This window comes from Harmonia axyridis, chromosome 2 (assembly GCF_914767665.1).
Source record: "Harmonia axyridis chromosome 2, icHarAxyr1.1, whole genome shotgun sequence".
Lineage (NCBI taxonomy): Eukaryota > Metazoa > Arthropoda > Insecta > Coleoptera > Coccinellidae > Harmonia > Harmonia axyridis.
The window spans coordinates 30,583,722-30,704,319 of NC_059502.1; the positions used below are offsets into that span (position 1 = coordinate 30,583,722).

The 120,598-nt window shown below is 33.6% G+C and overlaps 2 protein-coding genes across 4 annotated transcripts in view; both read left to right on the forward strand.

Annotated features, from left to right (window-relative positions):
• The first annotated feature begins 517 nt into the window (after positions 1–517).
• Positions 518–86,829, forward strand: LOC123672056 (discoidin domain-containing receptor 2-like). Of its 3 annotated transcripts, none has more exons than XM_045606024.1 (6): positions 518–695; positions 26,655–26,711; positions 51,999–52,084; positions 52,182–52,287; positions 82,782–84,296; positions 86,425–86,829. In XM_045606024.1, exons 3-5 carry the CDS (start codon positions 52,015–52,017, stop codon positions 84,250–84,252), a joined length of 1,647 nt encoding a protein of 548 aa, XP_045461980.1. In that variant the 5' UTR covers positions 518–695; positions 26,655–26,711; positions 51,999–52,014; the 3' UTR covers positions 84,253–84,296; positions 86,425–86,829. The 3 variants fall into 3 exon arrangements, with proteins under 3 accessions (XP_045461980.1, XP_045461981.1, XP_045461979.1); XM_045606025.1 differs by lacking the exon at positions 518–695 and adding an exon at positions 15,214–15,570; XM_045606023.1 differs by lacking the exon at positions 518–695 and adding an exon at positions 26,418–26,503.
• Positions 86,830–114,413: 27,584 nt separating this feature from the next.
• Positions 114,414–120,598, forward strand: part of LOC123673175 (facilitated trehalose transporter Tret1-like) — a 12,369-nt gene continuing 6,184 nt past the window's right edge. The window contains exon 1 of the mRNA XM_045607633.1: positions 114,414–114,596. Coding sequence (XP_045463589.1) covers positions 114,551–114,596 — 46 coding nt within the window. The 5' untranslated portion in view covers positions 114,414–114,550. The remainder of the gene's footprint in view (positions 114,597–120,598) is intronic.

Here is a 120,598-nt window from a genome sequence, read left to right on the forward strand (position 1 = left end):
AAAGAAACGCTGCAAATTTGATGCGAGAGTTCATTCTCACATCACTTAGATTTGTATTGAGTATTATTTTTTGCGTGCACTAAAACTCTATTGAAAATACGAACACGATTTAGTCAATTACGTTCTATAATTTCATATAGTTAGAGAATACAATACAACAATACGATTAATGAAATAACGAAATTAATAACATGTGAGAACACAAATACAAAAATAATAATACAAATTTGCTTTTGAACTTTTTCGGCAATCAAGTAATAAAAATTATCATTATCAAATCAAAAGCTTGAAGTGAAATAATGTAATTTTTCTTTGCGCTTATCAAAATCAACAAACCGAGTGTATATATTTATCTTTCTATGAAGGAAGAATAATATTTATATAAAGAGGCATTTTCACGCTTTTACGACTTTAAAATAGACAAGAATACAGAAATTGTTTGGAACTGACGCCAAATTATCACTACATTTCAGTTTCTAGTCAAATATAATCCTTAGATCCGAAAGCACCTCCTAATCGCCTTAGTCTCAGATTATCTTTTTAGTTGATTCTTGTATGAAAACGATTCAATGATGAAAGAGATCTTTGAATGTGACAGGAAACGGCTGCAATCTTCAAAAACCCTACATTTTTCCTAGGATTCAACTGATTGAAGGGTATTCAATACCTGAGTTGTTATTCTCTATAAGGAATAGGTGAGTTTTTTATTTTTATTGAACAGAATGGCTCTGATGTTGCTCGTTTCACTATTTTACAACTGATTTTTATATTAAGGTTCGATCGAATGGGCATTCGAGAAAAAAATGATTTCATATTTGTATAGCTCCATAACATTCTTAACATTCTCTGTTTGCTGTTCAGATTTTTCATTTTTACGGCCGATGGCTGGATGAAATTTCGAGAATAATATTGGCTCGTTATTTCACTGACACAAGGTTGCAAAAACTTGCTTAGGACTCAACCATATCATCACAACATTAAAAACAACCGTATCCTCGATTTTGAGTGATTCCATAAAAAAAAAATTATTTTGGAAAGAAAATTTTTCTCTGTACCGTGTTCTCTTCATATATTCTGCATTCAGATGCAAATATTAATGAACTTTCACAACAAATTTTAACCTAAAAAAATGAGGAAACAGTGAAATGTATTAAGAAGTTTTTAATCGCTCGTTCGTTCATGCGTCAATTGCTTCATTGAAGACCACATAACTGTATTTATATGGGGTGCAATTGACTCATGAATGGTTCTGCTGACACGATCATGTGAAATTTTGCATCGAGCTTGAAATTGAAATTCTATTCGCAAAATTTCCACTCAGTCGGATCTGTTGTCACTGAATTATTTATTTTTCTTTTCAATATTCTGTTTCAATTTACTCAAGTGGACATTTTGCTTGTAGTTATTTATATACTAGTAATTTTAAACTCAATGCAAAATTTCATATTGATCGCAGCACCAGAAGAATAAAAAATTAATCAAAATCTCAACATCCGAATATGTTGAAATTTAGTTTGTATTAATATTCATAACGAGGTCTCTTTTAAATGACAATAACAACAATGACTTATTTTATATTTGGTGAAAACCTCAATACTCTGAAGAACATCTAGAGCATTCAATTATTAAAAAAAATATCTACATTACCCTAAATGATGGAAGGAAAATTTCATAGAAATTCGTAAGGCATAATAAATCTCTTTGTCCTTTGGTCTCCAACAGGGCACGAATGAACGAGCGCTTCAAAGCTCCTGCTTGGTGCTTTTCTCGAATTTTATTTGTATCTACGAAATATTGTGATATCGAGAGAGAAATCAAAACCATTTTGTGGAATATATAGTACCTATATAGGCAAGTGCTTCCGAGGTTACCTAAACTAGTAAAAGCTTTGTGATAGCACTATCGGGACGAAATGTTTGGTCTCGGATCTAAAATTTCCGCCTGGTAGTTCAAACCATTCCACTTTTGATTTCGTGTCTGTCTGTGTATCCCCACATCCTTGTAATTGTAAAAACCTTAAGTAACAGCATATACGATTTTCATTCTTTATGTTGATGACAGCATGATGACAGCAACCCCTAAAATCTTAAATTCTCTATTTTCAAATTCGTTAAATACGTTTGGAAAAATTTCAACTTGAATTTCTCGGCATGCTGTGCTTACTTCCAATTGTTCCACACATCGGGGCTATTTTTCATACACAACCGACTTGAAAGTCACCAGAGGAAAAAATCTGAAGGTGTTAAGTCTGGGAGCCTAGTGGTCATTCAATCAGCCCTCTTCTACCTATCCATTTCTCTTGAAAAGATTCAAAATGATATTTCCATATGTATCGAGTTGATTTTCTGGAACAAGGAGTCATTGAACCCCCTTCTCTTTTAACATTTTAGACTTTGATGTCATCCCGCTCATAGGGATGGATACAAATTGATTGGTATCAACTGTATAATATGTCCCGCTACGAACCAAACTTGACTCTATTTGCATTTTTTCTAATTTCACATGGGGGACGAGATATTAAAGGTTGTACTCTTTCAAATTGACCCACTGTATAGTTTTTCCTGATATACGTTACGAGTTGAGCACATTATTATATTATTATTATTGAACATAGGCATGCGTAGCAATCTCCGTATCTCGTGTTTCATACTCTTTCAATTTGTTATAAAATATATGTAAATGGTTACATAGAAATTTCTGTTCTTTCGAATATACTGTGACTTCTGGGTATGTGCAAATTAAATCCTCTCTGGATATTCAGTGTTAAAGAGCGAAAATAACTTACTGTGTCATGTGACCTAGTGCCTCCGTCATTGTAAGAATTATTTTTTTTCTTTCAATAAAACACTGATGAAAAGCTACTTATTTTGCCATTTTTTGTCATCTGCTTCAAGTCTGAATTCGAATGAAATGAAATTACTTATCCTGTTTGGCACTTCGTGAAGAAAATCTCTTCTGGAAATCCGCGAAAATTGAATTAGGTGTTCAATATGGTCAATTCAGGGGCCTTCTTGTCACCCACTTAAAATGAAACCTTTGATCCAACCACCCTCTCGTAGATAATGCAGCAGACCATGTCCTGTCCGAAATCCAATTTTGTGGTTCTGTTGAGGGATAACGAAATTTTCATCGTAGAAAACACGAGCGGAGTTCGTGATGACATTCCGATTCACTCTTCTTTCTAATGGAAAGAGCCGCCCTACAACGTCTATAAGGTATATTACTACGTCAAAAAAGAAATGGGAGTTCGAGATTCACTGTATCGTCCCTTTTTGAAATAATACACTCATACATACATTTGGTGGGGTGGTACTTACCAAAACCATATTAGATCATTGGAGGTTGTCCAAAAGTGGGTCCTGAAACTGATTCACAGAAAACCACGTACCTTCCCGAGCCGTGAATTATTTGAGCTAGCTGAAGTTCATGATGTAAGGCAATTATACGCTTTTATCCTGTCCCATAAGATAATACTGAACCCCCTGCAACATGATTACACAACCAGGAACAGAGATCATAATTACCAAACACTTAGATGTATGAAGACAATTCCAGTGATGCTACAACTATCTTGCACCCAAAATTTACAATCTTATTCCAGAAAACTTAAAAAAATTAGCTTGGATGAGTATTAACACAAGCCCTAAAATAAAAAAATTAAAAGATAATAACTAATAGGAAACATACAGACAGTTCGAATGGTCTGTTGTGAATGCCAATTTATTAAATTTATTAAATAGTAATTCAATTCCTAGATGGACCTGGTGATATCTAATACCCAGAATCTATTCACCTGATTGTACATTTTTTCACCGGTTTTGAGAAACTGGCGTAGAAAATATTGATACCTGATTGGGCATATTTCCGCTCATAATTTTCTTTGTTTATTTTCATTTTCTTCTCCTGAATTATTTAATGTATCTCTCATAGATCAATTTTTAGAATTATTATTGATTTAATATCGCGCTCTGGTTATAATGTATTATATACCTCAGCGATGTAATTAGTTTATTTGTTTATACATACATACATACAATTTTTTTGTCTGTAATCGTTCAAGAATGCCTACACTTTCTCAAAGCAAATTCAGACCACAAAATACGCTTATCCAGTATTCTGGTCCGTCGCTATGCAACGAACGCCCCAGAATTTTTCGACCTGGAAAAGTTAATTTTCCGGACTAGGCCGTCAAAAAAAATCCCTTCTGGTTTTTTATAGAGGTATCTTTTGGGTAGTAGGTAATTTCATGCATTACACATAGGTTGAACTCTACCCGAAACATCATTATCTTTCTCGCTAGTCACTCTAAATTTATCCATTAATTACCTGTCTAGTCAACAACATTGCTGTTTTTTTCTGCAGTTATAATAGTGTTTACTAACAGATTTCTCGTCGACACTTCCTCTTCCAAATATTTGATCTGATGCTACCTATGTCCACTTCATTTCTGAAAGATTACTCATTATATCATTCGGCCAACGTTGAGGATTTCTATCATCCCCTCTTTGAAGCAATTCAATCAGCCCCAGCATTGACCAGAATTGTTGTAGATAATCGACGGGAACAAAGTCCTTTGTATTCATATGTATAAAGCAAATGTAAAAAAAATTGTAACAATTTGGGCAATTTTGCGAGCATTTTCAAAAGTTTTCCCGACGGGATGAAACAAATGAACTGAAACTCTTTTTACTTTTCTTCAAAATATAAAAAAAATAGTAATCTTTTACGGTTTATAAGATTATTATCGCTTTCAAGATGTTTACTTTTATTGCACTACGAGCATTTATATGTCCGAGGTTTATTATTTTTCTTCATCTACCCGTTTTGTCGGCATCCCCCTTGTTTTGCTATCTGTTATTTTTGCATTCGTCATCGGTATATAGTTACCCGTTGTTTTCGGTTTTTTGCATAATTTTCCTGACAAAATTTCAATACTGCAGTTATAAAGAAACAGATTCGCATCGAAAAATTGTCTGTGCTGCGTTTTACAATTTAACTTGTTTTATTAAAATCGCAATTTATTTGTAAATACATCAGTTTTGAATTGAATATACAGGGTGTTCCTAAATTGGAGGTACAAACGGAAATGACAGATTCCTCGGATCATTTTGAGAAATAGAGTCCTATAACATATGGGTCCGGAAACGATTTGTTTTCGGGATACAAATGTTAAAGTTCAAGTTTTTTTCTCATACCATCTTCCCTTCACAAGATATTCAACTCAAAATTGGCATAGATATTTCAATATAAAGTTTGCATCATATGATATCTATGTGATATTTTTTCTGGAAGAGTGCCCGCTTCTTTCCACTAGAACTTTTTTTGGTAAACCACTGTAAAATTTTTTTTTCGATTACAAAACCTCTCAGTACATAGAAAAAAATGTATATTTTTATAATAGTTCGTTATATTTTCCTTATAGCCCCAAGAATGCAGTTTTAGTATCAGGCTTGGAATGATTACAATAATTATATTGTTGAATTGTTTTATCGCCTTTACACCCTTAAAATTAGTAACCACCGTAAAGTAGTTTGAATTTTTTTCTAAATATATCAGTTACGTTTCAAAATCAGTTTTAGAAAGAAGAAAAGGTTGGCCGAATCCATATCAGGAAAATATAGTGGTTATTTGATTAGCTTGTTGAATTTTTGGCCAGAAACTCCTTAACCTGGTACAAAATCTATTTCTATCCACAAATATATTTTTTCTTTTTTTTCAGTGTTTTGTCACTCCAAATTGCATTTGTATTGCAAAGTCTGAAATAAATTATTTGTTTGATATAACAATCTATTGTGAAATCGGAAAACATTCTTATATGGCCTGACGAATTTTTCAAATTGAACTAACTAAATTACAAGAAACATAGAAATTTTGCGAGAGAACAGATAACAGTTGCGTCTGCTGCGATAAAAATAATTTTGACATTAACTTTAAGCGGGATTTTTAAATCCATGATCGATTCCCGGCAAGCCACTTGTATTTAAGTGTCTTGTTTTTTCTCGATTGCTGTAGTTTAGGAGATACAGGATGTTATTATTGAAAAAACTCTTTTTCAATGTAAAAATCGGTTATATTTAGATTCTAGATAGTTATATATAGATGTTCCATACTGATTTTTTTTTTAATTTTATGAAATTAAATATCAATCTTCTGAATTTTTATACACTGGGAAGGGACTATTTATATGAGCCACCCTATATATTTTGTTGAATATGACTGATCGATCATCTTTGAAACGTATTTCCTGTTTCCTGGTTGGAATCTAAGCCGATATAAGGTTTTATAAAAACTCAGCAAAGGAAATCCACGAGGAGATATAATCATAAAATGTCAGTCGGACATTCTACAGCAAATCAATTCTCTAATCAATGTTATCAAAAGGGACGACAAATTTTGAAATATGATAAAACAATACAATACCCTAAGGAAATGAATGGTGCAATGATATAAGATAAAAGGATAGAATGCTGATTAGTGTGATATTCAGGTAGAAAATGATATTCTCCCCCATGGGTTCAGAAGTTTCAGTTTTCTGTGCCATATGAAACTTATAAATTTATCTGTAAGTAACTAATGATCATGAATTATGGTCGCTCTGAGTATAGCCATAATGTTATATACAAAAGGGGGATATATTCCTATAGTTTGAATTCATAGTAGGTTCTATTTACTTTATGTGGGTGGACAATGAAGTTTAAGAGTACTTTATATTATTAATTAGCAATCTGTAAATGAGTTGCAAAATATCAACGTCGATGAAACTTTCAGTAAATTGTACGAGTGAAGAGATAGGTTTATTAATGAGACAAAAGAAACCAAAAGGAATATCAAATTCCAAACAAAAGATTACAATTCACGCAACCCTTACAAATATCTAGAAATATTCAGAAACATATTCTAATTCTGGTTCTATTCTTCCTCCTCATTTTAAGATTTATGTTTTTTTGTTTTCTGTTGATCCAGCATCCAGCCCCTTGAGATATAGATGTCCAACTCTCGTACCATATTTTTGGTGGATATAAAAAGCCAAAACTCTCGAATTATTCCTTGAATAATTTCAAACATTGACAATGGGGAACAATAAACCAAAACGATTTGAAATTCAAGAAAACGCTCATTATTTTCACTTTACGTCGCGTTTTGTCTAGATATCTCATGAAATATCTCTGCCCATAAAAAATTACTACCACTACCGAGCAAGCTGGTCAGCTCAATAAAGCAGGTAATTTGGAAACCATTTATGTTTGTTATTATTTTGGAAACCAATTCACAAAACGAAGTATTAACGAATCGATATGGTCTGAAAGTGGGTCATAAAAACCTTCAACCAAAATTATGTTGTCTTGAAGTTCTCCCATTTCCAGTTTTCCGATGAAATTTCTATGGAAGTTTTCGTTATGAGTATATGGCTCTCAATTCATTCAGTAATTTTTGTACCAACTTTTATTTTGCAAATCTTCATACTTCCAATATCACGGCTTCAAAATAAAAATTACTTGTATTAGATTTTAATTTATTGCTTTTTTTAACCGGAAAGTGCATATGCTAACGAAAATATCAAAATAAAAAAATAAATTATCCCGGAATCATAAATCAACTACTAAATACTGAACGAATTGTTATTTTTGATTCATTGTGGAAAAAAATGAATTCTAAATGGGAAATTGATAAATAAGTTGCACAAGAAAAATCATCAATTTTAATTTCTGAATAATAATTATATTTCATTAATACAAACAAAAACTTCAGAAATATATTGTAGGGTGATGAATATTCCAATAGGATTTTCACAGGAGTTTGGCAATCTTTCATCAAGTAGGCCAATCTTCGGTTATCTGTGTACTTTCGTTCAAGTTGAAAGTTGGACAGCTTATATTTGTTATTTATTAATTGATTTGGTTGCATGAAAATTTGTATTGCAATATACGTCATTTCACTTATATTTGATAATTATTACGTGATATGAAGACAGAGACCCCTAACCAACCCTTGAAAATTTCAAGGCAAATTTTTCAACTTTGAGTCTCACATGACCCATTCGAAAATACACTAGTGGAATAAATTAAAGGATCAAAATAAAATTCGAAATTTTTAGCGGTTTTTCAAATGGCTGTATTTTCGATAACAATGACCGTATCTCAATTTAAAAAAATTGAAGCTTGAAGTTTATAGTTTGATTATCCAAAAAGCTTCCAAAAAACTTTTCAAATTAATGTAGAGAACGAAAAGAAATTTTTTCCGTAAATCCAATAGCTACTTCTTTTAGAGAAGACATTCAAGATTCGAAAACACCCCTTGAATTTTCTGTGCAATCAATGATTGGTGAGATATGGATGGTTGAAGACAAAAAGGTCCTTTTCAATTCAAAGTTCGATATTTCAGCGAGAAGTGCTCGCATCGAAATTTTGAAAAAAGGATAATGAAGCTAAATGAACAATTTATCTTATCCATGTAGTATAGTGGTTAAGTTGGAAAAAAATTTACAAGTCTGTATTCCAAAAATGAAAACTGAAAAAATTTCTCAGAATTTTAGATACTGTATATTCATTAAGATTGAGCGGTAACGTTGCTTGAACAATTTTTTCATCATGAATTCTCTAAACTATGCTCTAAACAAGCTTCAAAAAGTTTTTTTTCAAATCGAGATACGACCATTGTTATCATAAATACAGCCATTTAAAAAAACGCTAAAAATTACGAATTTTATTTTGATCCTTCAATTTATTCCACTAGTATATTAATAATTCTCAAATTATAGGTATTTTTCAAACTGAAATTTTTTTCAGACCAAGTGCAAAAAACTTACAAAATCAAAGTCAATTAAATTGACGGCAACGCTAGAGTTCAATGGATTACAGTCCAAATAATGTCTGTACTAGAAAATCAGTTCTTTAAATGGAGTATCTGTTCATTCAACTCATTAGCTGCTGTCGGGAAGCCCTGAAACCACCGTCGAAGAGTAATAAATTGATTCATTAGCTCAGGCTAAGGAGATCAGGGAGTAAATGACAATGAATGGAGTGACAAACAAGACCACACGCTGCTGGACTATAGAAGTGACCATAAAAAAATAAAAGAGTACAAATTTTACACCAGGGCTATCAATATCATTTCCTTCGGTCCTTTGAACAACAAATTATTTCAACTCTTATAAAGGAATGTTAAACGGGAAAATTTTCAAGAAATTATAATTAATATCTATTTAGGTTAAAGTTCTCGATGAAGAATGTTGTATTGAGAATCATCCAAGAAATATCTTTCGTATTTTAATGATGTAAGGTATGTCAAGTTTCATTGATGAATAAAAACAACTTATTTTCACTAATAGTTGAAATTTCTTTGTTTATTTTATCTATATCTGATGAATGTCCATGAAGTATAAGGACCGAAACCACATAATATCATGTTTTTTTTATAATTAAAATTTAGGTATGAAAAAATTATAAAATTTAAAGTAGATATCTCTTTTGGTATACGGCATATATACTGGACTACGCAATGCACTTTTTTCTATTCAATATTTGGATTCTACGAATTAAGGATTGTGAAGATTGATTATTTATCCTGCGCGCTTTTAAGGAATTTTCCTTCCTTTTCTGTTGAAAATACGACAATCTTCAGGTATTATTCGTCGCCATATTCACTAAATACTAAATGGATATTCGATGTTGAAATAAGCGATTTGAACTGTGCTTTACAGGTTGTTACCGAAAGTGCGAAAGTTTTTTGGGTAGTTAATCCTTGTCTAAAATTAAAGTGGATTTTTATGTAACCATATGCTCTTATGCTTTTTTGGAAAAAGAAAATTACCTATTCTACTTCTTAGAAGGGTAAAAATTTTATTGCAATTTTTGTTGTTGAAAATCAGTGACGGCTCGTGCCCTCGAGATGTGGGTCGGCCACACATTTGAATAAACATAGAGAAAACTTCTCATGAATACATATAAATAAATGTATAAAATATAAAAAAATCTTATAAAGACCACAAAAAATATTGTGGAAATGACCGCATGTATTCTGGTCAAAAATGTATGAGCTTGCGTACCCTTTATTCATTTTTATAGATCAAATCAATTCGACGATCTTTCTTTGTCGCGAAGTCATCAATTATTTTCTCGAAAAAAATGTTTCCTCTGGCTAGTTCTTTAACTAAACCTCTTTCCATTGATATCAGTGCCAGGTTATTTAAACGGTCTTGAGACATCGTGTTCCTACTGAAAGATTTTATTCTTTTGAGCGCTGAAAAACTTCTTTCTACTGACGCGGATGTTGGTGGCAGGGACAAAATCATACAAAATAACTTATATAATTCAGGAACATCGGACACAATATTATTTGAGAAAATGAATTCCGTAATACCATTCAGCGTATTTGAATTGCCGAAGATAGCATTGTCCGAGTACAAAATTTGTAATTCACGTTTGAGTTCATCCTTATCGAAAAAGTTTTTGTAATTATCGATCAAAGATTTGAAAGGTATTTCCGGAAAATTACGAACGTATATATCAAATTTATTAAAATTCACTAGTTCCAAAAAATGAAGTGATGAAATGTCTTTAAACCTTATTTCAATTTAAGTTATAATTACATCCAGAATTTCACAAAAAAGCCGTTTCATTGAGGAAATATCCGTGAGCTGAATTTCGGAATCTATTTTACGTTTTCGACGTCTAGTACTCGGTGGCATTACTTCTGGGAGTTTTCTACTTCTGAATATAAGCGAATGAAATACTCATCTTCTGTGCGAAATTTTTTCAGAGTCGATAATAAAGAAGTGATTCTGGCGTTGCAATAAGTTATATCTGATAACTTATGCTGGATTATAAAAAAAAACGGGATCAATGTATATAAAAATCAAATTAAAAGAGTGGAGAATGAATAAAAATTCGAAATCATTCAACATTTTCTTCAGACCGGAAGCTTCACGTATTGTAATATCATCCCATTCATCCAAATTGTCGCTGATATGATCAAAAACTTCAAATAATTCTTCGCTCTTATCGAATATTGTTTTTACAGCGCGAGATTTGAAACTCCAACGAGTTTCCGAGCTAGAGGGTAATCTTTTTTTGCAAATTTCGTCTAGAATATTAGTGCGTTTACTTGATTTAGTGAAAAACGACGAAAATCCTAAAAGAGTCGAAAAAAAACACGCGACACTCATTGATTTTCTTGGTCGAATCTTGTAACACTAAATTCAATTTATGTGCATAACAGTGCGTGAATAGTGCTTGAGGAGCAATTGTTTTTATTCGCGCTTGTAACCCATTGATTTCCCCCGCCATCACAGCTGCCCCGTCTTATGTTTGACCTACTAATTTAGTCGCTAAATTGAAATCTTTAAAATTATCCAACAAGGTATTGAAAATATCATTCGCGGTTCGGCCTTCACTAACATCGAAAAAACCCCAAAATCGTTCGGATATTTTACCGTCTCGAACGAAGCGGAAAATTACTGACATCTGACAAAAACATTTAACATCCGTCTAATAATGTAATAATAATAATGTCTCATAATTAACCATTCATTTAATTATCAAATATTTGAAATAAACTGTGAAAAGTTGCTGCTTGACGCTCTGCAATAGGATAACCGGCCGGCCGACCCTGTGTATTGGGAAGCGACCTAACATCGAGTTGTTGTGCCGTTCTACTGAGTGGTCGTATTCTGGGCGTATGTCGTAGTATCTTTTCCTTTACGTAGCGCTCTCGGTAGCGCTGGTTCCGCCATCGGCTCTCGGCCGACCTAACGTGATGAGATGCTTTCAGTGACATTCCAGGAGTTGCAATTGTATAATTGTAACATTTGTGTTACATTTCAGACCTAATGTTACGGTGTTACGTACAATTCTGGAATAACCTGTTTGGGGTGATTTTACGAAAAGTAACCATTTACGATTGTGGTTTGTTACAATTTATGAAAGGGAATAACAACGCTGGATGCTTTGGAAATCGAATATTAGGTGGGTCCGAAAGAAAATATTGGCCGGTATAAGTTATATTTTCCTGTTCTGAGTGGAAATATTCATTACCGAGGGAATTTGGATATCGAAATCGATAACTCCGATTGAGTTTGAATGAATTGAATATCTAGAATTATTTTCTATTTCCCGATAATTTTTGGGTCGGCCCGGCCGACCCTGCCGACCCTGACGAGCCGTCCCTGTTGAAAATGTAGAAGACTTGACGGAATGCCATTTTGTGATAATGTTTTACCGATGAAAAAAATGCCTTGAATATGTTATAAATTTTGTTGTGGTCTTCTAGAGGGCTAAAACATGCAACAACCGCTATTACATTTTTCATCGAAAAACTTTAACGAAACAAAATTTCTTAATTCAAAAATATTTGTTGAATATAACGTTTCATTACAAACATTTTTCAACTCATGTGTTGTTCAGTTAATGAAATCAAAAAAAATTTGTTGGTGACAGACACGTTTTTTTTAATGGCAGAACATTATCATAGAATGTCATTTCTCCAATTTTAAACCAATTTCCAGAAAAATAATGATCTTATTTTCGAAGGTGTGTAGCTTTTCAAGAAAAGGTCTAAAATTTTTTGTTTACATTGAAGGACCTCCGACAACTTATACTCATTTGGTTACACTCTGTATAATAATTTCGTGGACAACTAATAATTTCTTCGATTATGGTAATTCTTGTAATACATAAAATACGAAAATGTTTGAAAGTTAATCGTCGTTTCATTACTAGGTAGATCAACTTTTTTTTCTAAGATATTGTTGAATAAAAACAATATTGTAAAAATTCCTGGAACCCTATATGGCTTACGTCGTTTATCGTAAGATTTTAAGCATTTCAGTTAGATTTTGAGTTCGAATTATATTTTTGTTTATTTATTTTATTAACCTAAGGTGTAACGTATAGGAATCTCAATCGAAGGTTAGTTATTGGCTTTATATACCTTTGCATTCGCGATGGGATTTATATTACATACTGTATTTATTGCAGAAGAGTATGGCTTTTGCTGATGGACATATCAGTAGTTCCAATACGAAACTTTTTCAAGGGCGTTTAACTAATATCTAGACATTATAATTACTAAAAGAGTTCGTGGAACTACAGATTCATATTCACTAGGCAAGATCTAGAAATGACTCGACTTCTTTATCCTCATTGCCGGAGAGGGTAGTATTGCTTGGGGGTAAAGACTTACAAGTGAAGGCTTTAAACTGTATTATAGACTTCAACTCAAAAGCAATTCAGAAATTGTAATAGTAACCACACTCTAATCCCCATAATCTTCACAAGCGGTTGTTACAACTTGAATAGAGTGCTATGTCCACTGTGAACTTCATATTCAAAAGCAATACATACGTAACAGGCCAATTGAAAAGTCCCTTGAAAAGAACTTGTGCCAAAAAATGTGTTTTACTATGTAGTAAAACACATTTTTTGGCACAATTCGATTTTATTATTCAACATATTTGCTTTCGAGGGCAATAAAGCGATTATAGCGATCTTACAACTTTTCGATGCCATTTTTGTAGTACGATTTGTTTATCGCTTCAAAATAGGCCTCGGTGGATGCAGAAGCAATTCGAAGCCCAATTCATGCAATTTTGTCATTGTTTCCATTGATTTGTAATACGACGTCTTGATGAAACAGCACTTTTTTACTTCAAATGAGGTCGTTTTTTAACGATTTCATGCTTTAAACGGTCCAATAACGCTATATAATAATCACTGTTGACGGTTCGGCCCTTTTGGAGGCAATCAATGAATATTATACCTTGCGCATCCCAGAATACTCATGCCATAACCTTGCCAGCTGACTGTTGTGTTTGTCCTCGATTTTGGTTCGCTTCATCGTGTGCAATCCATTCAGCTGACTGTCGATTGGACTCCGGAGTGAAATATGATGGAGCCATGTTCCATCCATTGTCACAGATCGACGCAAAAATTCAGGTTTATTGCACTTAAACAGCTTCAAACACTGATCATAATAATTAACATATTGTTGCTTTTGATCGATAGTGAGCTCACGCGGCTCCCATTTTGCACACAGCTTTCTCATGTACAAATATTCGTGAATGATGTTATTATATATATTATATTATTATAATATATATATTATATTATAGATTATATCTGAACGATGGACTCGTTCAGATGACATCTTCACCATAACTGCTATCTCGATCAACTTCACTTTACGGTCATTCAAAATTATTATGTGAACTTTTTTGATTTTTTCGTCGTTGACAGCCTCTTTTGGGTGTCCACTGCATTCGCCGTCTTTGGTGCTCATTTAACCACGTTTAAACTTAGCATACCAATCAATGATGTTTGATTTTCCTGGTGCAGACCCCGTAAACTCTTCATCAAGCCAAAATTTTGCTTCATCTGTTTTTTTTCCTTCAAAAAGCAATATTTTATCAGCACACGAAATTCTTTTTTTTTCATATTTCTTTAAATAACAAAAGTAGCTACACTCACAATAGCAATATCTCACAAACTAATGGTCGGACTGCTGTCAAATTTTGACACGTATTGTTTGAAGATTTGTACTAACTGAAAATCATATGAATTTAATACTAGTACTTCCATCTGTGCATCAGACCGGGGATTTTTCAATTGGCCTAATATATCGAATAATTTGCAAAAGTTAGTGTCTTGAAAGGACGATGAAGTATGTTTGAATGGGCCTTCTTCTCGTGTGGGTATCACAAAGAATTCAAATATTTCAAATTGAGTGCATCAAAATTCAAAATAGGAGATTGTAAAAGAAGGAATTAAAAATATGTATTGTGACTAAGTTTAGCATAAACAAGGTCCTGGCACCCTCTCATACTTCCTCAGGAAGTTCTAAAAACACGCAGCCGTTTGATCCGGTCCTGGTACGAAGGTGTTCGATCTTGCACATCAGGAATGATGCTCACTTGAGTTAGCCATCAATCTGCAATATTAAACATCGGACGGTATTCCAAGAATCCAATCTCATATTGTATCTGCAGTTCTTTTATTTTAACGAACCGACAACCGTCCAATACACGACGCATACTAATTGGCGTCGGCAAAAAAACCAATTCCGCTGCCGAGAAATATCCAATGTCATATTTATATTTTCATTCACGTTGATCCCAGTAGCTTTGAAAGCGCCAGGCAAAAACGCACCCGCACCAGCGCCGGATACCAGCGGCGCGAGTAGCGAGTCCTGGCCCCGGCACAGCCATTAAATGTTTAGACGTGAAGAGGCCGGTGGTGGGGGAACGGTGTGCTAGTAGAAGGGGAGATAACTTTCCTCCACTGAATGATCGATCGAAGATCCGCCAGTGGCACTGGCAGAGTAGCTTTGTTGCTCTTTCTCTTTGTTTGATTTTGTTTCGGTATACGACAATAACACTAGTAGAATGTTGTTGATAAATGCAATACTCGAGTGCTGGCCAATTTTGATGCATTTATGCGATTCATTCACGTACGAAATGAGCTTTTGAACGAAGTAAATGTAGGCAGTTCAAGAGGATATGTGCGAAATCGATTTTGTTATGTATTTAGTGATTTAAGTGACCGTGCTTTAATTTATGCTGTCTGGACGATGGACATGGTTAGTAATTGTTTTTTTGAATGTTTCTTCAGGGGCAGCTTATACGATACACAAGGCTTCATTCGATAATCGAACAACCTAACCCCTTATCTTGAATCTAAGTTCTATCTATGGTTCTCCTGTAGGTGTCAAAAAATTGATAAACTTGCATGCTGATTCTCTTTTACCCCCATAATTTATTAGATAGAGATTAATCATTTATCGAATAGGCATAGATCCAATTGTTGCACATACACAGTCTGCTGTCAGTTATGAAAACAAATCAATGATATAAAGCTCCCTGCTATGGTTGCAAATTAGTTTTGTTTAATGTGCAGATATTACATATATTGAAGCTGGGAGCTTTCCACCTAAAGCTTTCATTGAAATGAAATAGGTACACCCTTCACCAACCTTTCAATATTTTGTATGATTAAATAAATTTCACATGCAATTATGCACGATGAAATTTGCAATTACCTATATGGTTACTGCAAATATTTTTCCCTATTCATTCGCGTGTTTGACATCAGCTTATGTAGGTATACCTATATGTATAAGTTCGAGATAAGCAATGCATTTGTATTGTAAATCTTTCTTTGATCCATTTCTGAACACCAATTTCTGCCACCTATCATTATTTTCCTCTGAAATAGCATTAACTTCTCATATTTACTATTTGTGATATCAAGATCCCGAATTTATCGCTATTATGCTTTATCCACATATATGTGATTGTAATAGAATTGCCATTTCACTAAGTTATAACACAATAAATTATACAAATTGCAAATTTTTTTTTTGCCGATCGTTAGGTTTGCTTGTACCAGAATTGTTAATGAGGTGCCTTGATGAATTAAAACAAAAATCAAGTTCTTCAGATGGAATATTTCAACTCAATGTATTTTGTGTATCTATGTATGAATTTTAATCATAACTTATTCAATATTTGATTTCGACTCATGAACTTATGTTGATACAACTAAAAAATACAAGAAAAAAAACAAACTGAACAAAAAAGTACTTGCATAAATTGTTTCTGAAAAAAAAGATTTTATTCACATAATTAACTGCAGATCAATAAGTACCTAGTATGTATGGATATGATTTAGAATGTGTTCCTTTCTCAATCGAAGAAGAAAAGGTATTGAGGAGTTTTTGAAAACGATACTTTCATGTTACTTTTGAAATAAACCATCGAAATATTCAATTTACTCATTCAAAGTTGATGAGTTTCAATTCCTTCACTAATACGAATCTTCTTGATATTTGATAAGCAAGGAGGCAAACCTTTATCTTGATTTTTTGTATGGAAGAATGTCCTCATATTGATTTTATGATTATGGTTCTTTACTGAATAGAACATGAATAAATGAAACCTTTCATACCTACATCAGCAAAGGTCGACGGTCTGTGAATTCAGGGTATAGTCGTCAACGATTTTCTGTTACGTACGTGTAAACCTCAGTATGAAAAATGAATATACTGGGAATTAGAGCTAGACCAGAAGTAATGTCTTTCATATTAATATGTCATTAGTAGGAATAGATACAGGTATTTTACATATTGTATGGATTATAGAACTCCATTTCTGTAATTTCAATATTATTTGTAAATTGATCCAATTTTGATAGAGTACTTACCCACCCGTACGTTATATTATTGTTTCACTCAAATTCTAGTTTTATTTTTAACTTCCATTGAATATAGGTATTAAGTACGAAAATCAAATTTTATTTTTAATGAATGTATGCTTCATTCAAATTTTATACGGCCATCAAGTTGATATAGGTAACTTTGAATTTCACTTCATTTCAAAATATTCACATCTTCAATTTTTGAAATGACATTGTGCCGAAAAGTATGAATTGATCATTCGAACATACTTCTTGAAGGAATGGTCGAAATTATTCTCGTCTCTGAATTGTCACAACTGTCATCCTCGCTGTCAGCTATACTGACGATGAATTTGAACGTTATTCTCGAACCTCGATGTTATCTTTCATGTTGTTTGTTTATACTGCTTCGTTTTGTCAGATCGTCTCGAGTGATGTGTTCTTGATTATAAAAATGGATAGAAATATCTAACTCTGAATCCGTATCGAACTAGGATTTTCAAATGGAATTTCGCAAGTCCAAGATCTAAAAATCTTACATTTTTCGAGAGGAGGAATATTCATAACCTTCGCATCACGATAATGTAGGATATCTAATAATTAATTTTTGTTCAGAAAATTGGTAAATCTCACTGAAGAGCCACTGTAATCCACAGATATGGTTCTACCGGTAATTTTTCTCTTTCCAAGTGGATGGAATCGTAAACAGACGAGAATGTTTACAAACACTTAGATGTTGCCTCATCTTTTATGGAGATGTCTTCTTTTCAATAATTGCGATATCTCCATTTTGAGAGATATTACTTTGAATGATTTCAGTACACGGAACAAAAATTTGTTCATTATATTAAAGAATGGCAATAAACTTGAATTCATTGATACCATGAACATTTTCATCAATAAAATGAAATTTCATTCCTTCATGGATATTGATATCATAAATCTCTGTTCATCGATATCACGATTCTGAAATTGAGGTTGAGTTTTCGTTGTTTCGATGAAATATTCATTGGACAGAAGAACTATACCTTAATTGGATGTTTAAAGTCGTACATTACATACTTTGGACAATTTCAATGAACAGTCGTACATTACCTACTTAGGACAATTTCAATGAACAGTAATACATTATTGATACAAAGTATAACTGATCGAATAATTGGTTTAATGAAAATAATTCATCAATATGATGAAGGACTTTTACATTGTTTTAATGTTTCTGGTCATCAGTAGATGATTAAAAACTGAATTAATCAATACAATTACCTTTTCAACACTTTTCGTTGAGTATGAACTGAAATTGACTTCACCCCTGTATATAACAAAAAAGCTCGCAAAAAAGTGAATGAGAATGGCATCTGAACTACATTCCTGAGGAATCAGACTACAATTCAAAAAAATATTTGCTAAAATCGGCGATAGGGTTCAAAAGAAAATCAACTACAAACTTTGTTGAGATTTGCATTCACCAATTTGGGCGCTAATACAATTATGATGTTGAAAATTGGTGGATCTTATCGAACAGCTACCGTAATCCACAAATGGTTCCTATACCAGAATTTTTCTCCTTCCAAAATTCTAATTACCAAAGGTACCATTTTTCAGTTGATAAGTACTCATATTATTTTCCGGTACTTTTTTGACACCGTAGAACAATCATGAAAATGAAAACATGTATTGATATGATGGATATGAATGCAATATTTGCAGAACTTAAGTTACCACAATCTCAACTATCATTCGACGAATGTTTTAACAACAAAAATGTCAGCATCAGAAACTACATTCCATAACGTGTAGTTTTTGATGATAACAACTTTGTTGTCGAAACGAACGTCAAACAAAAATTAAAACATCACGTGGAAAAGTGTGTGTGGTTCCACAGAGAACTCGAATTATTTCACATAAATACAATATTTCATATAGCATGGTCCTATCCTCCTAATTTAGAAATAAAACGAGTTTTTGAAAATTTAATTCGGATTATGGGACCAATAAGTCCAGGTTCAAACCTCGCAGACCGATATTCATCATGAGATTTTGTCATACGTGACATTTCTGAGCTATAATTTTCGAGGAAAGCTGTACACGACAGACATACGGTTTTTTTTTCTCTCTTAGCTATGCAAAGCTATAAAGCCCAAGAATTCTAATCAATGCTGAATCATTATGCCGGAAACATGGTAATAAGTAAGAATAAGTAGTAACAGGTGGAAATATGTGTGTAGAGCTTAGTTCGGAAATAAACTTAACCATGTTTCGCATCCAGAATGGATTGGAATGGAAATAAGAGAATTCTGACGAGAATTAATTCAGAAATTTCCGACGAAAATACTTCTTCAAAAGTGAATTGCGTTCAGTAATCTATTCTGGAGAACAGAACCCTGGTTATAAGTATTTCAATGGTTATATTTCATGCTTGTGAAGGAGCTGGTTGAACATCCATTAGTATATTTTAAGTTTGGTATGTTACGTATTAGATAAGGCGAAGCAGTTTTCTTTCGGAGAAACATGTTATTATCTGGGTACATATTGATTTTATATCCAACCGAATTTGACGCCTATAATTGTTTACTCTCAATAATATTTGATGACCGGGTTTTCGTGGCGTCTACAAAGTTTACCCAATGTCGAAAAAATTGGTTGGATACATACAAAGAATTTGTTCAGTTTTTGGTTATTATATTCATTTGTAGTTATTGCTGGGGGTTCATGGCTTTTTTTCATCGGGGATGTATCTAGTCTTTAATTTTGAAGTTCAAATTTCTTAGTTTCAGGTACAATGTTATTACAAAAACTAAAATTTGGTATAGACACCTTTGCTCTATCGAATCAGACAATTGAGAACTAAAAACGAAGAGTTGAAATAAAAAAATGACTCGTTCTATTTTACATATAAGATGTTATTATTCAAACTTTGTATTTGTATAATGATATGTACTGAGATCAATATTTGATACCGTACAAAGATTTACTCTTAATTTTTTTTTATATAATTCTCATTATCTGATTAAGCATCTATCTCCATATTTTTTGATGCTTGATTCTTTTTGATCAAGGTATTCTCCATTTGCGCGCCTCATAAGCAATTTATTATAATATTATAACTTATATTATAATATTGAAAATTCATATTCCTCATCAGTTGAAGGTGGTAATGAGCTTTTTGAAAATTTTGAAATTCTATCACACGTCAAAAAAGTTTATTCTTTCAATCCCATTCATTTCCTATCTGAATTATATTGCCATAAATATCTTGATTTTAGATCCTATTTTTTTTTACATTTTCGATTACTGAGCTCTTTGTTCCGAAGTTGATTGATCTTTTAATTTTTCATTTTGACATATCTCTATGTAGGTAGAGATAAATTGATTTTCCCACTGAATTTCTTCTAATAAACCATTACATTCAACCAAAAAATTTTTTTTTCAGATATTGTAAATTCTTGAATCGAAACGGAATCCTTCAAAAGTTTCCAAAATTTCTAATTTTTTTTTCATTCAACTCTAATTATATGAAATGAAAGATTTTCTCTTCGATGTATCTAAGTGCTCTACCTTTGTAGCCTAAATATTAAAGTTTTGTTTTCCAAAAATATATTTGATATAATTAAAACTGGATTCTGGGGAGTTTCATCAAAGGAAATATTTGAGTTTTGATCGATGAAGTTTCTATCAATCGAAAAAAATCCATGTGGTATTCTGATTTTTTTGTCCAAAATTCTAAAACCAAGATGTTTGTAATTGGCACCACAAAATTTCAAAATTCAAAATTATGATAATCAGTTTCATCTGAAATTATGGGTTCTTGGAATAAAAAATAATTATTTCATTAATTGATGTTGAAATAAAAAAAACTCGAAAAAAAATCAGCATTTCCAATATTGATAAAAGAAATCTTAAATCTTCTTGGATATTCAAAAAATAGTTTCTAAATAAACTACTTGGTTTTCGGATCGAACAGCACAAAAGCATATTTGAAGTGAATATAAAGCATTTAAAAGGAATTCTAGCTATTTCAAGCTCTCGGAATGTTGTCGAGACAATGGTTGAATTCCAGATTCCAGAACAATTTTAATTATTGTAAGATTCCCTTTGTGATTCGAGAATAGCCTTCACAAAGTGGACACTGAAGTAGGAGCTATCGAATTTTCGAATCAGAAGTAGTTTCAAGATATCTACGGTTACAGATTGAAAAATGGTCATCCGAAAGAGTAATGCGATGTGTAGGATCTTATCTTGTAGTAGTAGTTGTTTAGAAGTGAGGTATCGAATGGCGTTTTACTCGAAAGAATGATCGGACACTTTGGATTTTTTGATAAAGTGGAGGAGATAACATTGAAAAGAATACTTTGTAATCATAAATAATTGGGAATCCTCACGGAATCATTAATTTAGAGATGTGAGAGGAGTGAATCGATTGATTGTTCAACACAAATCTCTTCTTCACGAATCATAAAATATTTGGGATATATCGCAAATATTTACAATTTCTGTTATGAATTGATATCGTTCGAAATAAATGGCTCACTAATGAAACAGTGTAGGTTCTGCTTTGGGAAGAATTTGAAATCTGCAATTTCTAGAGTAAGGATTATTTTGTTCTATCCAACGACCTAATATTCAGCATATTTTTCCTCATAATACAATCAACTATGACTTAGCGCCTAAAATATTTTCTCATTATAATAATCATTATGGTTTTGTTGAATGTAGAGTTCCCAAATTTTCCAATGAACAAAGTTTTGTACTTCTTAAGAAAGTGCTAGCATCAACAATTTTTTCACACAGTAACATTTCTAGAAGTATTTCTTCTCTTCTTTGGGTTCTTGAATATCCCATCAAAAATCTTTCACAATTCATAAAAATATTTCCTTCCGTTTTCAAATTCGTCGGTACCGGCAAAATCTCAATTAGGACCGATCTGTTTTAATGGAATTATTAGTTAATTTTTTTAATATTCTGCTCAATTTTCTATGGTTCTGATAAAGTTATCAACAAGAAATTTTGAATGGAGCTGAAATGATTATTCTGTATACACGCAAAAAATCAACCCGATATCATCAGTAATCATGAAAATATCAGGTATTTCTTCTCCCAATATTCTTTCTGAATATTCTATGGTTCTGATGTATTGATCCGCTTGCGATTGGTTTTGCTCGAGGTTTTCCTCATAAACACGCAAAATTTCGATCGGATCTGTTGACCCTGAAATATTGGTTTTTTGTTTTTTGATATTCTTCTTGAATTTTCTATGGTACTGGTTTTGCTATCCGCACGAAGCTAATCGTGTAGTTATAGTAATTCTTTGTGTAGAAGCAAAATATCAACACACTCGGATCTGTACTCACAGATGTATTGTTGAAATTTTATTATTCTTGAATTTTCTATGATCCATTTTCTATAGTTCTGATGATGTACGAAGCTTGAAAATAATATCTCATATCGTGCGTTCATTTGAATACGTGGTGAAGAGTGCTGTGGCGAAATTACAGTTGATCATCTGTGATTACAAGTAGCGCTTAGCTTGTATCATATAGTTTCCAAATTCGAAGTATATAAACAAATGTTAGTAATTTGGTAAAAGCTGAGCGCTACTTGTAATCACAGAAAATCCACTCTCTGCTACAAATTCAAATGAATGCTCGTTATTAACACTCGAAATTTCAACTCTGTCAGTTTTGTGGTCACAGAAATTTTCGGTAATTTTTTCGATACTCTCCTTGAATTTTCTATGGTTCTGGTTAGGCTGTCTACATAAAATTCTGCACGAAGCTTAATATTTAATATTTTGTATACAGGCAAAATATTCTTTCCAATATACTTCTATATTTTCTATGGTTTCATGATGTAATCATGCTGAAATTTGACACAAAGCTTGGAATAGATATTTCATCTTAACACATAAAATATCAACTCTGTCGATTTTGTGGTCACGAAAATATTGGGTAATATGCTTCCGACGTTCTCTTAAATTTACTTTGGTACTGGTTATGACGGCTTGAGGTGTGTTGATAGCAACTCAAAATATTGCACGTTTGAAATAATTATTCTATTTACACGGGAACATTGCAATCTGAATCTGTATTGAAATAAGTGTTTTTTGTCCAAAAATTTTGGTCCTTCGAGCCGGATCCAAAATGTTTGAGCGAAAAACACTCATTTCAATTATTATCTCTAAAAATCTGACTTGACCTTACAATCATTACACCTTGATCAAAATCATGAAGAAAAAAACAACCATTCAAACAAAAAATGTGACAAAAACTAGTACAAAAGTGTGGACAAAAAGTCCACAACAGGTTTATTTTTGAAAAAGAGGTTTGACACAACTTTACGAAATTTAATTCAACATGACAAAATCGTTGTCGAAACAATTCTTTAAATGATTATAATGTTATAATAAAGATTCTGTGGATTATAGTGTGGGTACTGGTTACTACTGCTTTCAGGTTCAGACAGGTTATGAACGTTTAACATAATATCTGACTCTTGAATTCTCTTCGTCGTTACGTGAACTGTGAAATTTCAAGAGGGCTGTATATTTCCGAACTCGATATCGAATATCCCTAGAAAGCAATAAGAAAAACGTAACTTCATGGAACCATAGTGCATCTATATATCTAATACATCGCACAAATATCCTCGTATTTTAAAGCAACTACAGGAATACCACAAATTCGTTTCTCTCTCTCCTCATTCGAGGTATTGATGGAAGACGGAGTGGAGGAGGCTCAGGAATGAAAAACACAGCCCCAGGCTCCATTAGACCCCCCTTCACGTTTCCGAGTGTGTATCCTCCCAAGGGTCCTTCAGACGACACACGGCAGTTTCCAGTCTGATCTAGTAGATAAATTGATGGTATTTTTCAGTGGAAACACAACCGATATGGTTTTGCCGATTGGCGTAGGAACAAGGACCTCCAAGAAGGATATCCAGCTTCCTCGGCTACCTGTTGGCCCCTTCTGCCGAAGGGAAGCTTTCACAGCTGACAATCTACGCGAGGATTACCCCGCCCTATGTGTAAGGATTGGGGCTTCTGGACATAAATGTATTTCGCTGTGAGATTACTTCTTGACAGGATGCTTAGGAAAGGATGGTTATAGACAGGTCCGTTGATATCAACGACATGGGATTATGGAATATTTTATTGCATGTTGGAACATTTCGGAATCTATGGTATTAACTACAGTTGAATTGGGGAGAATTCGGTGGATATTTTTGAAGGGACATCGGCAGATGTCGCACTGGAACAGTATTTACTTTTGAAATTGAAGCTCAAATCAACAATACATTTCTGTTATACAATTGAATGAAAAATATCTTGGATGACTATACTAATCCTTATCGACTCTTCACAATCTTATTTTTTCACGAAAACTATTGTTTTCAAAATTAATGAAATAACCAAACCGAATTTTTCAAGTTGATGATTTTCAATGATTAACTGTCGAAATCCCATTTAATTCAAATTTTGTTTAAAAAATCTATCCATTTTTGTTTCAAAAACTTTTCATCGTACTATACATATCAAGATGAGATAGATTGGTAAAAAAATGATTGTTTTACTATAATGATCCTTTGGCCCACGAGAATGATAGAATGATCCGAATTGGGGGATGGAAATTAACAAAACTGGTTTTAACTTTTTCTCGAGTCTGGCTTCCGCTTATTATTTCCACAAATATCTTTTGAAAATTTTACCTTTAATTTCATCACTTACTAAAACAACTTTTTCTTCGATATGAGTATCAACTTCAAGGTCCTTACCCCAATAACTATTCTTTAGATTTCGCTCAAATTTTCTTTATTCATATGAGGCTTACATCAGGAGGAGCCCCGAAATTATGGCGCCAAATTGAAACGGAAAATTCGTTTTGAGAAATGAATAAGACTTTCCTAATATTCCTTTTCTCGAATATCGTTCGTTGCAGAGCTGCAGGGTGTTGAATATGAAAAATTAAAAGTAATTTTATTTATAACTTCGACAGTTTCCAAATTTTTCAATTACATTTGAAAACATGTTCGTGTTCAACATTCCTCAAAAAAAAATCACATTTTCAATTGCCACCAGTACAGTACAAGAAGGATGTCGTGGTCTCTTTTCTCCACTATTATGCCTTTTTCGCAGTAATTGATATTGAAAAATTAATTTCTGCCGAACGAATTTCTCATTACTAGTATGTTTTTATAAAAGCGCAATTATCTTGAAAACAGTTAGTTTTTCCGGATTCAAACAGGTATACATTTTTTACTCGAAATTGGATGGGGAATGCAAAAAGTGCATAATTTTTCTGAATTTACCAGTGTCGTAAAAAATGGAAGAAAAGTGACCATGACACCCATCTTGTATGCCACTGGTGCCAACTGAAGATGTTCTTTTTTCGAAATAAAGAACCTAATGGACACAAACATTCTTTCAAATCCAATTGAAAATTTTTTGAAACTGTAGAAGTTATGAATAAAAATTACGTTTGATTTTTTATATTCAACACCCTGTATCTCTGCAACGAACGAGATTTGAGAAAGGAAAGGAAAGTTATATTTATTTTTCAAGGGAAATGTTCTGTTTCAATATGAATTGGGAATGTTCTGTTTCAATTTGGTAGGTACCATAGTTTCGGAACATCCTGTATGTTTCTGATTGGATTTGGTAATATTTGTTGTGAAAATTCTTTTTCTTCAGGTGGCTTGCCTATTCTTCAGCCGTAAGGTCGTATCATTCCTAATATTGCGTATAGCCCGGATAGTTATTTCGCTGGATCCAACCTTTGTTTACCAGTTTTCTCTTTGTTATGATTGATGCCTTGTAGCTCGAATTACTTTTATTGTCCTCTTTTTGAAAGAATCAACTATAGGCGTTCTATAATAAATTCGGAGACTTCAAGTTTTCAGGTTACATTTTAAATATGAAAATGACAATAAAAAGTATACAAAAGCACCGACTTCCCATCAGTGCTTTTTTCTTACTGAAAACGTATATTTATTTATACCTTCTTCGAGAATGAATTTTGAAAATAAATGTTAAGCAAAGACGAAATTCACTCGAACATTTCTGAGAAATTCGTATGATGCAATACGCTCGTTTAGTCAATCCTTAATTGTTCAATAAAAACGATATCATTGTTTAACTTTCATTCTGATTCCTTCAGCTCGATTATGGCGCCCATTTATCAATTGTAGTGTGATAAATAAATATCATAATTATTCGAATCAGTATCAACAATGCGAATTCTTTATTTGATTTAATTTATCACACCCGGGCAGCCCGGCTCCTCATTTGTATGATGTATGGCGTGTCCTGAAAGAGAATATGGTAGTTTTGTTTTCCTAACGAGGTAATACAATTTGCGGTGGACCTGGGCACATTGTCATGGAGACAAGAGACCTCTCCGTAAATTGGCCAGGCTAATCGTGTTATATCCTCTTGGCTCCCAGCCATAATCTGTATATCCCTCGGTTTTTCTATATTTGCGTTTTTATTTTCAGGAAACGTGAATTTATGGGGAAGGCACTCCCTTATGTTGGCATACAAGGAAGTATTAGGTGAGTTTTTCCATTCGAGTTCTTTTCGTTGTTGACATGCAGACTTGCTTTTTTCATGTGTTTTATACGTTTGTTTCAAAGGTCAAAATGTACATGTAAACAGCGGAAAAATGTTGAAATAAATTATGAATGTTTGGATAACGAATATTCCTTTGTTTCAAATAGAGTAAATTCAATATTTTCGAACTAAATTGATCATAAGATATGAAAACTAGCGAATTCTTCATTTCGCTATTGTTGTTTTAAAAAAGATGGTTCAAATGTTTCTAAATTTTGATCTTTGAACCAAACATCATTTCGAATAATTATATTTGGATATTTGATTGTTTCGGTTTTTACTTGACGAAAGTTCATTTTGAAATTATGAATAAAATTAATATTTTACTTTCGTTATTTTTATTTCTACGGAAATTGTTTCGCCATACCATGAATTTTTCCTACAACTGCTATGGAAAGTAGGTAGCGTATTCTTCATAGCTTACTTAATTTCGAAACTCTGTATTGCTTATACTTTGAAAAATATCATTCCACACGGCACTTTATGATACGAATATCACCAATTAATATCATTTGAAGGGTAGTTTGTCACCAAACTAATTTGATTCTTCTTTTTATACTACTTTGGACTAACATAAAAAAATAAGACGTCTCTACCAAGTTAGGATTTATTATTCGAAATGTATACAACATAGAAAAAGGAAAAATATATTCTTTCAAAAAAGAAGTTTGCTTTCATATATCACTTATTCTTCTTCGACTTTGAATAACACGTTTGGATGTCCAGGACTGCCTTTATAAAAACTATGATTCACTAAGTTTGTACGATAACGTTGTTCTATTAATTTTACACTTGCTAGCTATTGTGATAATCTACGGATTCTACTTTAATTATGGCCCTTTGTATGTTTCCTTCACTAAAGTTCCTGTATGTGTGACCCCCAGCTGTTTCAGTAGGTTCTAACTATATTTGCACAATTTTTTTTTCACAAGGCACAATACACAGCGGAATGATAAAACGCGTACAGACAATAATTTTATAAACATAACTCAGAATTATCCTCTGTTTCTGCTTTTACAAGGAAAGTTCACAAGGTAGCTCCAAAATATGTTAAAGTATACCCCAGAGTTGATGTATTTCTAAATAACAAAATGTTTCTTCAAAGCTACCACAGTACCTATTCCTTCTAAGGAAATCTGAAACTATTATATCATGATCTAATTTTGATTGCTGGATTGATTTATTATCAGTATTTTAACGATAAGTTTTTTCATGAAGTTACGTAGAAGTTTCTTGAGGACCATGTAAACAAAAATTATAAAAATTTGTTGTTTCCCGGCCAGGTTTACTTAATATCAAACCTGGCCGAAGAGCTTCATATATAGACATCAATATTCATATAAAACATGGATAATTTATTATTCTTCCTTGAATACATAACAAGTTTTCGAATAATTGAAAGAAAAATAATTTTTTTTTGAAATATAATTTTTTTAATATACCAAAAAATTGTTTTCCAAATAATTCCCGTTCTTCTATCGACAAAACTTCAACACAAAATCTAACAAATTATCCCAAAACTTGTCATTTATTCAATTAAGAATAAGAAGTGATCTATTTTCCATATTTATGTTTTGACGAATATGATTTAGTGAATGAATTCATCACTTAGAATTCGAACATTTTTCAAATAAACGAGATGTTTTTCACGTGTTATGTATTTCATTCAATTCTAATTTAATCGAAGCCAAAGTGTGAAACTATCCAAAGATAAATTACTTTTAGAAATTGATATTTATTGCTCGGTGTCACCAAGGTTGTTAAACTTATTGAGATGAGGATAGCTTCAATTGCCATTAAGATGGAATGTTATCATTAAGCAATTGTGAGACATTGGTATTTCATGAAGGAAGTTGTAAGTGTCCGCGAAATAGCTGTAATTCATTATATTTCCGCTAGTAAATGCGTAGAGCCGATAATTTAGTGTTCTACTTAACAAAGCCTCCCATAGACCTGTCTTTAGAATTAATTTCAATGGCTTCGATAGTGCAATATTAAGTTTTAGTGGAATGTTTGATCGAACAATGGTATGATTGAGATATTTCTTGGAGGAGTCTAGAAAATGAATGCTTACGTAATTACTTGTGATAAAAATATTCATCTCGAAAAATAAAACATCTTGTTCAAACTCCCGTTCAAACCACTTTCAGATTCCTGAGTTCTGTTTGCTCGAATATTCGTTGAATTTTCACCCTATATTTGGGAAGTTTGAGCAGAGAACACTTTTAAACGACTTTGGAAACGAATATATCAAGAACTACTGACTCATCGACAATAGTTATGCTGAAACTTCGATATCATTCACGAACTTTTATTCAACGATGTTCTGGACCTCTATTTTTGTACTGAAGCTTTTTTTGCATTTTCTGCATGTGCTTAAACTCTTTCTCTAGTGTTCTTACATCATTTCATGGTAGTAAAAAACTTTTTCCAACCCGGAATTTTCTAGATTCGAAATGAAATTACTCAGATATATTGATGATTCATGATGAGATTATATGTATGTTCTACATTTTTTAAATTTATCGGTTCATGGACTGATATATTGCATACTTCTAGTTGTTGAATGTTGAACAAAATGAAAATTTTTTATGGCAATATATCTTGATATGTATATTGAATTATTAGGAACAAATCCTAGTTAAATTCTCGAATTAGGGTTCATTAAGTTCTGAAGAAATGGAGATGAATACTAATAAAAACTCAATAACTCAATAACAAACCTTCATTAAATCGGAATTCAAAATTCTGATATCGAAAAATCAATGTTTTATTAGCTATTTTATGATGCCGTTCATGATTCCGTTTTTTCAGACTACATAATCCACCAATTCAAATTAACGGCAAAGATATCTTGGAAATGTGGTGAAATTCGCTTTTCAAAAGTTATTTAATTTACTTTTCGAATGACTGAATCAAATTGATAATTTTTTTATCCAAGAAATTGATCGGGGAGCATTAAAAATGCTGTATATACCTTTTCTTCTTCAAATCGCATTAGTGAAGTTTGTATTTTAAAAGTTGATACACCCTAAATAGAAAAAATTTGAAGTTGGTACATCATAAATAGGTTCACCTAAGAGTGCTCAGTAGGTAGTATTTCACGATATCCCGCATAGGCTTAGTGCCAGTTTTTTCACGTGCCAATATAGGTATGAATTTATTTCTACAGCGCAGGTTTTTTTTTATAACCTGCACTGTAGCGAAAACTGCATGTCAAAAAACCGCCCCTTAAAATAGTTCCCGGATTTTAGTTTTATTTCGAGAATAGAAAATCTGCGAAAACTGCTATATTTTTCATTCGATTTTAAAATTGTAACTCTGCGTTTCATGAAACATTTTATTGTGGTCTTTGTCTTGATTGAATCATTTCTGCATTAAATTTTAGTTAATTTTTCAACTATAGTAGGTACATGTGGTACAATCACGAGTGTATCAGTCGTTCAAAATTTCGTAAAATCCGCATTCAAAAAAGAGGAAAGTAGTGACGTGATGTAAGAAGCCTTTTAAAGCCCGTTAATTATTGCGCCAATTGTATTAGGAGAACAAATAACTGCATATGGATTTGTTTCTGGTCTCCAAGGGCTCAATTCACGCATGAACGAGTGCCCAATCACGTCAGTGCTTTCATCATTTTTGTTCGATGTTCTACCTAAATTATCTAGGTATGGTTATTTTATTGGGTATTTCTTTTCCATTATTTTTTTTAATTTTTCAATTATTCTGATGATGTGATCAATTCGAAACTGATCTTTCATATCAACACCCAAAATCTCAATTCGGTTTTGTGGTCTCAAAATATTGTGCATAATTTTTCGAAATTTTTCTTAAATTATCTTTGGTTCTATGAGAACAACATGAAATTTTGCACGAAAATTGAAATTATCATTTTATATCCAAATACAAATTTTCATCTCAATCGAATCTGCATTAAAATTAACAGAAAAATAAATACGGATGGCAATATTCCGAAACCTCTAGTCGGATTTTATCCATCAACTACCTCATCTCTACCGATCTAACCGAATTTGAGGACATATTCTTCATCAGTGAGTAGAACCTCCTCCTTTGAGACCATTCCCGCCTCAAATTTCAAAAATTACAGACATTGTGGCCAAATGAATTTTATGAATTACTAAACATTTCAGGACATCAATTCATTACTTTATCCTCCAACGGTTTCGAAGGATTATTGTTGGAAATAATAAACCAAAATATTTATACTGGATAAGCCCCATCAGCAGGAGACGGTAACTTTTATAATCTCATAAAGATACGTAGTACAAGGGGATCCACCCTCGGACACGTGTGGGATAGACTGGAAGCGCAAGGATGTTATCGAAACAACGCAATGTTCGATTCACCGATAACGACAGAATTTTTGTCACATAGCGGTGCCGCCTTTTGTTCGGAAGTCTTTGTTTTTCGGTACTCTCAGAAACGACTCAAGTACGTGTCGAACATCAATACAGACTATTGAAATGAGGTAGCTCTTAAGAATACGTAAACGGTCCTGATAATAATCGTGATTCATCAATTAGATTTCATGGATTGTTGAACAATGATTGGCATCTCCATAAATCAGTTGACCGGCATTTTGACTTCAACTGATGAAATGACCCTCGGGAAAAAGCGTTGCAAATATTTCATGCACGATGGTCTCTTAAAAAATTTAAAAAAATTGAAGTCGTGTTAAATCTGATTTTAAGCCTTGTATTTAATTAATTTCAAGGACATGATACTACTTATATTTTTTTAGCTAGGTTAGGTAGGTCATCAAATTAATTGCTGCTGTCAAAATTTCCAGAGAAGATTTAAATATTCTATTTACTCTGTATTTTTTCGTGTCGGATCGTGCCAGATTTTTTCTATTTTCCATTGTTTCAGAGACGCGATAGTTAATTTTTTTTCTTATGAACGCCATACTGGTTCTCCTTATAGGATGATAAAGAAAAAAATTACGAATTCAACAATGTATCACACTCTACAAAAATATCGAATCTAGCTACGCAAATTGGAACTACGTTTTTTTTTTGAGTAGTAGACTGGTGCTAGAATTGTCAAATAAATTGTTACGTTGTTCAGTTGTTATGTAAAATCATCGCTTGAGTTTTGTAAAAACCTGAATTCTGTCCTATCAACTACATAATCATGCTGATTCCAATACTCTACACAGCGTACCACTGGCAATGTCTGTAGAAATTGTTCTACATAATTTGAAAAACTCAAGTGATGGTTTCACCCAATAACTGTCAACAAGGTAATTTGACAATTCTGGCTCCAGTTTACTACTCAAACAAAAAAATAGAAAGGAAATTCAAATTGGCATAGTTAGACTCGATATTTTTGCAGAATACAGAATGTATTAGTGGTGGACTGGAGCCAGAATTGTCAAATAACTTTGTTGACAGTTGTTATGTGAAACGTCACTCGGGTTTTTTTTTTAAATTATGTAGAAAAATTCCAACAGAAATTTCCAGTTGTACGCTATGTAGAGTGTTGGTATCAGCATGATTATGTAATTAATAGGACGTTACTCATCAAACAGGATTCAGGTTTTTACAAAACTTATGTGATGATTTCACATGAACAACTGAACTAAGTAACAAGTTATTTGACAATTTTGGCACCAGCCTACTACGAAGTTCGAATTTGCGTAGCTAGACTCGATATTTTTGTATTTCCATTGTTCAATGGAAAAGGAGTCCTCAATCCCAGTTCTCAAAAAGAATACCATCAAATGGTATACAGATGGTTCCAAAACCACGACGGGGACTGATGGCGCTGGAGTATTCGGGGCTGGTACCAAATGCTCAATATCGCTAGGCCACTGTCTAAGTGTCTTTCAGGTAGAGATACTTGCAATAAAAAGATGTGTAGAAATCAACATAGCAAGAAACTATCGGAAATGTGACAAAGCGATACATTTCGATAGTCAGGCTACAATTAAAGCACTGAGCTCACATACCACTCGGGAATCAGAGGGAATGAGGGGGCCAACACACATGCCAGAAAAGGGGCTCAAACTCCTTTCATCTGCCCGGAACCTTTGGTGTAGACAAATGCACCTACAAGAAAGAGTTTCAGGAAAAAGAGGTAACCGAAAGAGAAAATCTCTGGTGAAATCTTCCTGGTCTGGGTCACTCCAAAAAGTTTCTTCGAAACTTTGACTCTACAAGATACAAAAAGCATCTGGATCTTAGTGAGAATATGCTACACCTCCTCACTGGATTCCTCACAGGGCATTGCCGCCTTAGGAAACACCTCATGATAATGGGTCTAACAGAAAACGACGAGTGCAGATTCTGTGGGGAGGATGAAGACACTCCGGATCACCTGGTGACGGAATGCCTCGCCATCGCTAGCCAACGCAAAACCTGCCTTGGACACGAAACTTATAGAAGTGAGGAATTAGCCTTCTTGAAGTCATACCAGATATTGGAGTTCATCAGAACTCTGGAACTGGAAGGCGAGCTGTAGATCACGTTTTGGAGAGAATAGCTCTGATTGGGGCACAACAGACTATTAGGTCGCAGTGAAACCTAACCTCCCTAATTAAATCTAATCTAATCTACATTGTTAAATTCGTAATTTTTTTCTTTATCACTCCATAAGGAGAACCAATATGGCGCCCATAAGAAAAAAATTATCACGTCTCTGAAACAATGACAAACAGAAAAAAATCTGAAGTCACCATTAGAATTTCTATATTGAATAATGGCCACAAACCAAATTTCGTGAAGTTATCTCCAGAAACCAAAAAAAAATCTCGATTTTTAGTTTTTTCGACATATCTAGGAAACCATTGGAGATATTTTGGATCTGTTAACACCAACACACTCCTCCCTAAATGACGCAACTTTTTTGTGATTTAAGTCACCCTGTATTTCTAACGGTTTTCGTTATCCCTGTAGTACCCCTCTAAATAGTTCTAATTCTGTGTATTTTGGAAATGTGCTTGCTTTTTTCCCCTCGGTGGACCACTGGTAGTTTAAGAAAATGTAAAAAAAAATGTAATTTTATTCAAAACTTTTTGGTTTTTTGTAGTTTTGTCGAATATCTGCTATCGATTTTGAAAAAAAATTCAAAGTGAGAGAGAGCGAGTGTTTATTGGTGTTCTTACAATTTCAAGAATTGCTTACACAGGTCATAACTATAATGATAGATAAAGAGGTACAAAATTTAACAAAATTCAACACTAAAACAGAAACAAACAATCTAAATCCTTTGAAAAATTCAAATTATCAAAAATCCAATCAGTAAGCTGTGATGAATAAATAAATATTTAGTTTTGGTGTTTATTTTCCCGATATGTAGCAATGACTCATGAAGATCCGATAAACTCGTATAATCGTCACAAAAAAGTAGGACTATAAAAACAAAACAAAGAGTCTCATTTTCCTTAGTACCTCCAATTTAGGAACACCCTGTAAAGATTTACCATTAATGTACTCCATTGATTTAATCCATTTATTTACTAATGGAACCTACTATTAGTTTGAAATCACTAGAACCAGATAAGTAAGGAATATTGTCTAAAATTCCAAATTATCGGCGGATATGGTTCTATCTCGGATATCGATAAATCGTAGCCAATTAAGGTGGAAGTCGAGTCGACTATTCATACTAAATGTCTGAAAAACGCGCAGGAATTCCCAAGCATAAAAGGGCAATTCATTCGGCCATATAAAAAATACGGAATAACCTAATTTCGTATGCGTCCTTTCGAGCGTTCTCGAAATGTCGTGTGGCCGGGTCACCGCACCCCCTGACTAGCTATCAGTTGATATCCATCTCACTTGGGAGAGAATGAAATTCAAATATGAAATATTGGAATAATATAATACCCCCGAGGTTTCGGCGATGTTTATAGGCGATAATATTTCACATTTTCCTCACTTTCCTTTCAATTACTGGCATATTTTATGCGGAATTTTCGGCATATCCGGTGGCGAAGTTTTTCGACGAAATTTACGTCGGCATCACGGGGGCGGATGGGAGATGGTTAATTCATGAAAAATGATCGGGTAATGCCTGGAGGATTATATAAAAATGCTGCATATTTCACACATCGGTTTATGATTTGCACTTCACTCGGCTTCGATGTAATAAATTCTCATTGAAAATTTTAAGCTTTACTAGTTCACTCGCCGCGCTTATTCATTTTCAAGAGGAAAATATTTGAAATTGACCACATTCAATATAAAATGATAGGCTTGGCAGAATGGCGAATGCGTTGGTTTTATATTTCAACAATTAAGTTATCGAGATATTTTTATTCTGGTATTGTAATATGTTAGAATACTTTTTGAAGATCTTTTTAACAAATTTTCAAAATTTCATGATGGTCATCCGCGCAAATATATGTTTATCATTTCATTACGACGGCACTTAGTTTTCATAATGCCTTTTCGGCTGTAATCATTATAACTTTCGAACGGAACAACCTAAAAAGTTTCAGTTCTCGAATGCTCAGATTGAGTTCGCCAATGGGATAAATCTGAGTAGGGCTTCTTTAGATATGGCCGTTCAAAATTTTGTTGAATTCAGAAATGCAGATTTGATAGATCTGAAAATGCTCATACGGATGTAGAATGCTGATTTCAAGCTTCTCGCGAAACTTTAATTTTCAAGCTCCGTGCAAAATTTCATACTGATTATTTTCAGAACCACATAAAATTCAAGAAGAATATTGGAAATGAAACCTCCAATTTTTATGTGTTGTTATAAGATAACAACTTTCATGTCAAGGCAAAATTTCATGCCGGCTAGGTTCAAATTTAGTTTGTACATATATGTAAAATAACATGCCGAATTATAGGATGATCGTTTCCAAGGTATCAATTGGCAGATATCGTTTTCCATCGTTTATGGTACCTTTTTTTTTACATTCATTGATTTCTCTTTAAATATACCCGCTTCATTTTAATATCAAAATGAAACCTCTCATTGGAAAACCCTTCATTTAGAATGCTTGAATGTAAAGTTTTACGGTGAAATCTAAAAATGTAAAGTGAAGAACCTTCTTGTCCGTTATCAAATTCTTGGCAATTTTTTATGTGTATACAGGGTGTCTGGGAAAATGTGGGAAATCTCTCGGATTCAGATAAAAAACAAAAACATAACATGACAAGTTCCCTTCATTTTTTTCCTAGTGGCCCTCCGTACGGAGATACGGCCTACTAAATAACGTCACTGGAAATCACTGGAATAAATTTCAAACTACTTAATATAATTTAAAGAATATTTGATATGCTTAACAGTAGTAAAGACCTCTCGAATTATTTCCCTTAAATTTAAATTAGCTCTTTTAGTTTACTGGGGGCGGACTAGGTTGTTAACGGGCCTTTCTGCGCCAAAACTGCATAGTTAAGAATCTTTGTAATTTTGTCGGATTCAATAACATAAACTAGAACTTTTTTGTTCTTTTTAATAGAAATGAAAAATTTGATTTTTTTGTTATTTTGTTTTTCGAAAACGGTTCCATAAACGACGATAAACAAGACTACATTTTTTTTAGCTTAATGTTCAAGTTATCCAAATTCGTTTTTTCTACTCCTTATCATACAGGGTGTTGAAAATGTAAGCATTAAAATGTACATACAACCTAGTCCGCCCCTGGTAAACTAAAAGAGCTGATTTAAATTTAAGGACAGTATTTCAAGGGGTCAAGGGGACCTTACTACGGTTCATCATATCAAATTTTCTTTAAATTATATTAAGTAGCTTGAAATTTATTCCACTAAAGTGGATTTCCAGTGACGTCATTTAGGGGGGCCGTATAATATTTGGATAGGGCCGCTAGGAAAAAAAATGATGGGAACTTGTCATCTTATTTTTTTTATGTTTTATCTGAATCTGAGAGATTTCCCACATTTTCCCGGACACCCTTAATATTATCAAAAACGAAGGTTCTGAACTTGTTTTTGAGAGTTCGTTTTGTGCATGAACGTAATGTTAAAATTTCTCGAAAATTCACATAATCATGAAACAGAGATCCATTGCATAACTGATTCAAAATACAGTTTCCAAGCACTTGAAGTTCTGGAGGTTTGAATTTTCAAGTTTTTGTGCTTATTTCGGAAAGAATAATCGTAAGTAATATCATAAGGGCATCTAATTTTTCCGAAAAGAATCGAAAAAACACGTTGCTAAGTAATATTTTGACAAGAAGCATGAGTGCTGGTGGTAACAAAAATCCGAGTCGAAGACGAGGATTTTTGCACCTGCACGAATGCTTTTTGTCAAAAAATATTACTTTGCAATGTGTTTTTTCGATTTTTTTCACAGGAAAAATTAGATGCCCGAATGGTATTTGACAAGACTATTTCTTGAGTAACAGATTATTCTGCATGCATTACCTATGTATAGGTATTAATTTGAAAACTGAAAAACATATACTCAATTTTATTTCATCCAAAATACTACAAATTCAATTATTTATGGTACAATTAAAATATAAATTGCAATTTTGGTACACGGTAGGGGTAAATCCTTCTGCATATTCCACGCCCAATCTTTCAGAATTAGGTTTAGTTGTTCTAAAGTTGTGTTCTCCATAAGCTCATAGTTCTTTGCTTTGCAGAATGTCATGAACTGTTTCCATATTGAAGTATGAGTTCTGAGGGTATTATACGGTATACTTTTCTCAATCGCCAGATCAATATTAGACAAAGAATCGCTTCCAAAGCGACTCATTTTCACGATATAAGCTGACTAACTAGCACTTGACAATAAAATCAGAAAAAATTGTTGAGCGTCGTTTTCTGGTGTCCTTGGAGATTATAATTACGTTTGTTTTCAAAGGTATTGTAATTTTTGGTGACAACAACTGTCAAGTTTTGTCGCGGGTAAACGCGAATAAACTGCTGACAGGTCCTGCCAAACAGTTTTTCCACCTAGAAACCATTTGTAATTAAAAATTGCGCGTTTCTGATTGGTGCAAATTACGACGAGGGAAATAGTCAGGGGAAGATCCCCTGTGTAAATATTATAATGATTTTCTGTAAAAACTATGGGTTTATTCAACCTTCATTGAAAAACTTATTTGTATCTCATCCCGTATGTGTTAAAATGTAAACCTCATGAAATCACCAGTGTGGTTTGTTGTAGAATTTTATTCGCAATATTATTACGGTATATCTTGAATTCCAAAAAGTTCCACCGGAATTCAAACTATTCATGAAACACCTATGACAGGAACATTTTTAGAATCTTTCATCGTTTTAGGCAAATGCTGCTCTAGTGAAAACTTTCTGTGGCTTCTTCCACACCTGATAGCCTCCTATGAAAAGTTTCAGTTACGTCCAAATGGCTCCGATAGGGCGCAGGGAAAATGGCTGCAGTATGTCCCATCATAAAATATAATACATGAGTACATTACTGGGGTGTAAGCGAGAATGAGGATGTATAAGTCTTCTGGGAAAGGGAGACCTGAGTCATCAGAAAGTCTAACACGGGCGACCGGACATTCTCGCTTATAATAAAAGGAGTCGGTTGAAGTTTCGACTCCAGAGAGCTTCTAACATAAGTGGGAATAATGCCTACATACCGAACTTTTCAACATGAAATATTTCGTTTCGAATAATCTATAGCTAGTGATATTTATGGGATGTTGGTTGTGATGAAATTTATTGGAATATATTTGTATGGGATTTTAATGACATGAAGCCTACGTTTTATTTCCTTTGTAGACATGGGAAAAAATGAGGTATATTTCTAACGTCGTGTTAGACTTGGTCAACGTCATCTATTTTTCAACTTTTTTATTTCCTATCTGAAGTTCGGCGAAGAAAACGAAAAATGAAAATATTAAATTACAATATGGTATAGGTAACGTGTTTGAAACTTTTCCTTTTTTTATAATTGAGCCTGAATATATTTAAAAAAATCAGGTCTGGTTTTTTGGCAAAAAACAATATATTCAATCAACTTTCAGCTATTGAAATTCATGAATAGGAAATAATGCCAACCAATTCCGTATGGAAGAGTTGAAAATACTTTGATCAGAATGAGAACAAAATTTCTTACCGCAAAACCTTGGACGTTTTTTTTTTCGGAGTTTAGAATTTTAAAATGTTTAATTCGAATGTCGAAAAAAAATGATTCCGGGTTTGAATCGAAATGCTATTGTTAATTTCTTTGATTGACAAAACCCTACTAAAGGTCAATTTCAAGCTCCGCGCAAAATTTTAAATAATCCGCTTAACCAGAGTTATAGAAAATTCAAGAAGAATGTCGAAAAATCACCCAATATTTCCCTTCCACAGAACTGACCTTGTTGAGATGTCGAGTGTTGATTTAAGATAATTATTTCAAGCACTGTACAAAATTTCAAGCTGATCACATCATCAAAATAATAGAAAATCCAAAAAGATTCTTCTTGGATTTTCTATTATTTGTTTGGGGTGATGTTACGAAAAGTAAACATTTACGATTGTGGTTTGTTACGATTTATGAAAGGGAATAACAACGCTGGATGCTTTGGAAATCGAATATTAGGTGGGTCCGAAAGAAAATATTGGCCGGTATAAGTTATATTTTCCTGTTCTGAGTGGAAATATTCATTACCGAGGGAATTTGGATATCGAAATCGATAACTCCGATTGAGTTTGAATGAATTGAATATCTAGAATTATTTCCTATTTCCCGATAATTTTTGGGTCGGCCCTGAAGAGCCGTCATTGAAGAAGAATATAGGAAAAAAATACCCTATAATATAAGTAATTACAAATCCGATCGGGTTGATATTTCGCGTATGCAAAAAAAAACATTCCAAAGCAAAATTGACAGCGTTCTCAAAACCTTAGAAAATTCAAGAATATCGAAGAAAATGGGAAAAGCATTGACCTACGTGTAGTCGGTGCTCGTCATTCATACGCCAGTTGCGTTCTTGGAGACCACATATACTCATATACAGTTATGTGGTCTCCAACGGCGCAATTACTGTTCAAAAACATATAATTGAAATGAGGGAACTACTGACGGGAAGTCAAAAACCATATTCTTGTTCTTTTGAAGCTTACTTATAAGACTTTCAGTACTCAAGTAATGTTTTTGAGTGTATTCGTATATAGTCAAAAACAAGGCCGTAGATAGAAAAAACATTTCGGGGGGGGGGGTCTTCCGTTGAACCTCTAGAATAATATTGCGGAGATTGAGATCAATAAAAATAAAAAAAAAATAATAAAAGTTGAGACTATTTTCGGTGAAATTAAAATCCCGTATTTCTGAAAAAATTTCGGGGGTCCGGACCCCATCGGACTCCCCCTGGCTAAGGCCTTGGTCAAGAAGACACTTGGAGGCGATATATACTTCGATACAATTCTGTGGTCATCAAAGGAAGCATCAAAGGATTGATATAGGTAATGCGGGTAGCAGAATAGATCTTTAGGTCAAAGTGCTTCCGAGTGGCCTCATCGCCTCTCGTATAATGTAATCTCATATATTTTCGGATATTGTGCGATAAAAAGAGGAAATTATAAACCAAAGATTAAAATTTGCAGTTTTGTATTTTTGAATTCTACACTTTCCAACGTTGACTGTGAAAATTCCAGAAGTGAGTTAAATTTTTTCTACAATATTTCTGAACATTATTTCATAAAATAATGAACCTAAATCAATGGATAGAAGGTTTTCAGACCGATTAACTTCAACTAGAAATAAACGAAGTATTGAAGTATTGAATATTGTAATGATATTGTTGCAAATTTGCATCATTTCAAATATTCATTGATTCATTCTACTAATTAGTACCTCAAAACATATAAGTAATGCTTCCTCGTACAACCAATAGTAGTATTTTTCCTTTCGAAATCTAACAATGCGTTTACTATAACCTAAGTTTACCTCTAACAATAGACACTACTGAAAATAATTATAGAGAGTGACTACTAGTTATTGAAAGATTACTGAAAATGTAATCATAGTTCCGAATACAATAACGTGTCTTTTGTGACGAGGTGAATAGAATCTTTATTCCTCTTGAGTAGGCATAAGTGCATTGTGAGGATATCGATAATTCAACAACGGAAGAATAGGGGCCACTCATCGATGATGGATAACTGTCATGTTGAATAAGTGATGAAGTTACTTGAATTAATGTTTTATGGAAACCCCGGAAAAAATATCTCAATGAACGATGCAATATTTTAATTTATTATCAGTATTGATTCCATGAAGGTTCAATCTACGTATGAAAGCTGAAGTAAGCACACTCTTTTGTCTAAGAGTATTTTTCGAAATAGCGTTTGATGCATATTTGGGAAACTGAATTATCATCATCAGAAACTACACTTTGAAACTGAAGTGTGCATCAGTGTTAATAAGAGTTCAACGCACGTTTCAACAACTGAATTTTTATAACATCGGAAACTACAGGTTGAATCTGCAGATTCGCAAATCCTATGGCAAGAGTGTGGTATTTCAGCTTTAAAGTTCAGTAGAACCGGTTAGTCCATATATTTCAGAATTCATTTTTTGTGATATTCTTTTTGAATTTGATACGATTGGGGCAATGATTTCAATATTTTCAACACAAAATTTTGCTCGATATATGAAATTATGTTATTCTATATCAACTCAATCTCTTGTTTCTGAAATATCACATTTTTTTTTAATATCCCGCAAGCACGAAACTTGAAGAAAAAAGTTGAGGGGTAGTTTTCCCAAAAAAAATTAAGGAATAATTTCACAAGATCTGAAGTGGTGATCCAAAATTTAACTTCACTATAGATTGGTGGTGTAAGATCAGAGAAACAGGAAAATGATACTCTGTTAGTTCGCCGACGTTTCGGAAAAATTTATTTCCATCCTCAGGGCTCTACAAAATTTACGGAAAACATCATTTGCAACATTGATGAAGGTGTAAAAATAAAAAGTAATAACACATATAGGTACAAACAAAGTACTTACAAGCTAGACAAATGTATCTTCCCAAAATCATCTCATTAAAGTTTAAATCAATTCTCCAATATTTTACGTGTAAAGAAATCATAATATGTATGTTAAAAAGCGGGGACAAACAATGCGACCGATGCATAGATAGTACGCCGACAGACGGAGGTGAAATCAAAGGAACAGCGGACTCGAAACAATTAGGGTAAAAAACTTAGACGTATGTATGTGATGCGCTGAAGTAATGAAGTCGATAGGGGCTAGAAATCTTTATTTTGTTTTATTATTATTCCGTAGTTGGGTATTTGTTTTTAATAAGGAATAACAAAATCGGCTAAGTTGTTGGATGTCAGCTCTAGAATTTACTGAGTCGTGGATACTTATTTGTAACATCTCAAAAATTAGCCGATTGCTCAAGTATGGCTCCCTATTTAATATTTTGACGTCTTCAAAATTAAAGTTGTGACTTTCGTTCAGGCAATGTTCGGCCAAGGCTGTTTTAGGGTTGGAGATCGGCAAACGGACGGACCTAACAGGAACATATTAGGTCCGTCCGTTTTTTACCCTAATTGTTTCGAGTCCGCTGTTCCTTTATTACATTTGTCTAGCTTGTAAGTACTTTGTTTGTACCTATATGTGTTATATTACTTTTTATTTTTACTCTTATTTTAAACTAAAAATGTTTTGAATTTTATGTTTCTTTGTATATATAAATTTCACCTCCGTCTGTCGGCGTACTATCTATGCATCGGTCGCATTGTTTGTCCCCGCTTTTTAACATACATATTATGATTTCTTTACACGTAAAATATTGGAGAATTGATTTAAATTTTAATGAGATGATTTTGGGAAGATACATTTGTCTAGCTTGTAAGTACTTTGTTTGTACCTATATGTGTTATATTACTTTTTATTTTTACTCTTATTTTAAACTAAAAATGTTTTGAATTTTATAATGTTTCTTTGTATATATAAATTATACCAGACCATCTTTTCTGTGATATTTTTTAGTCAATAACTTTTAGTAATGCTCATCTTTCCTTTATTTTGTAAACACCTTCATCAATGTTGCAAATGATGTTTTCCGTAAATTTTGTAGAGCCCTGAGGATGGAAATAAATTTTTCCGAAACGTCGGCGAACTAACAGAGTATCATTTTCCTGTTTCTCTGATCCTACACCACCAATCCATACTGAAGTTAAGGAATAATGCATAAAATTACCGTTTAGTCTTTTGGCTGAAAACCGAGGAAAATTTCGATAATTTTTTCAAAAGACTTTTACGTAAAAACTTGTGTTTTTCGATAAGATGAGCCGTTCTCGAGATATAGGCATCTGAAAAAATAATGTTGAAGAGATTATCATGGTTATTCACCTACTAAGGTGATTTTACTAAATTCTTCAGTGAATTGAAAATGTAATTATTTTTTCAGAAGCTTAAATCTTGAGAACGGCTCATCCTATCGAAAAAACACGAGATACAGTCGTAGGTACGTATGAATTTCAAGAATGATTAATGAAACGAAGGCATTAAGCTCGTTGAGGCGGAAAATTCAAAGTCAATTACAGAACAATCTGTGACGATTCGTAAAAACTGTTCATACAGAAGCCATGGAAGCTGAAATAAAAAACAGAGATTCTCGTTTTAATTTCCAAAGTTGACCCCCGTACCCCCCACAAGGAGAAATTAAATGGAAGAGGTTGTGGCATAAGTCGACTTCCTCCTCAAAACCATCAACCTTTTATTCGAAACATTTTTCCTTTTCGAGATTCTGGACTGATAGATACAACCTAAAAAAATCACAAACAAAATTTCAACCCGATCAGATCTGTAGTCACGGAGCTTTTTCAAAACTCTTCTTGTATTATCTATGATTCTGATGATATGATCAACTCGAGATTCTGTACGAAGTTTGGAATTGTTATTTCATATCTACAACCAAAATCTGAACTCCGTCAGTTTTGTGATCACGGAAACCTTCTCAGCTAATTTCGTTTCAAGACAGAAATAAATACTTCATTCCTTTCCAACTAAACTAGATGAAGCAAAAGATTGAAAAAAATCTCCAAGAAAATAATGTTTGTATTTTCCAGAGATAAACACGCGAACGCAGTTTCGGGTTAAAACTAATGTGAAAAGTAACAGAGTAATTTCTCATGACGTCATATTTCAAAGAATTATTAAAATTGATTAGAAAAATCTTTTACTTCTGTTGATCACATGATACAGAGTGAATCAATGGCTTTGTAAACCTTCATTACATTGGTTCTGAAGAAGATTTATTTCGGATAGCTGTACAGTATTTTATCGCCTGTCAAATCGTATGTTCATATTGTGTGTGATCGTTCCAACGGATTGAAATTCTTATGTATTCAACAAATGAATAAGATTCTCAAGCTGTAATTCTATTTGTAGTTTATTAATTTTGAAAGGTTCTGAATATTTATTGAAACCTACTGTGAAGGCATAACGATACAATGATTTCGAGTGAATTTATCGTTGTTTATAGGTACAACGGAACCTTGCAATGATTGAATTGGTGAGAACTTTTATCAGGTGAGTTAAATGCAATACGAAACCAACATTTTACATACCGTTCAATATTATTTAATTTTGCCTTTTATCGTCCCGAATAAGTTAATTATTTCCAAGAAAAATATTGTCATGAAGCCTACCAAATTGATCAATTTACATGTGAAATATAGAATCTAGATGATCTGATAACCAAAGACTTCACTCATCTTAGTTTGACAAATCTACCCAAATTGGAAGAACACTATTGAATTTTTTTAAATTCGCAATTCCAAAACTCTTAGAACTATAAAATATGATTGAGTATAATATTCAGTGTCATTCTTCGATTTCGTGATTAAGCAGTATTTTATACAGGGTTAGAACTATTAAGAGGGACACCTAACCTAACCTAACCCTGTATATCTAGGAAAAAAACCCTATCAAACGAATTCCTCAAAATTGGCGTTTTTTTTTGTTTATGGATCGGATTCGTAAGGCAGGATCAAATCGGTATAACAACCGATTTTCGTACCAAATTTCAAGCAAATGACTTTTTATATTTCCAAGGAAATCTTTGAATGTTTTACACTTCAAAACGTCAACGAAAGTTTCATAATATATGGTTCTTGTAATTCAAAGTAATAAACGAATTCAATATTCATAGCAATAGTTCCGAAGAATTTGATAATAATTATCGTATTTTTGCGCTGTATTATAATTTCGAATCAATCGGAATGAAATGAACACAGTTTGGCATTTCTCTCAGCTTCCTCCAATGAAAATACTACTCTTGAACTAACAACATCAACGCAGTAGACGAGAAATAAAGTCCAATAAAAGTTTGTGAGCTACTCTTTCACGTTATCGAAGTTAACTTAGAGTAATTACAATCTGGTGCCAATTCAGTCTAAATGGAGAGGAGGAAAGAAAAGTTATTGGCCACTATAAACGTATCGGGTCCTCTTATTTTGGCAATTTTCTGCCGAAACAAAGTCGTAGCGAAATTGGAACGAACAAATGAGTGAAGTTAAAGAGATGCTGGTGGACCATTAATTATGGGAAGGGGTATTTCGGCAAGATCTCCGAAACGGATAGTAAACAGTAGAAGATGTGAGCTTATAGTAAACAAACATCAGCCAGTGGAACAACCTAAATAAAACAAACACGACGTGAACCGTAACAGACACTAAACATTCTTACGGCACCACGAATATATCACTGAGGCACAGGAAATCGAAAATAATAAAGTTGGAGCAAGATAACAAAGGATGTGTTTTTTCCTGCGGAAAGACTACCGTTTTAAGACCTGTTGACGCACGAGATTACCTACTGATTTGTGAGAGAGGGTTAGCGAGTCGCTCTCATTTCCAAAACCCTAAGAACGTCGTAGAAAAAGCACACCTTGATAACATTTTTTCTGGGCTTAGAGGAAACATACGGAACGGGTTGTTCTATTGGAAGTGTTGAGGTATATACGGCCTGAGACTCTTTACGTATTTTTCAATAGAAAATTTTCTTGACTGAATGCAATATTCCGATTTTACATTTTAACTTCTGCTTAACATAGAAATTTGGTATGAGTATTTGAGATGGAAAATTAAAGTTTCCATTGGAGTCTTAGCTTTCTTTTTTAATACACGTTAAATAATACAGGGTGATTTATAGATAGCGAGTCAGAATAATATAATATAAGAATGTTTGAAGGGTCTATCTCTCTTTACAATCACGAGTATTTTATTGATTTTGTCAATTTCTTCAATTATCCATAATATTCGAAACACCCTATACATATTCATGATATTTGGTACGCTTATTCTCTGTAACAACTACTTCCGTCCAGCCTAGGAAAAATTGATAAATAAGAATCAACCCAAAAAAACCTAGTATTTCAAAATTTCTTGAATCTGATAGAATATATGAATAAAAGAGAAAAAATTGAAGGGAGCCAGTTATTACTCGAACTTCCCCATGCGATTTTAATACTCAATAAATCTCAAAGTTGAGAAGTTAGAGTGAGACAATGGAATCGCTCGTCTATTTTTTAACTGGATATTGCGAAATCAAAGAATTCTATACAGATGTTTATTTAGCGATGTAGCACAATTTACCAGAGATGCTATTAATAATTTAAAAAATCACATGTCTGCGCCCAACCAAATCTTTATTCTACAAAACAGGCCCATTTCCAATATAGGTTTTCATTTAATGCGTTGGTGTTGTAGTGTTTCTAATAATCGATTGTTTCGTATGAGTTACCACCATTTTTAACTGGCGAAGTTTATTTTAATTTATTTCAAAATATTTTACCTGTTTTGCTTGATGCAGCTGTTGATGTCGGAGTCGGAGGTATGTATTTTCAACGCGATTGCTGCACTTCATTTCAAGGCCATTGTGACCAATTTCTTGAACGAAAATCATCCCAATCGATGGATAGGTAGGGGTGGACCTTTTAACTTGCCTGCAAGGATCCCCGACTTGGTTCCTATCTATTATTTTGTTTGGGGTTACTTAAAATCAGGAGTACGATAAAATGCAACTTCTTCAGAGCATCGAGGACGTTTGCAACAAGTTGAAAAATAAATGATAAGAAAATCAATAACTTGTCTAATTAAATGAGAACAGAAATGCGATGAGCAGAAAATTTTCAGCAATTTTTGTGATTTTTTTCTGTTTCAAAGGCTTTTTTATAGCGGTGAGGTTTTTCATTGAAATGTTATTTATGAACTTTTCAAAACCCATTTTATTTTTTATTTAGATATTCGATAAATAAATTCAATTCTCGATGTTATCATTTTCATTGGTGATATAACTACAATTGAAATCGTTGAAGATTTCTTCAAACAGAGACCTCTCCAAACCTCTGCATTTCGATGTGTTCCAATTTTGTGACTCAAAAAATTCAATAAATTTGGTGAAATCAATAAATACCAAATGAAATTTAATTTTTTTTGTCATGTTGTCTGAAGATTCAGGTTTGACTAGATTTATTAAGTATTGATATCGCAAAATTTGAGACATACCTAGCTCTCTTTAGTTTTTTCTTTTATTCAAATATTCTAGAATATTCAAGAAATGTTGATATACAGGGTGTTTTTTTTTAATTTCATTTATAAATTTTTCCTAGGCCGAACCCGAGAGAAAAACTCAGAGTTGTCGTCTGTATGAAGTATATGTTGCAGAAAATAAACGTACAAATATCATGAAAATATATGGTTCGAAAGTTATGGGTAATTCGAGAAATCGACAAAATCAATAAAACACTGTATCCTGATTTTAAAGAGAGGTAGACCCTTGAAATATAGGTTATTCTGACTCGCCTCAGTGTCCTCTATCTACTCTTAACTTCCGCTCATTTAAAGAATGAATCACCCAGTATATTGTTAGATGCTGAATTTTTAGAGCGAATGACGAGAAAGTAATGATAATGCCATAGCCATTGTCATTTCATATGAATTGGGAAATTTTGTGAAGTAGAAGGAAATTAAGGAACATTGTGTTGAAAGTACACGTTTTTTTCCGAGGTGGTATATTTTATAAATAATTAGATAAAAATGTAATCTTAATTTTAATGGATAATTTCAAACTTGTCCATTGGTTTCACAGAATAGATTTGTAATCGATAAAATATTCAAACTTCAGAACATACGACTGAAAGTTATTCACCAAAAAATCTATCCCATTCAAATGAGTAATATTGAACTTTCAAGCTAATTCTTTTCACTCAAATAACTCTCATATCCATTTCTAAACTGAATTTTTTATTGTTCTCGACTAAACCAATACAAAATAAGAGACTTGTTCAATTAATAAGCATGGTTGCACTTCATTTACCTCCATAATAGGATAAGACCACTTCAGGACATGATAAGGTTCCGCTATCGACAAAAACCATTCACTGAATTCTGAAGGGGGTCGTGTTTAAACTCACATAGGAGCATCTTATCGATACGTTGCACGAAGAGGCGGCAAAACATTGTAGATATACCTCTGGCACTTGTGATTCATACAATGGAAACTTTCTCAGTGAAGAAAAACGACATAGAGTTCATGAAACTGCTTTCTGATTACCCCTCTTTTCTTAATGGAGGCATGTTTCTTATTTATCTCCTAGTAAAATGGAAACAGTAGAACAGTATTATAGTGGGACCTCCGTTTTCATTTATACGATGGAATAACGGCCGGACCTTAGCTTTGTTATGTGGAAGTCTCTACAAATACTGTGACTGAAATGATCAACTAATTTTTAGAGTACTGTGGCCAGGTGGGGAAGATGAAACACTTATAATTTCTTATGAAAATTGTTGACTCCATGAGCCGAATTGAAATTGTCAGAGTAGGTTTAGGGTTCGAATATTTTTGTTAAATGATCGTGAATGGGTGAAATCCGTTGGATGAATTTTGAATTATACAGGGTGAGTCTTTGACTTGTACATATATTTTAACCGAAGGTTCTTGAGGTCAAAAGAAACACTTTTTTCATTTACCATTTTTTCCGATTCGGCCCTGTTAAAAAGATATAGCCATTTTAAATTTTCAAAATGAGCTAATTCACCCCTGAAAACCGGAACACTGAAGTTTTCTCAAGCATAAGATATACCTCTTGAACCTTGTAAATAAGCTACTAAATTAGAAAAACCATCATAAACTCACGTTTAACATTCCATTTGTTGAACAAAGTAGTGTTTATAATCAAATAAATGAGTTATTCCAATTTCGTTGACGCTAAAGATTAAATATTCTTCTCTTGATTTCTATTTCATTTTCGATAATTATAACGAATTGAGCTCGCTACCACCCATATTAGCTCTGATACTCATAATTCATATCCATTCATTCATTATATTTCATTTATATGATATCGTTGTTTATTTTTCGTGCAAGAATTAACCTTAAAATCTCAAATAAATAATATTCATCTATGAAAGATCTAACACAGACTATAGTAATCTGTGGTTTTAAGTTTGAATTTCAAATTTCGAGTGATGCCAAATATAAACACAGCAGTTCGGTTCGAATAATCTATGTTCTAAGTTCTAACCTAAAATTTTCATTTACAGTTTACACTGTTATTGTTATAAGATATTTGTTATGAAATGAAGCATTTGATTTGTTCCAACTATCTCATAAAAATATTGAAATGCATCAATATTTTTGAAACCATCAGTATGAAAATATGGAAATATGTAAAATATTCTGGCTCTGTAATCAATGGAAAATGTTAGACTCCACTTGTAATCAAATTTGTTGTTAATGTGTACCTACATTATAGCCAACTTTACTACTTAATTCATCTTGATTTTGGCATTGAAAATAAATGAGAAGTATTCAATGTAAATATCCACAATAGAATATTTGGTTTCTTTCAACTCACCTAATTTGTTTTCACATTAAAACAATTATGGCCCTCTTGGAAGTATGTCAATCATAAGCTCTTAGGATGAATTTATGGAATAGCAAAAGAATAAAAGTATTCAATCTCAATCACATGAAAATTTGTCTAGTATGTACCTAGTCCTAGTGATATGTTTCGATGTGAGTTTGAATGAGCCGAAGAAGAATACAGTATTGTTCGATAGCAGCAGTCTTTAGTGGGATATTGATTGTTGTCATTATAATGGGACTATTTTGTGAAAACTTTTTTAAACATGGGTTTTATGAATAATCTGGACTTTTCAAAAAGAATGTTGATTTTAGTGAAGTATCTTCTTATTATAAGAGCTGTGCCAAAGCTCAGTGATTTTTAATCAAATCGAGGAGTTGAGGTGAGCTTATTCAAATAACTTCATTTTCAAACTAAGTTGGCTAGTACTTCAATTCTTAAATCTGAGACATGACTTCATAGTAAATATTCATTTCTGTGGTTTTTTTTTCCACAATAGAACAGAGTTGCATTCAGCCAAAGTACCCAATTTTTTGAATTTCACAGATAATTTTTTTTTTTTAAGGTCAAGTTATTCGAAAACGGCGCTTTGTACGAGAAAATATGAAGAATACTTTTATTTTTCAAATTAGCCAAATATTCTTCAATGAACGTTCAAATTACTATTAAGAGTTGGTTTCTTCGAATTTCTGGTATTTTTATGGTATGTTATGTTCATAACAAAGAAACAGAAGAATGTGTATGGAATCTGGTGTTCGGAGAAGATGTATTACATCAAAAAAAAGCTATATTTCAAAAATCATTTCCTTCGATACAACCATTTACGAGATATAGCCGAAAATCACATTTTTTTAACGATTTTCAACAGCCTGTATCTTTTTAACCGGGCCGAATCGGAAAAAATGGTAAAGGAAAAAAGTGTTTCTTTTGACCTCAGGAATCTTGGGTTAAAATATATGTACAAGTCAAAGACTCACCCTGTATACATAGCGCTCATTTCGTTCGAGAGTTATCGTGTACAGGATTTTCCAAATACGATGCTCACTAAAAGGATATCGAGCCCCGTGCTTTTTTTCGAAATAATAGGTCACAATAGTGTCAGAAAGCAGATCATAGATATTTTGTTCATTCTCCAGTTATAGGGTGTTACAATTATTTCGATGATGTATGTTATGCGCAAAATATAAACCATAGAATTTACTGAAAAAACACAAAATGAATTAAATCTCAAAATAAATGATGAATATTTAAATATTAGCTGTCCCATCAAAACAATGGAGTCAAAAACCCAATATTTTTCAAACGGATAATATTTTTGAAAAACTTTCCGACAAATTTGTGCCTGAAAAACTGGATGTCCCATCTAAGAAACACCAGCTTTGCTTTATATCTCTGAAACGGTAATACATTTCTATGATCTGTTACGAGTATCATATGAACCATAAAAAAATCCTGAAAAAAACGTTTTAGAATTTTTTCAATATCTCGAACAGAAACCAAAATATAGCGAAATATTTGAAAAAGTAATTTTTCAGAAACGCCTTGTAACTCGAGAACGAATCAAGATATCTATTTCCGGGTTTCTGATATCTGATTATTTCGAAAAAAAAAAAGTTCGGGTGTCCTTGAAGATTTTTTCTCTAAGTCGTCTAGTTCTCTAGATGCTTTCAGTGAGCATCGAATTTGGGACATCCTGAACACGGCCCGGCGGCTGTTCGGAGAGACGAAAGGAATTATTTTCTCTGTCAGTGAGTCGAACCTAATCATTTAAGACCACTATCGGGTTAAATTTCGAAAATTACAGACATTTTCCCTGAAACAAGCGGGCAATAAAAACAATGATATTGAAGTTCATTGGTTAACTCGAAATGAATGTCATATAATTTATATTGGTCAAAACGGAAGATCTTTTAACAAGCAAATAGGTACTCGATCATAGAGGAAGTTATCCATCAGTTACTGCTCACAAAACATATGCAGGGTAAAATTTGAGAGAACTCCTATAATTAACAAAACAAAACTTTTGAAACCTTCACAACAAAGAAGTTATATTCTGGCTTATAAGAACCTATCCCAAAGAACAGGTGTTATTCCTTTAATATCCTCTCGAATGTGAAAACCAATTCCCTTGTTGAACATCATCATCAGGTAACTTTGGTTTTTGCCATGTATAACAAGATCTTTTTGAGACTTGTTGTATACTTCATTCAGAATTAATAGGAAATATGAACTCGATGAAGGCATTATATGATTAAACAATTACTTACTGAGGTTTCTGTATTTAAAATTGTTGAAATTGAGGTTAATCCTTACTCTTATATAAAATCAATATTTCCGTGAAGTAAATACCGAATGGATCAAATATAAAATTGCTAGGTTTGCAGCTAAAAGCTTGATACTAGTTACTTCAAGATCAATAAGAAGTGTTCTATTTTTACAGATGAGATATTCTTGGGATGATGAAGAAACATCTGGTGGCAGCAATTTTATTTTCTCTGGCGGTTGCAACTTACGAGCTTGATCCTTGTAAGTATGAATAAATTACATTGGCAGTTTATGCTGGCATAATTTTCTCATTAAGTTTCGTTTCTTGGAATGATGGCATCTCTAATTATTTTTGTAGCACAATGTCTCACACCCCTTGGCATGGAAAATGGCATGATAAAGGATGAGTACATCACATCCAGTTCATCTTTCGACCACGAGAACGTTGGACCACATCATGGGAGGTGAGTTCTCACATCTCTGAATGTTTTTTTTTGTAAATGTTTAACTGAATAATGGAAAAAACAAAGATTACCAAGCAAAGCTAGTATGCATGTAGGTAGTCGTATAACACGACTATCAGAACTTAGCAAATGTGACTATTATCTCCTGAGAAGTTTCAATTTAGGCATGCCCAATGTATATTCGATAAAGCTGAAGTGAAAGGTATTTATGTTCAATCCGGATACTCTTTCCAAATTCCATTAAAGTTGGACCAATAAAACGCGAAATTTCTAGTTTACGAATATGTAATACATGTAAATCCGGATGAGCTAGAATTCCATTGGAAATAGATCCAAATGTTCATACTAAATTTCATCAATTAATGGATCAAGACACAAGATGAGGAATCTCGGGGTTGGGCATACTAAACGCATTTTTTATATCAGGAAAAGCTGATATTCCTATGGGATTACTTATACTTCGAACAAGATACTCATATCAAAATTGCAGGAGTCAAGGTTAAGGAAATCTTGGTTGCCACGGAATATTTTAATCATCTGAAGTTCAAAGATTATTATAGATAGGCACTTGGTTGATTTGCCGTGTGAATCTGAAAATTATTGATGATTTTCATAGTTTGATGAGAAATTTATATATCATGTCATATATTTTTGAAAAGGGAAAAATTAAGCGATTCTATTTTTTATAGCAATTATTATGGTTTACATTTAAAAACACAAGTTTGTATTATAACTTCAAAAATGATGGCAATGAAGATTTAACTCTGGACTACTAAAAAAGTGCCTGTAGGATGTTTTTGTTCCCTATTAATAGCACTAATAATGAAGACATTTCGAGCCATTTTCCAATTTTCTCTTTAAATTTGAAAACAGATGAACTTGTAAGATTGCGGTTAACACCTAATTAATTTTCTCAAAAATGGATTCCGAAAATGTGCCCTTTATTTTTTTTCTAGCTCATAGGGATTCTGAGATCCTCTCACTAGACAATGAATTTGGGACACCCGATATAAGTTATTCAGAATGACCTGAAATGCATTTTTTCTACAAGCGTGCGCTTTCAGCCTTTTTCCTTTATGCATTTTAGTAGCAAAGAGTCACTTTTCCACACGGAAATATTAAAGTGTAGATTAAATTCTGTCATGTCTCTTTTCACCGAACTCCCAATTAACGCCAATGATGGGATAACTATGGTTATGACACTCATAATTACGTCTGTAATTTATGTGTTTAATCAAATGAATAATCAAATCTTTTGAGTTTCAATTTTTTTCATGAGCTTGTAGAAAAAAATTTTGTTCTCAAATCTTGCGGAAAGTGTATTTTCTGTACTTGTTAGAAAAAAAACTATTGCAAGTGGAAATCGGAGTCTCAAAATTGTTACATCCTAAAAGCAAAAACAAAGCTCTCCTTTACTTTTTATAGACTTTTAATCAAGAGATGAAGATTGAGAGAAGAACACCTAGAAATTTTTGAAATATGGACAATTCCTTGTTATGACTTTAAGAATTCAAAAATAGTCCTTAGTCGTCGAATTGTTTCCAATAAGTACAAAAACAATCAAACTTTACACATGACAATTTTACAATTCATCTGTTTCAGTATAAATGAAAATATATGTATAGAATTTTTGAGTCAACCTCTCATCCTCAAAATCTACTCTGACTCTCAAGGTTTGGCAATGCTGCCAATTCCATCTGCTATATGACAAATGTCAGCTGTCAATTCAGTGGGAATACCGCGAAAACGTATCATACGCATTATTTTTGGAACTTTGAGGATCCATAAGTTTTTAACCCATAGAACATCCATATTCAGTAGTTGAATGGATCTGAACAATAATATAATATGTCTAAAAACCCAAAATTTATAGATGAAAAATATTTTCGTGAAAAAAAAAAACGTTTCTCCATTCAAATACAGTGGTCAAAGACCTGATATTCCATCTGAATAGAAAAACAACTAATCAAAGCTTCGACTCATCGAATGCTCCAATTTATCACCTCATAAATCTCCATTAACGTCAATAAAAAATTAACTAGTCAATACAGATAAGAATTATCATCATTTCGGAAATGTCGAGTCAAATATCCAATTATAACCCGAGCAGGTGGTTAGTAAATCACACATATTACAAGGGCTGTCAAGAAAAAGGTACCAAACTGCAACATAATTATGTTTCGGTGGTTGAGAGGACCTTCTTCCTAGAAGAAAACGGCAAGATACAAATGACAGGGCGAAAGATGAAACCGAACCCGAAAACATAAAACACAGCTGCTCGAGCAGGGGACTCCAGTTCCAATTCTATATTTTCAAGTAGCTAATGACTGAAAACGGACATCCTGCAGTAGGTTTTGCGGTTCTACCACCTGAACTCGATCTCGAATGGGAAGGATGTTATGAGAAAAAATATTCAAATGATATTTTCGACTCTCATTTGGAATATGATCAGTCGACATTTCTTGCAGGAAGTTTGTGAGGTGTATAATATGGCTTGAGGAGAAAACTACGTTTGATGTTGTTTGAATTATTAGTTTTTCGAACTCTATTCACTATTGATTTATATAATGAATGGGCTAGGCGGTATTTCCTATTTTCACACATTGAGTTATTTTGAAACAGAATCTTTCACTGTGCGAAATATGCTGCTATTTAGGCGAGTGAAGCAAAAAGGTAATTGCTTATGAATTTTTGTAGCTGACGGTTCGGGAAATTTGAAATCCCATTTCGATAATTTTTCTCAGATTAATCAATCTTTCGTTTTTAATTGTCCATCTCCTAATTAAGAGGTGAATAGAGACACTTTTATATGACATCAGGGAAGCTATTAACTTGATTAAATGGCCTAATTCGAAACCTTTGTCACTTTTGTAAGATCAATTCAAGTTGATATTCCACCCCTTTCTGTGTTCTGGCGTTTAGTGTCGATTATAAAACTTTGGAATAGTTCGAGAAAAAATATATAACCCCTCACTTTAATTAATTTCAAATAATGGTCTAATTCTTCTTTCAATCTCATAGAATTATGTACTCATCTTTGGTCATTTATCGTACTCAATAATAATAAAAAAAAAATTAGTTAGGGCCCTCAAAGAAACAGAACTGTATATAGGTATACATAGGTACATATATGACACGTGACTTATAAATCATAAAATTTCAACCCGATCGGATGGATCTGTTGCCACAGAAATATTGGGTACTTATTTCTTTTCTCATATTCCTCTTGAGTTTTCTACGGTTCTGATGATGTGATCAGATTAAAATTTTGTATGAATCTTGGAATTACTATTTTACATCAACACTTGAAATCTCAGCTCCATCGTTTATAATATTGGCTGGCTATTTCTTTTTAGATATTCTCCTTGAATTTTCTCTAGTTTTTGTGATGCGATCAACATAATATTTTATTTAAAACTTGTTTTTTAACATCTAAATACAATATTTCATTCCAATCCAATCTGTAGTTGAAATTTTAAACTACATTGAAAATTTCAAAATTCCATTCAAAAGGTATAGGTTTTATGAACGTATCTACAGGGTGGGCAAATAAGCGAGGTAAGCTGCTATATCTCAGGATCCACTCATCGTAGAGACTTGCGGTGAAAAATTTTATCACTAAAGTGAACAAGAGAACACACTGGAAATTGTTTTGAAGTTCATACCTCTACCGCTAGGGGGCGTAATAGCTACCGTCGAGTAGAAAAATGAATTTTCCTTGAAAATGTTTCATATGAAGTTGAAGAAAAAATATCATCACTGTAATCCTTGGAAAATTCTCTATCTTTTTAAATTGTCACTTTCTATTTTACGACATCAAATAAGGGTAGGTGAAAGGGAGAAATCTGACTGATTGAAACGCCGGTAACTTCAGTTTGGCTCAAAATTTTTGAGCAAATTAGATCTCGTCTGAAAGATAATGTCTTGTCAATTGAGGACAAAAAATACTCATGATGAATTTATTTTTGCTGCTTTCGATAGGGGGCGCTAAGTCAGAAGTTCATTGTTTTGTTCATTTTACTGCGAAATTTCAAATGTAATGATAAGATTTTCTTAACAGAAACAGAAATTCCAAAAAAACCAAATTGTGTCTTTAGGTTCTGACAGAAACATAAATACCATCAAATTTGTATGAAAAAACCAAAAGGTCGCAAAGCGATAGCTTCAGGCGTTCTGGAGTTATGGCCGAAAGAAGATATTCTTCAACTGATGCACTGAAAAACTAAATTGTGTGTTCTTTCGGCCATAACTCCAGAACGCCTGAAGCTATCGCTTTGCGACCTTTTGGTTTTTACATACAAATTTGATGGGATTTCTGTTTCTGTCAGAACCTAAAGACACAATTTGGTTTTTAGCAGTGCATCAGTTGAAGAATATCTTCTTTCGGCCATAACTTCAGAACGCCTGAAATTATCGCTTTGCGACCTATCCTATCATTACATTTGAAATTTCGGAGTAAAATGAACAAAACAATGAACTTCTGACATAGCGCCCCCTATCGAAAGCAGCAAAAACAAATTTATCATGAATATTTTTTGTCCTCAATCGACAAGACATTATCTTTCAGACGAGATCTAATTTACTCAAAAATGTTGAGCCAAACTGAAGTTACAGGCGTTTCAATCAGTCAGATTTCTCCCTTTCACCTACCCTTATTTGATGTCGTAAAATCGAAAGTGACAATTTTAAAAAATAGAGAATTTTCCAAGGATTACAGTGATCATATTTTTTCTTCAACTTCATATGAAACATTTTCGAGGAAAATTCATTTGAAAATTCATTGTGATGAAATAATAAAGCGACCTGTCCGTAAAACGAGCTCTTGAAAATAGTATCAAAAACGTCATAGAAAAACGGTTGTTGCCTTATAGTTATACTAATCTTTGAATTTTATGTCTTAGTTAATCCGTGCAATGGACTCTCGAACTAGAAGGGTCAATGAAGAACCATCTATTCAACTAAAATTCATTCTAATAGCTTTTGACTTTACGGCAACATCATTGATAATTCCAGGTGGGGTGAGAGGTATTTTTCCTCGAGCGGTTTTAATAAGAAGCCATAAAGTTTGACCATACAAATGCTTCTATCGGTGTTTCTTCAGAGTATTATTTCAAAGCCTTCTTCAAAATTATTACTCTGTCTTTTCTGATACTATACAAATAAGAGTGTCATAATTGAATACCCGGAAAAATCCTATTTGATATTCAGATACTACCTAATTATTAGTTAAAGCTAGCTATAAATTAAATGAAGAAGCGTTTGTTAATTGAAAAATGATTCTTTTCCAATGAATAATAATCAGTTACTATCGAAAAATTCTTATGTATATTTAATTAAAACGGTTGGCGCCAGGTTATTACCTTTTGAATACACTTGATTCTTTCGAAATTTTTTCAATTACCTTCGTTCAATGCATTCTTTAGTGGTACTTAATTCATTGATGACGCATGATTTATTGATTTAGCGATTTATTGATTCTTTTATATTAAACCATAGTGTAAAATCTGCAGTATTTTATTCGATTTTTATTTCAAGGGTTTTCCAATGATAGGTTTCATTTTGATTGATAAAAATAAACGAATATATATATTTCAAGAGTAATCAATGGATGTTTACTTCATTGTACAGAAGAAGTTTACCATTAACGCTGTTAAACAATGTCAGTAAAATGGCCACCACAGCTAGAGTTGTAGCTCAATCCTTTTTATGAAATTTTCCATGACCAATTCGAAGATAATTGTGCTCGATAACATTACGAATTCCATCTTTAAGGTCTTGAAACGGTTGTGGAGCATTGACATAGACCTTATCTCTCACAAAGAAAAAATCTGAAGGTATTAAATCACAAGATCTCGGTGGCCAATTTTGATCACGTCTTCAAGAAATAACACGGCCAGGAGTCTTTTTTACAAAATTGTGATTGTCTCGTGTCTTTTTGGGCACATAACGCTTTCTTGTTGAAAATAAACGTCGTACACAGAAATATTTCCCAATTCATAATCATTATAATAATTCATTAATCATAGCTCGGTAGCGCAATCAATTCATCGTAAAAGTTGCACCAGCCTCATTTTTCGAATATGTTAGGTCCAGTCACCACCAGCTCAAAAACAGAACCAAACAGTGACACGTTGAGGGTGGAGAGGATTTTCAACAGTCATTCTCTAATGTTTCGAGCCTCAATTGCGACAATTCTGCTTATTAACGTAGCCTCCGAGATGAAAACGAACCTCTTACTGAATATAATTTTTCGATGAAAATCCTGATCTTTTTGATGCATTTCAAGCAACCAATCAGCGAAGACACGACGTTGCTGGTGATTGGCCGACAAAATACGGTGTACGGTCGTTTGTGGGATATCTAATTTCCAAGATCGATGAAGAATCGACAAATCTGGACTTTCTTCAACACTACGTTCTTGAGCGACGCACACGGTATCGCTTCTTCACATCAATAACTTGTCCTTACAGCTCAAATTTTTCCACCACTTTTGCAGGCCGAGAAGTTGCTTCACGACAGCCCAAAAGTGCTTGGGTTTTGCAATCGGTGGCTGCAAAATTTCACCCATTTTTGTAGTGAATTTTAACGACTTCAGTGCGTTGTTTAATTTTTACAAATGGTCTAGTTTTTAATTATCGAATGTTGAAAGATGCTAGCTTCACAGCTGCCCAGATAGCAGGTTTTCAAAATGAAACTTCTTATTGGAAAATTTTTTTCTTGTATATTTAGAAAAGTAAATTGGAAATTTCAATGATCTTCCTAGAACTATCCCAAAGATTTTTTATTAGAAATACTAAACCAAAAATAGTGTTTGAAATATTTTGTTATATAAAATTTTTTGATATCAGTTTCGAACCTTCAGTCTATAAACTTTCCCAACCATGTCACTGAGTATAATTAATTATTGGAAATATCGAATCGGGATAGAATTCCTGTCGAATGTGAAATAATGCGTCCCAAACAAATAAAATATGTTTTTATGTCGTGGACACGTGCTGATAAATGATCTCCGAGATTTCCCTCGAACATAATCCCGAAAAATAAACACTTGTTTCATTATTCCCTAACAATACATTCCAGCACGAAGCAGAGTAGTAAATTCGTTTTAATATTGGCTGGATGAAAAATGAGCCGAATTTTTCTGCATAATAAGAGCACCGACTGAGAAGATGAAATAGGGTGGTTTTCCCCAGCGAATCAGGCTCAGCAGAGAAGGGTGGTAATAAATTGAAAATGACAAATTTGTCATGATTTAATATGATGTCATTTGTTATTTCGCTTTAATTAATACGCTCAGTTTATGAGCAATATTTTGGGCGTCGCAATTTTAATGCAGGATTATTAATAACGGCTGTGGATTTACTGCGTCAAAAGAAATCCAGTCGAGGGAATACGCAAAATGTTATGGTGCAGCCTGTTAGATTCAGTTATACACTACGTGAGATGAATGAACAACAAGGAAATTTCCTCTCAGAGGTTTATAAAATTCCTGCAATTTCGTTTTCTTTATATTTTGTCGCTACTTTACAAGGGAAAATTCATGGGAAGAATGTAACAGATTTTGATATAGTATAATTTAGAGCAGAATACGCTTACCCCTTGGGGTACAACAGTTTATCGTAAGGGTTACGTGATAAAATTTACATAAAGGCGGCGAAGTAGCAAGTGCAACAGCTTGACAGCGCACGACAAAAATTGAATTATAACAATTGATTAAACCAAAATTGACAAAAGTTTTGATATTATAGTTATTTATAATAGATACAAGTGCAGAAAGCATTGATATTCTTCCACGAATTCGAAATTAAAAAACGAGCTACAAAGTGATGAGTTCTTTTAATGAACGAGTGTTAAATTGAGCTTTCTGTATGAGTATTATACATTTTTTTCTCTAATTCATTGGATTTTTATTGAAATTAAAGGAATATATACATAAATATTGTTTGCTGATTTTGCCAGAAACTCAAACATCACCATCCAGTTCACAAACCACTACGTCGAGTTCAATTGCGTCTATTTCATCCGAAAATTAAATATCAAACAGAAATTTCACAAAAACGAGCGGACCAAAACATAAAAAAATGAGGTAGCAATTTGCGCATGTATGACGAGCGCTCCAAAGTTACTGAATTCACCTCAGTGCTTTCACCACATCTTTTTATTTTTGTGAAATTTCTGTTTGAAATTGTTTCAGCTGAAGTAAACTCGAAGTTGGAGTTGGACTCGAAATAGTTGTTACACTTTGTGAACATGATTATGTTTGAGGTTCTGGACATTTTTCACAAATTGATCTCGTTTTTATTCAATGGATATTCAGGCTGAATCGGGAGCAATGATTTTGAAACTGATATTCCAATGAATTCAATATGCTAGATAATCAATTTTTCAATTGATTTTTGGAATCTATACACTCCGAAACGTAAACTGAAATGTTAAGGAGTATTTTCTGTTTTTCTTCAATTATTACAAAGGTTCACTTTTTCATCCCAGAATATCTCAATTCGCATAATAAAACATTTTACTTATAATGGCTTAATAAATATAATTTCGAAAATATACAGGATAGAATTTTATGCGGTATAGCATAATTTTTGTACCAAAATTTTAACTGGGAATTTTTCAGACAATTGAAAAACATTTCCATTATATGATTTCAAAATTCATTATAGAAAATAATAAATTGTGATCTATTGGTTCATTATAAGATATGATGTAATTTCTTACTATATATCCTTCATGGCAGTGATAGAAATTGTTGTTTATTATCCTCACAATACACAAGGTGGGTTGTGGGATACATTATGATGAAATGTGTTCAGTTACATTCATTCCCATTAATATTTCAAAAAATATCTGAACAGAGATGTCTCAACATATTTTCTGCTGCATTATGAAGAATTATAAATCTTCTTATATTCTCAAATATATTGATATTTTAGAAGAACCCATCTTCTTCATCAATTAATTCAATGAAATGCCTTAATTTTTTGCAAAATCTCCAAAGAGATTTAAATACGAATCAACATGATGAGAATCCATGGCCAAATTAATTTTTCATTTGTCTGTAAATGCGATAACTTTCGACAGATCAGTACGTGAAAATTTGTGCAATATCCCATTTTTATACTATTTCATGGTTTTATAATATTATGTGGGAGAAGTTCTAAGATACAACTGCAGGGTTATTCTATTTCTAGTAGAAAAACTTAAATAGTAATAGTTCATGCAATAATAAGAAAAATATGTAAATACAATATAATTACATACATATGCAGAGTAATTTGCTCTAGTCCCTATAGCTGTGAAATTTTTATGATAATTGTCCGAATAAGTGCTGACTATTAATTTAATTGTCTTTCTCATTTACACTTTCGTACTACGAAACAGATTTCAGGCTGACTTGAGATAGCTTTTCTACTATTCCATCAAAATGCATTGCTATAATATTATTCATGGTGTTTCCAAATTGAATGACAATATTTATGGGGGTGATTTTTGGGCCCATTCTAAGAAAAATACTTCATATGAATATATGTCCTAAACGTCTTACCTTTTGAGATACAGGGATACAGTTTTCAAAAATAAAGAAAAACGAAATCTTTATTCAGTTATGAGCAAATGTCATCTATTGAATTTTTTAGTCCGACACACGGGTTTCATCTGAAAAAAAAATAATTAACCCTGCGTATGTCTCTGCATGGTGATATTGTCAGATGTATTAACGATATTGTTATGATCATGCAGAGAAACGGTTTTTATTTTTTTAAGCGAAAACCGTTCATCAAATTGAAGAAAGTCAAGTGAACAAATTTGGTAAGAAATGATTCGGAATTTCAAAAATAATTTTTATTTCAGGAAAAACCTGTGGCGTACCATCAATATCTGCCAAAATAGGCAGGTCAAATTACGTACCAACGCCACTGGTGGAAATTAAAAAAAAGTGGTACATTAAAAAATGCCTGATATTGTAGATATAAATAATAAATTATTTATTTCTGAAAACATTACCACTATGAATCTCAAAAGGTAAGGCGTTTAGGACATATGTTCGTATGAAGTTTTTTCATTAAAATGGGCCCAAAAATCACCCCCATGAATATTGGCATTCAATTAGGAAACAATTTAACAACATTTTACAAAAATTTTTTGTGTGCAAAATGATCGGGCATATTGAAATTATTCAATTTTTCACATTTTATTCTGTTACATATGTCCTCTTTAAATTTGAGAGATTCGTAAAAGTTAACATAACCTACTGACTATCGAAAGACGAAGAATGATGTGAACACATGATTTTCAAATGACATATGGAGAGTTTCATTCTGAGTAAAGAATCTTTATCCTTCGGAATCTGATAAAAAATAACCCACATCAAGTTCACGATTTGTTTATCCACAGTACTCACATTATCTGTGTTTGTTTACAAAGTGTAATATATCATATTTATGTGACTTGTCAAAGACAAAAACAATACTTTCTTGTAAGCCGAAGAAGAGTCTTTCAGTAACAAGTTAGCCGGGTAGTGTGGAGAAAGAAAGTTTGTGACAAGAACATATGGTCCTACGTACATAAAAGCTCATTCATAAGAAACGGCTGGAATGATACATGTACAGACTGGGCGTAAATAACTGCATGCAGGAATTTAAGATCGATATAGGCGTATGTTCTTATTGCACGCATCGAATTCGAGACGCCAGACCGATTTCCACAGTCAGAGTGACGATGATTTATGGAAACGCAACTTCTGGAACGTGTCAAGTGTGACTTTTCATCAAATTTGCAGCTAATAATAAATTTTAAGAAGTCGATATATATTTTCATATTTCTTGCGCTCCAATTTCAAATTGCTTCCAGCTTTCTAATTTTGTACAGTAATTTTATTACTTCCTACGAATAAACTTTTGGTATTGTACTAAAAAAAATTACTTTCAACTAGGTCAGATCCGTTGTCGCTGAAATATTGTTTATGTTTATTTTTAATTTCTCCTTGAATTTTAATCGGTTTTGATCTGAACGAAAAATCTGAACTCTGGCCGCCATAATCATTTTGACTTTTCTCTGGTTTTTGTGACACCACCCACCTGAGATTTTGAGCAAGGCTTTGGGTGTACCTTAGAGTAATAAACATCGATAGTGGAAGTATATGTCATTTTCAGTAAGCATATTTTGTCCCCAACATGAAGTACCAAATTTGAAATGAAGCGCGCGGAAATGAAAACATATCAAATTTACGATATTATACTCAATTCGCGAGTTTCTCCACAAAGAACGCACTTCTTATGTCCCATAGCGAATCAACGTTTTATATCAACTCAAAATATATCGAAATAAATACCTAAATACTTATATCAAAAAGTCAGAAAACAAACTTCAAGCGCCAAACGACGTGAAACAACCGATAACACTAGGAGAGCAAAAGTTACCAAACCTTGGATTTCAGAAAATGATAAACATTCTGCTTATTTTTAATTCGACAATAAAGAAAAATATCGGATTCCAAATATTCAAATTTGCCTATTCAATCTGGAATCACTCAAACAAATATATTTCATTCAATATAATCCCAAGTAGCAAAATTGATCACTAAAAGAACGAAATTATTTCATAACTATCGTAAAGTGCCGCATGAAAGAATAAAATAATTTTTTAATGCGTTTGAATACGACCATTTTATCATAAAATGAAGGGATTTCTATAATGCTGTTGTATAGACGTTCTTACAACTAATATCATAAGATAAATAAATAGTGTAAGTATATAAATTTTATAACAGTTGCATAACGTTCTAAAAAATTCCTATAGAATAATTATAAAACAGTGTTATACAAATTATAATACGGTTGCAAAGCTATTGTATTACTTTTAATAGCGACGTTATAAGATGGTTGTAAAGGAAGCTTTATAAATTGTTGCATTAGAGTTGCTTAAGAAAAGTAATATAATTGTTGCTTTATGCAGAATTAAAACATTACACAATAATTATAGAATCATTTTATAATCATCTTAACTACAACAGTATTCTATCTCATGAAGAGCTTATAGAATAAAAATGTAGTTCCCAGGAATAAATTTATCCCAAGTTCTGCGTTATAAAATCTATTCATTTCATCTATATATTAAAGAACATTATACGCATAACACAATAAAAATTTACACGGGTTTTGTAGCAGGTTTCGTTTACAAAATGAATTCGGCAATATCTGAATGGAAACGAATGAGAAAAAGTGGTCATTTTGAAAGATCAGTAAAAAAGAAATACCATAAAAATAAAATACTTCAGAATTGCAGTACCCGTGATCAACCTCTAGTTGAAGTCGAATTTAACGAAGAGGCTAATCTAGAAGAAACAATAATTATAGCTTCAGCCAGCAGTGATAATACTGAGGAAAAATCCAAAGGAAATTAATACGAACATGATATATGTCAAAAGGAAGCGTCGACATTAATAGTGCTGACGACGAAAACATCGACAACAAAAATTTGAGGCATTCTCTATCTGATCGAAAAGAAGATTAAAATAAAAGAACAACTCAAGATGTGGGCAACGTCTTTCAATATCGATCATTCTGCATTAAGAGAGCTTTTCGTTACATGGAACCTGGCTATTCCTAATCTTCTAAGATAGTGTACATCCTTAACATTGCATTATAACTAAATGAAAAATCTCAACCATATCGCATCAGATGTCACGGAGGCATCAGTTATTTCTTTTCCAACACCCTTCTTGAATTTTCTAATGATGTTATCAAATAAATATTTTGCAACTTGCAATTTTGAAATTGCTATTTTATATCAACTAACTAACCCAATTATTTGATTCCCTCTGGCGCAAACTGGTTAAAAATGTTTCCAGAATTACATAATTCCATACTGTAAAGGATTCTTGAGGTTGGCTCTCTCTAGTGAGGAATTCTTCCATAACATGTTTAGGAATCTCCCCCCTACCAGCAGAATTTACATTCGTGCTGAACTTTATACTACAAAGTGTTTTCTAAGACGACAATACCCTTTAGGAAACCTAACATAAGACGATGCATGTTTTTAGTCTGATCTAGTTATGTCTTTGATGGTACATTGTTCAAGTTCAGAAGCAACTTCGGGTATATTTGAAACAGGAAACATTCTGACATACTGCTCGATGAAAATATTCACTTTTTTCTTCATATTGTAAAACTACTGAAGCTATGAGCTTCCAAGTAGGTATCCAGAAATTTTCCATCTTAATATCAACGATTTAAGTCGTAACAATTGATTCGTAATTAAAGTACATGGATAATTTATTGATTGAAATCTAAACGATACCTGTACTGAAAAGTTTCTGAAATTCAAAAAATTTCATACTGAAAATTCGATGAAAAATAAAGTTAATCAAATTTCCCGTTTATTCAATTCGATCGTATATGTATTTTTCTACATTCATGCAAATAGCAAAACTTTATTGAACTATATTTAGTGGAAAAAGAAGTTCTTTATTGCACTAGTGCAATAAAGTTTTTATTGCACTCATCTGTCATTCTACTTCAACGTGCTTTCATCATGACAAACAAATATTTCAGCCTGAAGGAAATAACGATGTACAGTTACCAAGTACTAGTACGTTTACAGCAGTAACAAATCAAGAAGTGGATTTAAAATGTACTTCACTACGAAATATTCATATTGAAAATTGCACCAATTGTTCATTCACTTTCAACATTGAGGGTAAAAATGAAGTTTGAGTTAAATTGTTCGTAACTTATTAGTTCCTGCTTCAATGCAAATCGATATTAATAATAAAGTATTCAAGTTGCGCTTTTCATTTTCCTACACCTAGTACCGCACCTCAATAAATCATTTTTTGCTTTTTGCATGAACGTAGAAAAAAAAGTTGTATGCAACTCGTGCAAAAATTGTTTATTGCACTCGACGTGTTGTATTGCCTCGTCGGACAATTTCACGTCGAGTGCAATAAACATTCACTTTTTGCACTTGTTGCATAAATAACTATTTTTTTGATAATGCTAATTTTGTTCTAGGATGGAATTGTAAGGAATCTCCCAATCTGCAGTGTTATTCTGTGAATTTTCGGAACGTTAATTTTACAATTAATTAATGGGGATTAATTAAAAATAAATTGCTTTGTGGGATCTTCCGGGTAGCACATTGCGTTTTCCCTTCTGGTTTTCTCTCGTTGATAAAATTACTTCTTAGCCACCAAGTTCTGTTACGAGAGAGTTAAAATTCCATCTCCCCGATCTATTTATTAATTCAACTGGAGCAGAAACTCGTCTGGAACGGTGGAATCAATACTAAAGAGATAGTTGAATTGCATTGAAATTTTGTTTCGAAGCACCTTTACTGAAAGTAGCTGTTTCTGCATTTTGGGAAGCATAATGTTTCTACTACTGTAATAAAAATATGTTTTTTTCGATTGGCAGCAAATATTAATTTTGCAGACAATTATCAATCAGAAAAGTATTATTTTTCCTGCCTAGGCAGCGAAATGATTATTCTCAAAGGAAATAAAACATTCGACATTTTCTGACAATCATATTTTTTGCCACCTCCCTTATTTATGGTACTTCTAAGTCACTATCCCTGTCCATAATATGAATATATTATGGATATTTTTTCAAAAAACAAAAAACTGTCAGATATCTCATAAGTTGTCAAACTATAATTATCATAGACAAAAATTTCCATAGCAACCAACCATCCCAACAATGCGATTCATATCAAATTTCCCTTCAATTTAAATAATAAAATGAATAATAACTAATAATAATAAAATAAAAAGATTGTGGGAATTGTAAAAATTTGCAAATACAATATCCTACATATATTATTATAAACAATCAAAGAAAAAATTATATGATCAACTCAGCGGTCAATCTACTACTTTGCTGCATGGTGAAACAAATAACTATTTCGTCCTTCGCTTATAAAAGAATTTTTGAATAAAAAATTAATTTTCCTATCAGTAACAAGGATAATTTCTAAATGAGCATTCATGAAATTTTTGAGAGAAAAATTTCTATGGAATGGAAACATCCAAACCCATAGAAAAACATAATAATATACGACATTGATATCTATAATTAACGAAAAATTTCTATGTTCAAATTCGCTCGGCTATTATACTAAAAATACTGTAATAATAATTGATGATGTTTTGATCGCCCTTCCCCTAAACAGATCAAAATAAATAATCAGTGTATTCATAGCAACGTGATAGAGTGAAAACAGCACATGAGATCTGTTTTTAGTATAATGTTGTTCTGATAGGATGTGTTCAATCACATGACCTCAAATTAACTAATTTCAATGGATTTCTACTAGAGCAAAAAATTTTCCTGTTAATTTCAAAACTGCAGATTAGAGTGAAAATGATCATTTGGATATAAATTGATAGTTTCAAGCTTCGTGCAAAATTTTATGTCGATCATGTCATCGGAACTAGAGGAAATTTTAGAAGAATATCGCAAACAATGACCTCCGAAATAGTTGAGATGTTGAGTGTAGATATTAAATATATAACATTTTCAAGCTCTGTGCGAAATTTCGTGTTGAAAAATTAAGGTAGAACATCGAAAAAAAGTCTCTAGTCTCTAAAGGCGCAATTAGCGCATAACTGACGATCACTCAAAAACACCTGACTTCAAAGCTTTACTCATTTTTTAATTGATTTTAAATTAATGAAATGTTTTACATCAGTTTCAAACAGAATAACAAAAAATATTTTGTTATCTCGATTTAAACAGTGGCAGAGCGATACGGAATGTCGTATAACGCCTTAAAGCACCACTTAGGATGTAATAAATCCTTTTGAGAATGTGGTTTCACTAATCACAGAGATATCCCGTGCAATCTAGATGAAGAACACAATCTGAAGCAGCAATAAAGAATATAGTTGACGAATAATGGCAGAGATGCCGTATAAAAAGTCGAATTTTGACTACCTCGTACAGGCATCTTGATCCATTCATCCGAAGAGATCCGCTCTTACTCCGAATCCAAACAGGAAATATAAAAAAATTCAGGAACAATAATTGTCGTGAGCTGCTGTAAAAAGCGATACTATTGAATTGGAATCGAGTTTCGAGAGTTTCTTACCTCTCCAACGAGGATCTGGTTTCAGGTTGAGAACAAGTTGCTGAACGACCAGGTGCTCCTTCTAACAACGCATATAAAATAGGGCTTTAAAAACCACCAAAAGTCGGTGGCTGCCATTGTCGCATTCACGTTCGCATATAATGCGATCATGGGATGGTTTTAATCTCCTCACACATAATACCCTCGGAAATCCTTGTCAACTCATTAAACAACGTGCTCTTGAATGGATTTGTCGAAAGTGGCATGAAAAGAACAGCCAGTCCCGAGGAATAAAGACTCAATAAAAGATTGCTTTGAAGTCGGAACATGCGGACTCCCTTGCTCTTGAGAAATGACATTGCTTGATATATTCTCACACCGAAACGACATGATTGTTCGTCTCGGAAAGCGTATAACCTATACTGACAGTTCTACATTATTCCTACGTTCTTTTCGGTGGATATGAACACTGCGAATTTCAGCTGTCTTAAAAATCCGGCTTGTTTCTTCTGGATCGTTGGTTTAGAAAGTTATTGCTGGCTGCTATAATAAAGGGGTTTTTTCAAATGAACAAAACATGGTATGGCGTCTTACGTTTTTTTTTATTTAAACATTTATTTCAAGTTCATTGGCAGTCCAAATTCCACGAGGTTCATTATTTCCCTATTAATCTAATAAATATCTAAACTACAAGAAAAAAATTAAGAAGCTGCGGATTCTACATAAAAGTTTTTGCTATTTCCCAAAGCACTTCGAATGATTGAAAAACAACATGTTTCAAGTTTGAATTCTTGCTTTTACGACTTTGAGATTCAAAGATCAAATTATAAAGCTTCCAGAATCCATAAGATAAAAGCGATAAAGCAACAAATTTTTGTAATAAATTTATTTCAAATGGGTAGTTTTCGAGCAATCTCTGGATGCCAGATGAGCTTGAATTTTCCGTTCGTTTTTTGAACTGAACATTTTATGGGATTGACAATTTTGTTTTTCTTGGATGATACCAAAAGTTTAATATTGAAAATAACTATTTATAGAAAGATTCAAGAAACTCTCAGCTATCACTTGCATTCGTCATTCAAAAGAAGATTTGGTACAAGAAAGTGTTGCTACAGACAGCGATGCCCCTTCATCATAGCAAACACAATGTATTCAATTATAGGAACACTAAGATATTTGGTTTTCAAGTGAATAATTTGGACAAGAAATAGTTACCACGTAGATACTTAATATTCCTTTCCTTAATTTTCTAGAGTCCTTCTTACAATGAGCAATAAAGTTAATATTCAACTGGATCGTATGATCTGTTTTCTACTCGGTTTTTTAGGTCTGAATTTAGTAGTCGGGTTGTTTAGGTTTATAAAATCAAAATCTGAATTCAGAAGGATTTAAGTACATATATCGACGAAATCATTATTTGCGTTTAAAGTCGTTTCGACACCGATGTTGTCATCATCAGTAATTGGGAGTGACGTTTTCGTTTGAAGAGATCACAATTCAACAGAAACTTTTCAGTAAATTCACTTTCACAGATATGCAGAAAAATTTTGTTTTTTGTTTTAGGTATATTGTTTCAATGATACTTTTCGATGATCAATGTAAATTTATTATTCACTTATTTCTTATTACACTTTGTACTTTTTGTTAAAACTTTTTTAATGCTATGATATAATAATAATATAGTTCATTTTGCGAAGAAACATCTACTGACATAAACATTGTCGTTATGCATTGAAATTTTGCATATTAAATTTATGTTTAAACCATCCTGACTAAATTATGATCTAAACGAAACCAATAATATTTGCCGGGAACAAAAATATTCAATATCGATGACATGATAATTCAATGAGAGCAGCAACTTTTAGTTGTTCCTAAATCATTTTAAATTTAATACTTACTATCCTTTGAAATATAACAAATGAAATACGCCTTACAAAGACAATGAATTATCAGGTAGGTTAACAAATACCTTATTGGTCGAAGTTAATATCAAAAAAATTTAAACCTAGATATGTTATAATACTCAATTGAATTAATTAGTTTTCATTGATAATGAACATCACTAGATATACTGCACCTTTGGAGGCAGGTATAAGAAAAAAATTTAGTAAAAAAAAATTAAAACGCTGAACTAAAATGAAGAATTTCTAGACTTTTTGACTGATTAACTTTGAAATAACACGACAAGAACATAATAAACCTTATAAAACGCAGAGTGTGATATATTTTTTTGGGGATGAATAAAAATAGATTATAAATGACAAAGCGTACAATCCGAGGCACAATCCCTTCAAGTCGAAAAAAAATCTTCGGAGTGTGAGTTTCTAAGCCCCCTCGATGGGAAGGTGTGAAATCTTGGCTGGCTCAGACAGCTAGTTGAATCCCAAATAATGAAGAGTAAGCGTTGAGCTTTTTGAACAGTCATTCTTTTAATCAATCAAGTGCAATTTGTGAAGCGGAATATATCACACCATAAGGGGTCCCCCATTTCATCCAGATGTTATGGGAAATACATAGGTAAATGGATTCTGAACATGTTGTCAGCTTATTCTATCTGCTTTTGGTTCAAAACTTTTTTCTTGTAGTTTTCATTTCGAAAAAATCAAGAAAAGATTATGTCATTTCACATTAAAAGTATAACTTGAAAATTTTATACAGCGGTCATCCTTCCAAATACCTACAGTCAGATCATTTATAGGTAAATTGAAAGCACTCTCCTTCGTTGTCGAACATTTATTTTAATTATATTCAATTTGTCATTTCTATATTCCTGTAATTCAAAGTCAAATTATGAACCACTTGTTATATTGTTGGTTACCAATTGAACAGCCGATGCTAAGTGATCTTCTTTTGAGGATATTCCGCTTTTTACAGTAAGGTGAGATTGAAAAGAAGACTTAAGAATTTTCCTGTAACATTTTCGAATTATTTTTAACGAACTATCATGAATGATATTTGGATCTCACCCAAGTTGATAAGATGTAAGGACCTATTCTTCTCCAATTCTTCACTTTGGTATCTTCAATACTCTTGATATATGGATCGTTTTCTGTCAGGTGTGAGTTATAACAAGACATATATTCTGGTCCCAAATTAGGGTCCTGTCTTTACGAAGTTACATAAAAACGTCTTTAAAACATTGCTAGGATAGGTGTACTCACCTATAGTCATAAGAAAGTTATTTCTTTGTAAATAATAATGTCAATATTTATTTATTTATAAACTAGTTTTCAACACAGCTAGCTTCTGCGCAGATTTCAATTTTAAATGCGAATATCGTTACGTCAATGATTTCCTGAAGTTTCTTTATCATTCATTTTATTATTGTGAAGAATGTATTGGAAAAGATATTTCGGTATTCAAAGTTATTAATGAAGAAATTCCGCAATAGGTACATAAATAGTAGATAATACTCACAATATAAAAATTTTTTGTTTTTATGTGCATAATAGAAATTTTCTGGGACGTTCCTGGGAATTTCATTTATTTTTCCCTGACAGCGCGCAAATATACCATTTTCTCAAGATGTCTCTATTTTTCGAATTTTGAGTTGTCTTAAACAATAAGTTAAACGATTCACCGATGACGGAGGTCAAATTAAAATAAAAATGTTCGTCCGGCCGTAAACACGTTAACTCCCGAACAGAAAACCCTAGAAATTTTCATAGTATATTATATTCTGGAATGGCGGGTTAAGTTCGCTAATGGGCAATATTCTAGAGGTTCCATTCAAAATTCGATCAAAATTATCTATTTTGAATATAACATTTTCAAGCTTCATACAAAATTTCATGTTGGTTGCATCACTTCAAGAGAAATAATACTTGATATTCCAGTGCTAACATATCCCACCCTAGAAATTGAAAAAAATTTGATAACAACAAATCCGACTATAGTTTGAAATTAAGTGTGTTTAGTTTTCAGTTGAATAATAATCATTCAAACGTTCTTGCCAAGGATGATCGTTTCATTAGAACCTATCATTTTGATAAACCAACTGACAATAAATAACTGACATGGTAAAACACATATCATATATACCTACACATATGCAGTTCAGTACAAAGGTGCAATTTGGAAGAATATTTATTTGCCAATGAAGGATATCTTCCATCCGAAATTTTTAAGACTAGCTAAGGATGATGAATCGAAATTGGTATGTTTGAGAAAACATCAGAAATTCGTTTTATAGGGAATATGAATCAAACAATTTGTTATTCATTTCTATTTTTCGGGTTGTATGACATACAAGCACTGCTTAGGTCGTATAGCTCTTAATTTATATATTGATGATGACCACTCTAACCATTTGTATGAAATGAATAAAAAAATTTGAATATTGTATTAATGAAATGTTAATTCTATGGATAAGGAATGAACAATTGACGCAAAGTAAATATAACGCTCTGTTCGGAGATGAGCGCTAAATATGTTGGACTTTTCTTTGTTATTTAATGATGAAAAATGGCACAGAAATTCTTAGCAAATTGAGTTTAATCAGAAAATGAAATTTACTTCAGAAACCCCAAAAAAAACGAGCATTGTAAGTTTTCCTCCATTTTAATTTTTTTTTCAGAGTTTTTCATCTTTTCTGATTGAGCTCTCAAAAATACTTCGATGTAACCGGAAATCGTAACTTCAAAGGACATAACGGACCACACTCAATAAAATATTTCTCAGAAATGACATTGAACACTAGGTATCTCGCTTATGCTTCGAAAACGAGGTGTATATCATAAGTCAAAAATGATTCTCCGGTATATTTTTATTAAAACACTAAAGAAAATTGTAAATTTTGTGAGCAATTCGTCAACATCAAAAAATATTTCTTCTCAGATACTAAGTGTCGACTTTTTCAACATTATGGTGCGCATGCCGAACAATTCCGCTTTTGTCTGGTAAAACTTATCCAACATAGAAAGTTAATTAATCCTCGTATAACTATTTGTCTTGTAAATGTTTTGTTAGGACCATGTAGCACCATAAGATATCATCAGGTGTGCTTCACATAATTCCTCTAACATGAAAGGAACCATTTATCATATATTTGAATACTGATAAAAGGTTCGTAGCCTGGGGCAAGGAATAAATTTTTGAGCGCTCTCCCATAATCGACGCAGTGTATTATTTTTTAATTCGTTGAAGATTATAAGTATATTCAAGCCTCTCCTAGCACAATGTTACTCATTATTCTTCCACTTAGCACTATCCAATTACCTCCTTATGTACACAACATTGCGTCCGTTTGAAGCCGCTTTGAATGGCCGGAAAGTTGAGGCTTTTAAATTGAATGTATTAAATCATTGACGCCACCATGCTTCTCCAATTAGAATCATCACGTATTAACGCCACGGCTGTAGGAATGAGTAGATGAAAGTGTAGGGTAATTTGAGTAGTAGACCTCTCGCGTATATCGTGGAAAATCGTCTTAACGCTTGATGAAACCGGCCATAAGGAATGGATTAAAATACCAAGTTTCGAAGAATTATCATGAGCGGCATCTGGGATTGACCTTTGAAAAACGATTAATGCTTTCTAACCAATTCCTACCTATTTCTGAATATCCTCTTAGAGCCTCATTGCTTGACCCAGCACAAACATTTTAGCATTCCTTAAATTTTCATTTTTCCGTTTCTCTTATTTTCTAGAACACTTTTTCAAGATTCTGGAGGCACTGCCTGTTATCCCTGACAGGACTATCTCTTCTCAGAAACGTCTCAAAATGATTTAAGAAACTCCAGAAGCCAGAAAAGATTCTCAGATTTTCTTTTTGTATAAGGACTGGAATTTTATTCCCTACGCCTCTACTTTCATTTCTCCGAATTCCTACTGTTATAATTGGCAGACTTTTCTCCCTACTGCATGTCACTTTTTTCTTCTATTTAGTTCTTTGAAAGAGGTATTTCCTCTTATCTTTCATTCTTATTCAGATTTGTAGTATCTTTCTTAACTCCTTATTCTCATGCTCTTCCAGCCTCTCTATTGTCTTCTTTCTTTGTTTGTCAACTATTTCCTCAATAGTTTCAATTTTCAATTCTTCTCTGATTTGTTGGTTGCTTATATAACATGGGGCGTCAACCGCTATTCTGATTACTGTATTTAGTGTACTTTGCAACTGATCTTTCGTATTATACCAGGTTACTCCTGCATACTTAATGCTTGGCATTAGTACCATTTTTATAAACTGCATGTTGTCTTCTAAGGAAAGTTAACTTTTTGGATTGAGCAGCTGGTACAAACTCCCGTGCAGTTGCCTTGCCTTTTTTTATTTTCTTCTATCTGTTTGTTAAAGTTCATTCTCCCATCTATAGTGTTACTAGATATTTTGCTTCCTTTTTGCTTTCTATAGTCTGATTTTCTATTTTGACGTTTCCTGCTTTTTCTTTGTTCTGTTCTGTTGTTTCTCCAAAGTAGATTGCAACTGTTTTTGTCGTATTCACTTTGAATCTCCATTTCTTGAAGTATTCCATCAGTTTATCTGTAACTGACTAGTTTTTGCTTTCCGTGTTCAAATGTGATAGTGTATAGCGGTGTCATCTGCTAACTGGGCTATCTTGCATCTATTCATTTTTTGGTATGTCTGCCATATATAAGTTGAATAACAGCGGTCCTATTACCGATCCTTGGGGAACTCCGACTTCAATTTCTCTAATCGTCGATCTGGTATAATCAATAAACACTCTGAATTTCCTATTTGTCAGGTATGATTTTATTAATCTCGTAAGTTTGGTTAGAAATTAAACCAACTTTATTTTGTATATCAGACCTTGATCCACATTTTACCACATGCCTTTTCTATATCCAGAAATATTGCACCAGTGTGTGTTGGCAGATTCATTTGCTCCTTAATATTTTCAGTGAGTCGTAGCAGTTGATGGAACGTTGAGTGTTCTTTGCGAAACCCAAACTGGTGATCTGAAATTATTTTATTTTCTTCTACGAAATTTGTTAATCTTCTGTGAATTGATTTCTCTATCACTTAGTGATTGCCGATAATAGGCTTACTATATATATTCGATAGTTCGTTGGGTCCCTTATGTCTTTTTCTTTCTTCCAAATTAAGATTGTATCCTCCGTTATTTCATTCGTTATTTGCGATCCCAAATCAGAATTCAATGTCATTACTCCGATATATATATCAAGACTGGGATTGTGCAGGAGAAAACACTACATTTTGACAACAAGTAGAAGAAAAGCCTAAATTAGAGTTATTCGTTGATTTTCAATGAACCGTTAATTGTAACATAAATTTAGTATAGAGATAAGTCTTGAGTACTACAATTTTCATCCTCTCAAGTTGACACGCATATCCGAATTTCACCGATAGACAAAACCCCTCTTGAAAAAATGTACGGAGGTAAACAAACCGCCACATAATCTAAACATCCAATTTCCTCCGTAAAGCTATTCCTAAACACAGACACATCTGTGATGTGCTTAACGAGAGGGATATAAAGAGGCAAATAAGAATTTCTCAGAATCAACGCATAATGATGCGATCTTTACTGGTGGGTAGTTTATTTGAAGGAGCTTTCCATCCTGATCGCTGTGGCGATGAAAAAATCGTGTATTTATTGGAGCTTCGAGTTGTTTCTTCAGTTTTATGACTCATTAAGAAAAAACCTTATCAATGTAAACTTCTACAGAAGTACATCCAGATGGGTTTTTTGAACTCGCTTAAGGTAGTGGGTGATGGAATTTCTCAAAGAATTTATGAGCTTCTGCAACACTGTTCAATTGCTTTCATTTACCTTTCCGATATAATGAGGAATAATTTGCTTCTGGTATCAATTTCCTTCTCAATTCGAATCTATTATAATTTGCTTAAACAACAAATTAATCAATAGTATTTATTTAGGTTCCAGGCATCAATTCGAATATTGAAATTGCCATGATTTTTCAACTCTTTCCATTTACCTAAATTTCATTATAATAGTATTCGATGAAAATAAAAAATATACATGATGTGGTTGATTGAAAAACTTCTTTAAGAGTAAAACTTTTTTATTTCATTTCATTATCATCAAGAACAAAATCGAATTATCTTCTGCTTTGTCCATATAATCCATAGGATCTTTCGCAATTTATTTTCAGAAATTTCATTTCATTTTTATCTGTTACATGTCATCTGTACAATTGGAATATCTTCAAGGAATATTAAATGGAATTTGTTTTCAAATTTCAATGAAATTCCATTTGTATCTGCTAAATGTCATCTGTACAATTGGAATATCTTCAAGGAATATTGGAATTTGTTTCAATTCGTTAACTCTTTTTTTATTGCGAAAATGATATCTTTTTCAGGATGGTTCACCACTGTGGACTCTGTTAGGATTAAGCGCTAAAATTCTCAAATTGTTTTCGACGCAGTATCATTAGGCTCCATTAGAGCTACATTCACAAATTATTCGGAAATACACAGTGTACCAAAAAAGTGTAATTGACCAAACATATGTTTTTTTTTCTTATGAAACATTCAATTTTCAGATTGCTGGAAATAAATGGACCAAAGTTCGTTCGAAGTTTCATATTCTTAAAACTTACTGTTTTTGAGATATTTTTTTCGATTTTTCATGGGAATTCTGAAAAGCATTGACTGTATCTGCAGCGTAACTGATTTCTTCATTAATTACCAATTTAAAAAATTACATCTTTTCAATTTTTCGCCATTTTCTCGACAAGGGTGCTTGTAAGGTATAAAGTGATCTGGAGAAACATTATTTGAACTTGCCTTTCCATTTTTGAATTCATATACAGGATGTTATTTCGCCTGCTGTACGAATAGGTATTATATAGTATTTTTTCTAATTCACTGCAGATTTTTTGAAATGAATATTTTCATAAGTATCGTTTCAATATTTCAGTATCGTAATGAGTTCATTACAGTACTACAAACAGTGCTGTAATAAACTCATTACAGCATTGTTTTCAGTTATATTTTTCGTTTTTTGGTTGTCTATACTGACTTCCAATCCTACCAAATTTCAACACACACCAATTGTCAATATAATATAATTTGGATAAAGTGAAATGATTCGCAACATTATTGACAGTTTCTCTTCATTCTGGTGGTGTTAAATCGATTTCTTCAGACATAATTCACAAATTAAATGCATAATTATACATTATTTCCAAATTCGAAACGTACGATTCACATTCAAATTCCGTAATCTGTCAATTTTCGTAGCATTCAAACCAACTGTCAAGATATAATTCAAAAGTCTCTAGGATGAATAATCGGAATTTTCAATTGGATTTAGACAATATGTCACAAAATTTGACTAAAATAGAGAAAATATAGTCTAATAGTCGTTGCAGAAGGCAATTCCAACACTCAGGCGTTAGAAAACTCGCGGTTTTTTTGTTCGTTTTCGAATTCGTGTTGGGATAGGAGCCCATTCTGCAACTTGTTTTAGAATATAGTTAATATTAGTGATTTTTGCATTCTATATAACAAATTTGACAGATAATAGATAAATCTAAGATGTCCAAAAACCAGGTGTATGAACTGATTAGCTTTTGTTTTGCCAATTTTGAGAATATTAGTTAAGCTTCGTTATGGCGTAGGTAGCACTATCAACAAATTAAGATTCAAATACCAATAAACTCTCTCTATTTCAAATATTTGAATTCATTCCAGTAAACGTTTCGTGCTTTGTTTCACGACTTTGCACGATCATACTCGGTAACACATCGCTTTTGATTGGTCAGTATCGGGTTTTAATTAATGAATCCAATCAAAATTAACGGAAAAGGATCGAAATGACAAGTATGACATTGCGGCGCCGCCACGAACTAAAACTAATATTTTCAATTTGGTCGAATGTCATTGCATTCAAAATTTGAGGAGTGTATACACCATGGTTTTAGACATCTTAGATAAATCCTTGGCAGGACAGTTCCGAGTACCAACGTATAATAATAAAATATAACCATAAAATCTGTGTCAATCTGAGATATCCTCACAGGATTTTTTTCTACAAGGTATGGCAAAATAAACGGATTTGCCACAGAATTAAAGAAATTTCTATTCTTCAATTCTGTGGCTTATCTGTTCATTCTGTCACATCTTGTAGAACGAAATCGTGCTAGAATATCGCAGAGATTTCATGGTTGTATTATATTATTATATGTTGGTACTTGGAACTCTTCTGCCACGGATTTATCTATTATATGTCAAGTTTGTGATACAGAGAACTGTACTGCCAATCCATAATGCAAAAATCTCTAAACGATATTTATTGAAATATTCCATGAATTTCAAAAAAATTCAGCGTATTAGAGAAAATAATCTTTAATACTCGACACTCGTATAAAAGACTCATTCTACCATTATTCATTCAAATACTTGCCACTTCGTGGCTCGTTTTTGAATTTTGAACTCGTGTTATATGTATATGTGGAATTATAAATTACTATTATCGCTGTCGGGAATGTTATCGGATGGATTAATGTTTTCATTGTTTGCTCATTGGAGGTACATATTCGTATACATAAAAGGTCTGTCTGTTAAATCCTCCGATAATTCAAATCATGAAAGCTTGTTGGAAATTCGCTCATATAATTTACAATGTACTTTACTAATTATGCTGCGTAATTCTGAACATGATATCCCTGAATACATACACTGCTTAATAAATTGAAATGAAAGTTCATTACGAATTCGTGGGGGTTAACAAATTACACCGAAACTAATTATACCTGAAACGTGAGTTTTCCAATAACAAGCGTCAGTTCGGAGATGAAGATCCGGAAATATTAATATGGCTCCAAATAGTTGGTATCCGTGGTTTCACCCCCCCGTTATATATAGACACAATCATCCGAACCAGCACGGAACAGATCGTCATGCGTTCCGCCCCTTCTCGTGTCTTCGTTCATTAGTAACGGTTTTCATTTTGACGTGAGTTATTCATTCTTTAATTAATGAGGGAATATTCTGCTCGAAATTATTTCAAGCCCCTAACATAGTTTCATTAATAATACAAAACGGGATCCTGCATTCTGTATCCCGAATGATCGTAATTTTATTTCGACACGAATTTAATCGGATTCATTGTTGAACCCAAAAAAAAATTCAATCTGTTCTTCTGAATAAGCTCCCCCTTCTCGGAGTGAAGCTGTGGGAGTGGAGAATAAGAGAAAATTATATCTTGATATTAAAATGTGATTTTCATTTTCCTTCCAAATACAGGATGTTTCTACATTGGGGGTTCAAAGGAAAATGAGAGATTCCTTGGATAATTATAAAAAAGTTCTTTATCGCAAACGCTTTGCTTTCGAAATATAGGGTGTTTCTTGTAGTCCTACCTTTTTGTGCTGGCTTCACCAGTTTATCGAATCTTTATTAATCTTCGGTTCAAATTGGATAAATTAGTACCAAACTCATAATTGCTTTATTCATTACTGCTCACTGACTGGATCTTTATGATAATTCAATTTTCCTGAGGATTACTAGAAAATAGTTTTTCTCGACATCGGTAGCAGATAGGACCAAACTACATATATAAGAAAATAAAAAGTGTAGTACCGGAGCAAAGTGTATTTTTACATTTTTTTTAACTACCAGTGGACCCCCAAAAAAAAAGTTCTAGAGGAAAGAAGCAGGCACTTTTCCAGAAAAATATCATCCTTTACTTAAAGGATGTTATCTGTTGAAAACTTCAAATTGGAATATCTATGCCAAATTTAAGTTAAATATCTTGTGAAGGTCATTTTCGTTTGTACCTCCAAGTTAGGAACGCCCTGTAAAAAAAGGCTAAATACTTTGTATAATTAAGCTATTCATGATTCTCCCCAATCTCTTAACCTATCAAAATATTCACATTCATTTATTTATTTCCTCGAAATTATCGACAACAAAGATGAAGGTATATAATAGCCTAGTTTTTCGATATAGCGATAGAAGATGAAATCATAGAGTTCCACTGACATCTGTAAGGGATTTTTTGTTTGTCTTTGAGATAATGATTGACATCCGAAACATAGTGTCGTCACTTAATTTTTTATAATAACCCTTTTTTTGTGTGTCTCATCTAAAATGATACAGTTTTCCTTTATCTTGGCGCCTCATCTAGAATATATGCCTCCCCAACCACGAACAATTCAACTAGATACTGACAGCATTTTTCGTAAAGACGTGTACAAAATTCAATGGAAGTATAAAAAAGAACTGTTATATATCTAATATATTTATTTGTGAACACAGAAAGTTGTCTAGTTTTAGATCTTGTTGAACAAAAAATGGAAAAAGCCCCTTCAAGAGCTGTTGGGTATTCAAGCTATTTTATTTAATATGTTTTCGGGTTGATCCTAGGTATCTATATTTTTTTTCGAAGTGACATGCTTTGGAACCATAGGTATGAATTTTAGTCACGATGCCGTGTTGAACTTGTTGAAACGATTTTCTTGAGGAAATAAAAATAAATAACAAGGAACTTATAATAATAAATAATAATGAATACATGCTTGGAAGGTTCGTTTTTCACCACTTTGATGTTAGCCATTATATATCAGCACCAAATGATTGAAAAAGAGCATTCTGTATTCAACATTCTCTTCGGATAAAATCGATATTTTTATTGAAATTTTTTTTTTCAAAAATTAATGCCGAGTCTTCTCAGCATGATCTCAACACCCCATGAATATCCCTGCAAATAATCGAAAAAAAAAACTTTAGATATCAGTCCGTTCTACGAACACTATTCTGTGGTTCATAAGGTTATCAGACTAGCTGTGTTTGTGGATAAGTCACTTTATCGTTCAACTTTATATACCAACAAAATTTCAGTGCAAACTGACTGAATGTATTCGGATGAAATATCTAAATAAAAAAAATAATTACTGATTGATACGATAAATTTTTGTTTGATTATCCGTTCCACTCTTAAAGGAACATTAATAAGAGGACCGGAAATCGCCTTGTAACTGATGCATTTGTTTTGATGCCAACATTCGTGACTCCTTTTCTGACGGGACACTCTAGCAGTAGCGTAACATAATTTGATTAATTTCGAAATTATCAATTAATGCTCAAAAATAGTTTAGGGGTTTATTCATAAAAATTCATTCGTGGTTCAAAAGGGTCAATGTTTTTCTCAGTTTAATGATGTAGCTACTGTGAAGTTATAAAAAAAGGATTCTTGATAAAGCATTCAACAATCAAATCAGGATTATCCACGCCTATAGGCTAGCACAAACAATCAGCTAGCTCGATTGTGATTGGCGACACTAAACTTCCATCTGTCTTGTATTCGGGATCGAGTACAAAATGTTACTTTCCGTTTCTTCTATCTATATTCTAAGGTTGCACTATTTTCTACCCAATTTCTGGGATCTGGGATCTGATTTCTGGATCTGGGATCCGTTGGGATGTGCATTTCTCAGTTGTTGAGAAAACAAAATTTCTTATGGGTATGACTCCGTAAGCATTTCAAAATAATCAAACTTAATGCGAGGCTAAATGATTGACTTTTGTTCACCTGCAGCAAGCGCGCGACAAAAAACATTCATTTTTTCTTGTTATTACCGCTTATGATGGTATTGAATAGACTATGGGACATGCGGTGTCAAATTCCTCATTTAACTTTTCTTCTTCGGTTAAAATAAAAAATATTCAGTCTTTTTTATCAAAAAAGTCCGATTTTTGGAAACAGATGTATTGCAGAAATTTATTGAGATTTTCCACTCATTCTACAAGAAAATCGAAACAAAAAAAAATGTATTCAGATTCAAATAATCTCCAGAAAGCAATTAATTTTATTTGTTTATTCGATGTTATTTCACTCTACAGGGTGTTGTAAAGAACAAAAATTTACCCACAAATGCTTTGTTTTCGAGATACATTGTTTTAAAGACGGAAAATCTGAATTACAATAAAGATTATGTTAGTCATGAATAAATTAATTATAAGTTTTGGTACTTATTTCCCCATTCTGTAGCAAAGATTAAGAAAGATTCGATAAAGTGGTATAATCATCATCAAGAAGTAGGGCTACAAGAAACAACCTTTATCTCGAAAATAAAGCGTTTGCGGGCCCGTCCCTACAAGATTTGTTTTTCTTAACATCATCCAAGAAATCTCGCATTTTTTTTTGTAATTTCAATTTAGAAACACCCTCTATGAAAAAAAACCTATACAGCTAATATTAAATTAGGAATTAATGATTTCCCCGTGGTAATATATTGACTTGTTAATTTTTTTCGGTGAGTTCAAATATCATTAAAGACGAAGGAAATAATGAAAGTTTGTATATGCAGCGTTTCGTTTTTAGACTCCTAATGAAATGAATTTTCTCCGGAAATCCAGTCTGAACATCGCATTTCCTCGTTCTATTAACCTCACGCTCATCATTAAAATTTGATTTATAAACATCAGAAATTTCAATAAAGCCCTATTAAAAACTTCCCCGTTTTTTCAGGATACGAAATGAGCTTCATGGAGGCGCCTGGTGTCCCCTCACCCCAGCCACCCCCGACCTGAAAGAATGGATAGAGATAGACCTTCAAGATGTATTCGTTATAACAGCCACCGGTACACAGGGTCGATTCGGAAACGGCCAAGGGGTGGAGTTCACCGAATCCTACATCCTCGAATATTGGCGACCCAGTTTGAATAAGTGGATGAGATACCACAATAGAACTGGAAATGAAGTGATGAAGGGGAACATGAATACCTACTTGGAATCCAAGACCCACTTGGACCCCCCTATATGGGCTAGCAAAATAAGGTTCCTTCCCTTCAGTTATCACCACAGGACGGTCTGCATGAGGGTTGAAGTCTACGGGTGCCGGTGGTCCGAAGGCCTCCTCAGTTATTCCATGCCCCAAGGCGATAAAAGAGGAAATAATTGGGAGTTCTATGACGTCACTTACGACGGCCAATGGAGCGGGGATCAATTGAGATACGGACTGGGACAGTTGATTGACGGTAAAGTGGGACCAGACGACTTCAAAGTGGCCTTCCACAACCTCAACCTCCAAGGGTGGGTTGGTTGGAAGAACGACCTCAGGAAGACCCCGATTGAGATCGTCTTCGAATTCGAGAAGGTTCGCGAATTCAACGCAATTCACATTTATTGCAACAACCAGTTCACCAAAGACGTTAGAGTGTTCGCCGAGGCTCGTGTCTTCTTCAGCGTGACCGGTAAAAAGTACATGGACGAACCGATAACTTACAATTACATCGAGGATCTTATCTTCGAGACGCCGCGCAACGTTTCGATCAAGCTGCATCATCGGGTCGGGAAAATGGTTAAAATCCAACTTCACTTCGCGTCGCGATGGATGTTGGTGAGCGAGATAACGTTCGAATCGGCCGTTATGGACAGGAGTTTTAGTGAAACAGGGGAACAAGAAGAGATAAATATTTTAGACGACCAAATTTCAACTCCGGGGATCACAACGAAGAACGATATCAGTGCCGTGAATGCTCAAGAGGACATCGTCGATTATTTGGGAGTAGTAGCCGGGTTGTTAGTAGTGCTTCTATTTTTCGTCATCACCGCCGTAGCGGCGGTTGTAATTAGGCAGATGCGTAGTAAGACGTCTTCGCGGTCATCTCAAGTGCCAATTAGGTGTGATAAGGCGGTTTTGTATCAAGAATCCAACGCCGAAAGGTATTCCCGAAGCTCGGACTATGCCGATATTAAAGACTGTGAATACGCGGTTCCGCTTCAGCCTACCCTGCAAGATTACTGTCACCCCCTGCCGCTTCTCTCAGAATCACCCCTAAGGCAATCACCTTCGGAGCATTACTACGCCGCCACTGAAATATGCAACGCTGGTTTCATCCCCCCACCCCCTCCGTTGTCGACTCCACCCTCTCTGAAATTGGGTAGACAACCGAAATACTATGTTTCGAGTACATCGAAAATGCATATTGGACCATAACCTGTGATATGTTTCTTATAGCCTAGCAAACTTTATTTCTTAAGGTAAGACAAATTTCTTAACATAAAAACCTATTATTTGTTCGTCTTTCCAATTTATGCTTGATCAATAAACATATTATATCTACGGACGCACAATGAGAAGTGGAAGTTAGGGTAATTCCTCCAGAAACAAAAAGTATCTGTATCAGTTTTGGGTACTTTTTGGAAAAATTACGTGACTACGAGTGGCCGAGTATGGTTATCATGTCTCTTGAAAGCTTTGTTATACTCGATAGCTGAAGTTGAGAAGGAATACCATCACGTGGCTGCTCAGTTCAAAACGAAATTAGAAATCTTGCTTCTTACAAATCACCTATTTTTATGGAATTTTCACATAATTTCCTCAGAAAATTGTGGAATGTGAATATTTTTAATTTGCGAATGAAAATTTGGTAACTTTTGGTTTTTCGCAAAAAAAAAATTAATGATATGTACAGGGTGGGCAAATAAGTGAGGGCTATATCTCAGGATCCACTCATCGTAGAGACTTGCGGTAAAGAATGTTATCACTAAAGTGTACAAGAAAACACACTGGAAATTATTTTGAAGTTCATACCTCTACCACTATGGGGCGTAATAGCAATCGTCTAGTAGAAAAATGCATTTTACTCGAAAATGTTTCATATAAGGTTGAAGAAAAATATCATCACTGTAATCCTTGGAAAATTCTCTATCTTTTTGAATTGTCACTTTCGGTTTTACAACATCAAATAAGGTAAGGGGGAAGGGAGAAATCTGACTGATTGAAATGCCTGTAACTTCAGTTTGGCTCAATATTTTTGAGCAAATTAGATCTCGTCTGAGATATAATATCTTGTTGATTGAGGACAAAATATACTCATCATAAATTTGTTTTTGCTGCTTTCTTTAAAACTTCAGTGGTAAAAATTTTTACCGCAAGTCTCTTACCTCGCTTATTTGCCCATCCTGTACAATGTACAGAACACTGATATATTTTTATATCAGTACTACCAGAAAACATCACAAAAGATGTAAATCTATAACTTTGTCAAAAAAATAATTGACTGTTGCACAGTGCTGCCCTCTACTTATTTGCTTCAAAAAGAGAAAGAAGATAAGGTGAATGTACAACTTTGTACACCGTACAAATTTTGGTCATCGCAGGAGTGCCAGAAGGGGTATGAATGGGTACCAAAGTTTGACTGATACTCGGAAAGCCAAGTGGTGGTAATCCCTCTTAACCCTTTTGTCCAACACGTCAACTTTCAAATTTTGGAAATGCTACAAAATTCTAGGTGAACTCAAATCTGATATCACTAATCATGTCTTAACAAATTGTCAGACCCTTACAAAATCAATTATTGAATTTGAAGGAGAGAACTTCTGCTTAATATTCCATAATTCAATTTGCTAACTAAAGGAGGTACGATGCAATAAACCAGTAAGAGATGATGGTGTAGTAGCTTTCAGCATTACTAACCATGTACTTTCAATTTTAATTGAAGTGTACTTTCCAGAACACAAAAGTATACTTACTTCATGGTGAAATTTATTTTCTCAAAATGACCACATCGTTGTTGACACAGCTTCAAAGAGCCACCCAGTAAAGCTAGCAGAACCAAATTGGAAATTTCAATTTTTTTTTGCCATAATTTCATTACCCCTATTGAAAGATATTCTGCTCTTCAATAATGGAATAAATCGCGGGTCTGCTAGCTTAACGTTAAGCAGACAAAATCAATATACACAATAATTTTTCATGGACAATTACACCATAATTTAAGGCCCACGCTCGAACCTAGTACCAAATTTTTCGATATACGTTTTTAAAAATATTCTGGGTTCTGCAAGCTTAAGCTTTACCGTTAAGCTAACAAACCAAATCATTAAGAAACTCACATAGTAAATTTAAGGCACTATTCAGGGTAATTTAATACCCTATTACGAAATGTTTGGCACTTCAGTTTAACGAGATATCATGAGTTTTACTACATTCACCCTAAACAGGCGCTTCCAAATTCATATTGAATATAGGTGAAAAATCTAATTGTCTCATAATTTTTGGCTTATTTTAGGCCTACGTCGTCTGCTAAATTCTTTGATTTAATTTTAAAAAAATTCACGATTTTGATTAGCTTCAATACTTATATTATTTTTTTTTTTGTTCTAGGTGGAGATAATAGGAAGACTGAGGTGAATCTTATTACTGCCGTGCTTGTTTTATTGGAAGAAGTCGACAATCACAATCACTCAATGTTAGAGGCCTTTCAGAACAGAGTTTAATTAAGATAGTTAAACTAAGAATTTCGCATGCACAAAGATAAAATCTCCCGCTATTAATGCTGCATCATTTCAAAAACACCCCTGCTGTGTCCCTTGACTATATATTTAGCACAAGTCTGATGCAGTATGTTTGTTTTCCATATCAATTCTAGTGAATCTGTGATTTCTGATCAATGAAGTATTGATAAGTAGATTATTTGATAAATTGGACAAAACTGTGTCCTTATTGGTAATAAGTCACATCAATAATGAACTTTCGCATTTGCAATAAATAATGCATTCTGTATATTTATTTGGTAGTTTTATTCATCACGATCCCTGTTAATCCATAACTGTACCATACCACAACTTGTCCTATACTCTTAAACATGAGTATAATTCTCAATGAAATAGTCATTGACATGATGATAGCCGAGATCATCAATTGACGCATCACTTAAAATAAGGCAAAAGTTCAATATACATTTTCGTCAAAAATATTGATATATTGCCTATTGAGTTCTGTTTGTTCTCTGGCTTTTTATGTTGGAAAATTATTAGTTAGTTTTTGGCCTATAAATTTCGATTTGATTCTTTCTTATCCTTCAATTTATTGTGGTGATTTCAATTGTCTTCATTCAATGTTGTATATGATGGAAATTATAACATTTGTGGGTTGTGGTCCTTATACTGTGACTAAAGTAGTTCACGGCCAAGGACAAATTAGGGAAATAAAAGAACGGGATAAAAACACTTATTCAATTTATTTCCAACCCACTAAAAATGTATGAAGAAGATGATATTTAGATCTAATTGTTTTTTAAGGGTCGCTGGACACTTGGGTCGTTGCGGCTCGGTCGCAGGTACTTTTTCGCCGGTTCCAGGAACAGATGTGAAATTCTTTACTCTTCTCGTTGTCGGTGCGAGTGTTGCACATATGTTGTAGTTGTAAACTGGACTGAACTCAATTGAATTATTTGCCCTGAAATGCCGATTTTTATGGGCATTCAGGCCGCTTTCCATTCGACCGTTGGCAAAGCTTTTCTACAGATCCCTTAGGGGTGTGGCTTTGATCATTCCAAGTTTTTACACCATTTTTAGCATTTTGGTTCGAAATTTAACTTCGCATATTTTCGAGGGAATCAATAGAATCCCTACAAATTTATTGTTCCTTTCTGGTTCTTTTCTTTTTTGTTTCCAGATTTAATTACAATATATGCGTTGTCAACTTCGGGTGAAGAGGAAGGACGAAAGGATTTTATTCGAATGTGTCAGCTTATTTTGTAAACAAACACATAAACGAATCACCACACCTATACGGGGAGACAGAGTTTTTGCTGAGGTTTTTATCTGTTCTCTTGTATCATACGTTGAAATGTATGAGGCCCGTTACATTTTCTCTGCTAATACTGAGATTCATAGACACATATGCTTCATTGTTTGAAATTAATAATTTGTATTGTTCTTTCTCAAAAGAATATATATATATATACATATATAGCCGGTTTTTTTTAATAAAATTTGTAACACTGTAGATTGTAACAGTTACATTATCAAGTTGGAATTTAACTTACACTTTATACTTGTCTTTTTCAACACTGTCATTTTTTATTCACTTATACACATTATATTTTTTTCACCGCGAGAAACACAATTTTATAGCATTACATGATTTTTTTGGAGAATGAAGATACAAATTCAACAACGAAAAAATGAAACAAAATATATAGAAACAAGTTAAACGATAGTTTCGGTAGCGAGTATTTCCATCTTTGGCACTAATAACTTCTTGACAACGGCGGCCCTTACCTTTAGGTAAGAGACTTTATGTCATTTTGGTCCAGATCTTCCCAAATTGCAATCAGTTTCTGCCGTACATCTTTCAAAGTATTCAAGTTACGTTCCTCTCAAAATTCTCTCCCAAGAATATCCCAGAGATTATTTAAATCCGGGCTCCGAGCTGGCCATACCCTGGTAACGATATCGACCTCCTTTAGATAACAATTGAGCGGCGTGAGGCCTGGCATCATCTTGCAGCAACCAAAACCCTTGCCCTGTATATGGCACAAATGGCATTATATGTGGTTTCAAAATCTCCAATATGTACCATGTTTTTCACTATAATTTGACCCCCCCTTTAACTTTGTTAATAAAAGAGGTACAAAAAAATGTTTTTCACAAAAGTTTTACGAAATCGACTAGTGTTTTTTGAAATGATTTCACAAAACGAAATATATATAGAGTGGGCAACATATTGATAGCAACATTATTTGTTCAAATGGAACACCCTCTATATTTTTCTATCTTTGACTAGCTCTTCTTCCCTTGATTTCGAATATATAACATATGTTTGGCTTATCTCTCTTATTCTGAGTACCACAGAGTTCCCAAGAACCACCTGGCAGGTTATGTAATCAGTTTTCAAGTGGAAGGCTGCGATAATTCAAAATGCCCTTTTTTGAGTTATCTTATTGGCAACGATATGACATACGTTTTTCACTATAAATTGGAATTGAATCATTTGGATGCAACTCCATATATTCTCTCCTTGTAGCTTTCTTATTTTTATTGTTCTCCACTTAAAGCGAAAATATTTCAAATTTTTCCCCTTCCGTTTAGTGCATATTCGATGAAAAGTTTTATTCAATGACAAACGTATGTTATATATCGTTGCCAACGAGATAACTCAAAAAAGGGCATTGTGAATTATCGCAGCCTTTCAATTGAAAACAGATTACATAGCATGCCTGGTGGTTCTTGAAATTTGAAACTCTGTGGTACTCAGAATAAGAAAGATAGGCCAAACATGTTATATATTCGAAATCAGGGGAAAAAGAGCTAGTCAAATATAGAAAAATATGCAGGGTGTACCGTTTGAAAAAATGAAATTGCTATCAATATGTTGCCCACTCTGTATATATTTCGTTTTGTGAAATCATTTAAAAAAAAAACTAGTCGTTTTCGTGAAACTTTTGTAGAAAACATTTTTTTGTACCTCTTTTATTAACAAAGTTAAAGGGAGGGTCAAATTATAGTGAAAAACCCGGTACCTTTCAGTTGTAAGGTTTCCATTAACGATCACAGGATCCGTGCGACCAGTCAAAGAAATGAAATAGTTGTGTGATTAACATGAAATCTTTCACCAATTTTTCTGTAACTCCAACTTTCCTCAAACAATATTACTGTTTGAGCACGTGTGAGATTTAGTGTAGGAGTAGGACACTTCAAACCTTTTTCTAACCTCCAAATTGATTTATGAAAAACGTTTCATTTGTAAAGAAGATTTCTCACAGAAAACGAGAATTCACTTTCGTTTATGAAACTACTTTCGTTTATGAAACTAACCCTTAGTAACGCTGGATTTGTTGTTTAAAAAAAGAAGAAGCGTGTTCCGTGTATTGATAGAACGCTATTTTTGTGGAAAAAATTCTGTTCCAAGTACTGTTAGCATGGGCTTGATAATTTTTATTCATCCACAACAACGGTTTAAAGGTTTAATTTGAATCTATAATAAAGAAGTTGTAGTGACTCTTTGCTTGCTCGAGAGATAGCTTTGTTGATTGCGTATCTATCGGGACTGCTTAGGATATAAAATCGCTCGCGCTCTTTCCTCAGAAATACCTTCTTACCTTCTCCTCTGTGGAGTCTTCGGAACTAGCAGGGGAGTGTGTAGTAACTTTTTGCTTGCCCGAGAAATTACGTCGTGGGCTGCGCATCTATCGGAAGATCGGAACAACTTGGAATATAAACCCGACCGTTCTCACCTCTGCCATGAAGGTGGGTGTATTTGGCAGGGATCACTGAGTGCCGAACTAATGATTCCATGAGTGATTCCTTGATGAAACATCGCAATTCCCTAAAAGAGGGCGCATCTCCGAAATTGGCTGATAACGCCTTGCCAAAAAGTGAGTACCGAGAGGTTGGAGCCTATTTCGGAAGCAAAGACGAATCTTTCTACAGAAAAGGTATGGAAAAGTTGGAGGAGCGTTGGATTACCTATATTTATCAGTTTTCAGGGTGACTATGTTGACGAATAAAGTCGATTTTTTAAGAAAAAATATGTTAAGGCCTTGGACTCATTGATTATTGAGGAGTTATGTAGAAACGTTAGGTTTTCTCGTCTATTTAATTCATTTCAATCATGTCGCAAAAAAATATTGAACTCAAATCGTTTTCATATGACGTGCTACAAATTATTATATACGATAGGCAGATTTATCAGTGAATGACACTCACAACATCTCTTAACGTAGTTGATGAGGCCCAGGACTCATTGATTATTGAGGACTTATGTAGAAAAATTAGGTTTTCTCATCTATTTAAATCATGTCGCAAAGGAATATTGAACTCAAATCGTTTTCATATGACGTGCAACAAATTTTTATGTAGGATAGGCAGATTTATCAGTGAATGACACTCACAACATCTTTTAACGTAGTTCTTCTAAAGTAAAGCATACTGACTTGCTTCCTCATTTCTACATATTGATGTTGTTAATCGGACATTACCCAAAATCTTAAAGAATCAGGAAAAATGGTGCGAACCAATTTTCTCAGCCACGTCAGGCAACACACAATACGTAGCCACAAATAGGTATTCTCCGACATATTCTAGCTACTGGAACTGGATATAAAACACATTAAGGAAGATTAATAACAATCATAAGTAATAACATTAGTTTTTATTACTACTTTTTTTTTGGATTTTTCATTCAACAAGAACCATATTAATTCATCTAGAGAAAATCCACAACAATTCCATATAGGTAATTTATTTCACCAACACGAGGAATTGATGATTGTATTCAACTTCTGGTCAGTACATATTTTTATGTTCGACTCGTTTCTTACTTGAATTTCGAGTTCCTTAAGGTATGCCCAAGATATTCATTTATTTCCACACCGTCATTTCAGTAAATATTTACTGCAATAATCCAGTACAAAATAACTATAAACATGAAATGATGGCCTCTCGTTGGACTGCTATTAGTTTTATTACCTGAAAACTTGTAGGCATGGATTATAAGTGAGAAAATTTGAATAAGAATGAACTCCAGCTTAAATAATAATGATTGGGGAGAGGGAAAAACAACGGTATATCTGTCCTATTCAGCCTTATTAGGTGAATTTATAAACAGAAATTCAGACAATAATAATCTTTTCATGTTCTTTATGAAGGATTTCGAACTAATGAACGAAGTTTTCAGTTCGAATATATTCCACTTCTTCGTTAATAACTATGAACAATTAAATGCATATGGCGCTCCGGATTCATTATCTTATATGTTATTGATGTGTTTTCCTGCTTTCATTGAAGAAAGAAAACTATTTGAAAGGTCATGGTGTTCAACATAATGAATAGAAAATCAAGCAATGATTCATTATTTCATTACAGGAAGGAACAATTGTGGCTACTGAATGGAGATGCGAAGGTATTCAATGATTTGGGAATTCAGTGAGTGTTGGTGTGGATATACTTACCTTATAATTCATATCGATCATGCCTACACAGAGAATTATTAAGTGCCCTCAAAAATTGTTTTTAAATATCCTTTATATTTACAATCTATTCTACACAAGTATTAAGTAAATGTGATGAATTTAAAATGACATGTAGAAGTTATCAAACATATTGACACTTCTTATTCACCAAATTTCAATTGAATAAACTGGCCAAGTTTTCTGTAGTCTCTTTCTGTGACTGAATCTATATGTGCAAAGTTTCGTCCCGATCGGGTGAGAATCTTCAGACATTAAGGCCAATTAGTATCAAAATTCAGTTATTGCATTTTCTATGGTCTTTGCTTCTCTAGAAAAATGAAACTCGGCTAAAGTCTTCGTCGGGTGACAGAATACAAATTTACAAAGTTTCGTCCCTATCGGATGAGTATCTTCAGAGATTTAGGCCATTTTGTGTCAAAATTCTGTTATTGCATTTTCTATGTTCTTTATTTCTCTAGAAAAATGAAACTCGCCTAAAGTCTTCGTCGGGTGACAAAAGACAAATGTGCAAAGTTTCGATCTTATCGGATTAGTATCGTCAGAGATTTAGGCCATTTTGTGTCAAAATTCAGTTATTGCATTTTCTATGGTCTTTATTCCTCTAGAAAAATGAAACTCGGCCAAAGTCTTCGTCAGGTGATAAAATACAAATGTGCAAAGTTTCGTCTCGATCGGATGAGTATCCTCAGAGATTTAGGCCATTTTGTGTCAAAATTCAGTTATTGCATTTTCTATGGTCTTTATTTCTCTAGAAAAATGAAACTCGGCTGAAGTCTTCGACGGGTGACAAAATACAAATGTGCAAAGTTTCGATCTTATCGGATTAGTATCGTCAGAGATTTAGGCCATTTTGTGTCAAAATTCAGTTATTGCATTTTCTATGGTCTTTATTCCTCTAGAAAAATGAAACTCGGCAGAAGTCTTCGTCGGGTGACAAAATACAAATGTGCAAAGTTTCGTTCCTATCGGATGAGTATCTTCAGAGATTTAGGCCATTTTGTATCAAAATTCTGTTATTGCATTTTCAATGGTCTTTATTTTGCTAGAAAAATGAAACTCGGCTAAAGTCTTCGTCGGGTGACAAAAGACAAATGAGCAAAGTTTCATTCTTATCGGATGAGTATCGTCAGAGATTCAGGCCATTTTGTGTCAAAATTCAGTTATTGCATTTTCTATGGTCTTTATTTCTTTAGAAAAATGAAACTCGCCTAAAGTCTTCGTCGGGTGACAAAATACAAATGTGCAAAGTTTCGTCTCGATCGGAGGAGTATCTTCAGAGATTTAGGTCATTTTGTGTCAAAATTCAGTTATTGCATTTTCTATGGTCTTTCTCTAGAAAAATGAAACTCGGCTGAAGTCTTCGACGGGTGACAAAATACAAATGTGCAAAGTTTCGATCTTATCGGATTAGTATCGTCAGAGATTTAGGCCATTTTGTGTCAAAATTCAGTTATTGCATTTTCTATGGTCTTTATTCCTCTAGAAAAATGAAACTCGGCAGAAGTCTTCGTCGGGTGACAAAATACAAATGTGCAAAGTTTCGTCCATATCGGATGAGTATCTTCAGAGATTTAGGCCATTTTGTGTCAAAATTCTGTTATTGCATTTTCTATGGTCTTAATGTCTCTAGAAGAATGAAACTCGGCTGAAGTCTTCGTCGGGTGACAAAATACAAATTTGCAAAGTTTCGTCCATATCGGATGAGTATCTTCAGAGATTTAGGCCATTTTGTGTCAAAATTCTGTTATTGCATTTTCTATGGTCTTAATGTCTCTAGAAGAATGAAACTCGGCTGAAGCCTTCGTCGGGTGACAAAAAACAAATGTGCAAAGTTTCGTTCCTATCGGATGAGTATCTTCAGAGATTCAGGCCATTTTGTGTTAAAATTCAGTCATTACATTTTCTAGGGTCTTTATTTCTCTAGAAAAATGAAATTCGGCAGAAGTCTTCGTCGGGTGACAAAATACAAATGTGCAAAGTTTCGTTCCTATCGGATGAGTATCTTCAGAGATTCAGGCCATTTTGTGTTAAAATTCAGTCATTACATTTTCTAGGGTCTTTATTTCTCTAGAGAAATGAAATTCGGCAGAAGTTTTCGTCGGGTGACAAAATACAAATGTGCAAAGTTTCGTTCCTATCGGATGAGTATCTTCAGAGATTTAGGCCATTTTGTATCAAAATTCTGTTATTGCATTTTCAATGGTCTTTATTTTGCTAGAAAAATGAAACTCGGCTAAAGTCTTCGTCTGGTGACAAAAGACAAATGAGCAAAGTTTCATTCTTATCGGATGAGTATCGTCAGAGATTCAGGCCATTTTGTGTCAAAATTCAGTTATTGCATTTTCTATGGTCTTTATTTCTTTAGAGAAATGAAACTCGCCTAAAGTCTTCGTCGGGTGACAAAAGACAAATGTGCAAAGTTTTGTCTCGATCGGATGAGTATCTTCAGAGATTTAGGTCATTTTGTGTCAAAATTCAGTTATCGCATTTTCTATGGTCTTTATTTTGCTAGAAAAATGAAACTCGGCTAAAGTCTTCGTCGGGTGACAAAATACAAATGTGCAAAGTTTCGTCTCGATCGGATGAGTATCTTCAGAGATTTAGGCCATTTTGTGTCAAAATTCAGTTATTGCATTTTCAATGGTCTTTATTTTGCTAGAAAAATGAAACTCGCCTAAAGTCTTCGTCGGGTGACAAAAGACAAATGTGCAAAGTTTCGTCTCGATCGGATGAGTATCTTCAGAGATTTAGGTCATTTTGTTTCAAAATTCAGTTATCGCATTTTCTATGGTCTTTATTTTGCTAGAAAAATGAAACTCGGCTAAAGTCTTCGTCGGGTGACAAAATACGAATGTGCAAAGTTTCGTCCCGATCGTGTGAGAATCTTCAGACATTAAGGCCAATTAGTATCAAAATTCAGTTATTGCATTTTCTATGGTCTTTATTTCTTTAGAAAAATGAAACTCGCCTAAAGTCTTCGTCGGGTGACAAAATACAAATGTGCAAAGTTTCGATCTTATCGGATTAGTATCGTCAGAGATTTAGGCCATTTTGTGTCAAAATTCAGTTATTGCATTTTCTATGGTCTTTATTCCTCTAGAAAAATGAAACTCGGCAGAAGTCTTCGTCGGGTGACAAAATACAAATGTGCAAAGTTTCGTTCCTATCGGATGAGTATCTTCAGAGATTTAGGCCATTTTGTATCAAAATTCTGTTATTGCATTTTCAATGGTCTTTATTTTGCTAGAAAAATGAAACTCGGCTAAAGTCTTCGTCGGGTGACAAAAGACAAATGAGCAAAGTTTCATTCTTATCGGATGAGTATCGTCAGAGATTCAGGCCATTTTGTGTCAAAATTCAGTTATTGCATTTTCTATGGTCTTTATTTCTTTAGAAAAATGAAACTCGCCTAAAGTCTTCGTCGGGTGACAAAATACAAATGTGCAAAGTTTCGTCTCGATCGGAGGAGTATCTTCAGAGATTTAGGTCATTTTGTGTCAAAATTCAGTTATTGCATTTTCTATGGTCTTTCTCTAGAAAAATGAAACTCGGCTGAAGTCTTCGACGGGTGACAAAATACAAATGTGCAAAGTTTCGATCTTATCGGATTAGTATCGTCAGAGATTTAGGCCATTTTGTGTCAAAATTCAGTTATTGCATTTTCTATGGTCTTTATTCCTCTAGAAAAATGAAACTCGGCAGAAGTCTTCGTCGGGTGACAAAATACAAATGTGCAAAGTTTCGTCCATATCGGATGAGTATCTTCAGAGATTTAGGCCATTTTGTGTCAAAATTCTGTTATTGCATTTTCTATGGTCTTAATGTCTCTAGAAGAATGAAACTCGGCTGAAGTCTTCGTCGGGTGACAAAATACAAATTTGCAAAGTTTCGTCCATATCGGATGAGTATCTTCAGAGATTTAGGCCATTTTGTGTCAAAATTCTGTTATTGCATTTTCTATGGTCTTAATGTCTCTAGAAGAATGAAACTCGGCTGAAGCCTTCGTCGGGTGACAAAATACAAATGTGCAAAGTTTCGTTCCTATCGGATGAGTATCTTCAGAGATTCAGGCCATTTTGTGTTAAAATTCAGTCATTACATTTTCTAGGGTCTTTATTTCTCTAGAAAAATGAAATTCGGCAGAAGTCTTCGTCGGGTGACAAAATACAAATGTGCAAAGTTTCGTTCCTATCGGATGAGTATCTTCAGAGATTCAGGCCATTTTGTGTTAAAATTCAGTCATTACATTTTCTAGGGTCTTTATTTCTCTAGAGAAATGAAATTCGGCAGAAGTTTTCGTCGGGTGACAAAATACAAATGTGCAAAGTTTCGTTCCTATCGGATGAGTATCTTCAGAGATTTAGGCCATTTTGTATCAAAATTCTGTTATTGCATTTTCAATGGTCTTTATTTTGCTAGAAAAATGAAACTCGGCTAAAGTCTTCGTCTGGTGACAAAAGACAAATGAGCAAAGTTTCATTCTTATCGGATGAGTATCGTCAGAGATTCAGGCCATTTTGTGTCAAAATTCAGTTATTGCATTTTCTATGGTCTTTATTTCTTTAGAAAAATGAAACTCGCCTAAAGTCTTCGTCGGGTGACAAAAGACAAATGTGCAAAGTTTTGTCTCGATCGGATGAGTATCTTCAGAGATTTAGGTCATTTTGTGTCAAAATTCAGTTATCGCATTTTCTATGGTCTTTATTTTGCTAGAAAAATGAAACTCGGCTAAAGTCTTCGTCGGGTGACAAAATACAAATGTGCAAAGTTTCGTCTCGATCGGATGAGTATCTTCAGAGATTTAGGCCATTTTGTGTCAAAATTCAGTTATTGCATTTTCAATGGTCTTTATTTTGCTAGAAAAATGAAACTCGCCTAAAGTCTTCGTCGGGTGACAAAAGACAAATGTGCAAAGTTTCGTCTCGATCGGATGAGTATCTTCAGAGATTTAGGTCATTTTGTTTCAAAATTCAGTTATCGCATTTTCTATGGTCTTTATTTTGCTAGAAAAATGAAACTCGGCTAAAGTCTTCGTCGGGTGACAAAATACGAATGTGCAAAGTTTCGTCCCGATCGTGTGAGAATCTTCAGACATTAAGGCCAATTAGTATCAAAATTCAGTTATTGCATTTTCTATGGTCTTTATTTCTTTAGAAAAATGAAACTCGCCTAAAGTCTTCGTCGGGTGACAAAATACAAATGTGCAAAGTTTCGTCTCGATCGGATGAGTATCTTCAGAGATTTAGGCCATTTTGTGTCAAAATTCAGTTATTGCATTTTCTATGGTCTTTATTTTGCTAGAAAAATGAAACTCGGCTAAAGTCTTCGTCGGGTGACAAAATACAAATGTGCAAAGTTTCGTCTCGATCGGATGAGTATCTTCAGAGATTTAGGCCATTTTGTGTCAAAATTCAGTTATTGCATTTTCAATGGTCTTTATTTTGCTAGAAAAATGAAACTCGCCTAAAGTCTTCGTCGGGTGACAAAATACAAATGTGCAAAGTTTCGTCTCGATCGGATGAGTATCTTCAGAGATTTAGGCCAATTTGTGTCAAAATTCAGTTATTGCATTTTCAATGGTCTTTATTTTGCTAGAAAAATGAAACTCGCCTAAAGTCTTCGTCGGGTGACAAAATACGAATGTGCAAAGTTTCGTCTCGATCGGAGGAGTATCTTCAGATATTTAGGTCATTTTGTGTCAAAATTCAGTTATCGCATTTTCTATGGTCTTTATTTCTGTAGAAAAATGAAACTCGGCTAAAGTCTTCGTCGGGTGACAAAATACAAATGTGCAAAGTTTCGTCTCGATCGGATGAGTATCTTCAGAGATTTAGGTCATTTTGTGTCAAAATTCAGTTATCGCATTTTCTATGGTCTTTATTTCTGTAGAAAAATGAAACTCGGCTAAAGTCTTCGTCGGGTGACAAAATACAAATGTGCAAAGTTTCGTCTCGATCGGATGAGTATCTTCAGAGATTTAGGTCATTTTGTGTCAAAATTCAGTTATCGCATTTTGTATGGTCTTTATTTTGCTAGAAAAATGAAACTCGGCTAAAATCTTCGTCGGGTGACAAAATACAAATGTGCAAAGTTTCGTCTCGATCGGATGAGTATCTTCAGAGATTTAGGTCATTTTGTGTCAAAATTCAGTTATTGCATTTTCAATGGTCTTTATTTTGCTAGAAAAATGAAACTCAGCTAAAGTCTTCGTCGGGTGACAAAATACAAATGTGCAAAGTTTCGTCTCGATCGGAGGAGTATCTTCAGAGATTTAGGCCATTTTGTGTCAAAATTCAGTTATTGCATTTTCAATGGTCTTTATTTTGCTAGAAAAATGAAACTCGCCTAAAGTCTTCGTCGGGTGACAAAATACAAATGTGCAAAGTTTCGTCTCGATCGGAGGAGTATCTTCAGAGATTTAGGCCATTTTGTGTCAAAATTCAGTTATTGCATTTTCAATGGTCTTTATTTTGCTAGAAAAATGAAACTCGGCTAAAGTCTTCGTCGGGTGACAAAATACGAATGTGCAAAGTTTCGTCCCGATCGTGTGAGAATCTTCAGACATTAAGGCCAATTAGTATCAAAATTCAGTTATTGCATTTTCTATGGTCTTTATTTCTTTAGAAAAATGAAACTCGCCTAAAGTCTTCGTCGGGTGACAAAATACAAATGTGCAAAGTTTCGTCTCGATCGGATGAGTATCTTCAGAGATTTAGGCCATTTTGTGTCAAAATTCAGTTATTGCATTTTCAATGGTCTTTATTTTGCTAGAAAAATGAAACTCGGCTAAAGTCTTCGTCGGGTGACAAAATACAAATGTGCAAAGTTTCGTCTCGATCGGATGAGTATCTTCAGAGATTTAGGCCATTTTGTGTCAAAATTCAGTTATTGCATTTTCAATGGTCTTTATTTTGCTAGAAAAATGAAACTCGCCTAAAGTCTTCGTCGGGTGACAAAATACAAATGTGCAAAGTTTCGTCTCGATCGGATGAGTATCTTCAGAGATTTAGGCCATTTTGTGTCAAAATTCAGTTATTACATTTTCAATGGTCTTTATTTTGCTAGAAAAATGAAACTCGCCTAAAGTCTTCGTCGGGTGACAAAATACAAATGTGCAAAGTTTCGTCTCGATCGGAGGAGTATCTTCAGATATTTAGGTCATTTTGTGTCAAAATTCAGTTATCGCATTTTCTATGGTCTTTATTTCTGTAGAAAAATGAAACTCGGCTAAAGTCTTCGTCGGGTGACAAAATACAAATGTGCAAAGTTTCGTCTCGATCGGATGAGTATCTTCAGAGATTTTGGTCATTTTGTTTCAAAATTCAGTTATCGCATTTTCTATGGTCTTTATTTTGCTAGAAAAATGAAACTCGGCTAAAGTCTTCGTCGGGTGACAAAATACGAATGTGCAAAGTTTCGTCTCGATCGGAGGAGTATCTTCAGAGATTTAGGTCATTTTGTGTCAAAATTCAGTTATCGCATTTTCTATGGTCTTTATTTCTGTAGAAAAATGAAACTCGGCTAAAGTCTTCGTCGGGTGACAAAATACAAATGTGCAAAGGTTTGTCTCGATCGGATGAGTATCTTCAGAGATTTAGGTCATTTTGTGTCAAAATTCAGTTATCGCATTTTCTATGGTTTTTATTTTGCTAGAAAAATGAAACTCGGCTAAAGTCTTCGTCGGGTGACAAAATACGAATGTGCAAAGTTTCGTCTCGATCGGATGAGTATCTTCAGAGATTTAGGTCATTTTGTGTCAAAATTCAGTTATCGCATTTTCTATGGTCTTTATTTTGCTAGAAAAATTAAACTCGGCTAAAGTCTTCGTCGGGTGACAAAATACAAATGTGCAAAGTTTCGTCTCGATCGGATGAGTATCTTCAGAGATTTAGGTCATTTTGTTTCAAAATTCAGTTATCGCATTTTCTATGGTCTTTATTTTGCTAGAAAAATGAAACTCGGCTAAAGTCTTCGTCGGGTGACAAAATACAAATGTGCAAAGTTTCGTCTCGATCGGATGAGTATCTTCAGAGATTTAGGTCATTTTGTTTCAAAATTCAGTTATCGCATTTTCTATGGTCTTTATTTTGCTAGAAAAATGAAACTCGGCTAAAGTCTTCGTCGGGTGACAAAATACGAATGTGCAAAATTTCGTCTCGATCGGATGAGTATCTTCAGAGATTTAGGTCATTTTGTGTCAAAATTCAGTTATCGCATTTTGTATGGTCTTTATTTTGCTAGAAAAATGAAACTCGGCTAAAGTCTTCGTCGGGTGACAAAATACAAATGTGCAAAGTTTCGTCTCGATCGGATGAGTATCTTCAGAGATTTAGGTCATTTTGTTTCAAAATTCAGTTATCGCATTTTCTTTGGTCTTTATTTTGCTAGAAAAATGAAACTCGGCTAAAGTCTTCGTCGGGTGACAATATACGAATGTGCAAAGTTTCGTCCCGATCGGGTGAGAATCTTCAGACATTAAGGCCAATTAGTATCAAAAATCAGTTATTGCATTTTCTATGGTCTTTGCTTCTCTAGAAAAATGAAACTCGGCTAAAATCTTCGTCGAGTGACAAAATACAAATGTGCAAAGTTTCGTCTCGATCGGATGAGTATCTTCAGAGATTTAGGCCATTTTGTGTCAAAATTCAGTTATTGCATTTTCAATGGTCTTAATTTTGCTAGAAAAATGAAACTCGGCTAAAGTCTTCGTCGGGTGACAAAATACAAATGTGCAAAGTTTCGTTTCGATCGGAGGAGTATCTTCAGAGATTTAGGTCATTTTGTGTCAAAATTCAGTTATCGCATTTTCTATGGTCTTTATTTTTGTAGAAAAATGAAACTCGGCTAAAGTCTTCGTCGGGTGACAAAATACAAATATGCAAAGTTTCGTCTCGATCGGATGAGTATCTTCAGAGATTTAGGTCATTTTGTGTCAAAATTCAGTTATCGCATTTTCTATGGTCTTTATTTTGCTAGAAAAATGAAACTCGGCTAAAGTCTTCGTCGGTTGACAAAATACGAATGTGCAAAGTTTTGTCTCGATCGGATGAGTATCTTCAGAGATTTAGGTCATTTTGTGTCAAAATTCAGTTATCGCATTTTCTATGGTCTTTATTTCTGTAGAAAAATGAAACTCGGCTAAAGTCGTCGTCGGGACACAAAATACATATGTGCAAAGTTTCGTTCCGATCGGATGAGTATCTTCAGAGATTTAGGTCATTTTGTTTCAAAATTCAGTTATTGCATTTTCTATGGTCTTTATTTTTCTAGAAAAATGAAACTCGGCTAAAGTCTTCGTCGGGTGACAAAATACAAATGTGCAAAGTTTCGTCTCGATCGGATGAGTATCTTCAGAGATTTAGGTCATTTTGTTTCAAAATTCAGTTATCGCATTTTCTATGGTCTTTATTTTGCTAGAAAAATGAAACTCGGCTAAAGTCTTCGTCGGGTGACAAAATACAAATGTGCAAAGTTTCGTCTCGATCGGATGAGTATCTTCAGAGATTTAGGTCATTTTGTTTCAAAATTCAGTTATCGCATTTTCTATGGTCTTTATTTTGCTAGAAAAATGAAACTCGGCTAAAGTCTTCGTCGGGTGACAAAATACGAATGTGCAAAGTTTCGTCTCGATCGGATGAGTATCTTCAGAGATTTAGGTCATTTTGTGTCAAAATTCAGTTATCGCATTTTGTATGGTCTTTATTTTGCTAGAAAAATGAAACTCGGCTAAAGTCTTCGTCGGGTGACAAAATACAAATGTGCAAAGTTTCGTCTCGATCGGATGAGTATCTTCAGAGATTTAGGTCATTTTGTGTCAAAATTCAGTTATCGCATTTTGTATGGTCTTTATTTTGCTAGAAAAATGAAACTCGGCTAAAGTCTTCGTCGGGTGACAAAATACAAATGTGCAAAGTTTCGTCTCGATCGGATGAGTATCTTCAGAGATTTAGGTCATTTTGTTTCAAAATTCAGTTATCGCATTTTCTTTGGTCTTTATTTTGCTAGAAAAATGAAACTCGGCTAAAGTCTTCGTCGGGTGACAAAATACGAATGTGCAAAGTTTCGTCCCGATCGGGTGAGAATCTTCAGACATTAAGGCCAATTAGTATCAAAAATCAGTTATTGCATTTTCTATGGTCTTTGCTTCTCTAGAAAAATGAAACTCGGCTAAAATCTTCGTCGAGTGACAAAATACAAATGTGCAAAGTTTCGTCTCGATCGGATGAGTATCTTCAGAGATTTAGGCCATTTTGTGTCAAAATTCAGTTATTGCATTTTCAATGGTCTTTATTTTGCTAGAAAAATGAAACTCGGCTAAAGTCTTCGTCGGGTGACAAAATACAAATGTGCAAAGTTTCGTTTCGATCGGAGGAGTATCTTCAGAGATTTAGGTCATTTTGTGTCAAAATTCAGTTATCGTATTTTCTATGGTCTTTATTTTTGTAGAAAAATGAAACTCGGCTAAAGTCTTCGTCGGGTGACAAAATACAAATGTGCAAAGTTTCGTCTCGATCGGATGAGTATCTTCAGAGATTTAGGTCATTTTGTGTCAAAATTCAGTTATCGCATTTTCTATGGTCTTTATTTTGCTAGAAAAATGAAACTCGGCTAAAGTCTTCGTCGGTTGACAAAATACGAATGTGCAAAGTTTTGTCTCGATCGGATGAGTATCTTCAGAGATTTAGGTCATTTTGTGTCAAAATTCAGTTATCGCATTTTCTATGGTCTTTATTTCTGTAGAAAAATGAAACTCGGCTAAAGTCGTCGTCGGGACATAAAATACATATGTGCAAAGTTTCGTTCCGATCGGATGAGTATCTTCAGAGATTTAGGTCATTTTGTTTCAAAATTCAGTTATTGCATTTTCTATGGTCTTTATTTTTCTAGAAAAATGAAATTCGGCTAAAATCTTCGTCGAGTGACAAAATACAAATGTGCAAAGTTTCGTCTCGATCGGATGAGTATCTTCAGAGATTTAGGCCATTTTGTGTCAAAATTCAGTTATTGCATTTTCAATGGTCTTTATTTTGCTAGAAAAATGAAACTCGGCTAAAGTCTTCGTCGGGTGACAAAATACAAATGTGCAAAGTTTCGTCTCGATCGGATGAGTTTCTTCAGAGATTTAGGTCATTTTGTGTCAAAATTCAGTTATCGCATTTTCTATGGTCTTTATCTCTCTAGATTCTAGAAGAATGAAATTGGGCTAAAGTCTTCGTCGGGTGACAAAATGAAAATGTGCGAAGTTTGGTCCCTATCGGATGAGTATTTTTTAGAGATTCTTTATCCAAGTGTGTACTGAAGAAGTGAAAATTGGCTGCATCACTTGTTGAAAGAAGCCTTCCAGGATCTCATTGACGCTTTGCCATTACCGAAAAAAATGCCCATTATACCAGCTCTCACATTGTCAACATCGGTGTCAACTCAACATACCAGAAATATCTCACCAATCCCAATTTTTTGGGCGTGGAATCCTTCTGGGTCTGTGAAGACCTCCAACATAACTGAAATTCCAGGGTTTTGTTGTAAACTTCCAAAACCAGAAACCTCCTTAGTTTTTATAACAGATGGTGCATTCATTTAAAGCTGGTAGAAAAACAATATCGTGTGCACTATGTATGAAAAAATGTCGCGCATTGTTGCCTCCACCAATATTTTATATACGTGTTCCACTTGGAACCACATAATGCAGTGAGAAGAACTTGGCAATCTTCTCCAGTAATGGTGATGAAGTCGAAATTTTCTGATCTTCTATAACTGTCTAAATAATCATGACTATTGTGTCTTCTTCTGTCTGCATTACTCGTTTATCCTTAGCCTCTATTGAAGTCATAATCAGTAGGATGCTGATGAACTTAATCTTGTTGGAGTTATTCTGGAAGAATTTAGCTTGTGAAATTGAATGAAAATTAGGGATATCTTTGAAAAGACAAAATTCGTAGAAGAATACACTGAATGTAACACACAGAAATCGATCAAATCTGCTCGCCAAAAGTGACTTCTGTTTTACCATCCATTCCTTTTGATGTACGTCCACTCAGAAAATCGAATATATTCAGAAGAAATATAGTCTAAGTTATCATAAAAAGTCCATTGAACGAAGCTCTCCCATGATACCAAAAATTCTATCTGAGAAATGATTTTTCAAAAGATGCATTTCCAATATTTATAGCAAAAGGCATAGATACCAACCATTATTCTTATAATACATAGATGCGACCTTGAGCGGTCGTGGAGTGCAGAGCATTGACTCCAACATTAGAAAATTAAAGATTAAGCCCTGGGTCACGTGAGGATAAGATCAAGATTGAATTGAATGATTGATTGATAAAAGAATCTAAAACACGTGATCTAAAGGGGTTTAATGATTCACTGATCGATAAGTAGTAGATTCTAGCTTGGATACTACATACTGTACATAGATATGTTAAAAGTCAATTTTTAATAAATACTCAATTTACTTTATAAGCCCAAATTCATGCTTTCTTTCACTAAAATACACATTCTTCAAAATGTGGCATTTTACAAAATTCTGTATCTCCATAGGTACTTATTGGTTCAAAAACTCGTATGACTAGTAATAATAATAAAGTTAGGTATATTATTATTATTCCGACTTTTGCCTATACGCGTAGGATTTATCCTCGCCGTCGGCTTCTCACTCCTCGCTAAGAGGAACATTCACTCAATCCCAGATATTTAAAATATCAGAAGGGTAGAGCTCGGTCGTGTCCGGTCCTTGTGGTCCCCCTGGTTGTCGTCGAACTTCTGGTCCTCTTACACGCGATCCTTGGACCTGTCCTTCGCTTCCTAGGAATTTTCTCACCGTCCTTGCAGTACCTAAAAGAACAGCTTTTTGCATTACATTACATATATACTCACTAAGCCCTAGTTGCTTGATATTTCTCTTGAGATTTTTGGGTACTATTCCTGTTGTTGAGATGATAATTGGAATAGTTCTCGTTGATATCATTCCCCACTGGCGCTTTATCTGAAATTCGAGGTCCCTATATTTTGAAATTTTTTCGACCTCTTTTTGACGCAAGTTGTTGTTATTAGGTATTGCTACGTCGATGAGTATAGCTGCCTTTTGATGTTTATCAACTAGCAATATATCTGGCCTGTTGTGAGGGACTGTTTTATCAGTCAAAACTGTACGATCCCAGTACAGTTTGTAGCGTTCGTTTTCCAGGATGGTCTCCGGTCGGTACTTGTAGTATGGTACTTTTTCAGATTGAATTAGTGTTAATTTAGTTGCCATTTCTTGGTGTAATATCTTTCCTACTGCATCGTGTCTCTCTTTATATTCATTTCCTGCAAACATCTGACATCCACCCGTGATATGTTGTATTGTCTCATTTGTTGGACACCCATATCGGCATCGATCGTCGGTAATAGTTCGATCCTTTATGATATGCCTGCAGTAATTTCTAGTTGAGATCACTTGATCTTGGATGGCTAAAAGAAAACCCTCTGTTTCTGGGTACATTGCACCTGATGTGAGCCAATAGTTCGACGCTTCAATGTCGACATGATCCTGGTTCACCTCGTTGAAATGTCTTCCATGCAGGGGCTTCTCTCTCCATCTATCCAATTTTTCTTGGTTTGTCTGGTGGTTGTATGAAAATTGCTCCTTGTGAAGTTGTAAAGGTGTTGATTCGTCTGCTTCACACAGTATTTTGTAGAACTCTGATGTACTTGCTTGATCTCTGAAGTATTCCCGTAGGCTTTCTATCTGCCCACTAGCAAGTCCCATGATGTCCGTAAGACCCCTGCCTCCTTTATTTCTCGGCAGTGTAGTCCTCTCAATGCTGCTTTTCGGATGGTGCTTGTTTGCTTTTGTCATCAACGTTCTCATTTTACGTTGCAAGTTTTCGATGTCTGTTTTGCTCCATGGAACTATACCGAATGAGTATGTTAGAATTGAACATGCATATGTGTTGATGGCTCTCGTCATGTTCCTGCTGTTGAGGTTTGTTTTTAAGATTTTTTTGGTTCTCCTAATGAACTCAGTCGTTAAGTCTTGCTTCATTCTTTGGTGGTTGATTCGTCGATTCTGTTTCATTCCAAGATATTTATAAAGATCATCCAACTTCATTGCTTCTATTTGCTGTCCATTTGCGAGAGTGATCGGTTCATCTTGTATTCTTCCTCTCACTACGCTGAGAGTACGACATTTGTCCAAACCGAATTCCATACCTACATCTTTCGAAAAATGTTCCACTAGTTTGACCATAATTTCTAGGTGGTTCTTATTGCCTGTTATCAGTTTCAAATCATCCATGTACAGCAAATGATTGAGGGTGGTAGTATTATTATTTCCTTTAATGTTGAAACCCTTTTCAGTAGCGTTTAGCTGTTTAGAGAGTGGGTTCAGCGCCAAGCAGAACCATAAAGGGCTCATGGAGTCACCTTGGAAAATTCCCCTCTTAATTGGAATCAGTTTGGTTTTTATGTTTGCTGTGGAAAGCTCGATGTTCGTTTTCCAATTGTCCATTGCAAGCTTTAGAAAATTGGTTATAATTGGATCGATCTTGTATATCTCCAAAATTTTCTTCAGCCAGCCATGTGGAAGTGAGTCGAAAGCCTTCTTATAATCAAAATAAGTCATGAAAAGGTTTCTATGTTTCTTGAAAGCTTGGTTGCATATGATGGAATCTATTACCAGCTGTTCCTTCGATCCTTGTGCATTCTTGGAACATCCTTTCTGCTGTGTTGTTATTATTTTATTTTTCTCGCAATGTTTGTAGATACGAGATGCTAAACATGATGTGATGATTTTGTATATTGTTGGTAGGCATGTTATAGGTCTATATTTTGATGGATCCATAGTGTTTTGAAAATCCTTCGGTATTAGGTAAGTGATACCTGTTGTCAAAAATGTTGGCATTTCTGTTGGATTATGTATTATGTTATTTATGTATTCGACTAGCCTGCCGTGCAGACACCAAAACTTCTTCAACCAGAAGTTGTGAATTCCATCTGGGCCTGGAGATTTCCAACTGTGAGTGTTCTTCAATATTTCCTGTAGTTCTTCAGACGTTATTACACTATGTGGCATATTTTCTATGGTCTCACATGATTTCTCCTCTCTTCTTATCCAATGCGCTTTGGAGTTAAAAGGAGTTGGTGTTGACAGTTGATCGGTCCAAAAACTCTCCATATCTTCGGCGCTTGGAGGACTCACTAATTTAGTTGACGTTTGTTCATTAAGCATTCTATAAAAGTTCTTTTCGGAGTTTTCAAAAATCATATTGTCATGTTTTCGTTTATAGCTCTCATTGTATCTTCTCAGTCGTTCAGAGTATACACTTAATTTTTGTTTGAGTGTATCTAGAGTTTCTTGAGCACTTTCATTGTTGGCGTCGTAGTTTGCATGTCGCCTATGGCGATCCATAATTGCATCCACTATTTTCTGTAGTTTTCTCGACGGAGAACCTTTTTCAAATTGTGTTAACCGTCCTATATCTTGTCGGAGGCTATGTACTTTTGCTTCTAGCCTATTTTGCCAATGTGGTTTGTTATGCTGTTTTTTCTGTGCTGGTTGCTCACTTCTAGGTTTTGGCTTCACACCGAGCACTGCTGATATTGTAGAGGCTGCACAGTAGGTAATAAGATGCAATGACTCTAGGTTTTGGTCATTCGAAAAAAACGGTGGAATTATCTCTTTGTTCATTATGTGCAGAATATGTGAGAGTTTTTTCGATGTCTTCAGTCTAGGAAGAATTGGTCGTTTAAGAGGATCAGTACCCTCGAATTCTATAAAATATCTATTCATTGTAACAGATAATTGCTCTAATAGATCTCTTCGACTTTCTACTCGGTTTTCCATAGTCGCAGTTTGTATATTCCGCCATCGCTCATCTCTTGCTAGTGCCAAATCTCCGCTGTTTTGTTCCTCAGTATTAATTTGTGCATTGATGTTGTGTTGGTTTTCAGCACAATCGTAGTTTTCTTCAATTGTCACTTCGTTGATAGTGGGTTTCCTATTCTGTAGCCTCAGTTGGACTTCATTTTTTATTGTGTTAAGTCTCTCATCGGGTACAAGTTTATTTCTCAATATGACCCGGTATTGGTCGGCTACTCTTTGTTCAGAAACTTGAAGTTCGGGATAGTTTCTGTGGAATTCTGCAAACAGCTTTTGCCGGTAGCCTATTTTATCCTCTTCCATATTAGTTACTTCATAGTATATGCGCATGATCGTTTCATTTATCGAACTTGTCCATTTCATGCGTCTTCTTGGTAGACCTGCTTGGGTGAGTGCTGGTTGGGGATCCTGCACAGCACCTTCAGCAGTCGGAGAAACTCGTGTTATTCTTCTCCTAGAATGTTGAGATTGTGGAGGCGTAGCATTTTGATCGACAGACGCCCGTCTCCTTAGCACTCTGTCACCGACGTCCCGCATACTGTCATGTCCAGCGCCGGCTCCAGACACGCCCTGACGAACCTCAGGCAGCGGCTCTATATTTCGATTCCTTAAATTCACCATCATTCATGGGTTCCTCCGTGTCGTGGGGGAGACGGCCTTTGATCGCTTTTTACGATCCGCAGAGCTACGGTGGGAGAATTCTTGAGCTGCTTTCCACACGGCTTCGTCCGTTACCCTGGACAGGGACCCTTCGACAGGTTACAGCTTCCCGGGTCAGGGAGCTCCTGGAATCTGCGGTGGGCAGGAGTCGATTCAACTCTCCTGATAGGTGAATCGCTAGGGATTTCCTACCGCTACCCAGTTATTATTATTATTATTATAATATTGGTATTGATAATGGACTGGCCTTCTATTCGATACGCAGTTTTAGAGTTGAAGCCAAAAAACTGAAAAGAGGTCAGAAAAATTTCTTTCCAATTCTTTCGTTTTAGTTGTTTCAATTTGTATCTTATTTACAATATACAAATGAATGAAATCAATATTTCTATCTCTTAAGTCACGATAAGAAAATATTGAATTTATTCCAGGATGGAATTAATATAATAAAAAATCAGATCTCTTTATTGAAAATTACTTCAATTGAATTAGATAATTTCTTGGAATATTTTCATAATCAAAAAAGGACTTCGAATTAAAGATCTTAAGTTCAATCTTTTATTGTGTGGTGAGTTTCCTATTTCGGGATTTTATTGCTTGGTTTCAGCTATCTAAATTCATCGATCAAATAATCGGTGTCAATAAGAATAATTAATCTAAATAGATTATTTTATTGTCACCGTGAGTCTTGGCAGTGATGCCATCAAAAACATAATAAGAAGAACTAATTTTTTTCATTTTCATTCCGCAAAAAATTTAGTTGAAGTATACTACGGCCTACATCGGTAAAAAATGGGACTATACAGGGTTAGAACTATTCAGAGGGGCACTACAGCGATATCGAAAACCGTTAAAGATACAGGGTGGCTTTAATTACAAAAAAGGTGCGTTATTTAGGGATTAGTGCGTTGGTGACAGAACCAAAATATCTCCAATGGTTCTCGAGATATTTCGAAAAAACCAAAAATCGAGATTTTCTTTTTTCTGTATCACTCATTTGTTTCTGGAGATAACTTCATGAAATGCGGTTTGTAGCCATTATCCAATATAGAGATTCTGATAGTGTCGTCAGACTTTTTTTATTTTCCATTGTTTCAGAGACGCTGTAGTCAATTTTTTTTTCTTATGGACGCCACATTCGATCTCCTTATGAAGTGGTAAAGAAAACAAATTAAGATTTAGAGTGTTAGATGGAAGAATAGACGCATGGATAAGGTTTAAGGTAGATTGTACGGTACTAGATAATATTCTCTACCTTATTTATGCGAGCTAAATCTCGCCCCCAATAGTGTAGTTCAATGTGCTTTCTGATTTTTTCTGAATAAAGACCTTTATTATTATTATTTCAACAATGTATCACACTCTACAAATATATCGAGTGTAGCTACGCAAATCTGAACTTCCCCTTTATTTTTTTGTTTATTTTATTTATATTTTTTTTTTGTTTAAGTAGTAGGCTGGTGCCTGAACTGTCAAATAACTTCTTGACACATGACTGTGCATACAGGTCATACAATTATGAAACATGAAAATTAAGTCTATTCACATTGCATTACATTGCTAAAGAACATTTCCAAATTATAACATTTTTAATCATGAGAGGTTGCAATTCAATGCTTATCTAATACTCAATAGGATAAGGTGCGGCCATCGCAAATGGTAAATAAAGCCTACACAATATATAATCGGTAATCGGTCCTCTGAAACACATATCTAACCTCTGAGCTTTTGACAGGTCTGATGAAAGAAGTGATTGTTTTGATATCATATCATATATAGAATTTTCCTGAAAAATAATTGCCCTTCGTCAACCATATTAACTAGATGTTTTATCGGTTCTGGTCCTTTTCATCACGAAAATTGTTTTTCTTCTTTTGTTGAAGGCCCTGAAAAAATTACGACATTTGTTTATTGCCTCGGAAATAGAAGTTCTCCAATGACATACTTTCCCATTTAAAAAACAGCCGATGACGTCATCAGGACCATACCAATGACGTCATCTTACTGAATGTCAAAAATTGAATAATCAGAAATATAGATTGACATGTTTCAGCGCATTTTTCACAAAATTTGTTTTTTTTTGGGGAATATAAATTTATTGCATACATTTGCAACATACTGCATAATAACCATAATAACAAATTTTCAAAGGAATAAATAAACTGAAGTCGGAATTTTGAGAAAATCATCATTTCATTGGGAATCTTTTTCACTGATTGTGTATTTTCGTAATACACAATCACATATCTCGTTTATTCATGACATTAGTTGTTCTCTGTTTTTTATTGACTCCTCATAGGTACACCATATAGTCAAATAATTACTGTCTTGTGGTTAATAAGACTGTCTTGTGGATAATAAGAAATGAGACGGCGTGCTATCGTTTTTATGACTCCTCTTTGAGATATATCGCCTAGAAGGCGAGGAAAAATATTCCTCTCCTTGAGTCATTCAATACAAAGTGTTTCATAATATATGCTCAGAATTTCAGGGTAATGATAGTTCGTCCAAAAATATGAAAAAAGAATTCTATTAACTTACCCTCTAAAATGCACTATTTGCGAGATAGCAGTGTTGGAATTGAAAAAAAAATCGTTTCTTGTAAATATTTCGTGAACATTGTTTAGCTGTTCAGAAAATAATTTTAAATTGTTAACCTGCCGTTTTTGAGTGGAAAAAAGTTAACAATAAAGACCATGTTTTTCAACGTAAAAGTTGATTTTTATCGAGAATTGTCGACTTTGATCCTTTGAAGCATATGACTAAGAGTGCCTTTTATTGTATAAAACATCGGTAGTTCAAATGGACGTCTCAAGAACCTATTTTCCCATTAGCATAGAAGTTGGGGGAAAAACACACACTACCCATTCACCAATTAAGACTTAAAAGAAATTCCGCACAAAACTTAGTTAATTATGATAAGAAAATTCTTACGAAAGTTGTTTTCTGTATGATAGGTAAAAGGTTCCGAAAATATTCACCCTTTAACTCAACAATGGTGCATTTTAGAGAGTAAGTTGATAAAAACTTTTTTCATATCCTTGAGTCCTGCGTATATATTATGAAACACCCTGTATAGTGAGAACAGATTAACCTATTATTATGTATTGAGCACGTAGTTAGACTGAATCGCCTCTGAGATCATTTTTCTATTGAAATAAAGGGATAATAATGCTATTCCTGGTTTCATTCATTTCATCCGGCTCAAAATCAAAAAATTACAGGTATTGGGACTGAATCAGAGCAAGCTGTTCAATAGAGCATGCGCGATTCACTCAAAAATTGACGATAGAAGTTTATGCCATCCGATTGGATGGATGGTACGTAAAGCATGTAGTCTGCTCTATCGATATCTACATTCGTATATTTTTTAACAATAATACAGAGTTATTTCTCATTGCTTCCTTCAACAATGAAATTCCTGATTATAGGAAATCTTGAATTTCGGAAAGAATAATTTTTAATAACGTGCAAGAATATCTCAAATTTATACAGATTTCATGGTTATATTTAATTTATAATAATTTGGGAACCCCGAGTAATTGAATGGCTCAGATGTATTATTTTTACGTTCTCAAATCAGCAGCTTTTCCGTAAAAGTCTCAATAACATCGCGATGATGAATAATATTCAAGTTCCACCCTGAAGCTTCAAGTTCAAAGAATTAAATGAATCAAATATATCGCATAAATATGCCAATGCTACTTGGACAGTTGGATTTTTTCAAGTCGTAGTGCAACTCACTCTGGTTTTCCAAAAATAGTGTTTCTTCTTCGCGAAGTTCGAACAATCTTGCCAGCATATTCATTAAAAAAATAATAATAATATTGTATTTATTTCTACGGAAACTTGAAATAGGATTTCTTTACTTTGGAATCTCGTTTGTTCTCAATAACTTCTAAACCAATGATATTAAAGTTTATATGAAAGTAGAGCGAAAATGCTCGTAAAGCGTGAATAAGACAAATATAATGGTTGCCCACGACCCACTTTGAGAGGGAATTAAAATCGTCAAACTTCCTTCAAAATGTCCATTTTCATGGATTTTATGTTGAATAATGTCATAATTACAGTCGAATGGAATCGACTTCTTCATGCTCGTAATTACGGTCGAAACCATTCAATGATGAAAATTCTTAAATAATAAATACAGAAAAGACAATTAGAAAATCAGGAATTGTGCAGTCACAATTCAAGAACAATTAATTATATGTTGAACCTGTATACATTTTAGAGAGTAAGTTGATAAAAACTTTTTTCATATCCTTGAGTCCTGCGTATATATTATGAAACACCCTGTATAGTGAGAACAGATTAACCTATTATTATGTATTGAGCACGTAGTTAGACTGAATCGCCTCTGAGATCATTTTTCTATTGAAATAAAGGGATAATAATGCTATTCCTGGTTTTATTCATTTCATCCGGCTCAAAATCAAAAAATTACAGGTATTGGGACTGAATCAGAGCAAGCTGTTCAATAGAGCATGCGCGATTCACTCAAAAATTGACGATAGAAGTTTATGCCATCCGATTGGATGGATGGTACGGAAAGCATGTAGTCTGCTCTATCGATATCTACATTCGTATATTTTTTAACAATAATAGAGTTATTTCTCATTGCTTCCTTCAACAATGAAATTCCTGATTAAAAGAAATCTTGAATTTCGGAAAGAATAATTTTTAATAACGTGCAAAAATATCTCAGATATATACAGATTTCATGGTTATATTTTATTATTATATGTTTGTACTCGGAACTCCCCTGTCACATATTTATCTATTATCTTTCAAATTTGTGATACAGAAAACTATTTTGCCAACCATTATTTTTCAATGTAAAAATCACTAAACAATATTTATTCCATTGATTTCATTGAAAATTCAGTGAAGTAGAGATAATAATGTATATGTATGATAATACTCATGCAGAAATTTCTTCAAATTTTCAAAAGCAACCTGTATCTCAAAAACGAGCGTCCTGATATGAGGTGATTTTAAACAACTCATTCTGGTGTCCTCTATACCTAACCATTGCGCCACTGGAAATATACAAAAATTATAACTCCGAAACGATAAAAGCTAGGATATTACGGTGGAAAACATTATATTCAGTATCACCGTGGCAATAAAAGTTTTCAATTCAATTATTTCGTTCTGTCAAGTTTCTGAGAAATTACTTCTCCTTTATTTGCTTTGTTCTCATGAATGTGGTCTTACAAACATTTTTTGAACTAAAATTCATGCAAAAAGCTCTAGACGGCTAACGGACGGATTTTTTTATTCGTATTTTGGATTGATATATTCCAAAATGTAAGCTGTGAAAATTTCAGTTAGGGTTGAATTTTGTTCTTCGAGCGATTCCAAAGGTTTATTATTATTATTAATACAAACACATTGATTATCTTAGATCAAGAACAAAATAGTGACGGTTGAATCAGGTATTCGAGAAAATTCAAAGCTCCAAAACTACACAAATACTTCATTGTGCGTATTGAACATTCTTGCCTTTTTTGTCTTAAGATAATTAGGCGTTTAACAGATGGGATCTCTCGGCACTATACAAAACTGAATAATGTTATGTTTTGAGTTTTAACAAGAGAACACTTATCTTATTAAAAGAGGAAATAATGAACTTTAGTGAGTATAGACACTGCGGCGATTTTAAAATGAAAATTTTATCCCCAAATGACGCACGGGTAAATTAACATATTTTTCAATAAATCGAGAAGGATCGAAACTTACGCAGTCATATGGGCACCAGCCCTACTCATAATGAACGTTATCTTTTCGATTACATTAGATCTAGCAATTATCTTTCCCTATTATGCTATCACCCTGAGAGTATTATTTCATTGAAAAATCTTCCGTGTACATTCTATTCGAAAGCATCAGATCCAAAAAACAAAAACCTTTTATCAAGAATCAGTATCTAATCGGTCCTCCAGTGGTGCAAATATCATCAGTTCAATGTGAGCTCGGTTTGTTATTGTTCATTGGGTCCTATAAGTATGAAACGAGCGGCATTTTTATCGCAGTTTGCCACTGTAATCATAGGTAGGTTTTTACAAATAAACTTTATGATATTACATAGCGTGTTATTTTGTTGATTTATCAGGATCCTTTCTTTGATAGCCTATTTTGTTAGAGCCATTTCAATCCGGTTGTTTTAATTTCTCATTGAATTCAAAATCAGAATTGTTCGATTAATTTTATTCGATCCATGAAATATTGTTTCCAATTCCAATGGTATTTATTCGGATCAGAAAAAACAATGTGTGACTAAACTGTAAGAAATCGAGACAAGTAATGCTTAACACTTATTATTATATCCATAAACTAATATCTTCGAACTTACTATTGTAAAAAAATAATCGGTCAAACGTGATCTCTTATTGAAATTTTAATTATTTGAAAATTTTCAGCGACAATGTGAAAATGAGAGAAATAAACATTCAGTGATAACACGAATGGTGCATGTTTTTGTCGGTTCTTCATCAATTTATCTCATTTGTTCGATTCAACTATCTATCAGTTGACGCTAAGAGAGTTTATTGGAGTGTTTATGGTTAGTTTTATGACTTAATTTTCGGTATTTAAAGATTTGACTGCCTTCTTCAGGAAATTTTCAATGTTATTTGTGTTATTAGCAGTTTTGATAACTTTGTATTGGGAATTTATAAGAGATTATCAGTTTCTTCAAATATATTTAGACTAATCACATGATGGATAAAGAATTAAAAATGGATAAATGCATTAACATTAACAAGGAGCTTCTGTGTTCATCTACATCTGCCCTTTCACATTTATATAGTATCTGCCTTATAAATTTCATAATTCTGAGTTATTGTTTAGGAAACCTACATACAACATACCTACACACAATACAGCAGAGATATTTTCTCATTGAAGGTCAAATTTAGCGATTTGTGTGAAATATTTTGGAGCAACGAAAAATAATAGATATTCATCTTACTACAAAGACATACTTGACCCTGGTTTGATTCACTATAGTGCAGTGGTTCCGAAACTTTTCAGGTCGAGCCCCTTTCGGCAAAGAAAAATTTCCGCTACCCCCCACCTTTATAATTAATGAAATTACAGATTATACAGATAGAAAACTGTTCAGACAGTTGCTTTATTGCTTATTATAAAAAAAAATCTTACAAAAAACTATAATAATAATCATAATGATAAAAATAATGATAATAAATTTATAATTTTTAGAATTTGATGGAAGAGATTGAATTCTGTGTACAAAGATTTCAATTCTAGGCCTTAACGTAGAAATAGCACAGCGCAAATCATGTCAAGTTTATTCCTATATTTCGTTTTTATTGCCATAAGAGCAGAAAATCCTTTTTCGCACAAATACGTTGTGGAAAAGGGTAAATTTTCTGCTAATTTGTAAACTTTGAGGTATTTGATCCAGAACAATGTTTTCTTAATTTTTAGAAATCATATTTGACAACAGAACAGTATTTTATTTCCTATGCTTCCTCTTGCAGAGCTCTCTGGTAGAGCATCTATGTTTGCATGGAATGGATCTATTGCCAATTGATTAAGATAAATCATCAAACGAGTTGGGGAAGTAGCGGTTGAACCTATCAGAAAGTCACTGCAAATGGTTTGAAATTTTTGTTTCCTTTCAACATCTTCAAACATTTGTAACGCGTTTCATTAGAAATACTGCATAATTTGGGAACTCCGAGTAATTAAATGGCTCAGATGTATTAACTTTACGATCTCAAATCAGCAGCTTTTCCGTAAAAGTCTCAATAACATCGCGATGATGAATAATATTCAAGTTCCACCCTGAATATTCAAGTTCAAAGAATTAAATGAATCAAATATATCGCATAAATATGCCAATGCTACTTGGACAGTTGGATTTTTTTAAGTCGTGGTGCAACTCACTCTGGTTTTCCAAAAATAGTGTTTCTTCTTCGCGAAGTTCGAACAATCTTGCCAGCATATTCATTAAAATAATAATAATAATATTGTATTTATTTCTACGGAAACTTGAAATAGGATTTCTTTACTTTGGAATCTCGTTTGTTCTCAATAACTTCTAAACCAATGATATTAAAGTTTATATGAAAGTAGAGCGAAAATGCTCGTAAAGCGTGAATAAGACAAACATACTGGTTGCCCATGACCCACGTTGAGAGGGAATTAAAATCGTCAAACTTCCTTCAAAATGTCCATTTTCATGAATTTTATGTTGAATAATGTCATAATTACAGTCGAATGGAATCGACTTCTTCATGCTCGTAATTACGGTCGAAACCATTCAATGAAGAAAATTCTTAAATAATAAATACAGAAAAGACAATTAGAAAATCAGAAATTGTGCAGTCATAATTCAAGAACAATTAATTATATGTTGAACCTGTATACTTCGTTAATACATATCACATACCTACCCAGGCAAACGGGGTAATAGATTCTGGAGTTTAGTATCCCAGGGTACCTTCAGGGAAATACTGGCCTCAGTACCCATACCAAATTTAATAAACATCTGACTAGTAGAAAATCATATCTTTTCTCTTGTATAAGTGATGAGGTGAGGTTCTTCAGATCCAAATGTCGAATTCATTAATATATTTGTTCTCTAGTACTGCGATGCTCTGATGCTCTTGAGTGTTTTATGAAAATTTCTCGATTTTCAAGTTCTAAACATTAGAAAGAGATTTTACAATAAGCGTTATTTCTGCAGCAATAATATACATTTCTTCTGCTGTGAATATTAGGTTAGTGATCAAAGATGCTATGAGATAGGAATGACAGTTGTCAATTCAGATCGAATCATAGAGTAATAAACATGACTATTACTCTGAGGATTGAATGAAGTCTATTGCATTTCTTGCATATACTGATTATCATAACATGGCGCAGTCGTAATAATGTCGAAATCCAAGAAATCAAAAAGGAGATCGTCTAGAGTCGACAAAACTGCTTTGGTTAAATTAGTATCTACAAAAAATATTGAAGAAATAACCGATGATTCAGTTGAGGCTAGACAAGTGATTGATTCCAATAATGAAATATTACAAGACATTGCACAATCGAGTAGAGTAAATAAAAATATCCGTTTATCAAGTGGAATACCTGGCTCAGAAAAATTGTCTGATAATTTAACAATTAGTTCGACTTGTTTTGCATATTCATGATTTGAGTAATTTGACCGCGACATTTTATGCGAGCTTGGCGAATAGTTCAAGTAAAAAGAAAACAGACGAATACGAAGAAGACAATGAATGAATATATATGAATAGGAAACAAGAAGGAGGAGAACCGTTTTTTTAACTTACTGAACCTTGTTTCCACTGAAAAATAAATGTTTATCAAATCACATTATCCCTTCACGACTCAGATTTGAGGAAAAAGTGTCGTATTCTCCCAGACTCTGCCGGTATAGAAGGAATAATAAAAATTTGCTAATAAGAAGAAATAGCAAATAAAGAAGAATTAAACTCAAATAAAGATCTCCTTGAAATTCAACGGAATAATATTCCTCAGAAAAAAAGGCCCAAGACGTGAAAATAATATAATAAAATCACTGGAAGAACAACACTGATCGGGGAATTCTCGGGTTGATATTAAATTGATAGGCAGCAATAATCCTAATATCGCCACCTTTAAGGCTATTCAAGATACACAGAGGTGGCAGTTGCGGATGAAGACTTTCTGAAAATCTTGTCTATTTCAAACAAAACAAAAAAAATACTCCAGAGCAACCTGAATTTGATGTCGGCAAACTCATCTCGTTTAAACGTCTCCTTCTTTATGAATTGTGAAATATCTTATGGTACACTTTCCACCACGAAAAATATATATATTGGCGAAAGTTTGAATGAGTTGTTAATCGATAATAATTCGATGATTATCCTAGGTATCATACATCAACAATTTCCAAAAAGCAATTTCCAAAACGTTTACCAATAATATATACCGAGAACCCATATAGTTCCCGACGAACCGACGGATGAACAATGTGAGCTAATTTGAAATAATCTTATTGAAGAATGCAAATATGTTTTCGATGACCAAATTTTGAGACCAATGAGTGGCCCACCTGATGCTGTTCCATTTGCAGTTACATGTCCAAGAAAAATTCCATACGCGTGGTAACGGCAAGTGAAAGACGAATTGGATTAAATAACTCAGAGAGCATTAGAGACCCACTAATTTTGTCAGTCCTTTGGTAGTGATACCAAAATTAAACGGAAATTAAGAATTTTTGTAGTTTTCACAAAGATAAATCAATATGTTTTAAGACCCATTCGCCCCTTGAATACTCCTTGGGAGGCTGTCCTGTTTACATTCGTAAAAATTCAAAATATTTATCAACGTAAGATGCAACTAGTAGATATTGGCAGTCGGAGCTGGATGAAGTTCGCAAAAAACTCACAACATTTCTCACACCATGGAGAAGATATCTCTTTTAAAGAGCTCCAATGGGTTTAGTGAGCTCAGGGGATGAATTTTGTAGACTTGCTTTATAGCTTTACAAAATATGGTAAATCTCGAAAAATTTGTTCATTACAAGAGAATCATTGGATTATTGAAACGTTGTAGAGAAAGCTCCATCACACTCAATCCACATAAATGCTGAAAAAGAAATTTCCTTTGCTGGCTACATCGTTGGACAAGATGGTATAAGAGCTGACCCAAAGAAAGTAGAAGCTTTCAGCGATTACCTGGGCTGTCATGAAATGTCGTTTATATTTATTGGGAATGGATCACTTCACAATCATGATGAATCAGTGGCCTGTAATTCGCATTTCAAATAAGCAAACACTGGATATCATAGAAAATCCTCGATTACAGCTTTTGAAAGAGAAATTGGCTGGTTTTCGTTTCATCACAGAATGGACAAAGGGTAAATAACACTTGATTCCTGATGTGTTGTCACGATCACTCACACAAGTACCGATAGCGGAAGATTTAATAAGAGAGGACGCAACACTTCACATTGAATCTTTTATTGTATGTACATCAATTAGCTATTGCAGATAACACCGAAGATGGATCCAGAATTTCCCATTTGCAAGATCCACTTCTAAATCAAATGCAGGAAATAGCTGAAAATGGCCCTGAATACCAACTCCTCATAACCGAAATTAAAAGAGGTTTTACGAATCGTCAGCACCTTGATCTGAAAATGCAGCCCTACTGGAATGTAAGAGAAAATCTGAGTTATCACAATAGAAGGATGTCAAATTGCGATTTCAAAAAATGCTATAGGAAATCTATTCTACAACGTTTCCATGATGCACATCAAGGAATCGAACGAACAAAAGCACGTGCACGACAAACTGCTTTTTGGCCGGGAATAGAAATATAAAAAACAGAGGCATGTCATTTGCGTCAAGAATTTAGATCTTTACTCCAAAAAGAAACAATGGGCACTGATCCACTTACCACACGTCCATTTGGAGACGTTTCAGCGGATTTATTTTCTTGCTCTGTTAAACATTTTATGGTGTATGTGGATCGTCTTTCTGGATGGCCAAAAGTTTGCCAGTTTTGAAGTGGTACTCCTGATAGTAGTAAAATAATGAATTGCTTGAGGAAAATTTTCTCGGATACAGGTCTACCTGTTATGTTTCTTTCAAATTGTGGGCCTCAGTTTAGTTGGCGCGAAATGGAAGTATTTTTAAAAAAATTCCTTCTGCAGAAAATGTATCTCCTCTGTTGACAATTTCTATCGTATACTCGGTATAATTTCAATAAAATTCATTATTGTTATAAATTGGAACGTAATTCATTCACCTTCAACTCCCTATTACTCCCAAAGTAATGGTCATGCCGAAGCAGGAGTATAAAAGCGATGAAGAAAGAGTCTTATCCTGAAATGTATGGTCATCGCAGTAGCACCTGAGGAGAAATGAATGGATTCTAAATTTTGACTGGTATGCAGAAAACCACGTGGTGGTAATCCCTCTTGAGGTGAAATACAATATAATTATCTTTGAACTCACAATCCTCTCGACTGGGAAGACTGTTGGCTGTAAGCTAAGGGGACGTTCGGAAACAATATTTCAAAGAACAGT

Coding starts and splice junctions, on each gene's coding strand:
- LOC123672056 (XM_045606024.1), top strand. CDS start 52,015: ATGATGAAGAAACATCTGGTGGCAGCAATTTTATTTTCTCTGGCGGTT. Junction 52,085..52,181: donor AACTTACGAGCTTGATCCTT/GTAAGTATGAAT, acceptor TTATTTTTGTAG/CACAATGTCTCACACCCCTT. Junction 52,288..82,781: donor GTTGGACCACATCATGGGAG/GTGAGTTCTCAC, acceptor CCGTTTTTTCAG/GATACGAAATGAGCTTCATG.